At 34.3% G+C, this 144,179-nt stretch overlaps 1 protein-coding gene across 1 annotated transcript; it reads left to right on the top strand.

Annotated features, from left to right (window-relative positions):
- Positions 1 to 207: 207 nt before the first annotated feature.
- IZUMO3 (IZUMO family member 3) lies at positions 208 to 2,551 on the top strand (the record flags this gene model as incomplete). Its single annotated transcript, XM_080708956.1, has 7 exons — positions 208 to 439; positions 577 to 651; positions 799 to 888; positions 1,079 to 1,096; positions 1,556 to 1,636; positions 2,048 to 2,138; positions 2,413 to 2,551. 7 exons carry the CDS (start codon positions 208 to 210, stop codon positions 2,549 to 2,551), a joined length of 726 nt encoding a protein of 241 aa, XP_080565082.1.
- Between the last annotated feature and the right edge of the window lie 141,628 nt (positions 2,552 to 144,179).

Genomic DNA, 144,179 nt, shown 5'->3' on the forward strand with positions numbered 1-144,179 from the left:
TCTCTCTACAATGAAAAATAAAAGTCAGAAAACAGCAGGGAATCTTTAGGAAAATAAGATTTAAGTGGGATGGACAATGAAGGAAAGAGGGACTCAGAATATCCACAACAAGGCTTTCCTTCCTGGTTTTGGAAGGAAAAGAAACTAAGTGAACTAGTTACCAAGGCAACCTGCTGTTGGGGCAGGGGTGGGGGTTGGGGCTGAGAAATGGGTGACCTGTGGGCACTCCTGCTCCTGCCTCTGTTGCTGGCAGCCTTCCGCGGAGTCAAAGGCTGTTTGGAGTGTGACCCCAAATTCTCAGAAGATATTAGGGCTTTGCTGACAAATATGGTACCCTCAGATGTCCCTGGTCGAACCCAACTACTTGAACGGCAGTTTAAGGAGACGGTTCATTTAAGCTTCAAGGTCTCCCATGAGAACAAGATGTTCCGGGTATTGGGTGAGGGAAGCTTGAGTCACCAAAATTTGGGGGGGTTTACAGGAAAAGGGAGGCTGGGACAAGAACATTTGAATCCACACAATGTCTTCCACAGATATAATCATTCCTTCAGATTTATCATTCCTCTTTCTCTCTAGCTGTTCAAAAGGTTATCAAGTTGAGACTATGGCTAAAGGATGAATTTTATAGACTGGGCAATGAAACATGGAAAGGTGAGGTACTCTTTCGTAGTCCAAAGTTTGTACTGTCCAAGCAAATATCAGAAAATTTTTCTGGAAATAACAAGGCAAAACAACCATAATTAAATTTTAAAGGAAAAGAACATCCTAATTTCTAATATTTCTTCCATTACCTTTTAGGAGCTTTTATCCTTCAAGGCAAGCTTCTCGAAGTTCGTCAAAATCTAGAATCTAAACTGAAGGAAACACTAAAAGGCTTCTCTGATGTTGGTAATGAAAAAATTCTATCTAACACCTAGGAGAATAGAAAATGAGTGAGAGGAGGAATGAGGGTTAATATTAGTCATTTAGAATGGGTAGAGAAGTAACCAGAACTGAATAGATAAAGACCACATGGGTATAAATATTGTAAACTCTAAGTTCATTCTAAGCTCATTAGAACTTTCTGATTTTCTTTTAGCTTGTTCTGAAGACTGCAGTGAGTACAGTACACATGATGCCATGAGGTTTCAGCCCATATTTTCCCATCTCCTTTGCTCTATGTGGTTCCGTCTTGATTATCAGCTATACTGACAACCCTGTTCCTAGAACTGTCCCTATCAGGGAAGAGGGATGTCAATAACATCTAAAAAGCAAATCTATCAAATCTTGGACAGATTCAGGATGTACCCAGAAGCCTCCCAAAGTACGGTTTGCAACCCATCTCCCCAGTATAAACCAAAGCATCAGTTTTCCACTCCTTCCCCAGCGACCCAACCTAATTTATAGATTCCAATTCTTTAAGAAACTTGATTACTAGGGCAAAAAGGAAAAAGGAATTCAGAGCAATGCACCCTAATAGTTCTAGGGATTCATGAGTTCTAATCTATAACTGATGTTTCAGCTCAGTAACTCCTTTGTTCAATCCCCCTTCTAATTATTCTTTTGTCCTTTTCAGTGGTGACTGAAGGTCCCATCCTCGACTGTTGGACCTGTCTTCGCCTCACCACCCGGTGTTTCAGAGGAGAATATTGTGGAGGTGATGTAGAATGTGGTGTGGTAAATTTGAGGTATCAGGGCCAAGGAACTGTTGTTCACTGATTTCTTCAACAAATGCTTGTGTATTTTCTATAGACTCCATGATAATGTTACAAAATATGAAGTAAAACATTGGGCACAATTTATCCTAGTATGAATAACTTTGTTATAGGAGAATTCAAGTGATGAGAAATGAAAGGCTGGAATAGACTTGGAGAAATTAGCCTAAGGGTAGTACAGTCTATAGAACCTAAGGTTCTAATAACTAACTGGAGCTACAAGAACCAAGAAAAAGTGATTAAGGGTTGAACAAGGCAAACCAAATATAAGAGCTTATTTTCTATTAATATCACTGGTCAATATTTTTTTCTCCAAATTTCATTTTCTTTTGCTTTCCTTTTTCTCCTTCCAGAGGAGGATCCAAGAAAGGCGGAGAATCGAGAGATTGCACTATTTCTGATCTTGCTGGCAGAAGTTGCAATAGTGACAAGTGCTGTGTTACTGTGAGTTTTCTTACCTCCAGATAAACACTGAGTCAGGCTTTCCTTTGCCAAAGAGATCACCCAAACTCCCTTCTCTTTGAATGGGAAAAGGGGAAGAAAGTCACTTCAGTATCTGGGAAATGATACAGGAATTAAACAAATGGAAGTATGATGAGGTAATAGTTGAAACAAACAAATGGAGAAGTATCTGGAAAAGAAGAAAATGTTATGTAATTGGCTTGAAGAGTAGGGCTCCCGACACTGAAGTTGGCTCTCTCTTCTTTTGGAACTCTAGATTCCATTTTTGTGTCTCTCACCGGAGGAAAATGAAGACCATACGAAGGACACTAAAGAAATATCTGGAGAAGAAGCTTGAAGAACTAGTGGCGATGTCAGATGAGGAGGAGATAAGAAATTTGGGACCCAAAAAATAAGTACACAGATCCAGATAGGAGGTTTATCATGATTCTCTCACATGTTGACTCCCTAAAAAACTGGAACTTGAGCTCTTTTGTGGTCATAAAGCCATAGTAGCTAAGACCTAAATTAGAACTTAAGAGTTTCTGAAGTTCTTTATAAATATTGTGAGGCAAGGAGCGCAGTGAAAGGGCAAATAATTTTCCTGGAGTTGTACAGGAAGTAACACTGGTATGTTGCAATGTGCACAAAAGATAATATGCTATGTGATAATAAAGAAAGCACTGTTCATAACTCTCATTAGTGGTTGTAATTAGGACAACTTTTATGTTTTATGAGTTCTATTTCATTCTTTGTTTCATTATGACTTTCATATTTATAACTTAAGTTTTATGTGGATATTGTTAATAAATATTTAATCTTCATCATGGTATCACAAACCTACACATATTCAGAGAAAAAAATATCCCAAACTGAGTACTGAGTGGCTGAGGTTTGTTAAATTGATTTCTTTAAATTATGTGTTCCAAGACCAAGTTGGATATTAATTTTTTTTTTTTTACTTTTAGTTGCCTCCACTGAATGCTTTTTATATACATAGCATCCTTATAAGGGCTTTACATATAGCACCTAATTGAATTCTTTAAACAATTTGTGGGTAATATCAGTGCTGACTCGTTTTAATAAAGAGAAGCTGGGCATGGTAGTCCATATTTGTAATCCCAGTACTTGGGAGGCTGTGACAGGAAGATCTCAGATTTGTTCTACTTTCAACAACTTAGTGAGGCTCTCTACAACTTAGATTCTGTTTCAAAAACAAAGAATAAAAAATAGGGCTAGGAGTAAATCTCAGAGCTAGAATGCTTCTGAGTTCAATCCCTAGTACCACACACACACAAATAAAAATAAATGAAGAAAGAAATATTTAAGACATACTCAATTTTAAAATGCATAAACTTTCAGCCAGGTATGGTGGCGCACACTTGCAATCTCAGCATTTGGAAGACTGAGACAGGAGGATCTCAGTTCAGAGACAGCCTCAGCTACTTAGTGAGGCCCTTTGCAACTTAGTGAGACCCTGTTTCAAAATAAAGAATAAAAAATAGGGCTGGGGGTATTTCTCAGAGGTAGAAAGCCCCTGGGTTCTACCCCTAGTACCACAAAAAATGCATAAACTTTCAACTCTATTTTGATTTATTCTGGAATATTTCTTCAGAAAATGAACATCATAGTTTACCAGAAGAAAACAGTTTAGAGTTCTGATTCAGTGGTAGGTAGAGGTGCATGCAAATCTTGTACACATAGGTAGACCTTTGAGGGCTTGCTTGCTTTTGCTGCTATATTTTGATAAAATATTGAATTAAAATGTACTAGGAGTAAATATAAACACTAAAATCTTTCAGGCAACAAACTTGAAATTCATAATAATGATATCTACCATTTTTCAATGATTTAAGGTTCATCTCCCCAAAATAATTTTTAATGTTTTTAATGGTTCATTATAGTTATACATCTTAATGGAGTATAAGATGTTAGAGGCATACTTTCACACATCACTCATTTAGCCCTTCCCTAATTCCCACCCCAATCCCTCCCCTCTCCCTCCATCTTATGTTTGGCTTAGTGATTGACTTTGATGTTTGTGAATGTACATCATGTACATTAAGAAGTTTCCCTCTTTTCCCCTTCAATCATCTCAGATCACCTTATTATCCTCAGTTAGATCACCATATTTGCTCATCTATGGATTTCCTTTCTCATCTAGAATTCCTCCTATAACCCTTTTCTCCCAGCGTCCATATATTAGGGAGAACATCCAATTTCTTACTTTTGTGACTGATTAATCTCGTTAGCATAATGTTTTTCAGTTCCTTCCCTTGCCCTGCAAATTTTGTTCTTCTTTATGGCTGAGTAAAATTCCATTGTGTACATATCCTATAATTTTGTAATCCATTCATCTTCTGATGGTCATCTTGGCTAGTTCCATAGTTTGCCAATTGTGAATTGTGTGGCTATGAACATAGATATACATGCATTACTTTGATAGTTTAGTTTCCATTCTTTTGGGTAGATACCCAGAAGTAGTATTGCTGGATCATATGATAGGTGTGTTCCCATTCTTCTGAGAATCCTCCATAGTGTTCTCCAAAGTAGTTGGACTATTTTGCAATTGCACCAACAGTGTATTAGAGATCCCATTTCTCCACATCCTCACCAGCATTAACTTTATTCATGGTTTGTTTTATGTTATTATTTGGGGAAAATGTTGAGTTTCTTTGTCTTAGTGAAGCATTATTTTATTTTAATATATATTTCATATGTAAAACATAATGTATTCATACACATAGTTTAATGACTAATCCTCTTCACCCTGCTATATGATTCCATTTTCATAGCTGCAATCTAGGAAAATTTTGTTAACAAATTAAGATTCATTTTTCTTTATATTTTTATTCAAGACTGTACACTTGTAAGTAAATAGGCACAGATAAATATGCACAAATAAAATTTGTTTACACTCCTCTGCTTGGTGATTATTAAACTTAAATTCTTTTGAGTTTAAAAGTCTAGTTCTCTAGAGAGAATTCTGATGTGCAAGTGTTTTAGATAATACTGTTACTTGAGAAGATCAAATCTCAAGACTCTAATGAGTTAGCTATTATATTTGAAAATAAATTAGATGGATCTTTATAATTAATATGATTCATTTGTTCTCTCATTCCCAGAAAATAATAATCTGTACACACACACGCACACATGTGCACCTAAGAAAACAAGGAAAAAATGCCCAAGAAAATATCATAAGAAAAACTGCCTTTCCCCAAACTTGCTCAATTCTGTAACCTGATCATATTACTTACTGACATGAGATTTTATGTAACAGAGGCAAATTGCAAATTATTACAGCTGCTACTGAAATCAGTGCCGAGGTTCTTCAAATGCATGTGAATGGAACTGCTATGTGACCTAACTACACCACTCCTGGGTATCTCTCCAAAGGAACTGAAGACAGAACACCATAGGGATACATGCATCGATTCATGTTTATAACAGCATAATTCACAGTAGCCAAACTACAAAATCAGACTAGGTGTTCATTAATCAATGAATGAATTATGAAATTATGGTTTATGCACTCAGCCATAAAGAAGAACAAAAGTATGTTATTTGTGGAAAAATGGATAGAACTCGAGAATATTGTGCTAATTGAGATCAGCCAGTCACAAAAAGTGAAGGGTTGTATATTTTCATTCAATTTGTGGAAGCTCGAGAGAAATTGGGAAACAAAGAGAAATTCATATAAATAAATGGAGATATCAGAAGAATAGGGAAGCAAATTTGGGGAGGGGGATCAGGAGGTGAAAGGAGCAATTTGATGATGGAATAGTTCAAATAATTCTATGTTCATATATGAAGTTATCAATGTCAATGTTAATATTATGTATGGGGAAGTGAAGTGAGCAGGCAGGGACTCAGGGAAACCCACAAATGCTATGAGTATGTGTTTTTATCACTCTGAACCTCATGATAAATAATCATAATGCACCCCATTACAAAGGAACGTAAGAAGTAGAAATGCAAAAGAGTAAATAAACAGATATTAATAAAAATTAAACATAAATCCTGTGTCATTAAAAAAAGATACTATAATAGAATACTGGCTATCCTCCTAAAACTGCAAATTTCATAAATTTCCCAGCAAATAATTTGGAGTTTAAGGAGGATGCAAAAATAAACTTTACTAAGCAACATTAAAAAATAAAAGCACTTGTAATATATCAGGTTAAAAATATTTTAAAAAGGCCAGGCGTGGTGGCGCACACTTGTAATCCCCGTGCTTGGGAGGTGGAGACAGCAGGACCGCACAGGTTCAAAGTCAGCCGCGCTGGCTTAAGAGACCCTGTTTCCAAAGAAAAATATAAAATAGGTCTGGGAGTGCAGCCCAGAGGTAGAAGGGCTTCCAGGAACCCCAATACCACCAAAAAACAAACAAACAAAAAAAGGTTAAGAATATTTTTAAAATTATATTCAAAATAAGTAGCTAGGAAAAAAACAAACACAGAATATACAAAGAGGTAAAATTAGACTACATTATAAATAAAAATAAAATATAGAGCAGAAAATATAGAGAATAACTAATACCAATTTTTTTTTTTTTTCGGGTCTGGGGATGGAACCCAGGGCATGTGACTTCTGGGCCAACCCCCTGCTCTATTTTTTTTATTCTTTATTTTGAAACAGGGTCTCACTAAGTTGTGGGGGGCCTCACTAAGTAGCTGAGGCTGTCCACGAATCTCGATCCTTTGGTTTCAGCCTCCCAAATGCTGGGATCACAAGCATGCACCACCACGCCCAACCCAACTTCTAACTTAAAACGTTTTTTCATACTGAACAATTTTAAATTCATTGTAAAAAAATAGAATAAAAAGAGGGAAAAACTACAGTTTATATATATACCATCCATATTTTAAGACTTACGCAATTATATGACTATAATAAAGGGATATTTTTAATTAAAGTATATATGACCAATACTGAAAAAATGAAATCAATATGCATATATATATATATATTATATATATATATATATATATATATATATATATATATATATATATATAATTTGGTGGTACTGGGGATGGAACCCTTCTACCTCCGAGCTACACTCCCAGACCTATTTTATATTTTTTATTTGGAAACAGGGTCTCTTAAGCCAGCGAGGTTGGCTTTGAACCTGTGCAATCCTCCTGTCTCTGCCTCCCAAGTGTGGGGATTACAAGTATGCACCAACATGCCTGGTGTTATTCTTTTGGAAAGTATAAAAATAGAGCTGGGCACAGTCACACATAACTGTAATACCAGTACTTAAAAACATTATACAGTAGCATCATGGCTGTATTCAAGGACAATCTTAGCAACTTAGTGAGACCCTTTGTCAAAATTTTAAAAATTTATAAATAGGCCAGGGGTGTAGCGGAGTGGTAGAATACCCATAGGTTCAATTCCCAATACCAAAAAAAGAAAAGAAAAGTAATATAAAAATGTTACAAACAAATATCTAGAAAATAAATGCATGTTAAAGGAAAATCCTAGAATGCAGTTCAATATGTTAACTGATTTTATCTAAAGAGTGAAATTATGTTTTCTTCCCAATTTGTCTCTAGTGTTTACATCCTTGAGAAAAAAAAAAACTACATAAGGACAAATAAGTTTAATAAAAATGGTAAAAATTTCATTTTAAAGCATTAAGTTTGAATTCTTTGGGGATAGCAAAAAACTAGTATGTCTTCAATGTGTGTGTTTACATATATGAACAAAGCAAGAAGATCAAAACTAATAATACATTTCAATTTCAAAGACTGTAAAAAAGTAAATGGCAAAGTTGAAAATAGGACTGAAATTACCCAGATAGAGAGTAGAGAAATAATGAAGACCAAAAGTAGAAAATACTACAGATCTTCTCATCATAAAAAGTAAACTATATTCTAAGTTGACCTAAGAGTAGTCAACAATAAGATATGCTATTAAGATACCTATGTCATTAAGGTAGCCAAAAACCCATCTTTTTACTCTTTTTAAAGCCTTTGAGAAGATCATTTTAAGTTGAATTCCCATCAGCTTTGCAGTGTTTTTTAAAATGGGTGTTCTTTCTACTCACAATTTACTGCAACTGCTTTATGTTAGATATCTAGAGACTGATCTTTACCACTGGTAGAATCACCTCTAAGAGAAAAGGATTGTGGTGTGTGTGTGTGTGTGTGTGTGTGTGTGTGTGTGTGTGTGTTATGCATTTATAATACAATGAATGGAAGATGATCTAATTAGACCATGTGTTCATCTACTAGGAAAGGTCTTGTGATACTTCTGTTTTTCAAATGTAAACATGATACAAAATTAATTGCTTATAATTCTAATTTAAGTGTGAGTTAATGGTTAACATAACCAAACAAGAACATGTAAAAATATACTCCCCCCAATAAGCAAATGCTCAACCAAAATCACATTTATAGCAATAAACAATACAAATCATTTCATTACTGAGCAATTATATTTTAAGAGCTAACACATACTCCAATGTCCTGATGTCAGCCCTGCAGGAGACTGTTAATAACAACTCTCTAGAATATACAAATCATTATGGAAAGATATTTCCCTGAAAGCCTTAGAAATTAGCATTGATGGTACAATTTTTGAGACTCTATCATTCTCGGAGATGTTTTATTAAAGGTAAATATTCTCAATGTTTCATTTCTTTCTGGAGAAAGTGGATAAAGGTAAGTTTTCATTCAGCTTTCACTGAGTGAAAATGTAATGATTTGTTTTATCTAGAGATAATAATAAAGATGCTAGCCAGTCTAATTAGGCACTCAAAACATTACTTTAGAACACACAAAACAACAACTAATAAGAAAAAAAAACAATAGCTTAACACTAGAAGCTTTTTAATTTCCAATTGTGAATATTCTTTCTAACCTGATTGATTCCCTTACATTCTGAATGGAAGAAACATTTTGCCTCATTTCACCTTAGGTTAATTCTTTATAAGGTGACTTCTAGGATCTGACCTGAAGTATATTCTAGAACATTTGCTTTATTTCTTACCCTCATCTTTCACATTGTGAAGTTTTAGAAGAGCATTTTACTTCCCAGGATTCTTTTTTCACTTTCTTTTTCTTAATCCACTAGTTCGTCTTCTGTTCCTCACTATCAAATGGAAGTTGTTCTTTTTAATGCTTTCAGTGGTTTCTTAGTTATTATATTTGAAGAATTATCTTTACTGCTCAAGTTACTTGTCAATTCTAAGAATTTCAACAGTGCTAATGTTTCCTTCTTAAATCATGCCTATCATGGTATGGTAGGCAATGCTTATTCTTATTTTTTAGAATTTTCTATTATTTGAGCCATGATTTTTGGTTGTTTTCTGGAGCTCTCCCTCTTCTTCTCCCTACCTATTAGACACTGGTAACCAGAGAATGCTCTTCAAACTTTTCTCCCTTTATAACTACAAGAATGTTACCTACTCACAATTTCAACTATCATCAAATAATCCTATTTCCAAATCTTTAGGCTCGACTTTCCACCTTGCTCCAAGTTCTAAACCTCTACCATTGAACACCTGCTAAAAATATCCACCTAGATAGACAGACAATACCAAATTCAAACTCTTCCTGCCTAAAAATTAACTCATATATTTTATCCTTACTCAGATATCTTTAAGTTCCCACAAAGGAAATGCAAGTTGAATGCAAATTATGGAAGAGAAACTTTGCTAAGCATTTTATATTATTTTTTGCCAGACTCCCACAAAATGACTTTATAACATTTTTGTATAGGTGGGAAAAATATGCTCAGTGCGTGTCCTGAACATCTACCAAGCATCTTAAGTTGGAACAGTTGAAGCCAGGATTCAAACCCCAAATCTTAAGCCTTTTTCCTAACTGGCGCTGGCTCTATGGACACTATAAATTACCCAGAAAGTAAAAATCTCAATACATTTTGAAATCATCTCCTTCATTTGTCCTAGTCAGTCACTCTTCAACTAAAATTATTTTTCACTCCTAAGTATCTCTTAAATCTCACTGGCTACTGCTATAGTTGTGATCCATCTCTTCCATTCCAGTTCCTATTACAGTGGCCTCCTCTTCAGGCTCTTTAACTCCAACCTCTCTAGCAGTCAAACTCATACTTCCTTTGGCCTTCAGAACGATCAGTCTAAGGTTCTTATTAATTATAAAATTTCGCAACTTCTGAATGTACTGTCACTGGATTATACTTTTGAAATAGTTACTACTGTAAAGTTTATGTATATTTCGCCACATTTTTAAAAAGCACTGTACTATGTAATCCAAACTAAATGTTATCATGAAACCCAATTATAAACATCTGTCAAAACCCTGATTAAATCACTTCATTGCCTCTTTCACTCAAAAAGGAGAAGTATAAACTTTTTCATTCAACACTTTATATATCTCAAATGTTACCTCTAAATACTCTCTCTCCTTCTGAGATCTTTTCCTGTCCTTACAGTTTGCCCGTATTCTTAACTCATAGACATCACTTCTATGTTCTCTCCTGTCTCAATTACCTGGTAATGTCCTTCAACCTCCCAAACTGGTGTTCTTCAGAATTTCCATCTAAAGTGTTCTCTTCTCATAAAACCATCCTGGAGATAACTATTAGAGAATCAATCATGATCTTTGGGGCTCACTGTAACTCCTATGTTTATACAGATTCTTTCATAGATGACAATTATCATTGGTTTGCATGTTGTTTGGGGGAATAAAACAATGTCATGTTTAGCTTTATTTTCACAGCAGATAGCAATACATCACAGAATTTTGTATCCACCTAAATGTCTCTTAAGGAAGATTTTTCTGAATGCCCATACAGTATTAGCACTTCAAATAAAACTGTAAAATTTATCACTCTTAGTTTTCTTTATAGGCATTGAGGGATGTCAGTTAACTATGAATTATTATCTACTTCTAAGAGGTCAGAAATCTGCCTATTACTTATTAATAAGTAGACCTACTACCAGATCTCAATGAAGTGCCTGGATCGGAAAAAATTGAAAAGATAAAAGATAAAAGATGAGTTTGTAGAAAGTCTGTATCTTGTACTTCAGGTGAGTGTGAATACACTGCCTACAAAAATATCTCACTGCCAGTTAACTACAGTATGACTACATAAGTGAAAGCATTGGTTGGTAAATACTGTCATTTGGAATTGAGTATGTGTCAGAAAATATTTGCCTGTGTGGAATTACTCGGGATTAAATCCAGGTGGATTTTACCTCTGAGCTATACTTATAGTCCTTATTTATTTCTTTATTTATTTGTCAAACAGGATCTTACTAGGTTGCTGAGAGTCCCGCTAAGTTGTTGGGGTTGGTCTAGCTCCTGTTATCCTCCTGTCTCATCCTACCAACTTCTGGGATTACAGATGTGCACCACCATGTCTGGTGTATCAGATCTTCTTAATAGTATCATCTATATTTTATTTGTAATATTGCCCTCTGTAGCCTGTCCTGAACTATAAAATCCTTGTCAGCTTAATTTGCCAGAATGCCATGGAATGATGATCACCTTAGCCTTGTTTGAAGTTAACACACTCGATGATATTTATATCAGAACTAAAATAAGTATGTTTCTAAATCGAGCACATAGGTTTCTAGTGTTTCACCTAGTTCAAAGGAATTTGCAGAAAGTCCTCATCTTGTACTTCAGATGAGTGTGGTACACTTTGCCCACCAACATACCTCAGTACCAGTTGAACCAGAGACCTAAAGAAACTTCAAAATTTCTAGGAGTTCTAAGGATTTGAGGCCTTAATCTAAATTTATAACTTATCTTAGACATCAAGAGTGTGTCGCACATTCCAAGTTTCTCTGTTTATAGGAATAGGATGGGAGTCAACTAAGGACAGTAGGGATGCTAAGATTTAAGTACCTAATTGTGAAAATCAATAGACACAGGAAGTTCTGGAACACTGCACTGAGACTTTGTTATTCCTAACTTCAAGATGCATATTTTCATTTTACACCTGACCTAAAAATAGATGTAATAGCAAGACTGAGTATTTGGAAACATAAACCAGTGGCCCTGAAGTTAGGTAGGCTCCAGTGCTGGAGTGAAAGCAGGGAGAATGAAAATGAGCACCTGAAGAATCAACACCACTTTGCACCCCACTTCATCTCAAGGAGCCTGCCTAACTTCAGGGCCACTGGTTTATGTTTCCAAAGCTAGTACTGATAAATTTGTGGCATAATTTTACACTTGGGTTCACATCTTCCTCTTCAAGAGGAAACAAATACAAAGTCTCTCCAATCAAAAGGCAGCACTGGCAGGTAGGCATGTTTGTCTAGTATCCACTTTAGACCATTCCAAGGCTTTTTGTGAGGTATTACTCTCAAAACACTTGAAACCTCCACCTAATGAGGCTTCATCAATCTCCTGATGAGGTGGCCCTTCATGAATTCTGCTGCAAGTACTAATAAGCACAGGCTCTTCGGGATTCAGAATTCATGTTTCCTCTTTCATCCACACTCTCTTTATCTTCCTAATGGTGTCAGGAAATGCTCAACAAGATTTTCTATTGAATAAAATACTTCCTGGTTTTATGTTTTGGCACTTTGGAAATCTCTCTGAAAAACACTTTCAAGCCAACAAGACATCATTTATTAAGTTGTTGTTTCTACAACTAATAACCTCAGTCTGGGCTCTGAAAAATAGTCCAAAGAGAGTTTTTTTTATTTAAAAAAGGGAGGATTAAAAGTATTAAACACGGGTTTGTGATGCAGTGCTTATTAAAGAATACCAAATCTTGTCTAAACTCCAACAGTATTTTTAAGAAAGAAGTGCAAGCAAAAGTTATAGTCATTATCACTGAGTGGCATAGGTTACAAGTGATTATTTCTTATGTTTTGCTTGTTGGCATTTCTGCTACACACACACACACACACACACACACACACACACACACAAGGAGCTTGCATTTTAACTTGAGTAGAGGAAAAGTCTATGTTAATTCAACAAAGGCAATAAAATTTCCATGACAAACACAGTGAGTTCCAAACCACCCAATGAATTAACTAAACTTGATATTTTGCTATGGAGTATATTCTGTGTGCCAGTGCATGTCTACATTAATATTTTATTAGATTTCAACCTTGGGAAATGAAATTGGGCTTAACTATTTTTTTTCCTGTTCCATTATTCTGGTGACTGTCTTTCTATTGTAAAGATTATATGGTCAAATCCTTTCTATGCTTTTATGTAATTCATTCAATACTATGTAAGAAGGTGAAAGGAGATTTAAGTACAATGATACTTTTTAAAATAAAACTAGTTGGAATTAAAATAACTGTTAAAGTAGTAGCATGTTGGTCATTCACTTAGCATAAGACAAAAAAATAAAAGCTGAAATGGCCCATTCTTGACTCTGAGCCCTTAAGTGAGCTGAGGCTTCAGAAGCTACTGATTCGATGAGACAGCAGAGTAAGTACCTGCTTCTCTATTGCTCCATCTGCTACCCACTAGTACTCTTTCATCGACAATTCTTCCCTCTTGTCACCATACCCCATATGTGATCTTGGTACATCCAAGATATTTTCATGTGTTCTCCTCTTTAGTTTAAACAGCACTTTCCAATAGAAATACAATGTAAGCTTCATATATAATTTTTAATTTTCTAGTAGCTACGTTGGAAAACTAAAAGATCGAGGGATGGTTGCAGACATCTATAGCCCAGCTGCTCAGAGGTTGACAATAAAATCACTTGATTTCAGGAGACAAGTCTAAGTAATGTAGGGAGACACTGTCTGAAATAATAAGTAATGACCTATTAACCTAAATATCTAAAATAAACTCATTTTGATGTGTAATTGATATGAAACTACTGAGCTATTTTACTTATTTATTTCAGTATTATGTGTTCAAAATCTGGTTTGTACTTTTTTATACTTTCACATTTGATAGTTTTATTAGGAGTACTTGATTTGAGCCAGACATGGTGGCAAATGCTTGTAATCTCAGCATTTGGGAAGCTGAGACAGAAGAATCAAGGTTTAGCAGATAGCCTCAGCTACTTAGTGAGGGCCTATGCAACTTAGTGAGACTCTGTTTCAAAATAAAGAATAAAAAATAGGGCTAGGAGTGTAGCTTGGAGGTACAATGCCCCTCAGTTCCATTCCCAATACAAGATATCATAACATATACAGTTAAAAAAGTAAATCTGAAGTTTTTTCATACTTAATTTTTTTTAAATCATAGGTATATAAACTTAAATTTAAATTTACCTGTAAGAGGATGTCACTCAATGGAAGAACACTCTTCACCTTGCATTTGTGAAGCCCTGGGCTTGATACCAAAAATCAAACACAGAAGCATTTTAATTTACCTTTTCATTTAGAAAAACTAAATTATTAAGTCATTAAATTTATCTAAATAAAAGTCCTATTTATCTATCACATTAGCTATGTTTCAAACACTCAATAGCTTCATGTATCTGGTAGCTTAATATACTGGACAGCAGAAACTTAAAATTTGCAAGCTGTTTCTGATTCACACTTTCAAATATTAAAAAATATATATTTTTCCCAGATCCATTTGGATTAAACTGTAGTTCTGGTCCATATATTCAAGCCCAGCAGTGGCCCTAAAAGACTTAACAGACTCCGGCACAGGACATATATAGAGAATAACACTCCCACACAGTGTGCACACACACAGGAAAGCATGTTAGGAAACACTACCTTGTAATGTCACCATCAGAACACTCCTGGCACAGGGCAGCGCTGTACCTCAGGAACTGCAGCATTCCAACTGTATATGGAGACAATACTTGAAAATTTACACTATTATATTTTTTCAGAACTGGAGATTGAACCCAGGAGCATCCTACCTCCAGGCTATACCGCCAGCCCTATTTTTCATAATTCTTTATTTTGAAACTAGTCTCACTGGGTTGCAAAGGGCTTCACTAAGTAGCTGAGGCTGTCCTTGAACCCTGATCCTTCTGTCTCAGCCTCCCAAATGCTGGGATTACAAGCATGTGCCACTATGCCCAACTCAGATCAAATACATCTAATAAAATTATCAAATGGATATGTGTGAAAGTATAAAAAATATAAAGCAGATTTTGAACACATAATACTAAAATACATAAGTAAATGTTTTATTCTTTATTTTGAAACAGGGTCTCATCTCACTAAGTTGCAGAGGGCCTTACTAAGTAGCTGAGGCTGGCTATGAACCTGTGATCTTCCTGTCTCAGCCTCTCAAGTACTGGTATTAAAAGCATGTCCCACCATGCCCAGTTGAAAAATTCACACTACTTAAGAAATGTAAGTGAAGCAATAACCTTAGACAATGGAAATTAATACATAAATGGCTCACCTTGAGTGATGCATGCCCTACTAGGTAAAAGAGATTTGTTTATGAAGTAATCAGTCCAAGTTAGTATTGTAGTGCCCCAATGCTATAAATAATGAGAATTGCCTATGATGTTATTTTTTCCTTGTGATTACATTTTGGGTGTTTCTCCCCTTAGTTGATCTCCTGTGTCCATATATGAAGGTATCCCTACTAAGCTCACTAATATGCACAAGGAGAAGGGGTAAGTAGGTGGTATCCTGAGAGAAACACACCAAGAGCTATATACAAGTATATCACTTTAAGCCTCATTATAATTCACAATTTTAATGTACCTATAAAAGTATTTAAAAAGTTAAAAAATAAAAGAAGAGTTCCAGGATACTTTCTGAGAGACTTTGTTTTATTTTGTTTTTGCAGTGATAGGTGGGAAGGGCTTATGCAAAGATTCTTATATAATTGATTTGTATTGATTTCTTCATTTAAAATTCTCCAATGAGAAAATCTTTTCAATAAACTTTCCCACAACCTGTGGGGAAGAGTTTTGCTTTGTAATAGCAGTATCTCTAATTAACATGATTACTGAACTAATAGATAGGACATATTCTTCAGATAAACATGAAACAAATGAATTGTTTTAGATTTTGCAATGTTGTTCTTACATACATATATACATAATTTATTTGTGATTGTATCCTTTTTTCTTATCCTTCTTAAATATATATTCTAATTAAATGCCTTATATACATTTATTTATATGCAACCTGAAACAAAAAATTTTATGATCATAATGTGAGTCATTTTTATGCAGTTTTGAGGCCAGGATTCATTGCTCAGAATGTTATTTCTATTATCAATCAGTGGTTTACTGTATGAATCTTATAAAATAGTACTGTAATATAAATATACTGCAAACCACGGATTTAATTCAGATAAATAATTTTAAAATTTCCCACCTCCATATTTAAAAGTTTTTAAATAAAGCTTAAATTGATATATTTATTAAACTTTTATGTCCAAGTGAGACTTTTAACTTTCTTTTTTTTAATTAAGGCATTAAGCTGGACATGGTGGAACACACCTGTATTCCCATTACTTGGTAGGTTGAGATAGGAGGATCACAGGTCCAGGACATTTTCAGCAAATGAGTGAGACCCTCAACAACTTAGAAAATAAAACATCAAATAGGTCTGTGTGTGTGCGGCTCAGATGTAGGACACCCCTGGGTTTAATCCTCAGTGTCTGTCTGTCTATCTGTCTGTCTCTCTCTTTCACACACACACACACACACACACACACACACACACACAATTAATGCATTGAAATCTGGTGTGTATTTCACACTTACAGCTTATTTTAATTGAGACTAGCCACATTTCAAGTATTTATTAGGGTCATGTGACTGGAAGTTACTATACTGTACAACACAGACAAAAATAACATTCAGTGAAACTTGGTGTATTTTACAGGAGATATATAACTGTGTCAAGCAAATTAGAACAAAGGATCACATCAAAATAGCTTTAACAGTCTCTTAAGTGCTAATTTTTGTATATGTTATGAAACAAAACTAAAACATCTCTGATTTTCTTCTTAAAACAGCATTTTCCACCCTGTAGAATGTAGCACTTTTCTATTCTTTCTATTTGTTCAATCAGCAGATTTTCAGGACAGGCTCCCTAGATCCATGCAGCACAGACAGTTAAATACCCTTGATCATAGTTTAGTCCTTGAAATTAGTTCACATAATTACCTGTCAGTGGAATGTGTCATTGGTTTCTCTTTTTTTTAAGGAATGTGTCATTGGTTTCTCTTTTTTTTTAACTTTTAAATCTAAATCTTCAGAGCTCCCTTAGAAAACTAAATGAAATATTAGAATGCCACATTCTGGATGAAAAATGTACATCTCTATCTCACTCTCTTCTATTCAAATGTGTGACTTTTTTTCAATGCTGAAAAATCTGCAGCATTAATCTCTGTAACTTAAAGAATAACCTCATTTCATAGCACAGTGCAGTAAGACACTGGATATGCGGCAGTCATATTTACAAAATGAATATACCCACAAGCTATTACATTGTCATACACTGGTGCCCATGTCTGCCTATGTGCTATTTTTTCCACGTTCAATGGTGCATATCAAGTTAACAACCACAGTTTGTTATCTAATGCATTGTGTGATTAATGGGATAGCCCGCATTTTAATCAGTCATAGATTTCTTCTCAATGAGCCTCTTCCTTTAAGCACAGTATGGTCATACAATCTCAACTTTTTACAATAGTTTTATCTACTTATCTTTCATTTACTGTTAACAAAAGAGATTTCATGTGAATAATCTTAGTAGATTCAATATATCATTCCATGATACCTCTGTGTTTAATAGACCTATTTGTTTAGCTCTGTAAGCATGCTTGGATTTAACCCAGGCATGGTGGCACTTGCCTGCAATCTCAGTCCTTGGAAGGCACCAGGTCAAGGCCAGGCTTAGCAACTTAGTAAGATGCTGTTTTAAATTAAAAAAAAATAAAAATGTTGGTAATTATGTAGCTTGAATGTGAAATGCCCGTGGGTTCAATCCCCAGTCCTTATTTCTAAAAAAAATGTGCTTTGGATTCGTAATTAGCAATAATAATTATAAAAATAATAACTATACTTGATTCCTCACTTTCCAGTACATCAATAGATACCTATATTCTCCTTCTACTATCAGAGAATATTTTCCTACAGGACTTTACCTGTCACAATTTCACTTTACATTGGTGTCACTTGTGAACACTGATAATATCTTCATCTCGGTCTTACACTAAATAAAAAGTAATGTTGTATAATCATTTTTGTATTTTATAAAAACTAGCAAAGTAACTTGTATACAGTAGATATGTCATAAATGCACATGTTTTTCATATTTAAAAAATTGTGGGATAGTAATGTTAGTAATGTATGTGTGCAAGTGTGTGCGTGCGTGCGTGCGTGCGTGCATACGTGTGTGTGTGTGTGTGTGTGTGTGTGTGTGTGTGTGTGGTATCTGGGAACCCATGAACATTCTAACATTCTACCTCTGAACTACATCCATAGCTCTTTTTATTGTTTTGAAACAGTCTCACTAGATTGTAGAGTCCCCCTGCACTGCTGATGCTGTCCTCAAACCTACGATCCTGATGTCTCAGCCTTCCAAGTAATGGGATTACATGTATTCACCACTGCATCCAGTTTTTAGATAGCGAACTCATTATTAGTTTCATAAATAAGTTCACCAGTCTAAACCAACACAGAAACATAATAACTCTATTAGTTACATATTGTACTATTATAGGAACATGCAATAACTGTGTTCTAGGTATTATACATCCTACCTGTAATAGTTTAATTCTCCTATAAAAGAGAGTTAATGATATGAGGCAAACACACTAAATAGCTTCACTGTGTAAATGAGAAAATTGAGCTTATCAAAGGAAAGGTACTTGTTTTAGAGCCAAGAGAGATGATTCAGGATTCAAACACATGCCCATGTCTGGTGGTGTTCTTAACTACTGAACAATACTGACTCCTAAGGCTCCTGGTTTGGGAATCTTAAATACAGAAGCCTTTAAACATCAGGGTTCATAATACTCCACATTTGACAATTAGACAAATATCAGATAAAATATACAGTACCTAAGTATAAAAATGTTGATTCCAAGTCACTCAAATTTTCTCTTAAGCAAAACTTTACTACTGATTTGGAAATATCATTTTTTTTTCTGAGCAAGCTTTATTACCATCTGTAAAACATCCTAATTTTCTTGCAGATTTTGATTTCATTATTATTTCAGGATTCTGACATATTTTCTTCTGACTGAAAGAACTTCTGATCTTTGAGAACATGTCTAAGTTCTGTTGCTTTTTAAGTATAGTTAAATTTGGAGCGATCACTATTGAATGTTAAACTTTAGTAGATAATTGAATTTTCTCAATGACCAGAGGTTATTAGAAGTTTACTTGATTAGAGTGACTTGCCTTCATTTTTGTTCTGGGTTGAAAGATTATTTACTATCACCTTGCCACAACATTTGTTGAAATATATTTCCAGAGAAAACAGCAAACCAACTAAATTAAACCAATAAAGATACACAGCCACAAATACAAAGTAATTCTCCCCAACTTTCCCTTTTTTGTACTTCTTAAACTTGTTTCTATGAGAAATTGCAAAATGCCTTCCTTTGTCTATAGCTGCATATATAATATGTGTGCGTGCATGTGTGTATGCGTGTGTGTGTGTGTGTGTGTGTGTGTGTGTGTAGAAAGTTTGTATTGCCTGCACTAGGAAATTCCTACTACAAAAACTGTCAGGACATAGAACAAAAGGAGTACAACAAAAGCATACCCTATGTATCATACTGTAATGTGTGGTCTTCATATTCCAAGCTTCACTGGTTTGTTCTAGGAATCCTAAAAGCATGATTCTTTTAAATGCCTCCATCTGGAGTAGAAGGGAAATTAGAACATCCATTTTCTGCATCCATTTTCTGCTTTGTCCTTCTGTATCCCTTGCCAGTTCCAAATTGAGCAATGTACTTGAATTCTGTATTCAAAGAGGTTTTCAGTTCCCAAGTACTTCAGGTTTTTCCCCATAATGTAGAGTGAGAATTGAATTTGGAAACATATTGGCAGTTCTCAGGCATAAGCTGCTTCCACAAACAGAACGGACAAGTGGTTGTGACTGAATAAGTGTTTCCAAGAGAGCGTAAAGTGGTTTGCTTGCCAAAGTTCAAATTTCTGTTAAATGGGGCTCTTATATCAGTTATTACCCACACTCTTGATTAGGCCTCCACTAAAAGAAAGAAGAAACGATACACGCAATTTGATTTGTATTTCTGATTAGAAAATCAGAAATCTTCACCGTAAGTAATGATGTCTTTAATATGCAAAAGAAATGAGAAATAGAGAAAGGAAGGTCCAGGGAAATACCGGTGATTTTTTAGAACAATTTTTTTTACCAGAAATGCCATCTCATTCTCAGAAGTCTGTTAGCAGGACCCATGAACTTGAGTTCAACTGTATAACCCCCTTATTTCCTATCTAGTACAAAGTGATCTAGTTTGGCTACATGGTTCAGCACTAGACAAGCCCTGGTTTTTTGGTGCCATTTTTATCCTTTCCCACTGTTCGCCCTTTAATAAAAATTGTCAACAATTTCTCAGCACCTTGAAACATGAAGAATTATTTGCAGAATCACATTCCATATGCATGTATATGTGCGTATATATATATATATATATATATATATATATATATATATATATATATATATATATATATTCATTTCAGCCCCTCCTGGAGGCTTTTCTGCTCTCCACTGGCCCTCTTCTCTTACACTTCCACTTGGAAAAGATACTCCTTACACTATACTGCCAGTGAAAGAGTGCCAGTTTAGTACTCACAACTAAATATTGTACATGTGCTGACTTGACTCCCCACTATATTTCTGTACCATGGAATTTATTATAACTCCAATTTTATAGGAGAAAACTAAGGTTCATACCTTTTAACTAGTTAACCATCATGAAGGTTAAGGGTGAATGAGTTACACAGTTAGATGTGCTACTAAATGTTAATAGCATCTTCTGCTTATCTTTATAATCAGAGACAAAAAATGGAATTGAATGTTCTAGCCTCCAGATACTTTTGTTTTAGAATGAACCCCTGCATAAATGTTGGAGTATCACACAATTTGAGACATATTCCAGAATCACTCTGTAATTGGTGACTTCAAAAGTTATATCAGAAGCCTGACATGGCAGCCCACATCTGTGATCCCAGTACTCGGAAGGCTGAGACAGTAGGGTCCCAGGTTTTAGATCAGCCTCGGCAATTTAGCAAGACTCTCGGCAACCTAGTGAGACTCTGTTTCAAAACAAAACATAAAAATGACTGGGTGTGCAGCTTGCAAGTCAAATGCTACTGGATTCAATCCTCAGTATCAAACAACAGCAAAAAAAAAAAAAAAAAAAAAAGAAAGAAAGAAAGAAAGAAAAGAAAAAAGATATCTCGGAACATAAAACCCACCCATGCATGCAGTTTATGCTACTCCATTTCTTATGCTAGACAACACAATGGGCCACAAATGAATTCTCCCATTTCCTAAAGGTGAGATTAATTTGAGTAAAGAAAATAGAAATCCTAAAGGGGCGAAATAATAAAGACAACAACAAACCCAGCCACTTAATCTGAATTCAGAGGTTCTGGCTAGTTCAAACAACTAATAAAGAAAATGGGAAGAATATAATTTGCAGCAATTTTGCCAAAGAGGAAAAAAAAAACCCTTACTTTACAAATAACACAGGCTTCATATCTAGCCAAGCAAGCAGCAAGGCAGAGGCAGATAATAATGTGATTACTCTGGTAATGATATGCATTAGATACATTATGGGAAACAATAATGTTCCCTACTGAATGCAGTCAATCCAGTTATTGATTTTTCTTAATGTTAAAAGCGCTACTCTAAAACTGAAAAGAGATATCCTTTATTTATTCTCTTTCCCTTTCAGTTTCCAAGTCCATAGATCCTTTGATGCAGAGTAGTATACCAAGATAATGGAGTAATGTATATCTAATCTGACACCTACTGGGCCAGGCTAATGTTTCAGATATAAACTGTTAGGGTAGTGCTGCTCCTGGAAAAAACCAGTATATGACCAGCGGGGGGGGAAAATCAGAACTTTCCTTCCATCATTGTACAATTCGATTTTCAAAAGTGTCTTTGCAGACCAGGCATAATTTCCTTTTAAATAAAGCTGGTCATAAATTGATTAGTACACAGACTAGGTCCAGCTAATGAGTCTACATTAAAATATTTTTCTTTGCAGAATATATGTTTCATCTGTTTAGGCTTTTAATGCATTACCTTTGTAAAGGAAACAGGTACATTAAACATAAGCCTGGATATAGTACCTTTCTCTCTACTACATCTGCTGTTTAAATCACATCCGCCTGCACACACACACACACACACACACACACACACACGCACGCGCACACACACACACACGCACACACACACACATGCACACACACACACACACGCACATACACACACCTATGATAGCTTGCCCTCATTTTGAACACTCAGTAATACCTGTCCCCATGTATTTCTAGTGAATAACAAAATATATTTCAATAAATGCAAGGCCATGTGGCAAATACTTTTTCATTCCTCACAATAAAGGAAGGTTTTTAAATCCTTATTAAGTATTATCCCATGCTTTCTTTGTCAAGTGAATAATTAAATAAAGCAATAGAATGATGTCAAAAGTTCCCTGTTTGATAAGTTCCATCAGAAAAATCAAACATTGTATTCCTACAGACCTTTTGGCTGATGTCTGATACTCATTTCTCTCATTCATCTTGTGTCTCTACCACCTTTCCTTTTTAACTCTAAAGAATCAAAAGCATTTCTTCTTGTCATTTTCACTTGGCCAATTTCATTTAAACTGCCCCCAGAGGATTTGAAACAGCAGGTCCAGAGTGATAGACCTACAATCAGTAACACAGAAACTGAAAAGCATCTAAATAGCTTCCTCTGTTTAACCTAAAGGAATCACCTGTGCATTTGCAGCTTTTGATACATTTTAAGGGAAAACAATCGAAACTGAAAAGTAGTTCACCCTTATCAATGTGCCTACAATGAGATCTTTTCTGCATCTTTTAAAATTAATGATTAAGAATGGAAATTTTTTTTATTTTCTTATCTTTTCACATCACATACTTTTCATATGGCATATTGCCTGCTTGGTTTAAAACCATTTAGGTAAATAAAATATCTTTTATTAGTATAGAAAAGCAACATGAATAAATTATTCAGTTTTTCTAAATGGCTCTAGGCCCAGTTAAGACTATTTCTCCCAAATTCTAATAAAGGGATGAGAAGTATAATGCACTTAGTATGAAAATAAAATAGTTACTTCTTTTTAGTTCACTAAAATCATTATTTTCTTCTTTCCACACAGAAGTCTTTGAGGGTGACTTATTCAGATGTCTTGTCATTTAGATGGTTTTCTATATAGAATTTATTTTCTGTTTTCTCTCTTACTTATACTTACAGTTGAAAATCCTCTTCATACAGGCTTTCTATGTCCCCTCTTTTAGTCAAAAGAATTTTGAGGCCTCTTTTTATGTACCTAAATTGGCTGAAAGGGCTGAGGTATAAAATTCTCTATCTAGTTCCTTGAATATTTGTCAAACTTTGTACTCTAAACATTATGCTTTTAAATTATTATAAGAGGCCCATAAGTCAATATATTTATCAAGTTGAGAAAACAGAAATCGATGTCAAAGCACTGTCAAAGTAACAGTGCTAATTGTCCCTAATTTCTCTCTGTCTAAAAAATATTACTAAGTGGATTTGAAACAAAGTGTGCTATAAAGTTCCGAAATAGGTAGAGAATGATTGCTCTCAAGTTTTAACAGATCTTTATCAAAAGTGGAAACCATAAATTTTCAGCAATCAGTATCAATAATAATAGATTCAAATTAGCTAATTTTTATTTTACTTATTCCTTGCCCATGCCTAAAGTTATCATAAAATTGAAAAAAAATTTAAACTAACTATATGGTACACTAATCTAGCAAATTGTAGGTTTAATTAAAAATTGCTATTCATTAGTTGCTAGTTTGATGATTATAAAATGCATACTTATATTTAAAAGAATATGTATCTTTTATTTCACACAATTTCATAGCACTGTATTTTACAAGAGCCATAAACTCTTAAGAAACTCAGTTTACTAAGTTCTAAAATGGGTATACTGATATCCTTTTATGAGGTTGATATGGGGTTTAGATAATATATTCAAATTATCTATAGGAATGCATGCCCAATAGAAGGTGTTCATAAATGATTGTTTTATCCTTTTCTATTAATCATCATAGTTACTGGGAGAAAAACTTAATATTTTTTACTTAAAATGAGAAAAGGAAATGCAAAAATTATTTGATAGACTTTTCCTTGTTACTATAATGAGGGATGCCTGGAATCCATGTATACTGCTAGCCTCATTTACTCACTTATTTATTTCATATATTATAACTTCTGGAGAAGCAGCAATAAACAACAGAGACATAGGTTTGGCCCTCATTGAGCTGAAGGGAGGAAAATAATTCAACAAATCATATGATGGTAAATCAAAATATAAAGCAGGATATGAATAAAAATTAATGTAGGCAAGAGTAGTAGAACATTTTATGTAGGACCACGGGAAGGGGAGTTACTGTGATAAAGCCATATTTAAGTACAGATCTGAAGGTAGGATGGAGGGAGGCATGCTGGTACCTGGAATTTAATTTCAAGCACCATCAGTGTGTTCTAGGCAGCAAGGAGCCCTAGTGTCTGGTGTAGAGCTACATTGGAAGATGAGATCAGAACTGAGATTGGGGTTAAGAGCCCATAACCCTGTTACTTTTCTCCTTTATCTCTGTCCTGCTCCTGAGAGAATCGGTGTCATCTTTACTTTGTGTTGCAGGTACTCTTACTGTTAACCTACCATTAACTAGTGGGCTCTGTCAGGGATCAGTCATAGCAACATAAAATGTGAAGTTTACGATATTCCTCCAAATGTTTTACTTATCTACCATCATAGTGAAGGTATTTTCAGTGGCATTGCCTACATGAAGAAATGGAGGTTTTGAAGCACTGGTTGGTCCATCCAGAGACATACTACGAGAAAGCAATCCCATTAGTGATGAAATTCCAATTTCAGTACACTCTGCAGCTGCTACCGCGGCCATACTACAGTTCAGCATATGCTTTGAATAAAACCTCCATTTAGAATCTTCTGTGTCACTGAGAAAGCTTGGTTCAGATACATGTCACCTCCCAAACTCACCAAATGCAGTTAAATATAATGTATGTGAAGCCCTGTGTAGGAAGATGCTGAGATGAATAAAATTGCTCAGAGAAAAAACCAAACTCTTCTAGAGCTGGGTTTTTAATAGAAAACATTCACATATGATTCCTTAACAAAAATCCATCTCAATGTATAGATTGCATGTGTTACTTTTCTAAATTTACTTGAGGAAATATGATTCCTAGTCTTATATGTTCACACAGCAAAAAGAAAGGAAAAGAATGAGAAGTAAATTGTTAAAAATAAGCAAAACCCCATCTAATTTTTAATGTACCAAGCTTGCTTCAAATGGAGCATATGTAATAGTGCATTTGATAACACATTTCCAGTAACCTTGACCATGCAATACTACCACATCTTTTGAATTAACCTTTAATAGGAATGAATCACATAATAGCAAAGCAACAAAACTAATTGGTTCCTCAATTCTACTAGGAACTCCCACAAATATATTGTCCACATTCAGAAAACATTAAAATTTTGTCTACAGGAGGATAATCTACATGCTAGCCAGCTATCATACTTAATTAAATTTGTAAGGGCCACCTCAGAGGTAAAGAATATTATACACACAAGTGATGTGATGGGAATACTAATTCACTCGAAGGGTTTCAGATGCTCTTTCAGCTTCAGCCCTTCTTATAGACATTATTTGTCAGAATAAAAATATCAAGCTAAGAAGATCTACTAACTTATAGCCCTTGGTTAAGCTTAATTTGAACGTATCATAAAATCATCCATTATTATGGACAAGGAGTATTTATATTGAGGTTTTTTCCATCTGTTATTATTCAAATAAAAGAGGATATTGTTTGTATACGGAAAAAAGTCATATCCCAAGGAAATGTGTCTTTGCCATTTTCTCACCACAATTAAGACTCAGAGAGTGGTAATTTTAGTGTACTTTCTTGCTACAGGGCAGGAGCTGTAGATTTAAATATTACAACTAACAACTGTAAAAGCCTTTCTCAAAATTTACCACCTTCTTCTGGTAATTTATTTAAGCAGGTTGCCCTTTTATGATGCCTTCCTTCTGTCAACCTACAACTGTAGGCAAGCTGGTTTCTGACGTTTACAGCTTGGATTCTACTATGGACTAAAGCTGATCACAATTTTCTCAGCTCTTTTATGTCTTGAAACTGTCAACATTTGCAAATAGTTTATTAATGTGCTAGAACTCTTCAGCACTGCTTGATTTCTTAAGCAGTCAATCCAAAAGAACATGTACTATTAAAAATGGGCAGGCTTCAGTTAAAATTCTAGATGCTAAAAATCACTGAAATTATGCAAATTTTAGTGAGCCTCAGTTTCCTCAAGTAATAGGCTGATCTTTTCTAGTTTATAGTACTACTATTGATTCAAATGAGACAATGCACATAAATGATTTATTTTTAAAAGTATTATACATTATATTTCTAAGATATAAAATACATATGAGTAAGAAATATATACATGTATGTATAAAATACATATACATGTTGTATTTTTCTATTTTCTTTTACCCGTGGGTATGTATCCTCTAAAAAAAAAATCTTACAAGATAATCTCAGGTCCACAAACTCCAAGAAAATTTATTTACTATAATCGGAAGTCATTTAACCCGAGTCAGAGAGTGGTTTGAAAAACGTATTACATCTCCAGTTATCTTGACATTAAGTACAACATGCATTAGGAAATTTGATTAAGTTTGGTTATTTTTGTTCATTATATTTCATTCCTGATACTGAATTCACTCCATTCCAAACAGCCATAAAATAGTCCCAGTTTAATTTGTCTCAGTAACCATAAATTGAGGCTTAATTTTATGTAAGATTGTACTAAATACTAAAGAATAGAGAAAAGTTAGAAAAACACTCTAAGAGAAGTAACTCTATGTTGGAATAATTGTACGTTCACCCAACCACTTTATCACTAATTTGAAAAGATTATGCACATGATCCAAAGATTATCAAAATTCATCACCCAAGCCTCTCCATATTGATTCCAAAGCATTCCTTCAACAATGAGACCATAAATAGTATAAGCAATCTGGTTTAGGGAAAGAAATAGTACCCTTACACAAAAGAACTCTAGGCACTACCATTTGACTGCTACTACATTAACTGTTTCTTCTAATTTTTAACTACTCAGTAAATTAAGATGCAAATTTGTGAATAGAAAGGCATACTAGGAATTTTCTAAGTCATAATGTGTGCAGGAAAACACACTGAGCCTATTCTAAACATGAATTAATATGTTTACTGAAATTGGATTTGTGTTGCCATTCAGGAATAAAATTGTTCTAATTTTTTTATCCCTTACAATTTATTTTTAGAAAAGACAATACAAAATCCTACTGTAAAGTTAAAGGTAAATCTGGTAGGATTAACTTCTATTTAAACTACATTGTTCCCCAAATGCTAAGTGTACTTCACAAATACACAAATGTATGCCACATAACTGTGAAAGGGACTGCACTATGCCACTAGGGAAAAGCATATACACACAATGTGTGTGTGTGTGTGTGTGTGTGTGTGTGTGTGTGTGTGTGTCTGACAGAAGGTTGATATAAGATAAAACTGCTAGAAAAAAAATCTTTACTCATAAGCTTTGGGTAAAGAGAACGACTGCTTCATTATATTTGCAATTGTCATTTCAAAACCCTGTCTCTAGTTTCTTAAGGCTCTGCTAGCTCTGTGATATAACTAGATGGAGATCATTCTGCTGTGACCAAGTTACATCTCAATACAGAACCCTCATTTTTCATGTCTCCTGCTTAAAAACAAACAGTGAGCTCCAGAGAAAGACATGCAGTTAGCTGATATGAACCGAGGCTAGAACACTGGCATTTTCAGAAATGAAATCAATGGTTCTCAAAGGATTCTCATCTTAAGTTTTTATCTGCAAAATGTTTCTAAAAAATCTTGCAGTTGGAGATGAGAAGTACTTTTTATCTCCTGAGGCAGGTCAAAGTGGGCTGCTTGTGATACTGGCTTTAGTGACTATTTGTGGGAGCAACAATGATGTTCTTGTGGATTTCTTACCTAATAGCTAAATTTCTAGCTCTCCATACAAACATTTGTGCTTAAGATTTTTATTATACTCAGCAAGTAAATTTTCAAATGAAATGCATTACATGAACTGTTAATAGTACTGCATAAGAATAACACCTGTAGCCATTTACAGTTTACCCAAAGGGTAAAGCCATCCCCCTTGCATTTGGAAGTAGATAATTCTACAATAAATTTATGATACAAACCCAGTCTTGGTTCAGTAATTATCTATATTCAATAAGTGGGTTTTTTTCAAAATATAGAAAATATTTTTTCAAATATTTTCTTTATCTGGAGCTAAGGTCTCTACCTAGTAATCTGATGGCTTGTGCAAGAAAGCAGTTTGACTCCTCCTTTCTTTCCTGATCAGCTTTTCTATTATTTTATTCGAATTATTTGCTGCTTTCTAAAAGCAATCTAAGTAAGGACAAGGATTATGAGGAGGAGAAGCTGGGACAGGAAAGTCCTTGCTTGTTTTTTGGGCCCGGAAGATGTCAGAACATTCTCTGTTCAGAGTTCCTCAGTGGTTTCACTGCAGCCTGTTGGCCATTCCTCCAGCCTCAGCACTGGTTCTCCAATTGTTCATAACATACTCTTATTATTGGACTCCTCTGACTCCTGGAAAGGTTTTATGGGCAAGACTAAACTCCAGTTCAGATCATCTTTATATTTAGTTGTGACTCCAGTTACTTCCTGAGCATAGCCCATTATTTTCACGTTGCCCAGCTAAACTCAGATTTTATTTTATTGTGGTACTAGAGGTTGAACTCAGAGTCATTCTACATTCAAGATATATTCCCAGCCCATTTTCTTTGTTTTTTTTTTTTTTTCTTTTTGAAACAGAATTTTGCTAGGTTGCTGAGAGTCTTGCTAAGTTGCAGAGGCTAGTCTTGAACCTGCGATCTTCCCCTCTAGGCCTCTCAAGTACTGAGATTATAGGTGTATGAAACCCCAACAGCTTAAACTCAACTTTAGATTTCTTTGTTAGAGGCAGACAGCAATACAGAGTCTCTGAACTAAAGGGTGTGTATAACAAATCCTGCAAAAAAAAAAAAAAAATTAGCTGAAACCCCTCTGTCTTTTGTGTGTGTGTGAGGGGGGGTACTGGGGATGAAACTCAGGGGCATTCTACCTCTGAGCTACACCTCCATCCCTATTTTTTTATTCTTTATTTTGAAACAGGGTCTCACTGAGTTGCAAAGGTCCTCACTAAGTAGCTGAGGCTGTCCACAAACTGCGATCCTCCTGTCTCAGCCTCCAAATGCTGGGATTACAAGTGTGTGCCACCACATCCAGCTCCCTCTGTCTTTCAAGGTAAAGAGATGATGTGCTCTCAACTCCTCATTCAAGGGCAGAATCTCTACTTAGGCATCATGGAAACAATTTTTATCTATTAAATTTTGTAATTTCTCCAATATAATATCCCCTTCCTTTAAGAATATGACAATTCCATTTTTGTGTTGCTTGAGCAACTTTATTTTTATTTTGTTATAATTACACATGTAAAATATACCTGACATATAGGATGTAACACAGCATGACACATAGTATATACAGAAAGATAGATAGATATGATATATATATATATATATATATATATATATATATACTTAGTAATAGTTGCCATTATTTTCATTATCATCACTATCAATATAATGTTTATTATCTAGGAAGGAATATATCCTATTCACTAAGCCTTAGCTGTTCACCTATATATGAACATTTATAGAGCTTTTTGTAATAGCCAAAGAAATGAAAGCAATCCAAGTGGCTATTGATAGGTAACTGAATGAATAAAGTATGGCATATTTCTTTCACAGAATAGTACTAAAAGTAAAAAAATGTCAAGTGATGTACATAACATAGAGGAATTTCAAAATAATTTTTAAAAGCTGCTGGCATATGAATCTATTTATATAAAATTCTAGAAAATACAGACTCATCTCTAGTGACCTGTAATGACAAAAAATAGATGATTAGCTCCATGAGAAACAGGAAGTTGACTGGAGGGAAAGATAGAAACTATTACAAAAGGCACAGCAGGGATTTTTTTTTCAGTACTGGAGATTTAATACAGGGCCTCTCACTTGCTAAGTAAGTGCTCTAACACTGAGATACTTCCCCAGCCCTTTAAAAAAAATTATAAAGATCTCCCTTATATAAAAACTGTGACATTTGCAAAGCAATTATACCCTTAAGGAGCAGTGTATTTTTTAAAAAGAAACTAAATAACTTTTCTTTTTATTTTGTGGTTAATTTATTGTCTGATTTGTCAAACAAAAAGTCAAAAAGTTTGGTTAGAGACTTTTAAAGAAATAATAAGCTATATTAATTTGGCTCATGTCAAATTTTCAAAGCACTTTTTGCACCTTATCAATCTTCTTATATAGAATATCCCTGTTCTACAGGTCCAAGTTAACAAGACCTAAATCCACAAAACTATTACATGAGGGATTTCTAATTCTAAATTTAATGTTTTCTCTGCTTATCTCTGCAAATGGCAGTAGTGAAGTACTCTGGAGCTGTAGTCTGGAGTTGGACTGCCTAATCTTAAGCTTTGGGCAAGTTTTCTAGCCTTGTCAAGCCATGTTTTTTCACCTCTAATGCAGGCACTGTAACAGTATCTACCTCATGGTACTGCCATGAGGATTAAATGAGATAAAGCACACAATGTGATTCACCTACAGGCTGCATGCTTAGTAATTATTATATATTCTACTATCATATTTTAAAATATGGCTGTTCATAATTATTTTGTAAGTCCTGAGAAAAAGATAAGAGGAATGCAATGATGCAGGCATTCACTAGCTGTCCAGCTATGATTAGGATCTATTTCTTTCTGGTGATCTTCAGTAGCAAGCTTGTGCTTCTAAAAAGGGAGACTTCGAATGTACAATAAATTTAGTACAAGATAAAGATTGATTGTATAGAATTTTATTACATGGTGCACAAAGCTTATTATTTTCTTTGATAAATTCTTCAGTATTCAACTGATATTAGGACACACCATTTGAACAGTAAAATTCCACCATTTCAATGAAAACTTTTTATTTTGGTGGTATTGAGGATTGAACACAGGGGCATTCTACCTCTGACCTACACCCCACCCCTATTTTATTTTTTTTTATTTTTAAACTGGGCCTCACTAAGTTGTTGAAGGCCTCAAAAGGTAGCTGAGGCTGGCCATAAAACTACAAATGTCCTTTCTCAGCCTCCCATGCATTGGGATTACAAGTGTGTGCCACCATGCCCAGCTTAATGAGAACTTTAAAAGCTGAAAGATACCATGGTGTTTTAAGAGGGGCCATTATTGTGGCCCCAAAGCCTATGCAAACTATCATATAATTATGACACACAGATACACTTCCCCCACATATACACAATGAAATCACTGAAAGTAAATGAACGTAAACTTTGTGCTTGATGTTTAAAATTGTATAACTGAGAGAATCCTTCACAATGCTACATTGAGAGGCAGGCTACACAAAACTTCCTCGATCGCTTTATCCATGATATAAGGAAAATGTTACCTCCTTAATTGTTTGCTGTGAGATCTGGAAAACAATTGCCCTAGGCACAAAGTTTCTGCTTCTACATTTCTCCTCCCCACCTTGCTGAAGACTCCATGCCTGCCTACTCACCAAATTACAAGGAAGTGTATAACACTGCCTCCCGCATTCCTGACTAAAGATCCAATACCAATAATACTTGTAAACATTTTTACAGAGAGTTTCACATTTCTAATGTTGGCAGATTTAAAAAAAAAAAAAAAGAGATCCTAGGGCGTGACGCCAAAAAGACTAGACAGAACACTTGAGGGAAGATGTGCAGAATACTAATAAAACAAGTTCACAACCAGACATACAGTTGGAAACACTAATCTACACCATGACTTGACGGATCTTTCTGGAATGGAGAGTGAACCAACCAGAAGACCTTGGGAGTGATCCAATAAGACAGCCTAAGAGTGGAATCCCTCTCAGATATGCCCCTTTTTATCCATTCAGCCATAAAACCTTCTAACAGGAAGATCTTCTTAACCCCATGGCTACCTTCTTAATGATGTTTTCTCTGTCACTCTATCCACAATTACATGTCTCTTTACTCCCTGATACATGTTCATCCCTATCACTATCAAGTTAAACTATGCACGTTTTTATAGGCCTACCCCTACAAAAACGTGTGCTATGTTAGAGGTATAGATCTTCACACTTGATTCACTATTTCTTTCCTGCTAACTACAGCAAGGGCTGACTAATGGGAACACCTCTATACTTGATCACTTAGTGATGAATCATGACCCTGAGGGTGGACCTGAGCTGCTTGGGGAGGAGCAGTGAGACTAGACTTGTGCTTACTCGCAACTTTCCACATCTGGATGCTCATTAATATAGAAAAAATTAGCAAAGCTTATCTCTGAGACAGTGTTTCCAAGAGAAATATCCATTTGATCTTAGATTGGAAAAAATAGGATTTCACCAAACTTAAATTCTAATTAACTCTAGCCTTCTTTTTAGAAAATCTTGAACTAATGGGTAAGAGCTTCCCAACTGGTCCACTTCTGAGTATTGTCTGCACAACAGAATGCAGAAAGTTCCATACTGTACTGGTTTAGCATCAAGGCAGCAGCTTTTCAGGAATGCCAGTTTTGATTCTTTCTAAAAAACTAATTAAGACTTCGAAGTCAGCTGCGCTGGCTTAAGAGACCCTGTTTCCAAATAAAAATATAAAATAGGTCTGGAAGTGTAACCCGGAGATAGAAGGGCTTCCAGGAACCCCAGTACCACCAAAAAAAAAAAAAAAGTCCTTCAATAATTAAAAATGTAAAACTAAAATAACTGCCTTCTTACTGAGACCCTCACTGAAATCATCCATGGATGAAATTATTTAAAATTTCAGAAGAAATTATTTGAAAAATTATTCTTCCTGTGTGCGTTCTAATGGAATTTATCCTACCTAGATATTTAGAAACATCTAGAGCTTATGGAGTCTTCCCATTTTTCTCCCATATAGATGAGATCATGCAGAGATAATTACTAGGGCCATTCTAATAATATTTTGTGTATTGAAAATGCATATTTCAGTAATTGGTCAGAGTCATATGTCACCAATAATAATATCTACATTTTTCTACATTTTTCCTTTCTCTGGAAACATAATGGATAGCAAAGGCCAATTTGTCTTGTGAAAAACCATGGATTTACAAGAAAGTGCAGTTATTTTAGTGAGGTCAGTCTCCACTTGCTTTTCACAGAAGCCTCGTACTTAGCACTCAAATCTTTCCTTGGGTGGGTTCAGTGCGATTTCACTGGCATTAGTGGTTTTTGAGCACACATCAACCCCCAGCTGTCAATGAGGGAACAGACCCAATAGCACACACTTGTTGAAGATCTGAGAGAATTGTGAGACAGTTGTCCATTACACCATTATTGATATCCTCTCACTTTTTCCCTTTGTGTTTATAAAGTCATGGGCTGATATAACCATAGTACAACAAACAGAGCGGTAGCATCTCAGCCTACCTGCCCTCTCCCAAGACACTGTCTAGAATATTTGGTATAGCTTTGTTAGTACATCTGTAAACAAGACATTCTCAAATCATGTGAGTATTCAGCTACATGGAGCTTAGTAATGGGCTTTCACAAAGGACACTTGAAGACCCAGGCTTGCCCTTTATATCTTCTTTGCTTTTCAAAATGTTAAGTATTTCTACTGCTGATTTTGTCTCAGCCAATTTATTCAACCCAATAAACAAAAAAGTTTCACCTGCCATTCAGGAGAGTTATACTGTGTAAAAATGCTATGTGGAAAAGAGAGATAATCTTATATTTCAATAGCTGCTATCAATTACCAGGAAACCAAAACATGGTCTCAAAATTGTTTCTAATTTGGATCTTTTGAGGGCAACTTTACAACAAATAAAAACGTAAGTGTGAGCCATATATGAGACCAACTCTAGTGGATATACACGATTAAAAAGTTAAAAATGTGCGTGATTTCTATCTTGCCTAAGGAAATCAGATTTTAATTAACAATCCCTACATCAGAAGTATGTCAGAAAAAGTCTATTCATTGGAGAAATATTTAGGATTCAAATTCTGAATGCATGTATATGTAATATTCATTTTGTAGCACATATTGAAATATATTTCAAGCATTTTCTAAAGTACGTATTACAGAAGAGAATTCACATGGCAGAATAACAGACATAAGACCTGGGTTTAGATTTCTGGCTATGTAATTTATAAGCTTTGTGACTTTAGAAAATTACCTAATCTCCTTGTATAAGTAAGCTTTCTTACTTATACAATGAAGATAATTGTATTATCAAACTTCCAAAAAGGACTTGGGATGTAGCTCAGTGGTGAAACACTTATCTGGTAAACACAAGGCCCTGAGTTCAACCTCTCAGCACTGCAAGAACAAAAAGGTTATATTTTTTAAAAAGACAGGCATGGTGGTGCACACTTGTGATCTCAGTATTTGGGAGGCTAAGAAAGGAGGTTCGCAGCCAGCCTAGCAATTTAGTGAGGTTCTCCACACCTTAGTGAGACCCTTTTCAAAAATAAAAGTAAAACAGAAAATATAAATATACAAATAAATACATAAATAATAAAATAGGTGTGGGGTTTCAGCTCAGAGGTAGGATGTTCCTGAGTTCAATACCCATTACCACATAAAACTTTCATGTTTCATTAAGTCGCATAAAACCCTCCATTTTCAAAAGGTCTTAGCTTTCCTTATTTAGTCTCCATATTATCAATAAATTTTGAGTGTTTTAAATATTGAAAATTTTATAAAGTATTTACATTTAGACAATGCTTTAAAAAATTGTTCATTCTATAAGAAAAATCATTGGGCATCATTTTATATATATAATCTATCCTTTTGATCATTCTAGAAGATCTCAGAATTACTTTTAAGCAGTAAGAGTCAAAGGGAAAAGTTTCTACCAAAACACCATGTGAGATAATTTCTTACTTTGTAAATCAGCTATTGAGCTCTTCATAGTTCTTTGCCCTAAAACTATTTTCCCTTCTCAACCTGAATCCTGGCAAACACTGCATTCAAAACCAATATGCTTCCAGCTACATAGATTTCCCAGGGAACAATGGCAGGAAAGCCATGAATCCCCAGTGCAGCTTGGACCCTCCTGCCAAAGTGTGAAGTGTGCTGGGGCACTCACTTCAGCTTCTGTCCACAGCCTGCAATCCTGACTATGCTACTGGCTGCCCTTCTGTAATTAACTCAGTGTTGGTTGATTTCCTATGTTTGTCTTTCAACAGAAGGGAATATAATGCAATAGCTTGAAAAATGAAAGACCTTCTCATTTACACATGAAAAACTATCTTATGTGGTAGCTCTGCAGGGCTGTCTGCAGAGCTCTGTGTATACATTGCATTTAAGGGCTTAGATCTCACTGCACCTGCTGTTTCTCTACAGACCCCTACTAGTTTGAAGGCTGTTAGAGCAGGAGACTTTTCAGGCTCTGTCTACAGGACGCCAATACAGCTGGTCAATTCAATTCACTTGATGAGGGAGGGGGGAAACAGTCACTCCAGTAGGGAAAGAATTCATCAAGCCATTTCTTCAGTGTTGTGTAGACAAATAAACTGGTTACTATCATTTTCCATTTTGCCACCTGTTCTGTAGGGTTGTATAGACCCAGCTCCAGGCTCATCATTTGTTTTAATCACACTAAATGCGGCATTGAATCAAGTTTCCAATCAGAAAGCTGCCATCTGCTCAACTCCAGAGAAGAGATTTAGAAGATGCTACCCAGTCGCAGCCCCACAGGGGCCTCGGACAGCTTTTCCCAATGAGAAATGCAGTGCTGATTACTGTGTCTGTGAGACTGCCCTGAAGAGACAAAGTATTTTGTGCATTACTATATAAAGAGATTTATGTCACTGACCAGTTGTTTATAATGGGAATGTAGTGTTACTGAGCTGATAAAAGGACAGTAACCATTATCCAGTTAATAGAGTTATTAACTAGAGCTAAATTGGTTCAATAATCTGAAGGCAACAGGGAGTAGCTCAGGAATTCTTTGACCACCCACACACTGCCAAGGACTTTAAGGGTAACCACGTAAGTGGTCTCTAGAAAAGCAAAAAGCATCAATAATACAGCATACAGCCTGTTTACATTTTATGGGTTGGCCTGTCTGTGATTCACTTGAAGACTATATCTCTCTTGGAAGATTTCTTCTCAGCAGCTTCTCTACTGGCATCAGTTCCTGGGAGCAAAAAAGTTAACCCTGGACACTAACACATTAAAAATGTGTGTTATTATTGTAAAGACTATATGTACGATAGCACCTAATCTTCATAAATTATTTGTATGACACAGACCTATTTAATATTACTGTAATAGAAATGTGTACTGTACTAAAACCTAAATTCTCTACTAATCTCATCTCCCACAAGAACCTATGCTGAAGATCTAACCATTTTGCTTTCATTGTTCCTAACAATGCTATTGAATATATTTATACAAAAGAGAAAATAAATCAATAGCAAATATTACTTATATTAAACACATTTGGCATTCAATTTATAGTTTGACTAGACAGCTAATAAAATAGTTCCATGGTCACAAAAATGAACACAAACAGAAATTTCAAGAAGTTATATATTTCAAGGTAGAAAGTTAATTAATAAGACTCCCAAAGTGCAGTAAATGGCCAAACTCTTTTCGTAATTACAAGATTCAAAGGGACATCATGCCGCACAATTTCCACATGAGAAGACTACAAGTGGTGAAAGCCTTCAAACTATCGTCTCCTTCATTTTGTTTTAAACATATCATGCCATATTAAAACAAAATTTTGTTCTCACCCTCAATATGAAGCAAGCTAAACAAGGAAAGGGAGAGAGGGAAAAAGGGAGGAGAGAGAGAGAAGAAAAGAGCGGGCAGGGATGCATTATGGCCAGCTGGTATCTATAACAAAGCACCAAAAAAGAAAAAAATAAATAAACGGACTTAAATAGCAATTTGAGAGATTTAACTGAGACATAAAGAAGAAATTCTTTAGCAGTGGGGAATTGTTAAGTGCTAGAATGGGTCACATAGGGAAGAATGAATTTTCTCGTAAAAAGCAGACTTTAATTTGTCTAGAACATTTAAGTGCAATCCTGCCAGCAGTAAGTAAGAGCCTGAATTCTCAGGGTCTTTCTGCCTAATTAAAATCTTACATTAGCAAAACTGGCAAATAACTCAGCATTTAAAAAAAAAAGTGCCTAATATTCATTAAATATGAAGCAACCTAGGCATTTAAGACAGGCAATCTAGAGACCAAGTCCCTTCTTTCAATAAACATGTTTTCTTTCTAAATTAGGGGCTAATATGATGCGCTACCATGAGTGTTCTGTGCCAGTATAAAGCCAATGACTATTTAACAAATTTAATAATACTATATGCAATAAAAACATAAGAATTTGGTAGGTACTGAGACTAGGGATGAACAATAAATAAAGATGAAGTCTGCAGGAGTAAAAAACTTAATGATGATAACCAAATTCATGAATCAAGATGCTGACATTTTACTGAGTCATATATGCTGATACCAATTGCCAATACCACAAAGAATGGAGTGAGAAAGACTGACTAAAGTTACTGAATATTATTTTGTCTTTAATTTATCTGGTGCCTAACATCTCCCACTTTAATAGAACCATAAAGCCCTTTATAAAATTATATGTCACAAGGCTATGTTCGCTAGGAAACTCTGGTTTCTCAGAAGGGCTCTTCCATCCAGTGGTTGAGCTGCTTTTTCTCTGTGCAGTCCCTTCATCTTTCTCACGCATGTACTGGAACTCCTGTTTCTCAATATAAATTGTTCTTCTTTACTCCCCAATTGTGATAGAGCTTCTTTGAATCAGCTAGGAAAGTAAATTTTCATTATAATTTATGTCTAGAAATGTCTTCATTCCATTCTCTGAAAGTTGGCATATAGGGCTTTCATAGAGCATGTTTTATTATGAAGTTTGACTGTCTTCTAGTTTCCAGTATTGCTGCAGAGAAGTTTTATGCCAATCAGTTCATGGCACATTGTGCTTAATTCATTTTCTTTCTAAAAAAAAAAACCTTTATTTCATTTTAGGAACTGAGGATTGAACCCAGGGACATTCTACCTACAACCTATACTGCTAGCCCTTTAATTTTTTTTTTTTAATTTTGAAACAGGATTTCACTAAATTGTTGAGGCTGTCCTTAAACATGTGATTCCCCTATCTTAGCCTCTCAAGTACTGGGATTACAAGTTTGTACCACCAAGCCTACCCGCCTTCTTTTTATTTTTGACATTAGGACAATTTATATTGTCTTCTTGTGGCACTCTCTCAGCCATTTTGTGGAGTGTGTGGTGGGCCTTTCCATTCTAGGAACTCATAACCCTACTTTTAAAACATCTTTTCTTTTCTTTGATTTTGCTATCACCTGATTTTTTCCCAACTTTTCTCTCCTTGACACTAACTGGCTGCGTATTGAAATTTATCTCTTTGTCATTCTTTTCTATGCTCCAGAAGATTATCTTGACTTTTTTATTTTAATTCCTTAATTTTTCTATTATATTATATTAAAAATTTGTAATAAACGTTTAATAACGTTTTCTCATTTTCTATGTGTCCCTTTTATTAACAGCATACTATTTGTTTTGATGAATGCAACATTTTCTCTTTTCTTTTTGAGAATATCAATTGGAGTGTCAAGGAGATTTCTTCAATCACTACGTAGATCATGTTCTCACTGAGTTTCTTTTTTTTTTTTTTGTCTCTTTAATGTTAAAACGTTCACCTAAATTTCTAGTAGTACTCTTTGACTGTTTACTCATGTTAGAGTGAGAAATTTTAAAACTCACTTAGAACTTTGTACATGGATAACTCATGAATTCATGCACTGCCCTATGCATTAATGGAATCCCAAGTCAGGTATTGATGGGGAGACCAAAAATGCATAATTCTGGCAATGTTAATATGCCTTTATAGGGCTTAGACAAAGTAAAAGGATGATAAATTCTCATTTTTAGATATGCAGACAGTCATTCAGGCCCCTGCTTACAGAAAGAAACTTAACCTCTTTGCTTTGCCTAGGGTCCCTGTCTGAAAATCCTTTCTAGATCTCCTGAAAAATAGACTTCCTGTCTCTTTCAGAGTTGGGAAGAAGTAGCTGCCTTGCTTTGAGAGGCGCAAAACAGCATCTACTGTTTCTAACTGCTTATTTTACTAAAGAAAATTAATAATCTTCCTTAGTTTTTCTTCCGTAAATGTTATCTTTCACCTAAACGGGTGCCGCTAATCTTTTAGAGCCTGAGGGACTCCCCAAAGCCCAGTAAGGACAAAGTGACCTTCTCCTCCCAGGTATCCCTCTCTGTAGGCACCTAGGGTTCCACTTCTGCTCTGCCAACTCATTCATTACACACCCATCTGCTTTACCTGAAGCTTCATTTTATCTTTCAGCCGTTCTTGTCTTCAGTCCTCCTTTATCCCTGTAGACTTTTACCTCTTATTTTTTCTGTTATTTTAGTTGAGTATCAGAAGAAATGGTCCACTTTCAATGCACCAAATTTAACCAGAAGCTTCAAATCTGTCCCTTCAACTGTGAAATGAAGAGCGCTGATATCTAAAGTTTTCCAGATGCCAAAGTCTAAATCTCAGAGATAAGAGAACCTTATGTGTAAGAATAGCTTGCATAGTGTTTATAGACTGGAACAGACAGAGGGAGAAAAATCTATAGAAATGATCACTGTTGTCCTACCTCAAAGAAAGGAGCAGCCAAAGTCAAAGAAGTTTGACCTCCAGGAATGTAAACTACTCAGACAGAGGCAGAATGCCAGCAGGGAGAAAGCAAGGGGAAAGATTCAAGGAAAGCCAGGAAGACAACTCTGAATTCATTAGCATTTACAGTGTTCTCTTTAGCCCAGGTTCAAGGACAGGGGAAGATCCAGGTGCAGAGGAAGCATATGATCTGACTAGAGAAAAATATAAAAAATAATAGAAGTGAAGGGGTCAGGAGAAGAAATGGTTTACAAAAATACTTGTGGCAAGGCATTGAAATTCTAGAAAAAAAACATAAAAACAAACAAAACTAAAGACAAGATCAGTTATGATTAGGAATGATCAATTCTAACTATGTTGAAATCCAAAGGTTAGAAAAATATCCATCCAATTGTTGAGAAATGTCAAAAGATATTTTTATTATATTTACTCTAGAGTCTAAACAGTAAGAAGATTTGACAAGGTGCCAAGTGTATGCATTTGGAAAGATTCCATGTGCTTATTTAATGATATTTGATCTTCCTTTACATTATAGAAGATGCTGAAATTAAGAGAAAAAAACAAGAAACACAAGATATTTTATCTAGCCAATTTCTTTGGCAAAACATATGCACAAAATAACAAAACTTTGGATAGGCAGAGCCTTATTCAAAAAGTAATTTTGCTATAGATTTTGAAATGTTTTATTTTCTAATTCATTCACTCTATCATGCAAATAATATTTTTAGTGTTGACTAAATACTAGGCACTAGGGATTAAAATATTAACAACAAACTTAGAAGTACCATTATTTTTACGAGAGTTATAAAAAAGCACAAAAGTAAGGCATTCTATAAAATAAGTAGTTATCTTCAAGGAAATATGCAACATAACATTTCAATTCCTAAAAATCAAGTATTGCTATAAAATTCCTTTTAACAGCTATAGTTGGCAGTTCATAAAGAGGTATTTTTCTGGAAATTCTTTGCAAATATTTCAAAATACATATTTGAAAAATTCTTTGCATTTGAAATGATTGTTTTTAACAGCTTTGGGTTAGACACAGGTTTATACAATAGCAAAATGAAAGAGAAAGAGCCACAGAAGAGTAAACTCGGAAATGCAACTATTTACGCCAGGTCAAAAAGCTCCAGGCTTCAAAAATGGAATATTTTGCCCTCATAAATAGACAGAATGTCTCTTTATAATTAGTATATTATTTCAGAGAGAAAAAAATGACTGGCACCCAGCCCAGTGAAAGACTATATCAACTATTTACTGAGTGAATGAATGAATTTAATACAATTCAGTAGGAATTTGTGTAAGCCACTAAGGATTAAAGAAGTATATCCAGGAATTCTGCAAATCCAGAAACATAAAATATTATAGGGTCACCATGGCCAATTTTCTCTAAATTGTTGTCACCATAAGCTGGCAGCTAACATTAAACTCACATTATTTGTAGTTCCTGTATGTACATTTATGCCTAACCAAACACTAAATAGTGTATTTACAGCATTGCAGATTCCCCTCCTTTAATAAATTCACTTGTCATGTCTATAAATGCCTAAGTAAAAATTATTTTCTGACTTAGGAAGAAGGGACTTCTGAATGGATAGATTATAGATATTGGCAATCAAAATGGAGAAGAATAGAATTTTGATTGATATTGACTACTGGGGAGTGTGATAATTTGCCTTTCACAAACAAGGAGGTCTGAGGGCAAATTGAAAAGAAACACCCCCACCAACAAAAACCACCTTGCCTAAAAATGGGTTATTTGGTTCAAACCGTTTGAGGGAAATTATTTCACCTAAAGTACAAATAAAATGGTTTTAAGAATGAAATTAAATTCAATCTTGGGTCATGCTAGCATGTAGATTCAATTGGTATTTAAATCAAATACTGGTTGGTAGAATCAAATGGCAATGTTGAAGAATCATGGGGTATTTGATCTTTGCTGTGGCAAAGGAATTTCCTTCACACCATTCTTTCATCTGTCATCGTAATACCATTCCTGTCTACTGATTTGATGAGATGTGAGGCTTCCTGAAAAGAAATCATGGAAAGGAAGTACCAAGAGACTAAAACATGGTATATGACACCATTTTGCCCTGTGGGCTTGAATTCTAGTTTGTTTTTTTTTTTTCCCTAGCAAACTATATAATCTTGCTTTTCTCTGTGTAAAGAGATGCTGTGTGAATTAAATGAGTAAGAATTCAAAATATGCAGCAGAATGTTAATACAAGGTTAGTCTCAAGGTCTTTATTGAGAAAAGTCTTCTTTTGACTTGGCAGCTCAATAAAAAAGAACCTTCCAAACACACAAAAACAAGGAGAGTAGAGCAGGCCCTGCAGGAAAAGATGAGGAAAAAAGGAAATAGAGTTTGAGCATAATAAGGAGACAGGAAAGGGGTTCTGTTATAGATAGAAAATATCTCATTTATTACTGTTTAGAGCATATGTAATTGAGGCATAAGGGTTGTAATCCCAGCCGTGGATAAATCCACTATAATGGATTTGTCTGGGTGATGACCCAGGCCAGTAAGGTGTGGCTGAACATGGGTCCCTGGGGCTGTGGCCTTGATTATATCAATGGCTTTTACTCCCTGATCTCTTTCTTGCTTGTAGCCTCCATGATATGATCACAGGCCATGTGCGCACTCTCTTCTCTCCCTCCCTCCTTCTTTCATGTTACCATGCCCTGAGATCCATGATTCCCAGGCTCCCATGGACTGAACCACAAACTGTAAGAAAATAAACCTTCTGTCCTCTTAGTTATGTGGTCAATATTTAGATTATAGCTGCAAGAAAGCTGACCTGAACAAGCCATGAGCTCTGGCTAGGGAGGCTGGAGCCAGAGGATATGGAGCCTGGAAGTCATGTTAAACAATTCAGATTTTATTTTAAAATTACAAAGAGTCACGTGGGGTGTGGTGCCCCAGGCTTGTAATCCTGGCGCTTGGGAGGGGGAGACAGGAAGATTTCGCAGGTTTGATGCCATCAAACCTTGCTGGCATCAGAGACCCTGTTTCCAAATTTTCCAAAAAAGTTACAAAGAGTTGTTAAGGAATACTGAACTATGTGCTATTCTGTAGGGGCAGTTACGGTCCTACTAACCCTCTGGAAAAAGAATCTAACTGCTACTTTGTGAATGGGCAAAAGCAGGGCATTATTAGTGCAGTGAGACAGAGTAGAACACACTAGAAAGAGCTTCAACAAGAGAGACTTGTTCAAACACAAGTAGAAGAACAGAGATTAACACAAGTAGATAAATTCAAGTTATATACTGGAGATATAAATACAATTTAAATTGTACAGAGAGGGTTAGGGGAAAAAATCAAGGATAACTGGGGTTGAATTAATTGAATAAAGTGTGGTGACACTAGAAACTTAGGAAGGGCCAAGGGAAATAATTTGGAGAGCTGGCTAAGAAACAAATGCTATTTTTGGACCAATAAAATTTTAGGAATTTTTTAATGGAGATAATAAAATTAAAATTAGATATAAGTCAGAGGCATTCCTTGGGCTAGAGATATACAAATGAGAGTCATCACTGTGCAATTAGTATTTAACAAGCAATCAAATGATGCTGTGTTCATTCATGAAGTTATCAATACCAATTTCAATATTATGTATGGGAAAGGGAAGGGAGGAGGATGGAAACTGGAGGGAAATTCACCAAGTGTTGTGTTCACATATATTACTATTACTCGTAACCTCTTTATAATACATAATTACAATACACTAATATTAATAAATCATCATCATCATCATCATCATCATAGTAATCCCATGTGAATGGATGAAATGTCCTGGTGAGTAAGAGTAGAAACAAGAGCCTGAGATGAGGCCTTGAGCTTGTTGAGATTTAAAGGCTGAGTAGAGGAAGATCAGCAACAAAGGAGAGAGAAAATCAGTGCTAGAAGAAAATTTGGCCAGAACAGCATTAATTTGGTAAATAAGACTCCTTCCTGAGAAAATCGGTGCTGGAAGAAAATTTGGCCAGAACAGCATTGATTTGGTAAATAAGACTTCTTCCTGAGACTTTCCACAGCTTTTTTACTATAATGTAGACTTTTTTTTCCTTTTGGCATGGGGGAAATAACTCTGAGGCATTCTACTTCCAAGCTACATCCCCAACTGAGTTTGGGTTTTTTTTTTGTGTGTTTTTGGTACTGGGGTTCCTGGAAGCCCTTCTACCTTCGGCCTAGGGCTACACCCCCAGACCTATTTTATACTTTTTATTTGGAAACAGGGTCTCCTAAGCCAGCGCGGCTGGCTTCGAACCTGCGCGATCCTCCTGTCTCTGCCTCCCAAACGCGGGGATTACAAGCGTGTGCCACCACGCCCGGCTGAGGTTGGGTTTGAACCTGAGATCCTCCTGTCTCAGTCTTCCAAGTACTGGGATAACAAGCATGGCCTACCACTCCCAGTTTAAAGTAGACTTTTAAATTTATTCTCAGAATCTCAAACACATCTTAACCTGTTTTGTTCTTGCTGTCCTTTGCCAGTCTCTTTAAGTTCTCTAAATACTAGTTCTGCCTGTAAATAATAAAAAGTTGATGATTGTAAGAATTAAAATAGATAATATATAAAAAGTACTTAACACAGTGAACAGAATATAATAACATAATATGATATGATGTTCATAATATCAGATTTTCCATTTGGGGATTTATTGTTTTGGTTTTGGTACTGGGAATTGAACTCAGGGGTATTCTATCTTCAAGCTACAGTGCCAGCCCTATTTTTTAGAGGAGAAATTTTGTTTTTTTTTTAAACAAGGTCTTCACTAGTTTGCTAAGTATCTCACTAAGTTGCCCAGGCTAGCTTCTAACCTACAATTCTCCTGTCTTAGCATGTCATGTACTAGGATTACAGTACTTTACCACCATGCTCAGCCAAATAACAATAGTTTTAGAGAAATTATTTGAATTTGTATTATACCTAAAGCCTCTTATTCCCAACTAGTCTGAACTTTATCACTGTCCAACACCAAAAAAATACTAAGGTGATGATGATAAAAGTTAATCAACTCAAATAAAAGACTGAGAAGTACAAATGAGAAAGTTGTACATAAAAGTTATATAAAATAACATGAAGGGATAGTTATATATGACATACATAAAAGTTTCCAAAATAAAAGAGAAGAGAAAAGAAAAATTTTTTCTCATCAATTATTAAGGGAAAATAGGACTACATTTTGAAATATATTAATAAAACTTTCTCTTGATTTGTTAGGAAACAAAAGGAAGTAGGTAAGAGTTTTTAAAAGGTATATAAGGTTGACCTTTGAAATTTAAGATGAAATAAATTTTGAAAGGTGTGGTGTAAGCAGCAATATAATACAGAAAGACCAAAGAAAAACAGCACTCGAAGAATTTGGCATTTCTAATACAAACACATTTGTCACAAACTTCAGGTTTTGAAGTAAGACTTTGGCAACAGTTATCAATGTAATTCTATTAAAAAAAAGATGACTTTGTGACACAGGGCCTATTGATTATTGTGTTTAAGAAAGAGCAGGGCAAGACTTCAGAAATTGAAAGCTCTTAACATTATTGAATTCAGACCATAAAATATTTGTGGAGATTTTATTGCAAAGACAAATGGTTATATCCACCAGAATGATATGTGAGATCCTAATCTGCAGTAAAAGGAAATTTTTGACTTCTTAATCTCCTTGATAGAAGTAATAGGATGCACAAGAAAGGGTAGATAGTCTGGTTACCTAGCAAGTCTGCCTCATACAAAGGCTTTTGTAGAGATGACATTCTATATGTTCAGTGATGATGTGCACATAAAAGAATCCATCTAAATATGGAAGATACCTGAGAAATAAAGGTGTCAGAAAATGACAGGGCAGAAAATAAAAAGCTTGCCTGTGACAGATACATGGATATCAGCTTCTTACATGCAACATTGTTAACAAATGAAAATGTTTAACATTGTGTGTGTGTGTGTGTGTGTGTGTGTGTGTGTGTGTATAACTAGAGATAGAACCCAAAGTATTCTTTCTATGACTTATACCTCCAACCCAATTTTATTTTTTTTGGTGGTACTAGGGTTCCTGGAAACCCTTCTACCTCCGGGCTACACTCCCAGACCTATTTTATATTTTATTTGGAAACAGGGTCTCTTAAGCCAGTGAGGCTGGCTTCAAACCTGCACGATCCTCCTGTCTCTGCCTCCCAAGCAGGGGGATTACAAGCATGTGCCACCACGCCTGGTTTTTTAAAAGGATTTTACTACATTGTGGAGGGCCTCACTAAGTTGATGAGACTAGCCATGAACCTGTGATCCTCATGTCTCAGTCTTCCAAGTACTGGGATTAAGTTCACCAAGGCACCTGACTGGAAATATTTAATTTTGAAACCTCACTAAATCCTTACATGATTATTGAATGCAAATAATAAATGTTTTCAAAATACATATTTAGTGTCCACTATACATTTTCTTTATATTATATCTATTCTCTATAGCCCTGATTGCTCACCAATGATAGGTTCAGTTTATATTCTCTAGTTCAGTTTTTCTAAATCACAAATAAATCCCAGTCTAAAAAGCAAGGGTCATACTCTTTATTCTAGTGCTATCTTATAACCACCACAATCCTGAAAATTACAGACTTTTTTTTCTCAGTCTCTGAATTCCATTCAAATGTCCTTCCTGAAAGAGGACATCATTCGGGTCACTTCTCATTCAGAACTTTTTCAGTTGAATTAAGGAGCCCAGATCTATTTCCAAGTGTAAGACATATCAAGCATTACTAAGCTCCGGGTTTCTAAAACACAATTAAACCAAGAGGGTAAAAAAAAGTTGGCAAAAGTATTTCAGACAAACTTACTCCAACTTGGAGCAATCAGAGTCCACTGAACAATAATTATTAAACATGTACTTATGTCACATATTTTGCTAGAAATTCAGGACACATAGTGAAACAGAAAGCCAATATTCATAGTTTAATTCTATTATTGTGAAGGAAATAGACACATGACAAGGGAATTCTCAATACAACATGCAATGCTTCATGACAGTTGATTATGAAGCATTTGGGTACATACAGGAAGAAGTCTAAGCTCAGTTTTGATGGTCAGAGAAGGTAGTTCTTGGGTACAAAAATATTTAGGGTAGAAGTAAATGAGGAAAGAATAAATTAGACAAAATAACTGAAGCACAAGGAAGAGAATTAAAAAAAATGTGCAAAACTCTGGAAGTAAGAAACAATGAGGCAGCAGAGAGAAATGGAGTTGGTTAAGTAGAGGCTGAGCATATTGTCAGAGGATAACTATTGAAACTTGAAGATTTTGAACACCCACAAGAGGTCTCTGAATTCAAATGAGAGATGATGCTTAATTTTATTTATACTTTATAATTACATATAAAATATATAAGCTTATTTCAAATAAATCATCCTTTGCCTATCTCTCCAAATTTCTGTCTTACCACAGTATTTTGAGAACATCATGTGCATTCAGAATACAGTAAGTAAGGCCAGGCATGGTGGCACACACTTGTAATCCCAGCATTCTGGAGGCTGAGGCCAGAGGATTGCGGTTCACGGACAGCCTCAGCTACCTAGTGAGGCCCTCCACAAGTTACCGAGACCCTGTTTCAAAATAGAGAATAAAATATAGGGCAAGGGGTATATCTCGGAGGTCGAATAACCCTGGGTTCCATCCCCATACCCACACACACACAAAGAATACAATGGCTAAGACAAGAAGCATAGTATGATATCAGTATCAGACCTGTGCCCCCAGCCCTATATTTTTATTTATTTTGAAACAGGGTCTCACTGAGTTGCAAAGGACCTCACTAAGCAGTTGAAGCCATCTTTGAACTGTGATGCTCCTGTCTCAGCCTCCCAAATGCTGGGATTATAAATGTGCACCACCACGCCCGGCTTGAAAAATACTTTCATGTTAAACTTAAGTCAGATTTAAAACTCTTTCTTTAAGCAATTTTTTTAAATTTATTTTTTATTGGTGCAATGTATTCATACATCATAGTGGTATAAAGAAAATACTTTTGTGGACATACATGCACATCTCGCCCAGTTTAAGCAATTTTTAAAAAATAATTTTGTACACATATCTATCTCCAACTATTAAATTTTTTATCTATCTTAAGACTTTGTATGGTTCACACATAAATAGTTCACTGACCATTTAATGTAGAAATCTGAGTCCTAAAGCCAACAAGAAACCTAGGCAAACCAAGATGGTGAATTATACTGCATAAAAGGAACAGAAGAAGCAAAGTAATAAAGACAGCAAAGTATGTGCCACGAATTACAAGATAAATAAGCAATGAACAGATTTATAAGGTGGAAGACCTATTTTCCAATAAAATCTATGTGTATTTAAGGAGAAATCAGAGGTGAAGATGATAAAGCGGACCTCATTCATTCAGTTCTTGTTGCACCCTTGTGTTTGAATAGAACCCCTAACTTCCCATGGAAAAGTGGCAGAAAAGACTTTCTAAGTAAGGTGACTGGGGTTATTTGCAGAGCTGGATGGCCAAAATGGTTGGGAAATTTGGGACTACACTAAAGAAAATTGTGTTCTTTCCATGCTCTGCTCTCTTTTTTGTTTCTTTTCATAAGAGGGATTCTCAAAGTTAATAGTATATTAATATATTAATCTGCACCATAAAGTTCAATATGGACTTATAGCCTGACATGGGCACAAAACTATAAATTCTTTCTTTCTCTTTCTCTTGCTCTCTCTCTCTCTCTCTCTCTCTCTCTCTCTCTCTCTCTCTCCCCCCCTTCTTAATATTTTATGAAACTCATATTTGCTAAAATTCTTCTACGACCTTGATTCTGAAAAAAAATATGTTTTCAGGCCAAGAAAAATTGCATTATGGATGCCTGTTAGAAAATCTGAACCAAACACCTTACCTAAGACATACTAATCATTAAACTTTCAAAAGGTCTAGAGTAGAGATTAGTACATTTTTCTATATAAGGTCAGAAACATTTGTAGCTTTGCAGGCCATAAAATCTGTATGACTACTCAACTCTGTCATTGTAGTATGAAAAATAGCCATAGTCAATATGTAAATAAATGTTCTTGGCTTGGTGCCAATAAAACTTTATTACCAAAATAGGTATCATCATTAATTTGGCCCTATATGGTTTCCCAGCTCCTTATTTAGATCATAGGGTGTAGGCTGGGCATGGTGGCGCACGCTTGTAATCCTCGTGCTTGGGAGGCAGAGATAGGAGGATCCCACAGGTTCGAAGCCAGCCACGCACGCTGGCTTTGGAGACCCCGTTTCCAAATAAAAATGTAAAAATAGGTCTGGGAATGTAGCCCAGAGGTAGAAGGGCTTCCAGGAGCCCCAGTACCACCAAAAACAATTTAAAAAAATAGATCATAGGGTGCATAAGCATAAAAAATATAAGAAACATAAAGGAGAAACAGGAGTAATTCATTAAAGTGGTATTAAGAATTATTTAAAGGGGTATGAATAATATGTAAAAATAAAGATACAGCAGTTAGGATGAAGATCTAGGGTCTAGCTCAAAAGCTACTGCAGTAATTTGAACCATAAATATCATAGGCTTAACTCAGGGTGATGTTAAACATAAAGGTAAGAGTAAAGAAAGAATCTCATAGGTCAAGAATCTAATTCTATGTAATGTTAAGTTGAAGTCATTGGATGTAAAAAAAATCAAACTTCTTTTTAGCATGTAGGAAAATAAGGATACCACTCACAAGGACTGAATTATCAAGAGAAAATGCTAGTATGGGAAGAAAACATGTTATTTGATCTGTTGAATATAATTCAATGATATATTCAAGGAAAATATCTAGAAGAAACTTTGAAAGTTGAGTCAAGTGGCATGTGACAGACATAAATAAAAATTTTCCACTTGGGAAAAATAAGATAACGATGGAATAAATGAACTTGGGAAAGACATGATTGTAAATAGGGTTGACATAGAAGGCAGAAAATAAAAATGATTCAGGAGTTTACAATCCAAGAGTAAAGCTAGAACAGTAAAATAAAGAAAGTGGGTAATTTGAGAGTCTAAGGTACTCACACACATTAAAAGTACTTGAACATAAAAGCTATACAAATCCTCCTATATTTATCTGCAAGAAAAGGGCCAATATTCTAACATTACACCCCCACAGCACCTTAAACAAGCAGCATGGCTTGCTATTTCTGGGAAAATGTGAAGCCATCACTTTCATTCACTCACAGTTCACTAAAGTGACCTTTTAGAAAAGAAACAGAAACATTATTAGTTGTCCTACTTTTCATTGTATCATAACAGTACAGTTCAGAATATCATGTAAAGGGGAAGAGATAAGCACAGGTCAAAGGTAGTACAACAGACAATGATGGCAATAGTTTAGATCAAACTAAGTATAAGCTGTAAAGGCCATAGAATATGCCTGTATAAACCACTTCCAGTCTCTAGGATCAACAGGTTCACCTATTTTTATAGGTCATTGGAAATAAACAAAATTGAATCATGATGGTCTTTGCCGTATAGAATTTTTCATTTTGAGTTTTATTGAAAATGTGCATTTAAATTAGATGAGTGAACAATTTGTAAATAACACAGCCAGTTTTTCTTGTAGTACTGGGGTTCCTGAAAACTCTTCTACCTTCGGGCTATACTCCCAGACCTATTATTTTTTTAATATTTTTATTTGGAAACAGGGTCTCTTAAGCCAGCAAGGCTGGCTTCAGACCTGCATGATCCTCCTGTCTCTGACTCCCAAGCATGGGGATTACAAGCGTGCGCCGCCACAACTGGCGTTACAATCCAATTTTTTCATTAAACATTTTATTTTTCTTAGAAACATAATGAATTGTACATATCAACTAGTAGGCTATAATCAATATTAAATTGCTAAATTTAGAGCATGAGTTTTCTTGCTCAGGATTTTCAATTGAATATGATAAATATTGAATGTTCCCTTCCTTTGCTTTTTGCATTAAATACAATATCACTATCTAGTTTACAATTATGCCCTAGTTTTATTATATAAAATGTATAAATGGAGTGGTAATAATAATAGCTAACATTAAGACTTTATCATGCAATACAGTCTCTTAGAAAAACTCCTATATGTATTAACTCATTTAAGCCATATTAATTTTGCAGATAGCAATTATTATCTGGAAGAGTCTTAAAGATGATCAAATCCCAGGCTGACTTGATTATTTCTTACATGCTATTTTGGCTCTGTTCAGTGGATTCAGTCCAACCAGTCTGAAATTAGAAGCATAAAATTATCTCAACAGGCTTTGGCCAACAATATAAATGTTGTGCTGCTTATGTGTTGATCACCTGAAGCCCATGAAGTAGATATGTAATTGACCAGGTCAGCTTGAGAAGTCATCAGGTTCCCTTTCTTAGTTGGCTTGACTCAGGAATGATATCTGTACCGTCCAAGAACATGAAAAGATGCTTAGAAACAGCGAAGTGAATGAATAAAGTGCAGAGAGTTTAGTTTTATTCTTGTTTTCGGTGATACTGAGTGCTAACAAACTCTAGAAATCTTGACAGTGGAAGATTAGTTTGAGATATAAAGCTGAATTTTACTAACTTACCTAATGCATATGGTAGTGAGAATTGAAAAACTATTATATGAATATCCATCACAGTTTAAAAGATTTTTATTTTTTCAGTACTAGGGATCAAACTTCGTGGGGTATTCCAACACTGAACTACATTCCCACCCAAATTTTTATATTTTTGAGACAGAATTTTACTAAGTTGCTCAGGCTGGCCTTTAATTTGGGATCCTCCTGCTTACGCCTCCAAAGTCACTGGGTTTCCAGCCATGTGCCACTGCATCTGGCTAAAACCGTTTAAAGGCCTTGTTGAGTTTGCATTTTATGTTTGTCACTGCACTCTATCATAACCTTTCATGTTCTTTTTATATTGCTAAGATCAGAAAGTGAGCCTTATTTCCTGAATTCCTCAATCAGATAGAACATACACCACAGGCACGTGTTTCCCTTGCATCTGGATGCATGCACATCAAAATTTGTAGTTGACAGTCAGACTTCTAAAAATACCACTGATCTGAAAATAAAATGCAGGTGATTTTTCCCCTGACCCTTACATCTGCAGTCCATCATTTCCCAGGTGCCAGTTATTGACTGAAGAAATATAAATAATAATGTTCAAATGATATCTACTCAAAACTAATTAATTCGCAGTGGCAAGTAAAAATTGTATGGTTAAAAGATCAGTACCCATTTATACAAACTTTCCATCCATATTAATGGTATGAAAAAAAAACAAATGGCATATATATATATATATATATATATGTAATTTTGATCTTTCTAAATTATAAACAACTGTCAGAGGAATTCAATTTGCTCCATAACTTACCAGATAAAATATAATATGTACAATTTCTGGGTTTTTTAAAAGATTAAAACAAGAGAAATCAGCATTCACATATTGGGTGTAACACTAGGGCTATTTTTACATAAACCTTACAAGATTGATATTATAATCCATTTTTATAAATGAGAAGAGTGAGCTTCAAAAGGTTAAGTAACTGTCTCAAAACTACAAAGTTGACCGGTGTTGTGGACAGAATTTGAACCTAAATATTCTGGCTTCCTTGTTACCTTGCCATTCTTTCTACAGAAGAACTATTCTTTTATGTGCCACACTTATGTGTCTAGTTAACGATAGAAAAGGGAAAAGTGACTGATAATTAGATAAAGAAAAAGGATTGGAAAGAGGAAATGGTGACCTTGAATAAACAATATATTCATTTTCCATTTTCTGCACTATTTAAGTGCAAACGAATCTCACTGGTGTCATGGGCAAAATTTATTTTGGATGATTACAAAAATGTTTCTGTGGGGACTTAGTGGGACAGCTGCTTTAATTCTGAACTGTTTTCTACTATTCTGATTTGGTGGCAGATATTAGAAAAGTTAAGTATACAGCAGTCACTGACTTTAAATTAAGTGGTAATGAAGGCAGATTTCCATGAAGATTCCACGAGTTAGTAATTACAGTTTTATTGCAATTCAAAATGGTGAAATAAACTCAGTCTCCACTGTCCCATACATGTAATTGATGAGTTAATTTGTCTTCAGCACTCTCGTTGTTCTAATATTTCTCCACCGATGCCATGAAAATTAATAGGATGCAAAATGTACAAATTTATACCCACTAAAAAAAAAGCACTGTACAGTACCAGGGAGGCATATTTATTTCATCTGTGGATGGTACAGGGTCACCATCTTTTTTTCCCCTTTCTCAGTGACATTTTCAGATTTGACATTCTGTGACATTTTCAATTTAATATTGCTAATACCCTGGCTGCAGAATTAAAAGTACACCCCAAGGAAGGGTTGAATGCAGACACATCAGAAGAATATAACTGTTATTTTTTATTCCAACAAATGTATATAAACAGTATACACATGAAGAATCAGAGATCAATGTTTTATTCATCTAAGATTTTATTTTTTTATTCGTGGGTGCTGGGGTTGATTCTAGGTTCCCTAAGGATTAACTCTTCATTAGAATCATGATGTGCAAAAAAAAAAAAAAAAAAAAAAAAAAAAAACAGTGTGAGATCACACCCGCATGTTGCCCAGGGACCATATGGCAAATGTCTGAAGTAGGGATTGAGTGAAAGGTGCTTGACATACACCAGGTGAAGTGGCCTCACCTAGATAGAGACAACTGAAGAAAGGTCTCTATGATTATGATTCAGGAGCCACAGGAGTCCCTACACTATATATCCCTAACTGATGAGTAAGCCACAGTGTTAACTGAATATTGATGCTCACTGACATTTCCAGAGTGTTCTGTTTGATAAATGAAAGGTTAGATTCATTTTTTAAATGTAGTTGATAAGCTCTGTCTGTCCCTCCGTGATACGTGTGGACCCCCTCATCTCCCTCCAGTCCCCTAGCCTGCTCCCTGCTGATATCACTTCAACTGTGAGCACTGTGACTTTCCAATGGGAAGCAACTATTCTTAAGAGCTTCAGTCATTACCACTGAGTAAAGGAAAGACAGGCAGTATATGAATTACAGTATTTAGTTCGCTTGTCATTTTTAAAGCCATTTAAAATAGCCACAGTTAATCTGTTCTGTTTCCCACTATTAATACTTCACAGTCTATTTGAAGAATGGGACCCTGTCTAAATTCAAAATATGGACATGTATATGAGTATTATTTAAATGTGAGATGGACACAAGGGACCTAAGATGAAATCAAGGAGAGAGAACTTGGTATCTACCAAATTAAGTGAAAACTGAAAGTTTGGAAATGAGTTTGTTCCTAATCCATCCTGAAGTTAGTTCTTGGAATCCCTAGTTTGCCCGTGTGTCCTTAGTTCAGGTCCTCAGGTTAGACCTGGGTGAAGACACAAGGTCTTCTCAGCAAAGGCTAAGCACTATGTCCCCAAACTTCAAGAGGCAAACAGTACCACAGAATGCCTGTGGTCCTGCAGGGACATGAGCCTGTTGTGGGATTCAGTCTGTTGAAATTTCAGATTATTAAAGTTGTATAAACAAAGCAGTGACCTTCAGTCAGCAAGATGCTGTACCTTGTTGCTCATAATGTTGCAACCAAAGATTTATGGGGAAAGGTTGTTCTGGGCACAGAGGACAATGTTCAGCCACTTGCCAGTGTAGCTGAGCTTGAGTTTAACATCAGTAATGTTCCTCTGTAAGTAATGTTAGGCACAAAGCTCACAGATATTTTTCTTTGATGTATACATTTTTGTTTGTTTGTTATGATTAAGTTCTATTCTTTGCATAAAATCACTTTGAGAATCTCCCATTTCCTTACTGTGATTTTACTAACATCCAAATGTACGTGGCAGCTGGACCGGGTCCCCCTTCACCTTTTGTTTCCATCTATTTTCACTATTTGGCCATTGTTTTATAACTACTGAATATGTACTCAATGTTAAGTTTCATAGAAAACACAGCACTTAAATGTATAAATGTATATTTTTATAAGACAAATTATTTTGAGGTTTTCCTTTTCCTTAGTGCTCTAATATATGAGGTGTCACCTCTTGCATGTTTTAGGCCATGATATACTTCTTCTTTTTCCCTGTCATGTAACAAATACATGATTACTACAAGGATGTATCCAAATTTACATTATACCGTATGCCATTACACTATGCCTATGTAGTTATATAAACAAAATATGAACCTATTTAAATGCAAGCACAATTTGACTATTGATGTAGTGAATATTGGAAGTAACCATCACATAATTCACAGAAGGATGTTCCATCAGATCAGTGAAGCAATGACATTTTTATAGCCTGTTCAAAAAAAGTGTACCATTTGTTTACACTACAGAAAAAAGTTACAAGGAAAAGAATAACATTTTTTTAAAAGAATGGATTAGCCAGCTTGGCATCTGGATGCATATATATTAGGAAGGTAATTGCAAAGAACAGCTGCTAAGGGCCTTGCATGTAACAGAGCACTGTACTAGGCCCTGGAATATGACTATATGCAGAATTAAAATGTTTATTTTCTTTCCTTAAGTACACTGATGTTCTGAAGACAATGATTTGTAGAAATGAATAACATTATAAGTCTAAACAGGTGACTTTTTGTTTCTTTTAAAAATACATATGTGACTACATATATTAGTGTTTCACAAACACACTGTTATACATGATAAAGCCATGTTTTATGTATGAAAAGTAGTTAAGTCTACCTAGACATCTGGATTTCTAGTGCTACCATTTTCAACTTATTTTATTTCTCTTGATTTATATTTTTAGGCCCTAGTTGATCGTTTTACATTCTCACAAAAGATTTACTGTTATGAGGCACTGGGGGAATGAAAAATGCATAAAATATGGTTCTTCAGCTCAAGAAACTTACAATCTAGACTAAACATCTAAAATAAAACAATATACAGAGTACATAAGCACAAAGGCATGGGTACTTTCAAGGAGAGGATAATTCCAACTGAAAATGTGTTATATATATATGTATGTATGTATGTCACATGTATAAATACATATATGTGTATATACATACTAGTGTATTTATGAATGTTTATATACATATTGATGACCATATACACATATATAAATTTATTTTACATATACATATATATGACATTATATATATATATATATATATATATATATACACACACACACACACACACACACAATGATCTGTGAATGGTGAATCAGACTTCTTTAGGTAAAAGGGAAAAAATAACTATGAGCACAAAAAATTTCCAATGTTTGTAGCTTAATTAAGTAATTGCCTTTTAAGCTACCTCCCAATCATTTTGTTATAGATATCCTACAAATTAAAAGAAACGAATAACAGTATATATAATGACCCCCTAATAAATGTGTCCATGCTCTTAGGCAATGAGTATGATATATAAAAATTAATAAAATAAGTGAAAATCAAGTTCAAACACAAAAGACTTGATAAAGAAAGAAGGTTGGACATACATAATAAAAGGTAAAAGACACACAGTAGAATTTTATTCATCCATAAAAAAATAAAAGTCATTTTCAAAAAAATAGATGAAATCAGAGAATATTATGCTAAGCAACATTTGCCAGTTCCAGAATGTGAAAGGTCATATGTGTTCACTCCTATGTGGAAGCTAGAGAGAACTTGAGGAACAAAAAGCCTTCAGATATATAAGGAGAGATATTTGTAGAATTAGTGGAATGGGATCAGGAGAAGGAAGTGAGTAGGTGAAAGGAGAAACTTGATGAAGAAAACAGTTCTAATAACACTATTTTCATAAAGAAAATTAGCAATATAAACCATAAGAATATGTACAGGGAAGAGGAGGAAGAGAGAGGGGATTTAAAGAAAATACCAGGCTATGTACATGTATGTTTCTGTCACTCTCAGCTTCACTGTGATGCATAATAATAATGCACAAATAAAAAATTAGATAATAAAAAGACTATGTTGGACAACAGGATAATTTAATATCTTTATATTGTCTCTTTTTTCCCTTGTTTTAGAAATATCTGTTTCCAAAATTTTATCAGCAATATATATAATTAAAATATATTATAAAATAAATATAAACCAAGAAATTAGAGAAGTAATGAAGGTCAGTGAATAAATAAATCATAGGAATAAAAATAAATTGCTTTGCTAGATGTGGTGGTACACACTTGTGATCCCTGTTCTTGTGAGGCGGAGACAGGAGGATCACGCAGGTTCGAAGCCAGCCTTGCTGGCCTAAGAGACCCTGTTTCCAAATAAAAATATAAAAAATACATGTCTGGGAGTGTAGCCCAGAGGTAGAAGAGTTTCCAGGAACCCCAGTACCACAAAAAAATAAAAATTGCCAAAGATAAATATTCTCATGAGGAAAAATTGTTTCAAAAGGAAATAATGAAAATTAGAAGACATATTTAAATTGTTACATTTAAAAATCTTACATATGAAAACATATAGACATACATAAACTGATTTGGGGACAGAATTTTGTAATTTTAAATGCATTTGTTAGGAATAAAGAAAGGACAAAAATTGGATATCTAAATATGTATCTCAAAAAGAAAGGAAACAACAAATTAAGCCCAAAGATGATAAAAGAAAAAAAAACTGTTGACAAAAGATATAGTAACTAAATTGAAAGAATTCATAAAATAATATTAATAAAGTGAAATATGGATTTATCTGTTTGTTTGAAAAAAGAAACTAATAAAATAAAAAACCATGGTAAGACTGATTAACAAAAAGAAACAAATTCCAAGAATAGGAAAGGGGAGTCAAAGATTCAAAATGGTGACTGCGGGACACAGTACATCTCAGTAGCTAAAACAAATATAAGTTCAACTACCGAGAAGGCAGCATCTTGACAAACAAAATAAATAAAGCTCACAAACCAAAACAGAAACATTAGCCACAGCAAAAGAAATTCAGTACTCTAAGCTTCGAGATGCACTGCAAAAAGCCAGAGTGCTCTATGGACCTGGTAAGAATGCACCATCTCAGGCTGCCAGTCCAAACTGCGAGCGCTTGCTCTGGCCAACACCAGCACTTCAGCCCCAAAAAATGCAGAAAAATAATCCAAGAACTTGAAGTGCAGAAAGTGGCCACAGAGCTCCAACATCTTAAATGATTGGTCCCACGCTTCAGGGAGGTAGAAAAAGATCCAAAAGCTATGCGGTCACAAGAGGCGGTACCCACAGTGGCTCAGCATGCCCTCCAGAGATCTGGTAGCAGGACAGCCAAGTAAACATTTGCATTACTCAGTACTCAGAGGAGGTACAAGACTGCCCAGAGCAACCACAGGATTCTGAGGGCTAAGGCCAGGCCGACCATCCTGGAGGTTGCCCAGTTAGAATCTCCAGAGAAACAGGAAAGGTGCTCAAGGAATGATACCTGCACGAGGTAACAGGGGGTTGCTCCAAGACTAAACTGGATGCCCTCTACTGGTGCTACACACTGATACCTAAACACAAAGCTGTCAGAGGCAAGAGGGGTGCAAACACTCATAGAGTTGACAATAGGTTATGGAACAAATGGGATACATTGGAATATACTTCAGAATCTACCACAGTGAACAGATATTATATGGACCTGGACCTATATACGTAAATTAGTAGAACTAATGTTTTTTTCTCTTTTTTTTGTATGTTTGTTTGTTTTTCCTCTCAAACTGTCACTAGTTATTTTTATTTTTTTCTTTAATTTTTTCTTTATTTTTTCTTTCTTATTCCTTTTTTGTTTTTTTTTTGCTTTGATTTATAATTGTTAGTTTTTATAACTTGCTTTGTTACTTTATTCATGTTTGTTTGCTACTTCTGCCATTTCTTTTAAAACTTCCTCACTCTAGCTTATCTACCCTCTTCTCTCAAAACTTTTCTTTATTTCCCTTATATCTTTTTTGTTTTATATTCAGACTATTGCATATATCCATACTTAAATACTCTACTAACTGTAAGAGTCCAACTATCTAACCTTCTCTCATTCTCAACCAGATACTACTTTATTATACTTAAATTATTTCTCAACCTAATCATATTCTTTACTTTACCAGACTACTGTGCCCATCACCCCAGCTCCTTCCCATTACCCAACCCTCACCACTGATAAAAGTACTGCTTACCTCCTGACACCTCTAAGATTGGATTAGACATGATACCCACAAAAGAGAAGATGCTAAGACATCAGAAAAACAAGCCTGAGAACCCTGAAATATGAGAACAGTGAAGAAATAAGGGAAATCATGAATACTGACCAAAAAGAAATGCAAGAAGGAGAATTTTGAATCCTGATCTTTAATATAATGAATGGCCTCAAAGCGAGTGTACAGAAAATGAAAGAGGAAATGGAGAAAGAAAGAATCAGGAAAAGGTCTGAAATGAAATGAAGGAGTCAATAAATGAAATAAAGACAGCAATAAAAAGAAATTCTAGAAGATTAGATGAAATGGAAAATAGAATATCACTGTTAGAACACAGTTCATTCAAATCTGAAAGTACAGTCAACAGGATAGAGAAGTCATTACAGGAAAAAAAAACCTAAACATCCAACAACTATGGGACAACATGAAACTTCCTAACTTATGAATAAAAGGCATTGAAGAAGGGATAGAGATACAGAATAAGGGTATCCATAATCTCTTTAGAGAAATAATTTCAGGTAATTTTCCAAACATGGAAAGAGACTTGAATACACATTCAGGAGACATACATAACACCATTAGGACAAGATCAAAGAAGGACCTCCCAACGCAATGTAATAATCAAAATGACCAACGTAGAGGCCAAGGAAAGAATCTTAAAAGCAGTGAGAACAAAATAACAGGTGACATATGGGGCAAAACAATAAAAATCATCCCAGACTTTACAACTCAAGTCATGAATGCCAAGAGAGACTGGTCTGATGTAATCCAGACCCTGGAGGGAAACAACTTCCAAACAAAACTGCTATATCCAGCAAGGTTATTATTCAAAATCTATAGAGAAAAGTGTTTCAAGATAAGCAGAATCTTGAAAAATTCATGAAGACAAAGCCAACACTACAGAAAATTCTTAAGGAAACATAAAAAAGAAAAATGAAGCAAATTTCAGAACCAGGGAAGAGATTAAGTTTGTCAGTGGGACAAGTATGTAAAGAAGAAATAACATTATACCAAACAAAAGATAGAACATAAAATGACAGAAAACAAAAATTATATTTCAATAATAACCCTGATACTTAACTCACCAATTAAAAGATACAGACTGGCAATGTCGATCAAAAAACATAATCCAAATATATGCTGCTTGCAAAAAATTAATCTTATGGCCAAAGACATTCACAGACTGAAAGTGAAAGGATGGAAAAAGATATATCATGCTAATGGATACAAAAAATGGGCAGACTGCCAGGCGTGGTGGCGCATGCTTGTAATCCCCGTGCTTGGGAGGCGGAGACAGAAGGATCACACTGGCTCAAAGCCAGCCATTCTGGCTTAAGAGACCCTGTTTCTAAAAATAAAAAAAGTACAAAACAGGTCTGAGAGTGTAGCCCAGAAGTAGAAGGGCTTCCAGGAACCCCAGTACCACCAAAAAAAAAAAAAAAAAATGGGTAGAAATAGCAACACTGATATCCAAATAAATAGACTTTAAGCTAAAATACATCAGAAGAGACAAAGCAGGGCACTTCCTTTTATTAAAAGCAACAATCACCAAAAAGATGTAATGATAGTAGATGTTTATGCCCCAAATGCGGGTGTAGCCATATTTGTAAAACAAACCCTTCAGGACATCAGATCTCAAATAGATTCAAATACAATAACATTTGGATACTTCATCATACCCCTCATGCCACTAGATCAATCTTCAAAGCAAAAGATGAGTAAAGACTCTTCAGCACTAAAGGAAAGTATAGAGCAAATGGACCTAATAGACATATACAAAATATTTCAACCATGAACAGTAGAATAAACATTCTTCTCAGCAGCCCATGGAACTTTCTCCAAAATAGATCAAATCCTGGGCCACAAAGAAAGCACCAGATAATTCAAAAGATGTAGTATAATTCCCTGCATCTTTTCAGACCACAACAGAATGAAAGCATAAATCAACAACAGAAAGATCAAAAGAAACTATTTAAATACATTGAGATTGAATGATACACTATTGAGTGATGAATGGGTAAGATAAGAAATAAGGGGAAGAATAAAGAAATTCCTGGAATTAATTGAAAATAGAGACACAACTTACCAAAATTTATGGGACACTTTGAAGGCAGTGTTAAGAGGAAAGTTTATACCATTGTGTGCTGACATAAGAAGAACAGAGAATGACCTAATGACACATCTCAAGGACCTAGAAAGACTGCAACAGTCTAATCTCAAAGCCAGCAGAAGGCAGGAAATTATTCAAATCAGAGAAGAAATATATGAAATCGATAATAAAAATAATTCAAAAAATCAACAAAACAAAAAGCTGGTTCTTTGAAAAGATTAATAAAGAGTAAAAAACCACTGGTCCACCTAACCAAAAAAAAAGAATCAACTCAAATTATTAAAATCAGAAATGAAAAAGGAGACATCACCATAGACAGTGGGGAAATTAAAAAAATTATCAAAAACGATTTTGAAAATGTATACTCCAATAGACTGGAAAAAATAGAAGAAATCGATAAATATCTAAGCACATATAACCTACCTAAATTGAACCAAGAGTACATAGCAACCCTAAACCAACCAATAGCAAGGAAAGAAATAGAAACAGCAATAAAAATTCTGCCGTCAAAGAAAAGCCCATGCCTTGACAGGTTTCCAGGTGAATTCTACAAAAACTTCAGTGAAGAACTAATCAAAATACTTCACAACTTGTTTTGGGAAATTGAAAGAGAAGGAATTCTCCCATATTTGTTCTATGAGGCCAGTGTCACATTAATCCCCAAACCTCAAGAAAAAAAATTATAGACCAATATCCTTAATGAACATAGATGCAAAAATTCTAAACCAAAATACCAGCTATATGCATTCAAAACCATATCAAGAGAATTGTACACCATGACCAAGTTGCTTTCATCCCAGAAAAGCAAGGCTGTTTCAACATATGCAAATCAATACACATTACTCTCCATATAAATAGAACTGAGAACAAAAACCACATTATCATATCAATAGATGCTGAAAAATATTTGACAAAATTCAACACTTATTCATGTTAAAAACACTTCAGAAAATTGGAATAGAAGGAACTTATTTCAACATCTTTAAGGCAATATACAATAAACAAAATGCCAGCATCATATTAAATGGGGGAAACTGCAAGAACTTTCTCTAAAATCAGGAACAAGAAAAGGATGTCCACTATTACCCTTCCTTTTCAATATAGTCCTTGAGACTCTTGCCACAGCAATAAGACAAGAGAAGGAAATAAAAGGAATTCAAATAGGAAGAGAGAAAATAAAATTATTCTTGTTTGCAGATGACATGATTCTTTATCAAGAATACTGAAAGTACTCAACCAAAAGACTACTGAAGCTGATTAACCAATTCAGCAAAGTTTCAGATAAAAAATTCAATCTAAAGAAATCAGTTGCTTTTCTATCTGCCAACAATGAATCCACAATAAAAGAAATAAATAAAAAAATTTCATTCACTATAACCTCTAAACCAATAAAATACCTAGAAATAAACCTAACCAAAGATGTAAAAGACCACTACAGTGTAAACTATAAAACATTAAAGAAAGAAATTGAAGACAGCCTTGGAAGATAGAAAGATCTCTTTGATCATGAATAGGGAGAATAAATATTATCAAAATGGCCATTTTGAAAAAAGTGATTTACAGATTCAATGCAATTCCTACTAAAATATCAATAACATTCCTCATAGACCTAGAAAAATCAGTCCTGAATTTTATATGGAGAATTAAAAGACCCAGAATAGCCAGAGCAATCTTCATCAATAAGAACCAGGCAAGATGCTTCACAATCTCAGACTTCAAATTATGCAATAGAGCAAAAGTAGTAAAACAGCATAGTATTGGCACAACAATAGGCATACAGACCAATGGAACATAATAGAAGATAAAACACAAACCCACACACTTAGTGTCAATTGATCTTTGACAAAGTGCCAAACTCATATGCTGGAGAAAAGATAGCCTTTTCAACAAAGGGTGCTGAGAGAACTGGATATTCATTTGTAGAAAGATGGACTAAATCCATGCCTCTCACCATGCACAGGAATCAACTCAAGATGTATCAAAGAATTAGAAATTAGACCAGAGACTATGAAGTTATTAGAGTAGGGCATAGGCTCAACACTCCAACATATAGACACAGGCAGTAACTTTCTCAACAAACCTCCAAAGCTCAGGAAATTAAAGCAAGAATTAACAAGTGGGATGACATCAAACTAAAAAGTTTCTGCTCATCAAAGAAAGCCATCAAGAATCTAAAGAGAAAACCTACAGAATGGGAGAAGACTTTTACCAGCCACCACTCAGAATATAAAAAGAGCTCAAAGGACTCCACACTAGCAAAAAAAAAAAAAAAAAAAAAAAAAAAAAAAAAAAAAAAAACAATCAAGAAATGAGCAACAGAATTGAGTACACATTTCACAAAAGAAGACATATAAATGGCCAATAGATACATGAAAAGATGTTCAACATCATTAGCCATCAAAGAGACACAAAAACTATGCTAGGATTCCATCTAACCCCAATCAGAGTGGCAAGCAGAAAGAAGTCAAATGACAACAAATGCTGGTGAGGATGTGGGGAAAGAGGAACTCTTTTACACTGTTGGTAGGAGTTCAAACTAGTTCGGCTGCTATGGAGATCAGTGTGGAGATTCCTTGGGAAACTGGAAATGGATCCACCATATGATCAGGCTTTACCACTCCTGGGTATTTTTCCAAAGGGGTTGAAATCAGAGAACTACAGTAACATATGCATACCTGTGCTCATAGCAGCACAAATCATAATAACCAAAATATGAAACCAACCTAGGTCTCCATCAACAGATGAATGGATTGCAAAATTATGGGAAATACACACAATGGAATTCTACTCAGCAATAAAGAACAAAATCATGTCATTCACAAGAATATGGAAAGACCTGAAGAAGATTATGTTAAGTGAAATCAGCTAAGCACAGGAAGAGAAGGGACATATGTTTTCTCCAATATGCCCAAACTAGGGAGCATTAGGAATACCAAAGGGACTCCAGATAATGGAAGGGAAACCTCAGCAAAGCTAGAATGGAAGGGTAGGAGAGGAAGAAGGCTGAAGTTGATTAATGGAGGAGCTACATTCGAATATTTGTAAAAGTATGAATGTAGCATGGTAACCAGGAGACTCATTGTTGGGAAGGAGAAATGGGAAATGGTGGGGGAGAGGGCATCAAGCACATTCTGAATGTATGCCATTTTCAATATAAACCATATAAAAATTTAAAAATTAAAAAACAAAAAAGAAAGGGGAGATCATTATAGATTCCATAGATCTTAAGATAACCCTAAGGGGATACAATTTGTTAAACCTTTTTCAAATTAAGATGAAATGGAAACTATCTGAAGAAGGATAATTTAATAAAACATATTCAAAACAAAATATAAAACCTAAATAATTATGTTTTTTATACTTTAATGGTGCATTATAGTCTCACTTCATAATGTACTTCATAGTGATAGTTGCATTCATGCACACAGCACTTGGAAGGTTTCATATTTTAAAAATATATTTTATCTAAAGTTAAGAATTGCTTCACAAGAAAAGTCTCTGCCCTAATAGCTTCCCTGGCATATTCTATCAAACATTTAAAGAAGAAATTGTGTCAGCCTTCCACAAATTCTCCCAGAGAAAAAAACCAGTAACGTGCCCAGGTTATTTTATGAGAACATCATAATTGATAACAAGATACAATTAGAAAGAAAATTGGCAAGCAGTTCTCTTTCATGAATATAAATGGAAAAACTTTAAAGCAGAGAAATTAAATCCAATAACATAAGAGCAGGTTAAAATGACATTAACAAGTTAATTTTAGATGTACAAAGTGAATTAATTTTAAAAAATAAATTAGGGTAACTTACCACATAAACAGAACAATGGTAACAGTAGCATATGATCGTAACAATAAATGATATAAGACCTTTGATTAAACTCAATATCAATTCTTAATTTTTAAAAAGTGCTTTGTGGCAGGTTGTGAAGGAATTTGAATATTTGAGCTGCATTAGTAAGAATAGAAAATAGAAGATATACTACAAAAAACAATATGGCAATTACACCAAAAGATCAAAACAAAAATCAATATGTGATCCAGGAACTTCAGTACACAAAATAATTGAATGCAATGGCATGAGTAAATATTTACACATCAATTTTCATAGTAGCATTGTTCACAAAATAGCCAAAATTCGGAAGTAACCCAAATATCTCTCAATGGATGAATGAATAACCAAAATCTGGTATAACCTGCAATAGAATACTATTTAGCCTCAAAAAAGAAATAATTTTTTTGCAATGTAAAATATTTGGCCAAAAACATACACTGGAAAAATGATCTCACTAATAACATTGAAGATAAGCATAGTTTATCAGCCAGCAATTACACACCTGGTTTTATACCCAACAGAAACTTGTGCAACTGTAAAATTGTAAAACACAAACAAAAATATAAATAACAGACTTGTTTTTAGGAACTTAAAACAAAAAATCCAATTTATACTGTTAATCAACAGTATAAATAATTTTTAAAATTTGATATGGTCATACAAATAAATAGGATATATCCATGACAATAAGCAAACAGATACATGGGATACTATAGACATCATCACAAAGATAGCATACAGTAAACCAAGCTGGACATAAAGAATGCATCTATATGATTCCATTTATACTAGGTTCAAAAATAGGTTAAACTATAGTGTTTAGCAATGTATGCTTCAGGTAACAAATATAAACAAAATCAAGCATGTTATTTTACCAGTAAGAGTGAGATGTACTAAAGAAAATGTATAGATGTGAAGAACTTACTGATATCTCTGAAATCTTGACAGTGTTTTATTATTAAACATTGTTGGTTATAAAGAGTAATGGCATTGTACCAAATAAAGACCTACATATTTTAATTAGTTGTTGATATTTCACAATAATATGCTTAAAAATTACTTGTTGAGAGTATGGACCATTTAGGTTAAATACATGTTAGAAGAATGCTGAAAAGTATTTAAATTGGATTAGGAAATGTTACCTTCTTTTACTAAAACCTTTGTTATATTTTATTACTGAACCTCCTGGCTATCAGCAAAGCTGAGAGACACTAGCATATATTTATTGATACCTGAAAAACACTAACAACCTGAAAGGTCATCAATTTTTGCTACAGAAATGCAATTAGATTTCACAGTAAATAACTTGAGAGGAAGATTTAAATATCCCTTCTCCTTCTTACATTGCTCCATTCAAATTTCTTAATTGTGAACAACTGTTCCTATTTTAAGATCCAAACAGGTGATTTTGAATCCTGCTGACTCCTCATTATGCTATAATTATCATCACCAAAGCACTTGAAGCAGGAGATTCTGTTTCTTGGTTTATAGAAGAGTTTATGGACTGAGAGGTGTACCATGCAGGAAACTTAGTTCACACAGGAGCATAGAACACTTCAAGATCCACATAGCATATAACACTTCAAGAACTGACAGCAACGATTCAATCCATGAACAGTAGAAATACAGCCAGAGAAATGAAGCATTATGCTACCAATCAAATTAACTTTAGCACAGACCTCCCTGCCAATGGGAAAGTATTTGGATTGCAATTCAGATACTCAGCTCCATGGCTATTTCCCAGGCCTCATTCCCCTCTGAGACATCTGGTGCTGCTCATATTCTGTTGAGAACAAGTCTAAGAGTCAGCCCCACTCATCCTGCATGATAGGTCAGCTCCAATGAGTGTTCAGATAGCATCACAAGACTGCCCAGATAGTAGACTGGCCAAGAGTAGTCACAAAACCACTCGGTTTCCTCCAATGGGGAAAGTCATGGAAGCTGTGCCAAGCTATACAAAGATCTTTAGATGGCAAACCACAGCTTATTATTATAATAATTCATAAAAACAAAAGAAATGTGAGTGTGCACGAGCACACACACGAGTACATCCTTTGTGAGGCTGTGTGTGATATGGAGTGGGAGCAAGCGCCAAAACGGAATACAACCACAGGCGACCACTTTCACAGAAGCCAGTGGGTTATTGTGATAGAAATCATTTTAGACAAAGTGGGATGATGTATGACTTAGATTTACAAACCCCCAGGTCTATACTGTATTCTGAAACAATAGGAGGGTGAAGTCGAGTTAAGAATGCCTTCATTTGTTTAACAACCAGAAATATGTTCTTTTCTTGGGGCAAACCTATGGAGGGTTAAGCTGATCTGCTGTGCTGAGCAAACAGAGGGCTGCTCACCAAACAGCATCTGCTGGGGATTTGGGGAAGCTGTTTTCTCTTAATAGATACCATTTTCCATTTTTATTTCTTATGGTGTGTAAACTCTTAAAGAAATGATGCATTGCATGGAAATTCATCCACAGCTGAGAGTGCAAATAAGGGAAGAAAAACAAAATCATAAAAGACATTAAAAGGTACATTTCAGAAAGCAAGTTTACTCAGTTTCTTAGGCAATGAAGCATTCGTGTTTTCAATTTTAACAGAGAAGCAGAAAATATGAAAACAAAGTGATTCCTAGGGAAAAGAGATGCTTAACGTGGCTGAGAAAAGTTGGTTATTTTTAAACTTTTCTCCTTAAGAAAAAGGAAAACAGTGTAGCTGTAGATTTTAGTTGTCTCCTGAGAGTCAGTATTCTTGAGGTCTGTGTGTAGGAGGCAAGCATTTGCTAAACTATTTGGGAATGAACGTGCATATATGATAGAGCATCAGAAAACATGCCTCACATTTACCATCCCATAGTTGAGTTCTTTGTCACACTGCACTATTTCCACCGCTATGCACAGGCTGATCACAGGCTGATCATGGTGAGCTATAATTTGAGGAACCAGTGGCTGCGGTTCAAAACTAATTCTCTGAAAATCAGGATGTGCTACTGAAAATGCACACCTTTTTAATGTTTACATAAATTTAGATGCCTGATGTGTAATTATAGCATGTTGGTCTTGAGAACATTCATCTAAGAAATTCTTTTTTTTTAAGCTGAAAAAATGAGGTTGATGAAATTTGCAGACATTAACACATTTTTTCTGTACCTACTAACTGAGGCATAATTATTTGGAATTCATTGATCTTAACAAAGTTTAAACATAAAGAATGGTAAAGTATCTCATTCAATCTTTCAGTTGCAATGTTTCAAATACATAGGTGACTTTTTTCCCAACTAAAAACACGAAAAACATGCATTTATGGCATAAAGTACTAACGGAAAGTTACTGATTTTCAAATTGTTTTTTCCTATAAAAGATCCAAATATCTAGAAATATATGCGCATGCAAATGTTCACATTTTAGCTTTTAAAAATTATGTTTTCTAGATGAATAAGCTCCCTATTACAAGAAATTCTATTAGTTTCATTTACATGAATAATCAGTAAAATCTTAAGTATTTTGTTTTTTCTGCTTTATTTATGCACTTGGGTCAACTGGTTTAATATAGTCTTTTGTTTGTTCCATATAAAAGCAAAATATATTAGGGTAATAATAGCTATTAACAAATGACAGCTATTTGAGGCCAGCCTCAGCAAATTAGCAAGACCCTGTCTCAAAATAAAGCACAAAGAAGGGTTTGTTTTGTAACCCAGAGGTAGAATGACTTTGAGTCTAATCCCCTATACCACAAAAAGAAAAAAATGACAGCTGATGTTTCTTGAAAGTTTATTATATGACAGATACTGTGCTAAAAGTTTAATATGCATTATCTTAACAAATTTGCACACAAACTCAATAAACATTTTCATCTCTTATGAGGTTTAATATTCTATAATCAGTATCTAGATAGGGGTAGAGCTTGGATTTGAACCTAAACTGGCATAATTCTAGAGTTTATGTTCATAAACTGCACTGATTTCTGTTTGTTTGTTTGTTTGTTTAGTATTACTAGGGATTGAACCCAGGGCCTTACACGTTAGGTAAGCACTCTACTACTGAGTTACATCCCCAACCCCATAAACTACATATTTTATGTATAAATAAATTAGAGTTATTATAGAGCAGAGCCCTGTCCCTGTCACAAAAAGAGACTATAGTCATAGATTTATGGGGGACATGTGTTCTCTGATCTAAAAAAACTGGACCAGGAACATCTATAATGTGTTTATCTATTTGTAATAACTACTTATTTGAAAAATAAAATAAAATTTTTATTGGTCCAGCAACCAGAGTAAGTCACAAAAATGAAGACTATATTCATAGATTTAGTGAGTCTCAACTTGGTAACAGATTTTGAAATTATTGGGTCTTCAACAATATTGTAATTTCTCACTTGACAGATGCAAAGCCTCAACAAAATAAAAACCAAATTACCGAAATGACCTAGTATACCATCCATTCTTGAAAAAGACAAGGGGGATTTGAGTAGATATCAAAGACATAAGCTCAGTCCTCTGCATCTCTGGCATCTTCTACCTGTAGAGTCCTTTTGAATAAAAATTTCAAATCTTCATAGTAATACTATCTGACATTTAAGTATTTTGTACTTAAAGGCAAAAAAGTAAAATTCCTTTCAGAAGAAATTACAAATTGCAAGAGTTGGATGTTCCACCTCCCCCAGCATTGTTATTAACCATTTTTATGAAGAATATTTCCTTTCCCACAAGTAATGATTATTATATATAATAGTGTGTGTGTGTGTGTGTGTGTGTGTGCGCGCGTATGATTGAAAATTAAATATAGGGCCACACACATGCTAGGCAAGTGCACGACCACTAAGTTATAGCCCAAGCTCCTCTTATTTGTATTTATTTATTTGTTTTGAGACAGAATCTCCCTATGTTGCCCAGGGTAGCCTTAAACGTGAAATCCTCCTGGTTGAGCCTTTCAAGTACCTGTGTTAATAGTTATGCACCATTACTCCCAGATATTTAACTTTAAATTGAAGAAAAAGTATACACAGAAAAGTACACTATATATATATATATATATATATATATATATATATATGTATATGTATATATACATACACATACACACACACACACACATATATATATATATATATATATATATATATATATATATATATATGTCAATAAATACTCACCAGGGAGTATTTGCATGGAACTACCACACAGATCAAGAAAGTGTACAATTAACATCCTTGAGCCACTTCCTAGACAAGCATTATTTTGACTACTATCTCATGATCATTTGGACTTATTTTTTACAAATTTTATACAAATGAACTCATAATATCTGTGTATTGGCCATGAATGCATCCTTTGGGTTAATAATGTGGGCTAATCAGATGTAATGTTACATGTTCATTCATTTTCTTTTCTTTCTTTCTTTCTTTTCATTTTTTTTTTTTTTTTTTTTTTTTTGTGGTGGTGGTACTGGGGATAGAACCCAGGGGCATTCTACCTCTGAGCTACACCCCCAGCCCTATTTTTTAGTCTTTATTTTTTTGAAACAGGGTCACACTGAGTTGTGAATGGCCTTGCTAAGTAGCTGAGGCTGTCAGCAAACTGTGATTCTCTGGTCTCTGCCTTCCGAATGCTGGGATTACAAGCGTGCACCACCATACCGGGCATTTTCATTCATTTTTATTACTACATAATATTTTACCATCTATCTCAGAACTGCTTACAAACTTGGAAAATGTGAGTGGTTTCCAACTTAGAAATGTTAGGTATAGCAATAACATAAATATTATTAAACGTGTCTTTGATACATAAATCCCCTTATTTTAGGTGTATATACAAAACCCAAACTGCTAATCTATTGAATAATTGTTTCTCCAACTTGGGTAGATAATGCCAAATAGTGTTTTTTTTTTCAAATACTTGTATTGGGCTAGGGAAATATCTCAGAAATAGAGCCCTGGATTTTCTCCCAAGATCTGTCTCTGTCTCTGTCTGTCTGTCTGTCTGTCTGTCTGTCTCTCTCTCTCTCTCTCTCTCTCTCTCTCTCTCTCTCACACACACACACACACACACACACACACACACACACACACACACATTGTATTAGCATTCTCATATTTATAATCGAAAGAAAACTGACCATGTAAGTTAGAGAAAAAAGATTTATTTGCTCATGGTTTTAGATTTAGTCCATCTGATGCCAGGGATTGTGTATTTAGGGAATAGAGGTAAGAAGCAAAGAGAGACAGAAAGAGACAGAGAAATAGAGAGAGAGAGAGAGAGAGAGAGAGAGAGAGAGAGAGAGAGAGAGAACACGAACATGCAAGGCTTTGCTCTCACATCATGGAGGCCAGAAGCAAGACAGTAAATAAAAGGCAGAACCAAATAGTCTCCAAGGCCACACCCTCAAGGACCTACTCTCCCCACCCAGCCACACCTTCCAGACCTGAACTACAACCCAACCATCCAGATAAATAATTACAATGGATTTATCTATTGCTGAGATTACAACCAAACCCTACTTCTGATATTGATTGCTTCCATGATGGGGGACATTCTAATTCCCAACCACTATATACACGTGCATGCATGTACACACACATGTACACACACATACACACACACAGGCATGCCCATACACAAGCAAAAATATTTACATCAACTTTTCAGAAGTTTATGAAAATTCCAGTTGTTTCATATTCTCACTTACTATGGGTCTTTTAATACACTGTAAAGTATGTATTATCATATTTGAATGAGTGCAAATTAAAATAAACTTCTATATATATAGTGGTGCTGAGTTGCTGAGGCTGGCTTCAAACCTTCTCAATCCTCCTGTCTCAGCGTCCCAAGTACTGAGATTACAAGCATGCACCACCACACATCATGCTCAGCTAAAAATATTTTAATATATTAATTTACACAAACAATACCATGATATAAAAATAAATACCAGAGCTTAGAAGTAAAGATTTGAAAGGCGAGTGCCCTCTAGAACCATCACTGTAGCTTATGATCTTTGCGATGATCAGCACATTTCTTTGCCTTTTGAAGACTTGGTTCCATCATCTTAAGAATGGGAACATTTAAAAGATTATTGTAAATTGAAATTGCCAACACATGTGAAACGCTTATCATGGTACCCTCAAAATAGAAAAAAATCCGAATATTATCATTATCAAGTAGTATATGAATTATGTTTGAATCCAAAAATTATAACTGCTCTATAACCCTAATTCATGAAAAGAGGAGAGTCTTAATTTTTTATCATGTTCAGAAGTGAAATTTATTATCCACAAGTTTTCTTATATGCTAATTAATATACCATAATATTCCACATGGGTTAAGAGCAGAGAGTCTGGAGCCAGACTGCAATCCTTAAACCCTAACTTCACTCCTTATAAATTGGTTGACCGTAAACTGACATTCAACCTCCCTTTGCCTCTAGTTCCCATCTGCCTCATGGCAATAAAAATACAGCCTGTCTTATAAGAGTTTTTTGAATTATAGTATATCAGTATTTTATGAGTTTGATTTAATTCTTACATACTGTATTCATAAATCATATTACCTTATACCCAATTAATACATACAACTGTAACTTGTTGATTTGCAATTAAATGAATCAGTAAAACACTTAAGAGTCTAGTAAATATATAGTAAGCATGTGCTAATGGATAGATGGAGGTAATTCCGTACTTTCTGTTTCTTAATTTTTAACTACCAGGTGTTGATAATAAAAATTTATCAGTGAAATTGACTGAACAAGAGCCAATAAAAGTTTTCTGAAAGAATCTATGCCTCTTGAGTATCAAGATAAAATTTTATACTATGTCAATACTATTTTCATAAATTATGGTTTAGGGAATCGTGGCACCTGATAGTACAGCTGTTATTGTATGGTATACAATAAAATTCCTTCAAGAATGGTTAAAAATTTGTACCATGAGTGATACCGACTTTTTATGAAATCAGAGAGTAGTTTAAAAAGCACCTTTTACATTATTATGCCAGAAAGGCTTTCCAGTTCCCTTTTGCATCCCATGCTCTGTGATTTAGAAGCAAAGTTGAAATTAAAAATTCTTTTGTCTTATAATACTCATGATTTATGAAATTAGAGACATATAGAAACTAAACATGTCCTTGGTCCTCTGTTCCATTTCCTTCCCTTTAAGTAGACAAATATCTATTACACTTAACATAGCTCATGTTTAATGTCCCGTGCAATGTTATCTGGAAATTCACCTATTTTCTCCATTAGATCATAATTTGCTTACTGATATCCTTCTCCTCCCACAACAGATGACCTTAAAAATCTTCCATATAACAAGCAATCAACAACTGTTAATTGAATTCCATTCATTTATTTATTCATATTGCAATGCCCAAAGCCCTGAAATATGCCCACTACAGCACAGACGCACTACTTTGAAGCGCAGACAGATAAAGAACTCTCCTGAAAAGCCAAAGATAAGTATAGTGGTATCAACAGCGATCAAAATAACAACAGTTAAGAACCACTAGACTGCCGAGTATTTTACAAGTCTCTCAGAGTTTTCTAAACTTCCTTATTTTTCTAAAAGCTAGGAAATTGTGTTTTGCCTAAGATAAGCCAACATATTTGGGTCTGTTTCATAATTCTGCACACATGAATTCTAAGCAGCTCAAAACTGGCAGAACCTATCCTTCTGTGGCTGGTGCATTGCTCCTGTTCAAGGAATGCAAATCCAAATAATCAATGGAGGAACTTGTGCTTTGCATAAAAGCAGGGTGAGAAGAAAATGAATCAACAAAAACAGGTTTCTTTTCTTCAGTTTTATTTCTAGCCAGCATGTCTAACAAATTGTTATTATTATATAATTTATGCATTCAGCAAGCATTTACCTATATACCTGTACTTAATCAAAGGAAGAAAGCCAAATTGATGCATTGAGGATAGATCAAAAGAAGTTCATACAGTCAGAAAGACTTCTAGAGGATAGATAAGGCATGTATTCCTATAAATATAAGAAATGGAGAGAGAGGAATCCTAGTGTGTTGGTACATGACTATAATCCTAGTACTTGGGAGGTTGAGACAGGAGGATTGCAGGTTTGAGGCCAGCATTGATAACTTAGTGATATCTTCAGCAACCCAACAAGATCCTGTTTCAAAATAAAAATAAAAATGGCAAGGGGTGTAGCTAGGAGGGAGAATGCCCTAGATATAAGTGCCAGCATCAAATAAAGAAAAAATAGAACTATACAGAGGAGAATCAAAGAAAAGACTCCACCATTGGCAGGTGTCAAAATAGAGGGAGGCAGAGATTGGTTGGTCAATGATTACAAAGTTATAGTTAGGAAAATAAATTATTGTATTCTTTAGCATAGTAGAATGTCTATAGTTAATAATAATAACTAATATGTACCTAGGTTGAGTATTTTAATCTGAAATCCAAAATGTACCAAAATCTTTTATAGTCTAGACAGGACAATACAAGTAGAAAATAAAATTTCATGGCACAAAATGGTTTTGTGTACAATATTTTTAAAAGTACTGTATAAAATTACCTTCAGCCTATGTGTATAAGGCATATATGAAACGAAGTTTTACGTTTAGACTTTTGTACCATCCTAAGATAACTCGCTGTGTATATATACAATTATTCCCTAATCTAAAAAAAACTGAAATCCAATACACTTCTGGTTCTAAGTATTTCAGATTAGAGATACTCAATCTGTATCTCAAAACAGGAAGAGATTATTTTGACTGCTTCAGTACAAAAAATAATAAATGTTTTAGATTACGAATATGCTAATCATCCTTATTTGATCATTAAGCAATTTACACCTGAATGAATATATCACACTGTAACCCATAAATCTTTATAATTACTATCGGTCAATTAAAATAAATATGCATACATATACATATATATTCAGTGTTTAATATTTGGGAACATACTTTATTTGATATTATACGTGTAAGGTTTTTCATTGTTGCATATAGCTGAAGTTAAAACTCTTTTATGCTGTGTGATATGGTATTGTTTATATACTGCAACTAATCCATATTGGGTTTTGGGTTTTCTCAAAAAGTTAAAATGAACTATTTTTTTTTTTTTGGTGGTATTAGGGTTCCTGGAAAACCTCCTACCTCTGGACTACACTCCCAGAACTATTTTTTATACTTTTTTATATGGAAACATATAAAAAAATGTGCCCCTATGTCTGGCCAAAATGAACTATTTTTAAAAAAAAAGTTTCTGTGGATGATGTGCTCTATTTATTGGACTTCCCGTGACATTGATGTGTCCATGTGAGCCCATCATTTGTAACAAGGGCATAAACCAGTGGAGGGTGTTGATATAGGGTAGATTATGCATGTGTGGAGGTAGGGGTACGTGGATAAATCTCTAAACCTTTCACTCGATTTTGCCGTGAGACAAAATTGCTCAAAAAATTAAAATCTATTTTTAAAAATGAAAGGAATCAAATATTTTTAAGGACACTCTATGGGAATTAATCCACAGGCCAACCTTCAGAGGGGGATATGTAATGTGGCAAATTTTATTAATACTTTTTGGGTAATATTTGACTTTGTCAAGAAATTTAAGTTCTCTCTCTCTCTCTCTCTCTCTCTCTCTCTCTCTGTGTGTGTGTGTGTGTGTGTGTGTGTGTGTGTGTGTGTGTGGTACTAGGGGTGGAACCCAGAGGCTTTCTACCTCCGGGCTATACTCCCAGACCTATTTTTGGAAACAGGGTCTCACTAAGTTGCTGAGAGCCTCACTAAGTAGCTGAGGCTGGCTTCGAACCTGCGTGATCCTCCTGTCTCTGCCTCCCAAGTGCGGGGATTACAAGCGTGCGCCACCACGCCCGGCTTCAAGAAATTTATATAGCCTAAAACATCTGTAAATCAAGAATAGATCTCCAAAGTCAGAGACACCTCCAGGGAAATGCAAGAATGATTCATGGGGCAGTAGAAGCTTTGGGTGCAATTGGGGGATGTGTTGAATAAAAACAAAGGATAAACAGGGCATGGTAGTGCATACTTGTAATTCCAGCATTTGGAAGGCAGGGACAGGAGGATCTCGGTTTGGGGACAGCCTCAGCTTCTTAGTGAAGCCCTCTGCAACTTAGTGAGAGCCTGTTTCAAAATAAAGAATTAAAAGTAAGGCTTGGGTTGTAGCTTAGAGGTAGAATGCTCCTGGGTTCCATCCCCAATACTGAAAAAAAAAAAAAGATAGTGGAAGTGGAAGAAGACAGGGGTAATTTAAACTAGTACAGTTGAGAATCCATGATTGTAAATGTATGCAAGAGTGTACTATCTTTATGCACTCAGATTATGAAATTATAGGCTAGTCAGTATTACTGCCTATGTGGGTCACAACTGATGTTTACCTAAAATTATAGGTCTGCTAATGAATAGCTAAAATAGAATCCAGATGATTCCAAGGTTACTTGAGACTTAGAATTGTGAACTTAGTAACAGTAGAATTTTAATTGGTAGAAGAATAAATGAAGAGGGAAAGAAGCTAATTTCAGAAAATTTTTTCTAAACATTTTTCTCATCATTGTTCAAAATACAAAAGTATAAATAATAAATGCAATATAAAAGTGTCTCAATTGACAATAAGGCATTACAGAACAAAAACAGGAAGAAGAAGAAGATGCTCTGACAAATCAGAAATATAATCTTTCACTGAGAGTCCCATGAAAGATTATCTGGAAAAGAAAACTTTCAACCCATGTCAAGGAATGTAGTGAAAAGCTTTTCTATCCTCCCTATACTTTTTCTCTAAAATGTATATTAATCCAGGCCTTCACATCCAAGTTAGTAAGCCATCATTTTGCTTTGTTTATCAATGATCATAAACAATAATCTGAGGTGTGTAGGAATTTTATGAGTATGATGTCTACTTTTCTAGAAAAAGTGTATTTCACTTAGTAACTAGGCTCATGTTTGGTAAGTTTGGTCATGCACAGTCAATGCATAAATGAGTGTATGGAAAAAGACTAAAGTTGTGGAAAAATTACTTACTTAGCAATTAATGAGCCTATTTTCATTGATGCCTGAGGCATCTGAAAAGATGATGGAAACAAATTGAGGTCATTTATTTAGAAAATGCAAAATTGTTCACATAGATGGTATTTGTCACTTACTACCTATTATTACCAGACACTCAATATCCTTCAAAATACAGCGGAGTAAAATTTGTAGAATGAACGCATCAGGAAAATTTTAGATGATTATGAAAATATTTTACCTAAATTCAAATCCTAGAAACTTTATATAAATTTTAAAAGGAAAGTAAGTTCTGCACTTGAATATACAATGAGGGAGGAACTGGGGAGAAGTACAAGAAATTAGAGAGTGGATTTGCCCTACATGTATTAAAATGCAGATGCTGGGCAACAGCACACAAAGTACTTTGTGAATCACTATAAACTAAATTATGATGTGAGACTATAATGCACCAATAAAAGTATAAAGAAAGAAAAAGAAAAATGTGTAATCATATACAGTGAAAAAGAATGAATAGTACATACTAAAAAATAATATGTTTAATCATAACTTAAAAATATCCATAGGTATTGATTAACCAGATGGTAAAAGATTGAGATAACATCACAAAGCCTGACGCTTTAACATTTTTTAATAACTTTTTGCATTCATTTCAGAGCTAAAAATGCCCTTAAGAGAATCATTCTTAATATTTAATCTAAAATTTAGTTCATACTAAATTTTTTTCCTCCTGAAAGTCTACTCCCTAGCATCCAGGAACAGATGTCTTAGAATGCTTATTAGGAGTGATTTATAGATTTTCATGTTTATAGTTTTATTTTTGCATTTTAATTTTTATGGTCTGGAGATTGAAACCAGAGGTTCAGTCCTCAAGCCACATCCCAACTGTTTTGTTTTGAAACAAACTTTCAGCTAGATTTCTGAGAGTCTTGCTAAGATGCTGAGGCTGGTCTTGAACCTGCGATCCTCCTGACTCAGCCTTCAAAATACTAGGATTATAGACATATAATACTATATTTGGCTCTTGTGGTTTTATTTTAATGTTTTTTGTAATATAAGATAAAAGCTTTGGACACATTATTCAAATTAGATGTTGGCGCCTCCTTATCAAACTTCTGGTATTGATGCAATCTTAAAGACTGCCACAACACAGGAAGAAAGATTCCATTTCCAGATATTAGCCAAATATTTTAAAGAATACATGGGAAAGTATTGGTTTGTTCCATAATATCATATACCACTTTGATTTCCTGTATGGCACAGGAAGAACTCTGAGAAATCTGAATGAAAATAACTAATATTCCAAGTATAGAATAGACCCAAATCTATGAAATTTGAAATACTACAGAGAGAATACTTTTGTATTTTCCTGGCCAGGAATCCTTCACGTATTACCAAAAAACATGAATTAGTTTGAAACACAGAAGGGGATCAATAAATAACTGCCACCCAAAATGGTAAAAGCAGAGAGTCAAGAAAAGAATATTGAATTAACACTGACAGATGCATTTCTGTTTGATACTTCCAGATAAGAACTTTAACAATTACTAAAACATACAGGTGAAATAATATAAGTAACAATATTAAAATATTTACATAAGAATTTTAGTTTACACATGTAAGTATAAAGACCCATACAAGAGACAGCCATTTCGAAGGTAGTATTGTAGGTCTATGAGCAAAATTTTCAAACACTGAATCACTGGAATTCTATTAAATAGGAAATGTAATCAATGAGACTTTGGTTTACTTGTTAGAAAATTGTAAGAATATAGAAAGTGTTCTCTTCCTAGATAGGCAAATACTTTTGTAACTCATTCCCTTCTAGTCCATATTAAAATATTACATCCAAGTTATCCAAGTTGGGCGTGGTGGTACACACCTGTAATCCTAGTACTTGAGAGGCTGAGACAGGAGGATTGCAGGATTGAAGAGAGCCTCAGCAAGTAGTGAGACTATCACTAACCTAGTGAGATGCTATTTCAAATTAAAAACAAATATAGTAGTACCACAAAAAATAAGATATTGCACCCAAATTATATGATCAGTAAAGTACATGTCTGTTGAACCTGAAGGTTCAGAATTCCTAGAAATTATTCCTTCTCTACACAAAATTATGAATATAACATAAGGCTGTCATCAATGCAAAAGTGAGTTAATTAACTAATGATAGAGCCTAGGCAAGTAATTGCTATCTAAATTGCCATGTTGCTTTGTTGCTCTTAATTTGTAATCACTGGATACAGTAGCCATCATAAAGACAAGCTCAAAAAGTTTAGTTCCATTTCCGTGCAATGCTTAGGAGTTATGTTTCATGGTGATGCCTACATATTTGTGTATTTACAAATGATTTAAAACATGTTATTCCAAAATGTTAAGAACAGTGAGAGTTATATGAAGGCTATAATTGTATGAAATGTAAAATTGCATTTGTAGTCAAGCTTCTGGTGGCCAATCCTGGCTGGCTGAATGAACAGGAACCTTTAAAGGGATTTGGCTAAATGAGGCCTATTTTTAAATGCTGCTTTTTTAGGTTTTACTCAGATCCTAAAACAGCCTATAATATGTGTATTGCAGCTCTTCGGGAACCAATGTGAGTAGATGCCAATTCTGTTCCTATTGTGTTATGTGTCTAGAAGTCTGTCACGGACAATATACCCTGGGCAATGAACTCAGATCCCTCTGCAAGAAAAGTTTGCTTCTAGAAAATAATCATATGACAGAGTGATAGTGCAGCTGAAAGTCTTCTTATATATGTAATATTAACATTTTAAGGGCAAGAAATGTTTTTTTCTCCAACAGATGCAAAATTCGATGGTACATTTAAATTTTCCTCGGAGGATTTTCCTTAATGTTATTCATTATGAGACAAACAAAACTACTTGTAGACTTTCCCACAACTATGCCCAAAAGACAAAATCATTAGGTGCAGAGGAGATTGCCTATGATGCTAAGGACTCCAAAGGTAAGCCTGGAGAAATGCAAGTTTGAGGCCAGACTCAATAACTTAGGGTGTGATCCTGTCTTAAAATAAAAAATAAAATAAAGAAAGGGCTGAGGTTGTCGAGAGCCCCCTGGGTTCAATCCCCAATACCAAAAAGGCAGGGGGCAAAATTATTTAGCTAAATTCTACTCAATGGAGAAGGACTGATTTCAAAATATGAGTAATGTTTGAATTAATAATTACTAAGGGAGCTGGCTCTTACTTCTTGCTTTTTCTGCCATAGCTCTTCATTTCTTTTACCTAGTCAATATGCTAGAGAAAAGAGGATGCTCAAATGGTGTGTATTTGTGTGCATGTACATACATGTTCTCCAGCAGAAAGGTCTTCTCATGTGCTATTCAGTAGTCACAGAAGTGAGTCCTGGCAAAACCACTCAGAGACATAGCTTATTTGGACCAATTTCTCTGCACTAATGGTGATTGGAAACATAGTTGGCAATAAAAGAGGACTCCATTCAACTCTGATAATTTGGCATGTGTGAAAATTGCCCACATGCAGCCAGAGTTTTTCAATCCGGTAATGGGTCTACTGAGAATCTAGGGCTATACTCTATTAGGCAGTATCTAGGGTCATGCAATATGGGCCTCTCCCTGGAAGTTAAAAGTCTCATTTTCAGTTCTGAAAACACTTCCTGTTGACTCAGTCACACATGCAAACTCAGATGTATTCAAAATCTGCTTGTCTCATTTTTCTTTTCTGCTATAGCTAGAACATCTGTTCTCTAAAACATCCTTTCTGTTTTCAGTAGCATTTGATCCTTAAGTTAGTATTAAGGAATTCCCTCCAAGTTTACATCCCAGCTGTCAGCAGCACACAGAAGTCTTGACACCCAGGTATACTGAAATAGGAGGCGTCTGGATTATGGCTCAGATTCTTTATCATAATACATAAACCAAATGGAGTTCCACTATACTTTTCAACAGACAACCATCACAATAGAAAGTTTTAACTCATTGAAGTAATTTTCATACACCTCCATTAAGATAAAAGGAGGGAAAATGCTTACATAAATATTCAGATATTAATACTTTTATTTAAATATTCATCTGTATTTCAATATTAGAAATTAAAAATTTACCTGTCTTCATTTAGCAGGGATCAGAAAATATATGCATATATATGAAAAACTCAAATCTATTGTCCCCATGCAGTCTAATTTTCATTAATTTTTTTTTGAGGTTTTCAGCTTTACAAAAAGTATATATATGGTGAAACTGAATTGTTTTATTTTATGCAAAACCTGCAGTTTTGTCATGTTAAATAAAACTATTGCCATATTCAAAGAAGATATCAACTAAGTCAATGTAAAATTGTAAGAAATTATTTCCAAATCTATTATATAGATCATCTAACATTTTTATAAGATATGATAAAGATTTCTAATTTTTTTTTAAGTATCCTTGTAAGAAAGTGTTTAATACATATTAGGGAAACTCAGTGTGCTATATTTTTTAAAAAATTAATGTTAATGTCAGGTGTATAAGTAAAATACCTTGTACTTGCTTCATATGCATAGTATTCCTTCTTTTTAATCTCTACCTATAGTGGGTCAGAATATTTTATTTCATTTGAAGAAACCTATGAACAATTCTATTTTAAATCTATAATCAAAATCCTATATTAAAGAGCTTCACTACTCTTTTTTTTTTTCTGGCCTGGGGTTCCTGGAAACCCTTCTACCTCCAGGCTACACTCCCAGACCTATTTTATATTTTTATTCAGAAACAGGGTCTCTTAAGCCAGCGTGGCTGGCTTCGAACCTGCATGATCCTCCTGCCTCTGCCTCCCAAGTGCAGGGATTACAAGCGTGCACCACTACACCTGGCTCACTATTTACTTTTTAATTGACAAAAACATTTCCATGAAGCTGGGGGTGGTAGCACATGCTTGTAATCCCCGCACTTGGGAGGCGGAGACAGGAGGGTCATGCAGGATTGAAGCCAGCCACGTTGGCTTAAGAGACCCTGTTCCCAAAAATAAAATAGGTCTGGGAGTGTAGCCTGGAGGAAGAAGGGGCTTCCAGGAACCCCAGGACCACCAAATATATATAATTTCCATGAACAAAAATGACGCATGTGCTATAATTGAAGGTATACTTTTTCCTTATATACAATTATAGCTAGTGTATGGTGAGAGATAAAATCTATTAAAGTATCTGACAATATGGAAGTCTAGATATACAAAGAAATCACTTCCACAAATACATATAAAATAATTTTGGGGAAATATGGGGAACATTTTGGAGCTAGAATCAGTGACCCGTAATATCAGCATTTGGAAGGATGAGACACTTTTTCCTCCTTCTATAAAGTTTTCTAGATATATCTTACCATTTCCCCCAACTTCCTTCCTATCCTTTCAAAGAGTATATGCTTTTATCAATATTGAAACCTCAAAAGAATTCTTTCAAAAGATTCATATGCATAAAATATATAAAGAACTTAAAAAAACTACTCCATCTTGCTATGTGAATAAATGCAATAAGTACTTTTCTTTTTGTTAGCACTGTTTGAATTTTGTCTTGCCTAAGCTAAAGGACCCACTCAGCAGGTGACAGCAGTATCTCTTGGTAAGATCTCAACAAGTCTGAATTTATAAAAGATATTTTTCATAGAAACATAGGAAACACACAGAAAATTGAAGTAAAATAGTTAAACCTGTACAGCAATGTCCTCCATAGTCTATGAGCATGATGAGCCCCTCTTCCTCATACAGATAAAACTGTTTATTTACAAATGACCCATGATCAATAGCATAACACTGTGTGCCACTGCTTATGGACAAAACTTGATGTTCAACCTGAATTCAAAAGGCATACCAATTCTAATTCATCTATTAACTTTCTCACCCTGTGAAATTATTCTTATCAATATTTTAATTTCACTGAGTCTAAATGAGTAAGGAATGTGGCTGCGTAAGCAGATGGCTATCACAGGCTGCATTCTGCAATTAAGAATTAGTGTACAAGTGGTGGGAGCATCCTAATATGCTTTAGACGGTTTGTGAATATCAATGCCATGAAAGCTTAGGCATGAATAAGATGCAAGGCCAACTGGGGAAATAACAGGGTAGCCATTGTCAATGGTCACCTGAAGACCTTGTCCAGGTAGATCAGTGTGTAGATTTCAGGTAAGGGGAAAATATTTTCTTTCTTTGATTCAAGTTTTGCCCATCTGTGCTGCCTGTGCTGTTGCTGGCTGTATAACAGTGTGGGGCCCCTGAGGGTTGCCAAATGTTCCAGCATATGCAGAGATCAGTATATCCAAGGAAGGGCATTCCATTGACACAGTATGGGCTCTGATCAACACAGGCAAGTTTTCTGTAGGACAGTTCTCAGCTAAACTAGACTCTTAAATCTATTTTCTACATCACCTACATCATTGTTCTGCACTCTTTGCTTTATTTAAAGTATAAAACCTCTGCCAGCATGCCCTATTCCTCTTCAATTACTGTGCTTACAGGAAAATATCTGAAGTCAAACTCAGGTACCATGTCATCTCTACCAGGCATCTCCAGGCTTTGAACACTTTTTTTATATGGAATGCAAGAAGAGAAGAGTCCTCCAAAAACAAATGGAATGATGATTACAAAGTAGAAGAAATGTTTCTAAGAACCCTAAAAATCATATCATTCTGTCTAAACTATTTACAAGAAACACTAAATTTTACTTAAGTATTCTATAACGATTAAAGTTTAATCAAAATTTTTATAAACTCCATTTCTGAGATTCACAAATGAATCTCTTCAAATAGCTGTATTATTACATGATAAAACTGTGTTTTAGAGGCTTGAATTCTAGTCTCTTTTTACCTACAAAGAAACTTGAATACCCTGAACTTCTCATTGTCTTTCTGGAGGCCCCAGTTTACTTGCTCATAAAATGGAGGGAAATATTCACTCTATTCCATAGGGTTGTGTGGTGCTGCTCAAACACATAATTAATTGAAGCAGATTTTAAAATGGATAAATTGTTTTCTTGGCGTGAAATACAATTACCGAGATCTCTCCTTTAAATAAGGAGTAAAAATTCACATCTGAAATTAAGTGGTCATGCCCTTGCTCTCACCCTCATTCTTCTGCAAATTTTGGTTTGTTAAAAATCAAACTGAAGAGGTTTTTTCTTTTTTATTTTCTAGTGAGATCTATGCTTTTGGGGGGAAGGTACGCTTTTCTTGCTGTGACCTTATGCCTCTATATTCACATCAGAGCATAGCAACATGCCATTATGAATAGCTCAAGAAAGAGAAGTCATAGCAGTCTCTTGACCCTTAACAAAATTCTTGTCTCTGTGTTACAGAAGTATCCATTAAAGCATCTTCCTTCCAGGTGTACCATTTTAACCCTATTAAAGATCTGAGCAAGTAATGTGGGTTTAGGTGACAGAGCTATAGATACACTGGAGGATAAGGATGCTAAGGAAGTGCATTCTCTATAAATGGAAAGAAAGGAGATCTTGAGATTAGAGGTTCAATAACTGGATGAACTTCAGACCTGGCTGGGATTGGATCCCTCTACTGCAAATTACCATGGGGCTAAATGTCAACATTTAGAAATTCTTGATATAAAATTATAACTTAAAGGTGGAAGGGAGTTAGGGGTGGAGAAGAAAGGAGAAAAGGAGGACAGAGGATGGGGATGGTTCCAAGTAAGTTTATGTCCACTTATGAAGTTATCACTACCAATCTCACTAACATGCACAGGGAGGGAAGATCCGGGTGGGATGCAGAGGGAAACACAACAAATCCCATGTACATGTTTATTTGTATCAATTTCTCACTATGATGTATAATTGCAATGCATCAATAAAAGTATAAATTCAAAATATAAAAAAAGATTAAGAGGACCTAGCAGAAAAATTCTCACAGGACATTGTTTATTTCTGCTCCTAGACAGAATGATTTGGTATTTAATTTCCAAAAAATGTATTAGGTATGTGGGGGGAAAATAGGGCTTGGGAGAAAAGAATCTTACTCTGTTACAAAACAGGAGTTCCATAAACCCAGTAATCATGTGCTAAAGCCTTTCTCTGCAGGAAACAGTATTCACCAAACTGCCTAGCTCTTTTATCCAAATACTTGCTCTGATAGACAGCATTGCCATTTTACTTAGCATATATATTGCTCTTCACAATCATATATTGTCTAATCTTAGCAACACATCCCTAGTGAGCATTATCATCTCTATTTGCAGATGAAAAGAACACAACACATAAAGGTTAAGTGACTTACCCATCAAGAAACAACCATTTTGTGCTGAACAAGAACCTGAGCTGAGATCTAGACCATAAAAAAACAGGCACCCCATCTACCAAAGTGTAAATAGAGGGCTCGCATCTTGAACAGATGAGAAAGGGCTCAAGTTCACTTTTTTAAATGGCTTGCTCAAAGGGAGAATTAAATCATTAAATATTGGCTTATCCTTTCCTCTCTTGCAAGATATGTTTATCTCTTTTTATCCTGAGGAGGAGTGCAATAGAAATGCTTTCAGATCTGCCACTCAGAGTCACCTGCAGCTTTAGATCAGACCTATTTTTAAAAGGGACATATTTCTCATTTCCCACAAAGCCCATCACTCACTCTTCCCTGCAAGGCACAGTATTTTTCTTTCAGTCTTTACTTCATTAAGTCGTAACTAATTAATACCAACCGTGTCATACTGTTTTGCAACTCAAACATTCTTATGAATTAAAAGTTCCTATGAACATCTTTGCATAGGAATGTGTGTGTGTGTGTGTGTGCGCGTGCATGTGTGTGTATGTGTACATGCACACACGCGCTATCTAGGCATTGGAACAGAGGGATAATGAACCTCTCCCATAAGATTATTATCATTAGAAAATGTTGGAATTATATTTCTAATTCATAGTAAGTCCTTGTGAATTTTAAAAGGCTGACTATGAATATATAAATGAATAAAATTTTCTGATTTTAATTCAAGTAATTCTTAGGACTTAGTTTAGGCTTTCCCATTTGATAATCCTAATAGTGTCGTTGACTGTGAGACAAATCAAACTCAGCGACTAAGGCCACCACATTTGATGATTTTGAATTGACCAGATATATTCTGACAAGTTCAATTTTCTAGCTGTTTAACTTTTGTTGGAAAAGTGACCCCCCCAGAATAACAGTTTAAAGAAATTCAGAGGTCATCTAGTCCATCTGACTTAAGGCAATATAGAGAATGAATTTTATTACCTTTAGTTTATCCCTGGTCTAGCATAAATTTTACTCTGAAAGCAGATAGCCTCAAATATATTTAATAATCTTCATAAAAGGAAGTCATTCTTTGAGTTATGTCTAGACAGTATGTAAGTCAATAGATTTCAAAATATGCATTTTCAAAATTCACCCCAATAGTTGTCATGATATATTATCTTTTAAGAGGGTTCCCACAAGACATGGCTTTGCAATTTTCCATCAAACAATCCTGACGATACTGGTTTACTTTTGGTAGAAACCCTTATTCCAAATCTCAGACTTATGTATATATTTTAAGTAATGAAGGGGAAGTATTATTTCCCATGAGAAATGGCTGTTTCAGTATCTATCTCTAGGTTTCAAGTAACAGGATGATAATGTTACATTAGAAAATGATACATTGCTTTTTTCCCCCATCAAGTGAGAGCCTCTTGAAGTTTCAATAGCAATTGCTCAGTACTATCCCTCTGATAATATCAAGGAAACGATTTTAGTTTATATCTATTGATGGATACAAGAATCAACAGAAGTACAAAATAAACATCTTAGGACCTATCATTAATATAACAAGGCCACAAGGCATACGCCAGAGTAATAAAACCTCTGGCATATGATACATAATATAACCCTGTATCTTTCTGTCTCAGTTCATCATAGTTACTAAGAGCAGATTTACCAGTTTCCCACAATTGCATCTCAATGAGCTTTGGAGGTGGTTTTGTGGAGGCTCTGTTTTCATGAGATTACAGACATGCACAGAGACAGGCTAGCAGAAGGAAGTGATCTCTCAAGTCTTACTGGCAATGTGTTCCCTGCTCCTTAATTTCTTAAAGGTCAGAGACACTACTTTAAACAGGGGCCTATTAAAATTCTGCAAAATACATCCTGTTCATCTCCATAACCTAGATGGCGGTAAGGGAGGAAAAAAAATAGTCTACTACTTGTACAAGGTTAGATTAGACCCTGTGTACATAGAGCTTTTTGAGGGGAGGATCAAGCCCTAAAGATTTTAATTTCAGTGAAGTCATACTGAGCTAATGGAACCACTGGCGATCAATAGCTCCCACTCTCCTGTGAGGAGGAGAGATTTATTGAGCTCTCCCCACTGATCCTGCATCCTGTACAGCCAGCATTGCTGATTGCTGAGCCCCTAATTCCTGCAGTGTGCAAATGGCTGACTCCATTCACAGAAGCAGCTCAGCTTTCACAGCTAGTATAAAGTTCCCTGATAATCTCTTAATATGTCCATTGGAAAATATCTTTATGACATTTAGGCTCAGGGATAAGAGAACCAATAAATCACTTACCTCTCTTTCTCCAAGTTTATACCCAAATCAAGGGAAAATGCAGGAGTCAGGATTATGGCAACTGAAATAGCAGCTTTATTGCCAGATACCTGAACCTATCATTTCAGTTGGGTGTTCTGCCCCTTCTCAAGTCCTTTGGACACCATGGACACGATTTGTTTTGTAGCACACTTACCCAACTCGTGTTCCAATACAAATGTGGAGCAGTGGCTATTAGACACTTCACTACACAGATAAAGCACTTTTTCCAATTAAGGGTAGAAGAACAGCCACAAGTATCTTTCAAATGCTGCCTCTCCTAGGAGTGGAAATTTTCTCATAGAACAGAGTCCTCCCCACTTGTGAAATTAAGCCTATATGTTTGGTCTTATTGGGCCCTTTTAAGACATTCATGTTTAGAATTATGCATTCATTAAATGCTAACCGTGCGTAATGAGCACTACATAAAATAGTAAGCCTGGTTACTAACCAGTTAATTCAATGGCGATTATTTCTGCTGCTAACATCTACAACTACTGCTTTATCTATTGGCTTCCAAAAGTAAGAAATCCCTACTGCCCTCCAAAGAGAAAAGCATTACATGCAGGCTGATAGTCCAAGGGTGGTTAGTTCCCAAGTTACCTGGAGAGTTTGCTGCTCTTTGCACACGAAGTTAGCTTAGATGTTTGCCACTCAAATCAAATCGGATAAAGGTTTTTAAGAGTGAAGCTAAGCTTGACTCCAAGCACTACTGCAAACTACTGTTCACTGAGCTGACAGAGAAGGGCCATGTGTCAGTCAGCAACCAGATTGCTTCCAGATCCAAATAAATCTGCTTACTATGTTTTTCCCTTTTATGTACCATTCCCACTGTTTCTCAAGTCATATATTCAATCTGTGTAATCAATTGAACCAGACTTTTTATTCTTATCATTTATTTATTTCTACTGGTATTAGAGATTGAACCCAGGGGCATTCCACTTCTGAGGTACACCCCCAGAGCTCTTTAGCCTTTATCTGGAAACAGACTTGCTATGCAGCTGAGGCTGGTCTTGAACTTAAATCCTCCTGCCCCAGCCTCCCAAGTACTAGGATAATAGTTGTGCACCTCTAGGTCCCAAAATAGACTTTCTCAGTGATTTTAATTCTCAATATATTCTATTTCATCTTTTTAAAGTGCTTAACCTAACTCATATTTACAAGAGAGCCTATTAACAATCGTGTCTCTAATTTTCTCAGGTCTCTGAAACAAAGTAAACAAGTTTTCTTGGTTTTCATTTAAAGTGAACACAATTTTTGTTATTATTTTTATTTAATAAATTTGTAATTTCAAACTGGCATTTCTAGAGATGGAAGAAAGATCAGATCATCACCTTCTGCTGTTCTCAGCATTTAAAAATATTAGATCAATGTGGTATCTGTGGCTGAAATGAAACCTTCAGATCAAGGGTGAGTTCAGTGAGCAGAGAACTCACCAAGTCCTAAGCATGACAGCCTACAAAGGTCAGGTAGATGAACATGGTCTTTTATATTGTTCCACTAACAGAAAAATACATGGTACAGAGACATGAATTTACAAGTAAAACAGAAAGATAAAGACTTGTAAAAAATCATCTAAACTGTATATCTATTTTTTCTCAAGTTTTTCTGACTCTAGAAACAATGAGATTAAGTATCATGATTTTGGGTCTCATTTTTACATTTCTAAGCAAAGTTTGGACAAAATACTTTAAAAAGATGAGCCTGTTATTATTTTAAAAAATGAGAAACTTCTTTATAATGTAGCTTCTAGCTCAAACTATGGCAAAGATAACTTCCCTCTGGCTAAAAGCCTTGCTTTCATTATAAAAAGCACTTTGGGTCATCATCTGCAAGGCAAAAGTACAAAGTTCCCATTCAAAACAATTATTTTATCAGGGACTGTGATTGTGTATAGACACTGAGCTAGATATAATCTCTACAGTTTCTAGATTATTAATTGAATTAAAATCTGAAAGAAATTTAAGAGCAAGGTATTATAATTGCTACAATTTCTAGATTGTGGGTTAAATTAAAATCTGAACAAAATAAGAAATTAAAATCCGAAAGAGTACATATAAACTGTCCTTGTCACAAGTGGGACAGTCACGATGTAACCCCACATATTTTTATTTCAAAGCCAAGGTCATAATTAATATATAAGGTACACAAGATTGGCTATCATACAACATTATGCTGTTGTATGGCTCAAAAAGTAAGATTCTATGTACAAATTATTACAAAAGGCTAATAAAACATTCTTAGAAGTGGTATAAACCTTGAGCATTAAAACATTTTTAAATATAATTCTATACATATTGAAAGAGATATAAATTAAGAAAATATTTTTAGAATCAAATTTAGTTTTTAAAAATATATGTTAATTTATTTAGATTTCAATCATAGAGAAGACACTTCCAACAGAAATTACCATTTACTAAAGACCTACTATGTGCCAAGAGCTTATTCTATCTAATTTAATCCTCATGTAATTTTAAGACACAATTAATTATATATCTTATCAAATTTTAAAAAAAATTGACATTTAAAATTATTAATTTGAAAGCCAGGTGTGGTGATGCACACTTGTAATCCCAGCATTTGGGAGGCTGAAAACAGAGGATCGTGGTTCGAGGACAGCCTCAGCTACTTAGTGAGGCTCTTTGCAACTCAGTGAGACCCTGTTTCAAAATAAATAATAAAAAATAAGGCAGGGGATGTATCTTAGAGGTCAAATGCCCCTGGGTTCCATCCCCAGACCCTCAAAAAAATTATTAATTTAAAACATTATTCAAATTAATCTCTGCTGATTCTAATGCTGAATTTTCTTCCCTCCAATTGCCAACACTAAATAAACAACAAATGAAACATATACATGCATATATGTGCCTATCTTATTAATAACTTAAAATTAAGTAAATTGTGGCAAGCAGTAAGCTTAAAAATTTCCTATGATAACTGAAATACAAGATTTTTATTGTATAGCATTTTAAGAATGCAAATAAGATATAGAGGACTATAATAAAATGTATCTGCTATTTCAAATAAAAGAAATAAGACAGAAAACAATTACATTTTAATTAAAACATAAATAACTGTCAAGGCAATATAACAATACTAAATGGAAATGATGAATCATTTACTCCTGGCATAGACTTATACTTCCCAAAGTATTGTATGTGTATGTATGTGTGTGTGTATATATATATATATATATATATATATATATATAGAGAGAGAGAGAGAGAGAGAGAGAGAGAGAAAGAGAGAGAGAGGGAGAGAGAGAAAATGAATGAGAAGAATGAATACATGGACAGTAAAAATCACTCAAGGTGGCACAAATGGAAATGAAGTCTTTTTTAAAATTATGTCTTAATTATGTGGTTAATTTTCTAACTATTATCAATAATATTAGTTTTCCTTTTAGGGCAGTAAGTTTTTTTGTACTGGGGATTAGAACATAGGGGCATTCTACCTCTGTGATACAACCCAGCTCAAATTTTTTAATTCTTTATTTTAAAACAGAATCTCACTAAATTGTAGAGGGCCTCATTAAGTAGCTGAGGCTGGCCGCGAACCCACGATTCTTCCTGTCTCAGCCTTCCAAGTACTGGAATTAAAAATGTGCATTCCCATGCATGGCTTATGACAATATTTAAGCTTCATTTTTAAAAAATGTGGTGTGTGTGTGTGTGTGTGTGTGTGTGTGTGTGTGTGGTTGTGTTGCTAAGGAGCAAGCCCAGGATAATTGTACCTCTGAACTATACTCCCAGCACTTTCCCTTTTTTTTTTCTTTATTTTCTGTTTTGAACTACATTGCACTATGTTGGTGAAGCTGTCCTCAAACTTGAGATCCTTCTGTCTTAGCCTCCTAAATGGTATTATAGGGATGTACCAACATGCCCATCAAGACATTTTTTCTTCATTAAACATTTTGAAATACTACTTCACAGTGTCTGCTAAACCTGCACATATGTATGAACATCTTATGAACCAGAAGTCCTATTCCAGAAGCATATATACATGTGCACCAAAAGATAAGCATAAGAAAATATTTATTGTGGAATCATTTTAAATAGCTTCAACCTAAAACTAATCAAATGGTTAACAGGACTTGAATTGATGAATAAATTCTGATGTATTCATACAATGTGACATAATCAAGCAGTCAAAAATGTAACTAAATTTCAGACATTGAGAGTAAGAAGCTAGACATGAAGGAATACATAGCACATTTTCCAGAAATAAGAAGTTAACTAATTACTAGTACTAGAAGTCAAAACTGTGACAGTAGCATAGTGCTGAAAGAAAACAAAGGAGCGTCCAGGTGCCGGATAGACTTGTTTCTAAATCTCATATTTGCTTTATAGAACTTCACCAAGATATGTTCTTATGATTTTTATATTTTGGTATATCAGTAAAACTTGAAACTAAAAATAGTTCAGTTAGGTCACTAAATTAAAGGAAATGTTTAAATAAAGTATAGTTCATGGGATTTGAGAATGAGATAAAATTTTAAAAACAGTTGTAGACAAAAGAAAGACATTGGAAAAATGCTAAAGTATCAGACACAAAAAGACACAAATTGGTATAATGGGAAGAGCAAAGGTTTTATCTGGGCTTCCATTCTGACTTCTCCATTTATAAAATGTGAACTTCAACAAGTTATTTAAACTCTCAGGCCCTTTTATGTCCTCTGAACAATGGAAAAATAATGCCTAGGAAAATGTAGCACTTCTAGAAAATAGTCGTTAGTCAATATATATTAGTGTGTTTTTTTGAATGGCATTCTAGAAGTACTATTGTTATTATTTATTCCTTCGGTGCTAACAGGCATACCTTCCCTTACTTAGAAGCAGCATGGTGTTACTCATTGAGAAACTCTTATCTCACTACTAAGAGGGCTGCTGCTGGGCTGATGATTGATGACTTTATATTAAACATTTCACTACATATTCTACTATGGGCTTTTCAAAAGTTCATATCAGCCTGATAAGACAAAGAGATAGGTTCTCCCTTTATTGTTTCTCTTGAACCTGCTTACATTGGAGAGGTGAAAATCCAAGGAGCAAATGGGAATTACAAAAAATAAAACAGGTAAGCCCAAAGTAAGCAGAAAGAAGAAATTAATAAACAGCATTAAACTGAGAAGGAATAGACAGATTCACAAAGGTAAATATTGGTTCTTGAAAATATTAAGAAAGTTATATAAGTAATAGGAATGGAGTTCTAGAAAGGAGAGAGGAAATTACAAATAACCAAATCAGAAAAGGTAGAAATGATAATTACAAAAACGTATATTTAAAACTATACTTAAAACGATAAAGGGATAGTATAAACAAATTTGTGCCAAATTTTTAAAAACTTAAAGCAGACAAATTACTAAGAATCACAACTTACCAAAATCAATAATACAAATTTAAAAATTAGTTTAACCTTATATTAATTAAGGGAATTAACTTTTATCATTGAAATTTTATAAGCAACACCCTAGGAACTCATGGTTATTCTGATAAAATGCATCAAGCACTTAAGGGGGAAAAAAACAGACTATACAATACAAAAATTTAAAGAGGAATTACATACAAACTAATTTTCTTAAACCAGAGAAAATGACAAAATTATAACAGGAAAATATAATTACTGACCAATAGCCTCCAAACACATAGACTTGATGAGAACTAAAAATAACAAATTAAATCCAATAATGTCAATCACTATCAAGTAACATTTAACCCAGAATGCAAGGTTGGTTTAACATTCAAAAAACAAAATTAGATTAACCACAGTGACACAATACAATAAAAAATCTATGTAATAATTTCAATGAATAAAAAACATTTGACAAATATTAAGTTCTATTTAAGAACTATCAGAAAATAGGAAGAGAAAGTTTAATCTAAAAATGACAACTAAAAATAGTAAAAGACCAAATGTTTTCCATGTAACCTGAAAACAGCAGTTATATGCTCAATTGTATTCAGTATTACATTGTTTTATTTAGTGAATTAAGTAAAAACAATTAAAAGGCACAAACTAAAGGGCATAAAAGAAATAAGTAAAATTAAAGTTTTATATACAATATATAATAGTTTACATAAAAATTTCTTAGAAGTATATAAAGCAATTACTAGAATAAATCTAGGAAAGCCATGGGATATCAGGTAAGTATAGAAAAACTATTTAAAGTATTTTACTATAGTAGTAACAGATGACTCAAAAATAAATAACTTATAATGGTATGAAAAGTATTCTTAAAAATCATCTTAAAGTACAGACCAAAGACTTAACAGAAAAATTCACATTGCTAAAGCCAATTAAAGAAAACTAAATAAAGGAACAGATATATCATGACTGTGGACTAGGAGATTGTACTTTATGAATACATCTAGTGTTTCTCAAATTCATCTGTAGATATATTGTAATGCGAATCAAAATCAACAGTTTTATTTTTAGAAACAATCATTTCTAGGTTATATAAATAGACATGAGAATCTATTAGCCCAATAAATTTGTTCATAAAAGAGTAATGTTGGAAGATTCAGAGCCTGATTACAGTATTTATTATAAACTTATAATAATCAAGAGAATGTGTTATTGTCATAAAAATAGAAAGCTAGATTGATGAAAGAGTCTTTCGAAAAACTTTGTCAACAAATACTCTGGTGCGATTCACAAGGGAAATAAAGGATCTTTTAAATGTTTTTAGATAAAGTTGATAAACACATCAGTTTGACTCCTACCTCAGAATACATACAAATATTTAAGATGGGTCATTATATAAAATACAAAAAACAAAATTATAAATCTTATAAGATAAACATTGAAGATGCTTTTTGTATCAGTATAAGAGTAACAGATTTCTTAGTAAGATACTACAAAAGCCAATAATCATAAAAATTAAATGGTTGATTCAAACTCCTTCAAAATTAAAACTTTCTGCTGGGCGTGGTGGTGCACGCTTGTAATCCCCGCGCTTGGGAGGCTGAGACAGGAGGATTAAAGCCAGCCTCAGCTACTTAGTGAGGCTCTCAGCAACGTATTGAGACCCTTTTTCCAAGTAAAATATAAAATAGGTCTGGCAGCATAGCCCGGAGGTAGAAAGCCTCTGGGTTCCACCCCCAGTACCACCAAAAAAGAAAAAAAAAAAAATTAAAACTTGCTTGTTTTTAAAAGAAACCACTTAGAAGAATATGAAAGCAAGAATAAAATGTTTGCTATAAATATTTCTATCAAAAGATTAAAAATATACACATATATTTCTTTCTATATATGCATATATATGTATGTATTCCAGAAATCAATACTACAAACACACACCCAAATAAAGGAAATTTAAAAGACATTTTACAAAAGAACTAAGAAGTAAGATTATTTATGAAAAGGCATTCAATGTAATGTTTACTGGAAGAAAGTCCCATTAAGCCCACAAAAAGGTTCTGTTTACTATCCAAAATAATGGTCATAATTTGCAAGAAAAACAATACCAAATGTTGGCAAAAAAAAGAAACAGGTACAACTTTTTTATACTGGTAATGAGTTTAAAAAATGTTCAACTACTTTGCAAAATTTTGGTAGCTTTTCAGATAGTTAAAAATTACCTATCAAGTAATTTCTTCCCTAGATATTTATAAAAAAGAAGCCAAATCATTTGTCCTCAAACATATTATCAGAATTTCCACCAAAACTTTACTCACAATAGTTGCAAACTTGAAATGACCCAGAAGTCCATCAACAGTGGAATGAAAACTCAAACTGCAGTACAGCCAGGCAATGGAATATTAACTGAGGAGTAAGGATGCTGTACTAATTCATTCAATAATGTAGAAAAATGTCAAAACAGCATGTTGAGCAGAAGAAGCCAGACACATGAATAGTATTCCATTTATATGAAGATTCAAGAATATAGGTTCAAATCAACATATAGATGTATTCATAGGAACCCGCGGGTGGAAAGCAGAACAGTGGTGTCTATGGTAGAAAATGACAGAGGCACAAGAAAACGTTGATAGAAAAATGATATGTTTTAATTGACTTTCTGGTTATGTTAATACACAAAATTTGTGCATTTGTCTCATTTTTTAATTTGATGAAGAAAATATTAACCTGATTCTAATAATGCTAATCAAGGAACTGAAAAGTGGTACGGAGACTATGAAATATTACTTGCAGTTTCCTTTGAAGCTGCAAGTGCTCATATGCAAAGATCAGGCATTTCAGCTACCAGATATATAGAGGTATGAGTAAAAAAGTACAAAAGTTTTAATAACTCTATTAATAATACCCAAAGCTAGAAGCAATCCTTATATCCAGTAGAGATATCACAAACATGTTGAAAGAAAGAGGCAAAAAGATGAGTGTAAGTTGTATGATTCTATTAAAATAGACAAAATCAATGCCTGGTGTTAGGAACCAAGGTAGTGATTATTTCTGAAGATTAATGACTATCAGGGCCATAAGGTGATTTATTTTTATTATGGTAAAGGGGGATTTATTCCAGGGTATTCTACCTCCAAGCTACACCCCAGCCCTTTTCAACTAATTAGTCAATTTATTTATTTATTTATTTATTTATTTATTTATTTAAACAAGGTCCTGCTAGGTTGCTGAGAATATCATTACATTGTTGAAACTGTCTTTGAATCTGTGATCCTCCCACTTCAGCCTCCCAAGTACTGGGATTTCAGGAATGCAGTCCTACACCTGGCTCATAAGATGATTTCTTGAGGCTTATATTATTTTTCATTTGGGTTCTAAAAACTCACTAAGCTATACACAGGGGCTTCATGTACATTAAGTGTGCTGCTCTTTAATTTAAGAAAAGTTTATTTAAAAAAATATCGTCACTAAAGCAGAGAAACTCATCCCATGCTTTGCTCACGAGATGTCATTCACAGCTGTCATGAAGCAGGGTGGCAGGAATTCATCTGCCTAGTGGTGAGTAGAGGTTGCAGAAGAGAGGTGTGCGTTTTTAAATTCTGCTTGCCATGTACTTCAGAAATAAGTTTATTTTTATTTGAGCATCTGGCCATTTCAGGTGCCCCAGGGGCAAGACCAAAATTTATAGTTCTGTGGTTATATAGGCCACTTGTTTATATAGAGAATTTTATGGCTTAGTTCCCCAAGCTTATGTCAGTAATGCTGTCGGAGTTTTCTCTGTTAATTATCCTCCGGGACTTCAGTGTGCACACAGATGTCAATTCAGATGGGCCAGCATGTATCTTTCTGGAAGCAATGGACTCTGAGTTTTAACCAGATGGTTGAGGCAAGTTCCCTTAAGGCCAAGCTCATTCTAAACTTTGTCTATGGATTTAATTTGTGAAGAGGGTTTCATTTTCAACATCTAATCTGATTTACCAAGTCATTAGCTCTTTAAATTCCTTTTCTATAATATTTCTTTTTAGTTGTATAATAAATGCCTAGATAGAAGAATTAACTGTTTTAAAGAAATTTACTATGTGCCAAGTACTGTTCTAAATCTTTTACATGTACTTAATGCGTCTAATCATTATATCCAATCTATGCAATAGGAACTTTAAATCTGTTCCCATTTAAAACGAGTAAAATGAAGAATAGAGAACTAAAGGATTGGATTCCAGGTTGGTAGGTTTCACATTCTATGGTCTTAACTACTCAGCTGCATTGTCTTCAAAGTAAGGGATAAACATTTGTGAATATAAAAGAAATATGCTCAGATCTATCAATTCTCACTGCCTCACATCATTCCATCATGATCAATGACTTATTACCCACATGACTCAGATTCCTTGAATTTGAATAATGACAATACCAAAATAATAACTGCTGCTTGAAGCTGAAATGATATATTCCATGTAAAGCATTTCACAAGACCAGGTACATATAAGAACTCAAATATTAAACAGGATAATTGTCTTGTTATTATCATTTATGGTACAAATCATTGTATTGGGAATGAAAACTTCTGCGATATTATTTATAAAGTTGGACTTAAAAGAAATCTGAGTGTTGAGTCCCAACAAAACTCCTGAGTCATTAAAACTCATGAATGTTTAGGGCTGAGCTTCTTATTTAAACTTCTTCCATTATCAGATCCAGAACTGCCAAGAGGCTCTCTAGACCTTCATCTCTGAAAATATACCTCCTCCCACCATGAATACCTGACATCATCACTGTACCTATGTGTTAACAAAATACAATATCTCAGGGAAGGAAACTTCTCCCAGAGTTTGTACTGTTTTCTGTTGTTGTTGTTGTTTATGACTTCCTTTTGTACTTGGATTACTCTTCAGTATCAATAGAAATTAAAACCAAAGAACCTTTTTTTTTACAAACCTTAATTCCACTTTCGGAAGAAAGATAATTCAACATGTAAATTTATGTGTAAACAAGATAATTCTGATAGCTTCTCTCCTATTATTTACTAATATATTAAAACAGAAGAATGCTACTTTTTCCTTGGAATAAAAATAGGTAACATTGTGGACTTAGGTTTACTAGCTGTGAATGATGTGCCGTGGGAAAATTCTCAACCAACTTCACAGGTAATTCATTAATACCTCTGGTGGGCTGATAGACAGATTATAGAATTTGTCATGTTCAAATGCCTCCTTACTTGATTCTGTTTTAATATTGCAGTTCATGGAGTTAGAAAAAGTTCTAACCGTGGTTGTTGGTTGATTGGTTGGTTGGTTGTTTGAAACATGGAACAAATAGTGGCCCAACATGAAAAAATTAGAGATGTTATACACACCATAAAGTGGTTTTTGTTGTTGTTACTTTAAGAAAAGAGGTTAAGAATCAATCAATTCACTCTTTGTTGTAAATTGAGCACATCTTTGAGTTGAGAAAAAAAAAAAGTCAGAGCTTCTCCTATTCTGTATGGGACAGGCTGGATTTTCAGTTGAGGAAGAAACATCCCATCTGGGCACATTGGTATACCCCTGTAATTCCAGTGCTTGGGGTCTGATACAGGAGGATTGAAGATCCCAGACCAGCCTCAGCAATTTAGCAAAACATTCAGTAACCTAGCAAGAATTTGTTTCACATTGAAAATTATAAAAAGGACTGGGGACATAGCTCAGAGGTAAAACACTTGTGGGTTCAATCTTCAGTAACCTCCTCAACAAAAAAGAAAACCATACTTTGGTTTACAAAGGTGAGACTTAGCCGGGCGTGGTGGCACACGCTTCTACTTCCAGCATTTGGGAGGCTGGACCTGGAGGATCGCGGTTCGTGGACAGCCTCAGCTACTTAGTGAGGCCCTCTGCAACTCAGTGAGACCTGGTTTCAAAATAAAGAATAAAAAAATAGGGCATGGGGTGTAGCTTGAAGGTCGAATGCCCCTGGGTTCTATACCCAGACATGCAAAAAAAAAAAAAAAAAAAAGGTGAGACTTAACTGGACCATGACTAACTTTTGGAAGAGCTTATTTTAAAGTGAAAAAAATTCCCTAATGTACATGATGTACTTTCATAAACATATCAAAGTCAATCACTAATCCAAACATGAGAAAGGAGGAGAGAGGGAATGGGATGGGAATTGGAGAAGGGCTAAATGAGTGACGTGTGCATGTATGCCTCTACCATCTTGTACCCCATTAAGTTGTATAACTACAATGCACCAATTAAAAAAAAATAAAGTGAAGCAAGACTTAACTTTGAGTAAAACTTCAGAACTGATTGTGAAGCAGATCCCTTTAAAATGGAGGATTTAGAAAAATACACACAGCTTTTTAGGCCCACTTTATTACAGGGAGGGAGAGTTATGTCTAAAATATAGGAGATCCATTAGGGCATCTCTTAGCATTATTGTGGCCTATGAGTAAGGTCAATGGAAACTAACACAACCTAATCTGGTCAGGACTAGAAATGGCTCAGGAATGAAAGTTTGGATCACTCCATCAAAAGAGGAAGCCCCACAAGCTAATATACTTGATGAGAGCAAAGAGAATACAGAATGGGTAGTGGATGAAGACCATATTTTCTATGACTGTGTAATCAGTTTTAAAAACAAGGTTGTAAGTATCATGAGTTTTTGTTTTCTTATAAATACATTTGCATATCTTTATCTTCTTCCCTCACTTATTTTCATATCATGTAACATAAGATGTACTGATTTTATATCATAATATTCATTTTATGTCATACTTATGAAATTATAGGATACCTAGCAGAAGAATGAACACCACTCAGGACTTTACCTTTTTTCTACCTTTGTTTGTACATAAGTGTAGAACAATAACTTGACTACTGCCTTTATTTAAAAACATAGTATGGCCGGGCGTGGTGGCTCATGCTTATAATCCCCGTGCTTGGGAGGTGGAGACAGGAGGATCACACAGGTTTGAAGCCAGCCTCGCTAGCTTAAGAGACCCTGTTTACAAATAAAACTATAAAAACTAGGTGTCTGGGAGTGTAGCTTGGAGGTAGAAGGGTTTCCAGGAACCCCAGTAACACCAATAAATAAATAAATAAATAAATAAATAAATAAATAAATACTAAATTTGATTTAAGCACTATGGTTATAATATTGACAAGAAATAAACTTGTAATGGTTAATTTTATGTGTCATATTGATTGGCCTCAGGAAGCTCAGATGACATTTTTTTTATATGTCCATAATGCTGCTTCTACATGAAGTTAGCATTTGAATGAATGGATTTTGTATAAAAAGTATTACAAAAATTTTGTATAAAAAACTATTCTTCCCAATGTACATAGGTATTATCCAACTCTCTGAGAGGCTGAATAAAACAAAAGACAGGAGAAGGGTGCATTTGCTCTCTTCTGCTTTTCATCTTCTTCCTTGAGCCATGATATGCTCTCTTATCTCCTCCAACCTTTAGACAAGGATTTACACTATCTGCTTCTCTAGTTATCGGGCCTTCAGACTTGGACCTAATTAGAGTAGTGCCTTTGCTAGATCACCAGCTTTCAGTCTTCTTAACTCCCATTACTTTGTAAACTATTTCCCCAAAACAGTCTCTTATTAGCTCTGCTTATCTGAAAACCCCTGACAATCTGTACCACTCTTCCCATACAAACTCAAAGTCAAAAATAACAAAACTGGTCCCCTAGTATAGAGGCAGACCAATATAACATCCTTCTACTACCTTTTATTCCACACCCTTCTACTACCTTTGGTCCCCTTTGGTGCCTCTCTCTCTCTCTCTCTGTTCTCTTAAAAGTCACCACTCAAATCAGTTGCCACCATTAATTCAAATGTGATTTTTTTTTAAACACAGCAAGAACTACCCACCATCATACCATTTTATTTTTACCACTTACTGTTTTGGTTTATATCTGGAATGGCCCCAAGTGCTCATGTGTTGGAGGACTGGTCCCCAGTGCAAAACTGTTCAGAGGTGATACTCTGGAAAGTGATTGGACCATGAGGGTTCTGACCTCATCGGGAGGATAATTGGATGGTATTAGTGAAAAGTGGTAGAAATGGTGGGAAGTAACTTTGTTGAAGAGAGTGATTTTAGGGGAGGCATGTCTCCCCCAAAATGGAGCAGTGGACTATGAACTAAAACCTCTGAAAGTATGAGACAAAATAAATCTTTCTTCCTCTAATATGTTCATGTCAGGTATTTTGATCACAGTACTAAAAGACGGACTAGCACACTTAGCATCACACCTGAGATATTTTGACTGTTTTACAAAGACTCAGTTTACTAAATTGACCCAAAGCAGTTGCTCTGAACTCAGAATAAAATCAAAAGTGAGAGTTATCCCTGGAGAGAAATATATGAATATGGAAGACAATGGAAAGATACAGAAAGGATGAGTACATAATTTTTATTAACTATGACTCCATAAAATAAGTTTGGGAATTCAAGAAAATGATAAATTATGTTGAGTAATAAAGAATAGGACAGTGAGTTCAAATCTAAATATGATGACTTTGAGATGCCTTTGTGGTACTGGGGAGGGAGTATATTCAGGAGTCTATAATGCAAGTCCAGTCTAAAGAAACAAATTAATTTTCATCTCTTAGATGCTCATGGAAGCTAGAGAAATTGATAACAAGGCCCATAGAGAAGAGAGAAAATCTTTTAAAAGCAGCAAAAGTAAAACTAAAATCTAAATTTCTTACTTGCTCTTACATAATACCTTTCAACAAGCCTTCAGAGGGAACCTTTTCCCATAAATTAGGTAAAAAAAAAAATAAGTAAGTATTAAATCATTAATGGCAGAATCTTGGACATCATTGAATCACCAGCCAGTCTTCAACACACTTTTCTCTTTTATAACTTATAGTCCACTGAACTAAAGGTCAACTAATTATTCTTCCTTCTTTTTTGTCCTCCATAATAGTTAATATATTAATATATTAATATTAATATATTAATATATAGTTAAATTTAATATTTAATAGAAAAATAATGTTTTTATGGTCTGCATCTTCTCATTAGAATCAGATCATAGAAGAGGGAATTTTGTCAGAGATATTCACTGCTTAGAACAGTCCCTGAGACAGTGTAGGTGCTCATCAAATATTTGTTTTAAAAAGAGAATCAAAGGAAAAATAGAATAAAAATTGCTGTCTACCCCTGGGTAGCAAGTAGTACTGAAATGCTATACAAAATTTAGCAAAACTTGTTTTTCCTACCTCATTTCAACTAAATTGTTAGAAAACCTTGTAGAAGCAGTTAAACCACTTCTTATTAACATTGAAACATACAGTCAAAAGTCATTCTATTACACAGTTTCTTTATTCCAATAGAGAAGCTATCAGAACATAGATAAAGAGAATTAGCTGGCTTGTAATTAGACTTCTGGGACACTAAAGGATAACTGTTTCAGTTTCAACAGCCTATACTGAATGCATTAAATATACTGTATTCCATTGACAAAATGAAAAAAGTGGCACTAGCATTTACTTAAGCAGTACATGTTCGTTAAGAATTTCCCTGTTCAGTGGTGGTACAAGCTGTTTACAAACTAGTCATACAAAATATCCCATCATAATGCATAGCATGGATGGAAGACATTCCTGGAAGAAATTGGCATTCTAGAAGCAATGTTTCTAATTGGTGATTATCCACAATATTGACCCATGTGCTAAAATGATTAGAAACTGTTTCAGGCAATTCTAATATACTGATTTGTTGTTGATGCTGTTTTCTCTTAGTTCATTATGCTTTTCTGTGAAAGCGGTTAGATCTGAGAAAGATCAGACTATGTTCTCTCATCAATTCCCAGGTTTCATTTTCCCCATACAAAAAGCCCAAGTGTGTGTGTGTGTGTGTGTGTGTGTGTGTGTGTGTGTGTGTGTGTTATTTTTGAAACAGGGTCTAGGTAAGTTTCTGACAGTCTTGCTACTTTGCTGATACTGGCTTCGAACCTCTGATTTTCTTGTCTCAGGGTCCCAAGAACTGATATTGCATGAATGTGCTACCACACCTGGTGAGAAGCCAAACATCTTACCATGATCTATAAATCTCTCTATATTCAAGTCTCAGTCTCTATCTTCCAACTAATTTGTCTGCACCTGGATACTTTGAACACTACTGGATACCTTGTTTGCTTTCAAACTTAGAAAAACTCATTCTTGCTTCAGATATTTCTACATTTACTTCGTCTTCTCCCTGACCAAACAATATTCTCACTACATATGATCTAATAGAACACACTCCAGAATATACCCTTTATCAACCCTATCACAGACCTCACCTGTTAAACCTCATCTCTGAATCACCCAGTCTCTAGGGATAAGATCTATCTATAAAGACATGGGCAAATGGGAAGAAGAGGGAAACAGAGAGAAAATATGGAGAAAGGAGTCATTCCCATTCATTTGTAAATATTTTAAGTTTGTTTCCTTCTGAATTTAAGCTCAATCATTCTCTTTCACTACAGTCATGTTCTCAGCCAAGCTTTCAGTTGTTTTCAGATAGTGATCTCCTCATACAGACTAAACCCCTACACTGTTTGTTCCAGGGTCTACAATTTAACTCTCTTTAATTCTTTGCCATCTGTTTTCTTTCCTACTATGCACTAAAAATGAAAATCATCCTCCCTGCTGGTACCTAGGAAACTGCCAGATCTCCCTTTTGGTTCTTTTTTATGTTTTATAGTGAAGTATTGTGTTACTTTCTGGTGCCACATAAAAAATTGCCAACATCTTAGTAGTTTAAATCAATACCCACTTATTACTTCACAGTTCTGCACACCACAGGCTGGAACGAATTTTCTGCTCAAGATTTCATGGAAGTAAGAATGGGGTAATCATCTAGATATGGAAGTTCTCTTCCAAACTCATTGGGTCTTGACAACATTGCTTTCTTGTGGTTACAGAACTGAAGTCTCCTTTGCCATGATGACTGTCAACCAAGGTTCATTGCCCTTACATTCTTGCCACATATCCTTTATCTCAGCAAGAGAGGACTTTCCTCCCACACACTGAATCCCTCAGACTTCCTGTGTGACTAACCTAAATCTGGGTTTTCAAAGGTCCTTAGGATTAGTTCAGGGTTATCAGGAAGGGCTCCCTATCTTAAGATCAACTATGTCATAAAACAATTTCATATAGGAATAAAAGCCATCATAACCATAACCCAGATGATCATACAAGGATTTCTTGGAATTCTGCCTCTCAATCAGGTAACAAGAAGTTCAAAAAGCATCTTTAGTTTTCTTATCAAATTTGAGACGAGATATATCCAAATTCAGTTATATATCCTTAAGGAATATGTTTTCTCTCAATTTTTTGGAAAATATTCCCAACTCGGAAAGAATTCATACATTTAGTCACTAAGGCAAAAATTTCTGAAAAGATACCATGTCTAGACTACTTCCCTATCTCTCTCAAAGTCTGGTTTTAAGAATGTTTCCTTAATGTCCTCTATTAAATTATTTATATTAAAATAATATGTGTGTATAGTTTTAAAAGTCAACTACTCCTATAAAACTTGTAATGGAATCTCAGAATCTTCTGTTCTGTTCCCCTCTGACACTTGGGTCACGTTCTACAGGATGAACAATCTTCAACTCTTTTAATTGGTGTGTGTGTGTGTGTGTGTGTGTGTGTGTGTGTGTGTGAGATAGTAAGACCTCCATGTTTCTTGAAAGCTAAAAAAAAAATGGCAACCCTACACAACACCTTGATTTTACCTCAGTAAAACTTTCAACAGAGAATTGAGCCTGGAATTCTGATGGACAGAACCGTAAAGTAGTAATTTAGAGTATTAATTTAGACAATTACATGTTTGATCATTTTCTATGTCATTAGAAACTAATACAATATTCCATAACAAAATATTTTAAAAATTAAAAAAGAGGAAATAAGAGAAAGACCTCAACATTACTTAGTGGTTGTAAGTATCATAATTAAATCACATATTAATTTATATACTATGATAGTAAGGTCCAACTTTCTTATATTTTCTCCAATATATAAGCTTTCCATCCCACATATTCCTAATAAGTAATGATATTTTAATTTTAAAATAAATATTTGGTATTCATATTAATATAACTAGGTAATAAAATTTATTGATGAGCCAACATGTATGTTAGGATGATGTTTATTTTTATAACATTTTTCTATTTTTCTTGCATATTGTAATTTTATTTTGTTTTCTTAGTTTTCTATCTATTTAGCTCCAATTTATCTGTAAACTCTTGAACAGAATACTAAGACCCATTTCCATTTGGTCAAACACATGGGTGTTAAGTTCAGTTCTCAGAATTCTTCCAAATCAACTCCTTGGGGATTATTCTTGGCTTCAAGCCCACAGGCCACCAAGCCTGGTGGAGAGGCCAAGCCTGCATCCCAGGCAAGCTCACACTCTTCATTTCACCACCTGAGCCAGCCACTGTTCCTGGCACCAGAGGGCGCCATCATCTTGGGTCGCTTGCACTGTTTTCATTTGGGTATATTTCTCCCCTCATCTCATCTATACTGCTTTCTACATTTTAACACGCCAATAGCCAATATGCCTGTATATGTTTTCAAATATATCAAGAATTTGATATTTAAATTTTAAATCAATATATATATGGATTATATATGGATTTTTATGTATAGATTATATATACATATATGTATATATATAGTTTTTTGAATTGTTTTATGCTGTTTTTAGCTAATATAGTATATTTTATATTATTATAAAAATGCATCTATAACTATACTATTTCCTGAACTTGTAAGCTATTTCAAAAAAATTAGTACATCTGCATGAGTTTATGTGGAAAGCTTTTTTAATCAACAAAATAAATTCCATTCAGATTTTATTTAAATGTATTTGCAAATTGATTTAGGAATTGTAGACATTCTTCAGTACTCAGGGTTTTTTATCTAAAGTATGACATCATTGTTGCTATGTCTTATTTGAGGGCTCTCATTTACAATTTTTACTTCTTCATTTTTTCTCATATAAGAAGCTCAAAATATGTGGAGGAAGACACTAAAGATTGAAGCCAGAGTTATTCTACCTCTGAGCTACACTCTTATCTCTATATTATCTTTTATTTTTCAACAGGGTCTCACTAAGCTGTGCCTCACATAATTGCCAAAACTGGTCAAGAATCTGCATCTCATTCTCCCAAGTACTGGGATTACAGGAATGTACCATCACACATGGCTAGTGACAACTCTCTTAAATTCTAAATTAATGCTAATATAATAGGGATTTTAGAGTATTTACTTATAAATTTTTTTTCTGGTTACTTACATTCTAATAGTTCCTCAGGGTTTTTGTTTTATTTTCTATTGAGCAATTATTTTATCCACATTGAGCAACAAGTTGGTATTATTCTTAATATTTTAGGTCTTATTTCTACACAAACTGCTAAAAATTTGGGGGTGGATTTAGTAAGATATATGATAGTATGAATCCTTAAGTTGGTTCTGATTTGTGTCCCCCAAGAATAGGTATATTGAAATGCTAACATCATCTCAAGATGATATTTAAGTGGGGTTTTTTAGGAAGTGAGTAGGTCATAAGGGCAGAGCTCTTATAAATGAGATTATTACCCTTATAAAAGGGATTTCAGAGAGCTACCCTTCTCCTGCCACGTTATAAGAAGGTTCTATATCAAACCCAAATGGGGATCCTCGCCAGACACAGCCTGCCATGATCTTGGACTTCTGGAAAGCCTCCAAAAATAAAATACATTCTTCTAAAACTTTTAAGTCAGACACTACTTCACAACTTTCAATAGTTTATTACACATCATAAGGAAAAGAAATGAATTAAATTATGTCAATGCAATGAAAGAATAAATTTATACATTAAAAAGTCATAAGCCTCTTTTTATGCAGTATGGAGATGGAACACAGGGGCATTCTACCTTCAAGTTATAACCCCAGACCTATTTTTTATTTTTTGTTTTGAAACTGGGGTCTCACTGAGTTGCAAAGGGCCTCACTAGGTAGCTGAGGCTGTCCGTGAACCACGATCATTCTGTCTCAGCCTCCCAAATGCTGGATTACAATCGTGTGCCACCATTCCCAGTTTATAAACTTCTAAATAGTACACTTGTAAATAACATTTAATGATATTGTTATATTTAAATATGTTTGAAATACATTTCTTATTCATCTATCTGTTAAAGCTTTAGTAATATTAAAATATAAGTTGAATTAGTTCATTTGATCTGACATAACAAAATAATAAATGTCTTGGTGGTGGAAGCTGGCAGCATGTGGAGGAACTTTCCCCACAGCTGTGGTGACCTTAGATCTAAGCCAAGGGGATGTAGTACATTAAAAGGATCTGCTATAGTTGGTATGGAAAGAGCTTCTTTCCCTACTACACAAACTATGCATATTTTATTTCTAATTCCAAAAATATGCATCATAATTATTTTAATATACTTTTATTTTCTAATGCCATCAATAATGAAAACAAACTTTGGATATAAAATATTATACCATGACAGGCATCCTGACATATACCTGTAATCCTAGTCCTTGAAGGCTGAGATAGAAGGATCACAGGCTTAAGGACAGCCTTAACAAGTAGCGAGACTCTCATCAATCTAGAAAAACCCTGTTTCAAAATAAAAATAAAATAGGATTGTTGGTGTAGTTTAGATGTGAAATTCCTCTGGGTTCAATTCCCAGAACCATAAAAAATATATACCAAAATATGAAGGGAGCATGTTTGAACTCTGTTTACCTGCCTTGCTGTTACTACTATACATCCTTTTTTGAAAATAGTAGAGAATATAAATTGAAATTTGAATATATTTATTATTCTCCATTAGTCATTTTTAATAACTATTTTAACATAAGATTCATGTTAAATAAGCATAACTTCAACAATTCAACATCATTTCTAATTATTTTCATTTAGTTTTGGAGTTGATAATAATGTGCTGACAAATACTTAAATAAAATGGCTTGTTTATTTTGTTATTCTGGGCTATAATTTATAAATAACATTTTATATATTTCTGTTGTTTTGCTTTTCACTAAATTTTTCTGTTTACATATTAATTATTAGCTCTTATAGTTCAAAATGCTTAATAGACCAAATATACAACTCCAACTTTTAATCCATGATTGATATTTTTCTGAATGAATGAATATCATATAGTTATAATTTTCATATTAAACACAAACATATATATGTATTAGAATTCTAAAATTTTCAAGTAAAATTAGAGGAGATATTTCCATATGATATTGTCTAACACAGGATGAGTGACTTTAAAATTCATAGTCATAAAATTTTATGTTTCTAGTTTGTTTTTAATCTCTGCACATTTTTCTTTTAGCATATTTTTATTTTATTTTATTTTATTATTTTGACATTTTTCAGAATACATATTCATATTTTAAATCTTTATTGTTGACCGACCTTTCCCAACCTCTATTTCTTTTCCCTTCCTTATGCATTCTATGAAAGCATCTTAGGCTTTCCACACTTAAATAGTCTTATTTTCCTTTCTTTTTCTTTTTTATAGTGTGTATGTGTTATTAATGATTAAACACAGGACTTTGCACATGATACAACTGTCCTTTATCTTGGATCCACTGTTTCCCACCCATACTGCTTCCATATTTTAACTACTCTTTGATAATTCTATTTGAAACAGACATATTTACTCTATTTTTTCTAAATATCTTCATCTTAAACACAATTAAACATATTAGTAGACTTTTTAATATATTCATTTTTATTTCCTATAGCTTATTATGAAATACAGTATTAACAGTAGAGACTGGGAAATATAAGTTAGTTTCTTCCATGATCATCTCTGTTTAGTTCTTATAATTCCATATTGCTTTCTTTGGAAGGGTTTGTAAAAGATTTCCCATTGCCTTAATATACAGTGCCCTATTCTTGATGTGTCTGGCCTATGGATGGCATCCTCTCATATTTTGCTTTTGTTCTTATACTCTTTTGTTCATAGGATAGTGAGTTGAAAGTGAGAAAGAAGATTTATATACTGATGCTCAACTTGCTTCTCATCCATGGTTCCTGTCTACTCCATATTTTAGATGTCACCAGGCAGATGGTTTCTTTATTCTCCATCTGCTTCTCACAAAAAAAGTAATTTTAAAATACTGCTTTTTTTTCTCTCTAGGTCCTTGGGTAAATTTCCTCTTTCTCTTTTGTTAACATATTTATCTCTTCCCTTCTCAAGGGCTTATTTATCTGTACTCTTTTTAATGAGCAAAATCTGTATCAGCCTGGGTTTAACAATAACATTGTAGGTGAAATGCCATTTGTCCCCTTCGTTCTTCATATAGGAGATATTTGGACAACTTCTAAATCTCATCTCTAACCTGAACATCAGGTTGCTCTGTAGTGCATTTATGATACTTAATAAAAATATACCAACTCTGGATCCACAGGATTAAAATTGGATTTCATCTCAAATGGCAGTTAATATGAATAAGATGTAGTTTCTCTCTCAGAAAATATATATTGAATATAATATTCAAGTCCCTCCTGACATACATAATTCTAGCATTCTTCTGTCTTATTCATTTCCAAAACTTTTTTTCTATATTTGGTTAAGTACCTAAGTATCCAACAGACTTTTACTCAACCTTTTACTACCTTTTCTACTGGGAGGATAGTCATGGGGTGGATATAAATAGAGAAGAGCTATTAATGATAATAAAAGACAAGTCTTGGTTCTAAAATAAATTCCGTGTGTAATAAAGTAAAAGTCTGCTCAGTTTAATCATGTTCTGCTTCCTCTACATCTTGGGCTTTCTATTTTTTAAACCCAGACCATAAAATAAATTAGCATTTTCCCTATTTTCTTTTTTAAATATTTATTTCAATGTGTTTTAAAATATTGTTATTGGCCGGGCGTGGTGGTGCACTCTTGTAATCCCCGTGCTTGGGAGGCAAAGACAGGAGGATCGCGCATGTTCGAAGCCAGCCTCGCTGGTTTAAGAGACCCTGTTTCCAAATAAAAAATATAAAAATAGGTCTGGGGGTGTAGCCCGGAGGTAGAAGGGCTTCCAGGAACCCCAGTACCATCAAAAAATAAAAAATAAATAAAATATTGTTATCATTTGCTTACTTTTATACTTTAATGGAAAGCCAGTACTAATTATATTAGCACCTGTCTTGGTCAATATTCTCACTGCTCTAATCTAAAATGACTTACCACACAATTTAGAGTTCAATGTATGTCAAGCTGGGTCTGGGGAGCTCAGGGCATAGTGATGGGAAGCAGAGAGAGGGAGAGAACAAGACTCTGCTCTTGCATAGTGGAGGATAGAAGCCAGAAAGGGGATCAGAAACCAGGTATAATCTCCAAAGCCACAGCCCAACAGACCCACCTCCTTTAGTCACATCCCACCTGCCATGGTTACTACTCAGAAAATCTATTACAATGAATTATCCTCTGATGTGATTACAACTCTGTGACTTAATTATATCAATGTATTAATTATATTAATACATGAGATTTTTCAGAGAACAATCTTTATGTATCTATAACATCACCAGCAGTCTATTCTATGTAACCTAAAACTATTTAACTGATTATTTTTTCAGTATTTCATAGCCTTTTTTTAACCACAAATAAAAAATATTAGAGCTGGGCATGGTGGCACACACTTGTAATCCCAGCATTCAGAAGGCTGAGACTGGAGGATTGCAGTTTGCGACAGCCTCAGCTACTTAGTGATGCCTCTGCAACTTAGTGAGACCCTGTCTCAAATAATAAAAAATAGGGCAGAGGGTATAGCTTGGAGGTCAAATTCCCCTGGGTTCCATATCCATTCCCCTGGGTTCCATCCCCAGACCCGCAATATATATATATATATATATATATATATATATATATATATATATATATATACACACACACATATTTATTATAAGCACAAAAAAAATAGGAAGAATTCAAAGGATGCCACTACAGGAAGTTATTAAACTACAAAGGAAAATGCTGAAAAATAGAAAAAAAAAGATTTACAAAACAGTCAGAAAACAGTTAATAAAATGGCATTGGTAAGTCTATCAATAATTACCTTGAAGGTAAGTAGATTAAATTCTGTAATAAAAAGACACAGAGTGACTAACTGAATTAATTTAAAGAAAAACAAAAAAGACCCAAATATTTGCTACCTACAGTGAGACACCTCATTTTGTGTGTGTGTGTGTGTGCATATGTATGTGTGTGTGTGTGTGTGTGTGTGTGTGTGTGTGTGTGTGTATGTATACTCACACATAGTATTGAGAGTTGATCACAGGGGGGCATTTACCTCCAAGCTACACCCCTATCCCCTTTCTATTTGTTTTAAAACAATGTCTTGCTAGGTTGCTGAGAGTATCACTGTGAGAGTATCACTGAGAGTATCACTGTGTAGCTGTGTAGAACTTGTATTCCTCCTCTCTTAGCCTCCAAAGCACTGGGGTCACAGGCATGCACCAGGAGACCTGGCTGAAACCTCATTTTTAAGTACTCATAAACTATCAGTGAAAGAATAGGAAAAGATATTCCATGCAAATGGAAACAACAAAAAAGCAAGGATATCTATACTTATGTCAGACCAAATACACTTTAAGTATAAACTTGAAAATAAAAGACAATGATAATGCTATGGTTAGATACAGAATGTCCCCTGAAAAGCTCATGTATTAACAGTCTGAGTTGATATAATTAAGTCATGAGGGCTGTGATCTGATCAGTGGATAAATTCATTGTAAGGGGTGGTAGCCTAGGCAGGTGGGGTGTGGCTGGAGGAGGTGGTTCCCAGTGGGTGTTTGTGTTTTTTAATCCACTTGCTTGCTCTTTCTTGCTTCAGGTATCATGATGTGAGTGCAGTTTTGCTTGCCCCTCTTTGACTCTCAGTCATCTTAAAATTTAATGAGATAACATCTATATATCCTAGGTATACCATGTTCTGAACATATTGGGACAACTTTTGTTTACTCTTGTTTCCTTTATAAGATCTAATATAACAGGATGAAAGGACCTTCAGAGAAATAAGCTATTTGCATGCATTATGATTATATTCACTGCATAACGTTTTGGGTTTTTTTTTTTTTTTGGTACTGGGGATAAGACCCAGGGACATTCTACTTCTGAGCTACACCCCAAGTCCTATTTTTTAGTCTTTTTATTTTTTGAGACAGGGACTCACTGAATTGCAAAGGGCCTCACTAAGTAGCTGAAGCTATCTACAAACTGCAATCCTCCTACCTCTCCCTCCTGAATGCTGGGATTATAAGTATGCGCCAACACATCCAGGTGCATAACTTTTCTTTTTTTTTTTAAAGTGGTCACTTTTCCCAAGCAGAAGTCAGAAAAGAGAGGTAAAACATAGCATTCAAAAGATAAGTGCAAGACGGGCATGGTGGCACATGTTTGTAATCCCAGCATTTGGGAGGCTGAGAGAGGAGGATTGCGGTTTGTGGACAGCCTCAGCTACTTAGTGAGGCCCTTTGCAACTCAGTGCAGCCCTGTTTCAAAAACAAAGAATAAAAAATAGGGCTGGGGGCAAAGCTCGGAGTGTCCCTGGGTTCCATCCCCAGTACCACACACACAAAAAAAGAATGAAAGATAAAGTGCTACAGAGACACTGGGCAATTGTGGTTAGAGTCAGAATGGTTATTTGAAGTAAGAATGAGATTCACCCAATTCCAACTAGAATGGCAATCATTCAAAACCCAGACAACAACAAATGTTGGCGAGGATGTGGAGAAGTGGGAACTCATATACATTGTTGGTGGGGTTGCAAATTAGTGCAACCAGTTTGGAAAACAGTATGGAGGATCCTCAGAAGAATGTGAATGAACCTACTATATGATCCAGCAATACCACTTCTGGGTTTCTACCCAAAAGAAAGGAAACCAAACTACTAAACTAATGCATGTGTATCTATGTTCATAGCTGCACAATTCACCATTGACAAACTATGGAACCATCCAAGATGTCTATAAACAGAAGAATGGATTACAAAACTATGAGATATATACACAATGGAATTTTACTCAGCCCTAAAGAAAAACACAATTATACCATTTACAAGGAAATGGCCTTGTAAATGGAACTGAAGGATGGAACTGAAGGACATTATGCTAAGTGAGATTCATCAGCCCCCAAAAATAAGAAATTAGATGCTCTCCCTAATATGCAAAAACTAGGCAGAACTGGGTCATAGTAAGAACTCTAGATGAAGAAGGAGATCCTATAGATAAGCAAGTAAGATGACCTGAGGGGATGGAGGGGGAAAGAGGGAAATTCTTCTATGCCTATGATGTACTTTAACAAACATATCAAAGTCAATCACTAAGCCAAGCATGAGAAGGAGGGAGGGGAAGGGAATAGGACTGGAATTGGGTAAAGGCTAATTGGGTGATGTGTGCATGTATTCCTCCACCATCTTGTATCCCATTAAGATGTATGACTACAATGCACCAATAAATTTTTTTAAAAAAAGAATATTGTTTGACATAAAATTTTCAGATATATTGGAGGATCTGGGAGCAACTTGGCATTGGCCAAACTATAGAATTTAGGAAACATCCAACCACTGGTAAGCCTGGAAAATAAAATCCCATTAAAAATAAACTATAAGACCAGGCCAACATAAAATCTGTGCCTAGTACTATTAGAGGATTTTTTATACTGCCTTGCATAGATAAGACTTTTTATAATTTCTACCTCCATTTATATCATCATCATTTAATAACTGTTTGCCATATAATCTATTCTAATGAAATAGTCTAAATATTCAAAATTTGCCTTTAGTTTGAATGAGTAAAATTCTCTCTATTACATTATTCTTCACTTAGCCTCCAAAATTCTAGAAATATTAAATATGCCTAAATGGATTTGGTGTATGTAAGATAGGTAATGAATCTTTAGCCCAAATTTGTAGCTATATATTATGTAAATCTAACATAACACAGGATTATAATTTTTCCCTGCATTGAGAATCAAATATTATTCACTGCATAAAATGGCAAAGCACAAGTGTATGGCATATTGTATACAGTTGAAAAATTAAAAGTGTATACACATACAGGAGGATATGACCTTCTAGATGGCTGATTCCATTACTGGAATGTCAAGGAAGAGAATGGCAGGAAAATGTATTTTATATAGAAAGTATTTATAATGTCAAAGAGATACAACTTGACAATAAATTGTAGGATAGTATAATACTTTGACTAATAATTTAAAGAGTAAAAAGTAAAGGAAAAGCTGTAATGGCTATCTGCAAAGGACTGAGTATGAAAGGTAAATGAAAACAATGAAAAATTATCAGTCAACAATTTTCACACTCTAAACTGTTATATTCAATGAGTATTTCCAACAGCCCTATATTTTTGAAGGGTAAAGACAATCAAAGAGTGACAAGTATAATTAAGCACTTCTAAATCATGTAGAAGACAACTTTATGACTCAGCAAAAATTTCTGTAAAAAGACTTATATCTCTTGCACAGCAAGAAAAATAATAGTGTTAGTATTCATTGTCCGTTGTAATTGAGAGTGACTTGGGGCACACATTTGTTGAACGCCTACTATGAGTCAAGTTCCATCCTAAATACTCGTCATATGGCAACAGTCAAAAATGATAAAGACTGTTCAAATGGGATTCCATGTTTAGGTGGAATAGACAAAAATAAATTATTATAATGAATAAGTAGATTATATCTTCTGTTGAAAAAGTAAACTTTTAGCCTGACATGGTGGTATACACTTGTAATCTCAGAATTTGGGAGGCTGTGACAGGAGGATCGCAGTTTGTGGCCAGCCTCAGCTACTTAGTAGGGCCCTTTGCAACTCAATGAGACCCTTTTGTAAAATAAGGAATAAGAAGTAGGGATAAAGGTATAGCTCAGAGGTAGAATGCCCCTAGGTTCCATCCCTAGTATTGCAAAAATTTTTTAAAAAAGAAAGTAAAGAAAAAATAAACTTTTAACAAAGTATTAGGGTTTCAAGATAGGGACAGGGGTCGGTATTAGTACAAGTTTTGCTAGAATTTATTGATTAAGAAACTTGGATTTCAGTAAATATTTGAAAGAGGTAAAGGAGTTGGGCAAGTGTATAGGGGAGGGAAAGTAATTATCAGTGTAATCAAAGACCATGTAGTACCCCAGTAGAGGAATACAAAGGAAGTAATTGTTAGACTATAATACAGAAGAGGAGTAAGAGATGAAAGTAAACAGTATATATAAATTTTATCTTTGTTTTGACCACATAAATGAGTTCATTTCAAACTATGTTACAGAAAGATCAAGTGGCTATTGTCATTATAATAAAATGTGAAAAGATAAATTTGGAGGCCAGAACACTATTTCAGTAACTTTAGGTGATAGGATGGTGCCTCAGCCAACAGTAGCTATGGAATTTGTGTTGAATTCTAGATATCTTTGAATATATACATATATGTATTAAACAGAAAGATTATAAAACATATATAAGCAAGTGTGTGTGTGTGTGTGTGTGTGTGTGTGTGTGTGTGTGTGTGTGTGTGTGTGTAAACTCAACTTGCTTCTCATTTGGGATGTAAGAGAAAGAGGTTAAGATGACAGCACAGTTTTACCAGAACAATAAAAAGGACTTTTAACACTTTTGTGTTAAATCTATAAGGCCACAGATAGTACTGAGCTTGGGAGAAAGAAGATAAAAAGTGTTTTGAATATATTGATTTGAGAAGATTATTAGATATTCAAGTGTAGATTCTGAATGTGCAGTTAGATGTGCTGGCCTGGATTTTAAGATACTGATGTTCATTAGGGCGAGTAGACATGAATAAGTATGGACAAGAAAAGAAAACTAGGACTTACTGGAACCTCTACATTTATTTTACACCAGGAGAAATATCAAAGTATTCTAGAGTCTACAGATGCCTCCCTATCTACCTGCTTCTCACCACGTTGTTCACAATGGTACTTTGAGTTTAAGTTTTGATGTTTTATTTAATCTTCAAAATCTCAAGTAAATCTGAATCCATGAAAGGAAGTTCTAGAAAAGCTATTCGTAACTCAATGCTGGTCCAGCTAAAAAATTGATGGTGTAAGTGAGAGAAGAGAGGATACCAGTAGTAATGCCCTTGAGTAGGCATCAGAAAGAGTATACAAATAGATGAGTGCATTTAGAGCAAAGCAAAGATGTTAAGTTCATGAAAACTTGATTTTAGAAAATTACAGTAATCTCTGACGAATGCACTGTTAGCAAGCAATAAAATAAAACATTGAATTGAACAAGTTAGAACAATTCTGGTAAATTTTAGAAGATAATTGCCACACAAATAAAAATCTTCATAGAAGGTCAGTCACTGATTACAATAAATGTTATATATGCTTGTTATTGTAAATCAATAACTTATAGTATATTAAATGCACATACAAGAAGAATAAAACTCTACACCTGTTTCTTTCTAAATAGAAAGTCATTCCATAAATGGTGCTGTCATTTACAATCATCTGCATATTGTTCTTTTTATTTTATTTTTGCATATCACTCTTTGGGTCAGATATTCTGACTATTTGACTCCACTTCTACTATTTTCAAAGACAAGCAGGATTCAACCCACCCCAAGCTCAGTGCCTGGTTTTCTAATAATCTCGGTCCTTCTTTATCAACCATTCAAGCCAAAAATATGTATCACTTCTAACATTCATCTTTCCAGTATTCAATTGCCCTGTAATTTGGTCTCCCTGTTCCTTTTACCAAATATTCATCTCTAAAATATGGTTTCTTATTTCAGTTTACATTATACTATCATGCTAATTCATACAACCAAAAACTTTCTCTTGCGTTATTAAGATGTCCTTATTCTTGGCCTTTTTGTCCCATGTTGCCACACCCCCACACCATTCTCCTTACTGAATCTAATAACTTAATGATTTACATTTGCTGGTATCTTCTTTGTTTTAGTGTCTTTGATTGAATTATGCCTTTGTTTATCAATGACATTCTTCAATGAAATCTTTTTTGTCGTTTTTGGTGGTACTGGGGATGAAACCCTTCTACCTCTGGGCTACACTCCCAGACCCATTTTTATATTTTTTATTTGGAAACATGGTCTATCAAGCCAGCAAGACTGGCTTTGAACCTGTGCGATCCTCCCGTCTCCGCCTCCCAAGCTCGGGGATTACAAGCGTGCGCCACCATGCCCGGCTTCAGTGGATTCTTATTGCTTTCAGAATAATTATCATGCGCCTTAACAAGAACTAAAAATGTATGTGTAGTTTCCAAAATGGAGACTATAGCTGTCCTCCTCTAAATTGGGACATGGGAGACATAGGTTGCTATGCTTATAACTATTTGGTAAAATATATAACTAAGTGGTAAGGATATAGGTCTTTTATGTTAATGAGAAAGATTATCTTAAAATACATATGAGAAATCATTAATTTCATGATTAAGATAATTTCTATACAGAATTCAAAACTGACAGATTACATAGACTGCAAAATATGCTTTGGAAAGAGGAAATAACAGGGTTAGAAACATTTAATGAAGGTTTACAAAGTAAAATGGATTTGTTACAGGATGTTTCAGATCTCATAAATGCTAATATTTGTTATACCTATCAAAGAAACATATCAAGTATAGAGCACTTGGCAGGTATACTGAGTGATCATAAAATAACTGCTACTTAGAATACTTTTGGAGATACTACCTGAAACATTTAAAGAGGAAATATAAGTCTGAATAGCTTCAGGTGGAAATAGTCCAGAGAGTATATAAGCAGAACTTGAATTACACTATGGGCTGGCTGTTAAGGGGAGAATTTAATGTGAATTGTATTGGGAATGAAAGTTTGTCAAACAGGGAAAAATTAGAGAACAGAGTTTTATATTTTTAAATAAAAAGAAATAGAATATATCTTTTAAAAGGCAAGCACTGCAAAGTAGCAAATTGTAAAATGAACTTTATATGGAGAAAGAAAAGACCCAAAATAGTCAAAGCAATTCTCAGCAATAAGAAACATGCAGGAGGCATCACAATCCCAGACTTCAAATTATACTATAGAGAAATAGTAGTAAAAACAGCATGGTACTGGCACAATAACAGCTATACTGACCAGTGGATTAGAATAGAAGATACAGAAGCAAACCCACACATCTTTAGTCAATTAATCTTTGACAAAGGGGCCAAACTCATACACTGGAGAAAAGACAGCCTTTTCAACAAATAGTACTGGGAGAACTGGCTATCCACTTGTAGAAAGATGGATCTAAACCCCTATATCTCACCATGCACAGGAATCAACTTAAGATGGATCGAAGACTTAGAAATTAGATCTGAGACTGTGAAGTTAGTAGAGGAGAGCATAGGTTCAACACTATAACATATTGGCACAGGCAGTAACTTTCTCAACAAAACCTCCAAGGTTCAGGAAATTAAAGCAAGAATTAACAAGTGGGATAGCATCAAACTAAAAATTTTCTTCTCATCAAATGAAACCATCAATAACCTAAAGAGAAAGCCTACAGAATGGGAAAAGATCTTTACCAGTCACCACTCTGATAGGGGGCTAATATCCAGAATATACAGAGAGCTCAAAAGACTGTACACTAGCAAAACAAACAACCCAATCAAGAAATGGGCAAATGAACTAAATAGACACTTCACAAAAGAAGAGATACAAAGGGCCAATAGATACATAAAAAGATGTTCTCCATCATTGGCTATCAGGGAGATGCAAATCAAAACTACACTGAGATTCCATCTAACCCCAGTCAGAGTGGCAAGCATAAAGAAATCAAACAACAACAAATGCTGGCAAGGATGTGGGGAAAGAGGAATTATTTTACACTGTTGGTGGGAGTGCAAACTAGTTTAGCCACTATGGAGATCTGTGTGGAGATTCCTAAGAAAGCTGGGAATAGATCCAGCATATGATCCAGCTCTACCACTCCTGGGTATTTTTCCAAAAGGGTTTAATTCAGAGAACTATAGCAACATGTGCATACCTATGTTCATAGCAGCACAATTCGTAATAGCCAAAATATGAAACCAACCCAGGTCTCCATCAACAGATGAATGGATAGCAAAACTCTGGGAAATACACACAATGGATTTCTACTCAGCCATAAAGAAGAACAAAATCATATAATTTGCAAGAAGATGGAAAGTCCTGGAGAGCATTATGTTAAGTGAGATCAGCCAAACACAGAAGGAGAAGGTACATATATTTCCTCTAATATGCCCAAACTAGGGAACGTAAAGGATACCAGTGGTACTCCAGATAATGGAGGGGAAATACCAGCAAAGCTTGAATGGAAAGATAGGAGAGGAGGAAGGCTGAACTTGATTAATGAGGGTCTACACCCGAATATGTGTAAAATTATGAATATGGCATAGTTACCCTGAACAATCATTGGTGGGAGGGGGGAAGGGAAAACAGGGGAAGGGGGGAGAGAGCACCAAGTATAGTTTAAATGTATGCAATTAATGTTCAATAAAAATTTAAGAAAAAAGAAAATAAGATTATAATGCAGAATACAAATTAACATACAAAATAACCTGGATATTTAGGAATGGGTATATTTTGATATACACAAAAGGAAAAGGTAAATGGCATAAAGCCATTTTAATATAACTTGGACATTACCAAAGCGATAAAAAGCATTTTGAAACCTCTCAGCTTCGATTCCATGTATCTGAGACAACAGAAATATATATGGCTTTTTTAAAGAAAAGTACATACCTTGAAACATTTTAATTGCCCTTGTAGAAAAATAAGTTTTATGGCCTTTTAGTATATTCTCTAATTTTTTTTAATTTTTGAAATAACATACAGTACCTCATTTTTAAAAATTATTTAATTATTTATTTATGGAAAGTTGAATTCCAAAGAACAAAGATGAAGTCTTTACAACTCAGCAGTCAATGTTGTGCTTCAAAACAATAGCAAGAAGAAAAGAAATTTGCCCTGTTTTTGTTTCCCATATCATTTACACAGAAAAAAAAGCGGCCACTGCTTTCTGCACTGTTTCTTTTTAAGTTATCTCACAAATCATAAATTAAAACTTTTGATAGCATTCATCAGTTCCCATTTTTGCTACATATAGAGGTTACCAACAGAATGTGAAAGTTACAAGAGTTTCCTCCCTGTAATCAGAAGACAAAAACAAAGGCAAATGGATTTTTTTTTACTATTAAGAACACTTTACATATGTACAAAACTAAAATCATGACATACTTCATCTGTGATCATTGCAACAAGACAATGAAAACTATGATTTCATTTCTACAAGATGGAATAAAGTTATTTGAACCAAAAGATAGATCCTTTGATGAAAAATTTTAAGAATGGTAGTGTTTTTCAGCCCATAAGACTCTGAGTCCTCCAAAGCACATATGGGTTTAAGAGTGACTCTACCACAAACACAGCATTTTAAAAATACATTCATTGGTTCACTACAATTGTACATCACAGTGAGAATCAAAGTGATTCAAATGCACATGCACACACCTGATGCACTTTCCTCCACATCTCTTCACACCCCACACACATTTCATGTGATTGGTAGTAATACCCTCATATATGATCATAATATTATTTGAACTCTTTCCCTCCCCAATCCTCCTTTTTCCCATTCCCATCTCTCATCCTCAGTTCTCTTCCACTATTTTACTGATCCTTTTATTCACTAATCTCCAGTCCCTTTTGTTTCTTATTTTTTTCTCAGGCTTCCACATATGAAAGAAAACATATAACCTTTGACTTTCTGAGACTAGCTGATTTTACATAGCTTAATATTCTCTAGTTTCATCCATTTTTCTTGTAATTAACATAATTTTGTTCTTTATGGCTGAGTAAAGCTCTATTGTGTGTATATAACACATTTGCTTTATTCACTCATCTGTTGAGGGACAGATAGGTTAGTTCCATAATTGTGATTGTCAATCATTCTGCTATAAATATGGATATGGATGTGAAATTAGATGTTCCTAATATTAAAGAAAGCATATTTATAGAATGTATTTTAAAATTGTTTTTATGAGAAAAATAAAAGATGTGTTGTTTCTTGGGACAAATGTTTCAGTGAGTAAACTGTAAAGTTCTTAAGGTAATTTTCAATGATAGGTGCATCAATTTTTCTGTAAATGATATAATTTTGTTCTTTATTGCTGAGTGGAATTTCATTATGAACATATCCAATAATTTTGAAATTCATTATTCAGAGAAATATGGAGATTCAGAGGAATCTCCATAGCAGTTGTACTAATTTGCAATCTCACAAAAAGTATAGAAGAGCTCCATTTCCCCACATTATTACCAGCATTTATTATTGTTTGTAGTTTTAATTTGCATCTCTGATTGTATCTTTGATATCATGTTCACATGCATGTATTGGTAATTTGTAAATCTTCCTTTGTGAAATGTATCTTTAGTTCAACTGCCCATTTCTTGATTGGGTTATTTGTTTTCTTAATGTGAAGTCTTTGTATATTCTAGATATTAGTCCTCTATTAGAGTAATAGTTGGCAAAGATCTCCCATTTTCTAGGACCTCTCTTTATACTCCTAATGGATTTATTTGATGATCAGAAACTTTTTGGTAGTTTAATGCCACCCCATTTATTAATTTTATTTTAATTTCCTGGGATTTGGGGGGGGTTATTAAAACAGTGCCTATATGTTGAAGTGTTGGGCCTATACTATTCTCTAGTAATTTCAAAGTGTCTGGTCTAATTTCCAAGTCTTTGACCCAACTCCAGTTTACTCTTCTGCAAGTTGAGAGGTAGGGATTTAATTTTATTTTCTACAAATGGATAGCCAGTTTTCCCAACACCATTTATTGAAAAGTCTTTTTTTCTCCAACATATGTGCTTGACATATTTGCCAAAAATCAATTGGCTATAAGTGTGTAGATTTGTTTCTGTATCTTATATTTTGTTTCATTGGTCTATGTGTCTTTTTTGTGTCAATACCATACTGTTTTATTATAATACCTCTGTAGTATAATTTGAAGTCAGGAACTATGACATCTCCTGCATGGTTCTTACTATAGTATAATTTGCAGTTAGGAATTGTAATGACTTGTTCAGAATTGCTTTCGCTATTGTGGAACTATTGTTTCTCCATGAAATTTAGGATTGATTATCTGAAGAATTATATTGATATTTCAATAGGAATTGTGTTGCTGTGAAATTAGCTAGTCACAGAACATGAAGGGTCATATATATCCTCTCATATGTGTTCTGGAACCTAGGAGTAATTGAGATACCAGATACTAGAGGGGCTTCAGATAATGGAGGAGAAACTAAGGACCCAGAGAGGTAGTCTAGAGGAAGGGTGGGGATGGGGAAAAGAGATTATCATTGAAATAATCACTTCCTTTGACATTATATACATATGTGAGAATACCAGTATCAATCTTACTATCTTGAATGGAGAAGGAAGAAGGGAGGAAGGCAGGGGAAAGCCCTTCAAGTGCTGTGTACATGTATGCCCCCATTACTATAAACTACATTATAATATAAGACTATAATGCACCAATAAAATGATAATTATTTTTAACAGTAAAAGGTACTATAAGAAGTATAACTCACATGTAGAGAATAGTGCAGACTATATCCTACTAATTACAATTTTTCCAAATTCTTTTGTCAAGACTACTAATGAGTACAAAACGATCAACTCAACTTTCACCTTCATTGCCTTCTCAAAGTGCTTTTTTCCCCTCCAGTCACTCAAATAAGCAACAAAATAATGCAGAGGTATACCCTGAGGAGAGGAGGAAAGGTAATGAAGTATATAGCCTGAAAACTACAGAATCAGTTTATGAGTAATCAAGTGTTGGTGGGATTTGGCAAAAGGAGAGTCACTGGCTACAATTCATTCAGACTTAACAGAACCTCTTCTTCCAATATCAAAATATAATGAAGAACTGAGTGCAAAATGTATTGCCAATTTACGATTATAGCATCCAGTGATCCATCCAAGGACTGATGCTATCCAATCATGAATATTAGAGAAGGGCATATAATTGGTACAAAGAACTCTTCCAAAGACAGGTCTATAACAGATAAGCAATTACAACAAGATATTATAGATTGGCACTGAAAACACTTTTACCATTTTTAAAAAATAATGATGAATCAATTCACTAAAGTCTGCCCTATTAATAAGTCACTGTACTTCGGGGGTACAGAGGTATATTATTGACCCTGATATTTTAAACTATACTGAGGAATATGATTGTGTACCTAAATGACTTCATTAAAAAAACACTTAAAAGTTCATAAGAGTGAGCAATTAATTTGGAAAAATCCTAAATATAATAAAGATACTTTCATATATACTTGCCAAGATAGATTGACTGTCCAAGTGTTCTAAGTTAAAACCCTTGTATAAAGCAAGATAAGAAAATAGCAAAAAAAGTATTAATCCCTTCATTTAAAACTAATGTGAGTTATGAATATACTATATGCCATTTATTCTGCTAGCTATAGGAACACAAAGGAACAAGATATAATACTTCATATCAATGCAGTTATTGTGTAACATAAAAGTGATACAGGTAGAGATATACACTACTACACAAGAAAAATATTGTGAATTCGATAGAATATCCCTTGTACTGTTCATTTTTAGCAGAATTTTCTAGATAGAAAGAGACATATTCTCTTTTCCATAGATTGAGAGGTAAAAACATATAATAATTTAGAAACTATGAAGACTAAGTGGACTATGCTATAAAATCTCAGGAATTTCTCTGTTGGAGCCTGTAAACATAGCCTGAAAGAGAGACTGGTATGTGGACTGGTGAGGGTTAAGTACTATGGAATAAAGACAAATTTCATAGCACATGATCATCTAAATTCTTCCATTCAAACACATGAATAAATTTTCTCATTCAACTTCTCCCCTACTTCCTCTAGTTCATTGCCTCTGTCTCTTATATTTGTTTTCTCCACTCTGTTCTTGGTAGATCCGAGAGCCACAATTTTTCCATAATTAACAAAACAAGATAACAGTTAAGATTAAGTTTTCATACATTAGAAAATGTACCTCAAGGAGAAACATTGAGTATACAAATTTGTTGAGTATGAAAATAAATGTAAGATATTCTTCCATACCTTTGCCTGTTTATTTGGGAAAATCATGGTCTTACTAAATGGAGGAGGAGGCCTTAAGGGAAGAAAATCAACAAAAGTGGTGCATGAACTCTAGATTTTAAAATATGTTAATTCAGTTTGACACTTTGAGCATTTCTCTATATCAAATATTTTTGGTAAAATAAAAAAGCGATATCTCAATGTTAACATGCTTGTTTGAATCACTTTGTATTTAAGTTAGTAGTAACTTGATTTAATTTCATTATTTAATCATGTGCCAGGTATTGTTCTGGAATAAAATATTCAGCATTTTAGGCTTTACCATTGCTCTCTTGAATAATATTGTTCAGTGAGGAATAAAGACAAATAAGGAAACTATTACATAGTCTAATAGAAGTGTTGCTGGGAAGGATCATTACAATGACACATAAAGCCGACTTCGTGATGGTGAAAATAACAGGAACCTCAGTGAAGAATTTTTGGAATTGGTATATCTAAATTAAGTACTTATAGGAGCTATTCAGTTGAAAAGGAAACAACTACTCTAGAAAAAAGTGCATGCAACATTTTGGAAGCAAGATGATATGAAACATTCAGGAAAATTCTAAACAGTTCACCACAAAGTATATTGTGGATGATGAGCAGAGATAAAAATGCGAAGAGCTGGACTTAAAGTTGTGCTGAGAAGCTGAATTATACGGTAAGGAAAGAAGGTTTAAATGTGGCAGAGAGTAAATCAGTTTCATTTTGTAGTAAGTCTGTCCAGCCTTCCAAATTGAGAATAAGTTGTAAAGAATCAAAACTAGTAATAGAGAGTTTAACCATTTAGGAGGTGAGTCATGTTATTCAAGCTAGAGATGAAAGATGGAATGGCTTGTAGTGATAAATAGGAAGACGTGGAAAGTGATTAAATGGATCAGTGTTAAAGATATAATACCGAAAGGATTTGATGATTCTGAGATATGAGTTTGAAAAAAGATGAGGTGTCACTTTTATGGGAGGAAACGCATAAAATGAGGTAGAGGTCAGAAAAAAAAAAAAACTTTTCCACATGTTAACTCCTTAGTGATGGGGCATACATTCAAGTTTAGATATCAAATAATCTGTGTGATGTATGGGTATATATTAAAGCTCAGGAGGGAGAATAAGATGCAGATAGAATGAAAACATTAACCCACAGAGAGCAATAAAAGCCATGGAAAAATATCACTGTTTTAATTCATAAAGGATATGTGATAGAAATCAACAAATAAACAATCCCCCCAAAAGAAGAGGATCCTCAAAATGACTTAAAAGAAATAGTCATAGAGATAGAAAAACACTAAAGAATGCCAGCACAGAGGAAGACAGGAAAAGTTATCGGGAAGAATAGTGTGTTCAATCAGACTGCCATATATTCCTAAAGGTCAATGAGGAGATTGAGTCATCCTACCCTGTGTAGCTTAGCAAAGAACTCTTTCTTTCTGATAGGTTAAAATACTTACTTGACCCTCTTATAGTTAGAATTTTTTTGTTTGTTTGTTTAAGATGTGGGTATGCACCAGAAGTCTCGTAATCAAGCCTTTGTTAGGAAGGAAAGGAAGGGGATCAACACAGTAATGTACTGATCTAGTGGTTCCAAGGGTAAACATGGGTGGGTGGCTTCTGCCAGCATAAATTCTTAGAGAAATGCCCCTTCTTTAAGAGTAAAATGACTTATATTTAGGGTGCATAGGGCATACTGTGCATTTATTAGTCTGGTAAATAAAAAACATTCAGGTAAGAACATTTGCTAATTGCAGTTTTCAGGCATGAAAATTGCTTTCTGAAAGTATCATCGCTTTTCCTCTAAAAAGGCTGCTAACTGGATTTTAGTAGTTCTTATCATTAAAAAAAAAATTGAATTATTTGGGGGAAATAAGTTCAAAAGATAATATATCTTTCACATCCACAAATAGAACCTAGCAACCTGGAGTCCAATTTTCAGTATTTTAACTTCCTCAGTAATGCAACGAATGTAAGCTATTGTCATAGAGATCCTGACTTGAAACAGCAACCAGTATCTGTGGTCATTTAATGTCTTGTCAGATGCTTTTATTGATTGGTTTATATGTCACTCATGTTATAGAAGAATGTGCCTTTTTAAAAGCTTATTAACACTTTCACAACTTATATTTTTAAAAAAAGCAAGAAATTGGGGTTTTAGAGATGCCTAATTCAGTCAATTTAAAAGGGGGATTATTGGCTGGGCGTGGTGGCACACGCTTGTAATCCCCGCACTTGGGAGGCAGAGACAGGAGGATCACATAGGTTCGAAGCCAGTCGCGTGCGCTGGTTTAGGAGACCCTGTTTAAAAAATATAAAATAGGTCTGGGAGTGTAGCCCGGAGGTAGAAGGGCTTCCAGGAACCCCAGTACCACCAAAAAAAAACCCAATAAAAATAATAATAATAATAATAATAATAATAAAATAAAAGGGGGATTATGGCCATAAGGAAAAGAAAGTTATTTCTCAAAAATATACATTTTTCAACAGGTGTACATGCCAAACTATGCTGAAATCTAGATATAGGCTTATGACACTATACTCTGGACTTAATGAGGGCAAGAAACATATTCAGTTCTCCTACTATTGTAAATAAATATGAATGGCCCAACTTAGATGTTCTAACTATATTTGTGTTTGAAGATGAATGAAACATTGGAATCAAGAGCTTGAATTACCTGATATTTTTAACACAGTTTGCAAAATGGAGATTTTTCTAGATTCTAGAAGGAAAACATAAACTGAAATACAAAAATAAATATTAGCCCTCCTGAGAAAAATGAAAGAATATTCAATGTAATTTGGCAAAAATAAAAATTCTTCTGTGTCAATTTTAGATACATTTATGTGTGCATTATTAGCTGACTAAACTCTATTGAAGATTATTAGAAAACACAAAGGGCCAAAAACGATGGTACAAGCAATTAATGTGACAACAGAGGAAAGCACCATGGACAAGGGCAAAAAGTGCAATATGGAAGTAGCAATCTAAAATGACTCATTTATGATCATACATTGTGAATGAATAAGTCTTCAGTAAATCACTGTAGTTGCTTTCCTTGGAGCTCTGGATACAAACCACCAGAGGCGATGCAACTTCTCCCTCTTTTCTCAAATATTACATATTAAAGATCACAATAATTCCTATTATTGCAATCATTGAGCTTTAGTTTTTTATGCTATTTAGAGTATTCTGTATTTGATGAAATATTTTGAGTACACACATATTATTTTTTTTGTGGTACTGGGGATTGAACACAGGGATATTCTACTTCTGAGGTATATTCTCCCAGCCCTCTTTTATTTTGTATTTTAAAGCAGGGTCTCATGAAGTTGCAGAAGGCTTCAGTAAGTTGCTGGCTTTAAACCTTAGAGCCTCTTGTCTCAGCCTTCCAAGTACAGGATTTACAAGTATACACCACCACTTCTGGTATATAATACATACACATTTTTTTTTTTCCTGAGTGGACAGAACTACTCTGTCAGGCCACAACAGGGAGTAAAACTTAGAACCCAAACACTGGCCCTAAACAATCCCACCACAACACGTCACCCACAACATTTTCAGAAGAGTAAATGAAAAAACATTGCAAACATTCCTACCATGAAAATAAAGTGATGGTAAAGGTGAGAAAATAGATATGAGATGAATCCTTTCAGTCATAAGCCAGAAAAAACTCACCCAGAATAAACCATAAGTAAAATTATCTCCCACACTAATCCAGAGGATTCAATGGGCCACTGGTCCTGAGATCCAACCTTTTATTCTCTTGCTTTCTTATCTCACTGGACTGCTGTCTTAATCCTTTGTTTTTTCTACTTGTTTTCCAAAATCACTGCCACTATTTCAAAATCTTATATAGGTACATTTTATATTAGGGAATTTTTTTCTCCTACTCTCCTTCTTCCTCTCACTTTTCATTCTTTTTCTCCCTCTTCCACTCTTTCCTTTCTCTTTTGAAGAGAAAAATACTTCCCATAAGCCCTCCAGAAGACTTTAGCTAAAGTTTATTACCTAAGAAGTAGGCCACTTGACCATTCATGAGATCATTTTAGAGCAAGCTCTGTCAAAAACAATAAAGGGAGAAAATAGGCAAAAAGCAACTGTGTATGTCGCTTCTATCCACAGACTGCTCACAGCTAATGTACTTCTCGAAGCTCATTCTCTCTCTTAAGCCTAAGCGGGCTTCATTGTATTTTAAATAAGTCTTAATGAAGTTAGCATATTTCCTCACATTTTATACACGATTAGCATTGAGATTTCCCTGAGTAAAATTCTTGTTCCTTGAAGACTTGTAATTTATCGTATTAAAAAAAATGTATTGAATTTTAGAAGTTCAATTGCACAAGCAAAATAGTGAGGGAAAAAAGCTATTCTCATATATACAAAGCATATTTTTATGTTGATTAAATGGACTGTGAAAGGTTTTAGAAATTTTATTTTATTTTTATTTTAATTTTTATTGGTGCATTATATTCAAACATCGTATTGGGGTAAGAAACTTATGTGTACAGACATGTACACATCACTGATTTAACCCCTACCAAATTCCCACCCCATTCCCTCTCTGTCCCTCCTTCCCTTGCCCGGCTTAGTGGTTGACTTTAGTATGTTTAAGTACATTGTGTGTTTTAGAGATTTTCCTCTTCCCTCCTCCTTTCTCCTCCTTTAGGTTGTCTTGTTTGCTCCTCCATAGGATTTCCTTTTTTATCTAGAGTCCCTCCTATGACCCATTTCTCCCTAACTCTCACATATTAGGGAAATCATCTGATTTCTTATTTTTTGTGACTGACTAATCTCGCTTAGCATAATGTCCTCCAGTTCCATCCATTTCCCAGAAAATGATGTAATTGAGGTTGTTTTTTTTTTTTTTTGATGGCTGAGTAAAATTTCATCTTACCAAACACTAAATTTTTGATAACAGAAAAATTAAAGCTGGATGTTTTTAAAATATAGAAAGCATTGAAGTAGTCTCAGCAGTGGAGAAATATTGATGATAGAAGCTCCTCAAAAGACTAGGAATGGTATGACTATAAAACTCAACCATATCATCTTTCAGTATATTTCTAGAATAAAGTAACAACACTATAGTAATACATGCATATCCATGCTGATAGCAGCGCAATTCACAAGAGTCAAATTATGGAGCCAAGGTGTCCATCAACAGATGAATAAATAATAAAAATGTAGTATAGCTAGACAATGGAACTTTACTCTGCCATAAACAATAATAAAATTATGTCTTTTGCATAAAAACGAATGAAGATAAATAATATTATGCAAAGTGAGGTCAGGTGCAGAAAAGTCAAGTGCTGAATGTTTTCTCTCACATGTGGAAGTTAGAAAATAGGGGAAAAAGGGGGACTTGGTATAATTGAGGAGAGTGACCAGTAGAATACAGAAATAGAGGAAGGCAAGATCTTGAATTATCTAATAAAGGAAGGATGATGGGGAGGGGAAAAAGAAGAACTTATGAGAGAAACCATTCAAATTATGCTACGCCCACATATGAAGATATCACTGCCAATTTCACTATTATGTATGAGGAGAGATTGGTAATGGGATGGGACCTGAAGAGAATTATACCAAGACCTCTGTGCAAGTTTGTTTGTATGACTTTGAACCCCATTAAGATTTATAATTACAACGAACCAATAAAAGTATATTTAAAAAATAAATGTAGAGAAAACCTTATCTGGATTCCAGGTATATTTAATTAATGACAAGATTTACTCTACATTTTGATACATCAGCATTGCTTTAACTGCTGAAAAGAGATGAGGTCCTTATTAGTTAAAAAAAAAGTTGAAGTTTATAAAGCAGGGAGGCGTTAGAATGCAAGAGAAAATATGACACTAAAAGTACTGTGCAGCCGGGCGTGGTGGCGCACACTTGTAATCCCTGCACTTGGGAGGCGGAGACAGGAGGATAGCGCAGGTTCAAAGCAAGCCGCGCTGGCTTAAGAGACCCCGTTTCCAAATAAAAAAAGGTATAAAATAGGTCTGGAGTGTAGCCCGGAGGTAGAAGGGCTTCCAGGAACCCCAGTACCACCAAAAAAAAAAAAAAAGTATTGTGCAAACACATAATTTTAAAATTTGGAAGTCATTTTGAGTATGAATACTTTATATATTTAATATTTACTTGGGTCATTTCTATGACATAAACTGATCTCTTCATAATCAACATATTTTATGATTTTATAATATAAATTTTGAGTTTATTAATTTATTTTTTATTATTTACTCTATATCTTCTCCCTTACAATATTGATTTGTTGAGTTTTATGTTCATGTGATCACTTTGTTTCTAAAAACAATATCTGAGCTGGTTTTTTTTTGTTGTTCAGATGTGCATCTTTGTGTTAAATAAGATCAAGAATAAGAAAAATATCATTGCTGATAATTTTGTGCACTTTTATTTTGGTATTTTGATAGTTGTAATATCTTCCAGTTGTCTGTAAGAAATGGAATATCAGTGATGAATGATTTCAGGATATGAAAGATTAAATCACTATTCTGATTCTCTAATCTGATGATCCAATCCCTGTTTTAATAAAGGGCATCAAGGAGCCTTCAAAAGGTTTATTGAGAGGAAGAAGAGAGATGAAAGCAAAAGCAGCCCTTTCACTCTGTCTCTCTTGAAATTAAGCCATTTAGGTGGCATACTTCTAAAAGAGGAACAATTGTGCACACATGTTAACATTTCCTGTAATTTTTAGTGAAGCAGTTGTGAAAATAAGTAAGCTAGCAGCTTTTAAGTTTACAGATTCAGAATTAATTTTCCTTCTCTAATTCAGAACTGGATAGCCAAATTGGGTGGGATAGGATAAAATAGATAATGACAAAGGAGAATATAAGACTTTTTAAATAGGATAGTATTCAAAGAATATTTATATACTTTTTTCAAAATACAAATTTTAATCAACAAATGGTATTGGAAATAAATATGAACATATTTATTCTAAAACATTGACTCCTTATTAAAATTTCCCCCATGATTTTATTGTGGGGCTTACTTGAATTAGTATTTTCTTAAGATAAATTCTCTTGTTATTTTTGTTCTAGAAAATTAATAAAATATAAGATGTACCTCTTCTGGGCTAATTACAGCATGTACTGAATAAGGATTTAGTAATTATTCAGCATATTCTAGCAAATTGAAAATGAAGGGCACTGCTATCTCAGTTTCCAAACTACAGACAATGTGACTGAACACCAATGTCAATTGGGGTGATTGAATATATACTAAGTCATTGATATCATTTAAGATATTATATGTTCCAAGCCAAGTGTGGTGGCACAGTTATGTAATACCAGTACTTGGGAGGGTAAGAGAGAAGGATCACAGGTTCAAGGACAGTCTCAACAAGACCCCCAATTCTCATCAACCTTACGAGACCCTGTTTCAAAATAAAAATAAAAATAGGACTGAAGATATAAATCGGAGGTAGAATGCCTTTGGGCTTAATCCCTACTAACACACACATGTACACACACAAAGATATTATACATTCTACAAATTATGATTTTACTTCCAAGATACTGCCTCAAAGAAACTCAGTAAGATTACTTGATACAGAATTTCTATTAACTTGTGCCTTTTTACAAGTTTTTTTTTTCTACTTCATAGAAGTTTCTAATTTTCCATTTCCAAAAGCACATGCTAGCTTGGTTTGTGTCATGTATATTGATTCACTATAAAAACTTTCTCATTTTATAGCTTTATCTAACTATATAGTCATTTCTGTTCCGTATTTCCTGGGTAGTAAGGCTTTATTGATTATTAAGTGTGCCATCAATAGTAGCTTTGGTGAAAAAATTAATTCTATCCCCAGTTTTAAGATATTTTCCTCATTATAGTCTTTAAAACACATTAAGTAGATCTTAATAATAAAAGACCATATGCATGATTAGGCATCTTCATTTCACCTCCGTTTCCAGAATAATGTACTTCTGAAATGATGGTGGAAAAAACAAGGAGATTAATCTACAATTGAGTTTTATTAGTAAACAAGTAAAACTAGGCATTGTTTGGTGACGCATGTCTGTAATCCCGTTATTTGGGAGGCTAAGACAGAAGATCTCAGGTTCAAAGACAGCCTTGGCAACTTAGTGAGGCTCTCAAAAACTTAGGGAGACCCTATTTACAAATAAAAAATAAATAAAATAGAGCTGACAGCATAAGCCAGATATAGAAGTCCCTGGGTGTCATTCCCAAGTAGGAAAGAAAGGAAGAAAGAAAGAAGAAGAAGAAAAGAAAGAAAAGAAAAGAAAGAAAGAAAGAAAGAAAGAAAGGGAGGGGAAGAGAAGAGAAGAGAAGAGAAGAGGAAAGGAGAGGAGAGAAGAGGAGAGAAAGGAACAACTCATTTTCTAGAGTAATTTCTTCTTTCATCACAGGTATTGTAAATGTTAAACTCACAACTGAAAAAGGATAGATTACTGAAGTTTTAGTCAACAATTTGATGGGCTCAGAAACATTGAGGGCAAATATTATAGGCAGCCTTGGAAATGATTTCACATCTTTATACTTTTTCTAAATTGATACCTAATGAGCAATTATCTTCACTATTCTTTTATATCTTTGATAGGAAAAAATAAAAAAAGAAAAAAGTTTTAAAATCAGGAAAGATTTATTTATTATTGTCAATGTTTCCTGATTCTTCTCTTCCCCTCAAGAGGGTAAAATTGGCTGCCTTGTTCATTTAACTGAGAAAATAAAAGGTAGGAAAGGGAGAAAATAATGATCAGGAACAAAACAAATTCATCCCAACATTTATTGTGATGTTCTTTCCATCTTACAATTGCCACCATGATATAGAATAATGGCAATTTTAAGTGCAATTCAAATACTTAGTATAAGATTCATAATCATGGAAAATCATTAATCCAGGGAAATCTACATTAGTGAAATGTATATTCTTAAAGCACTGATTGATTTATGTCACAGTTCAAAGAAATATTTGATCCAAGCATTATAGTTACAAATAATATTTCATATCGCTAAAAGAGAAATGAATATGTTGCTAACAATAATTTTCAAAAACAACTAAAATTTTAGAATTATATCAGATATTCTATTATATATGCTGAATAATTATATATGCCAAATACAACTTAAGCACTTTGTGCATAATTACCAGTGTCACTCACAAATGACTCCATTATATAGGCTCCCTCAGTATCACCATGTAATGGATGGAGAAGATGAAATACCAAGGTATGGGCACCAGTGTTATCACTGCTTTACAGACAAGGAAATTAAGATCAAACAGCCAGTAACTGGAGAGGTACATACAGACAATGATCTGATAACAATGATTTTCAGACTAACAAGTTTTTAGTACCTATATATTTTCTTTATCAATGAAATTCACTCCTAAAATCTTACTAAGACTAACTTTGCTCAGCAATTTACGTCTTTGGGCAATAAAAATAATTTCCAAATATATTTTGGAATTTGTCCCAATTGAAGAATCAGCAAAATCTGACCTAATGAAGTTTTAAGGCATTTGCAACCCCCACCAGAATCACCAATAGCACCATAACAGATATAACGGTCAGGGACAGAAACACTGTACAGTAATGTTGTAGAAACAGTTTAAAGAAGGAATAATCTTGCCAATAAAAAAAATTCCCAGTTAACACATTTTTATAAAAAAAATACCACTGAGTCATCTCTTGAGAGCTGCATTTGCATCATTCTGGCTGATAAATTACAAAATCCTTAACAAAACTTTGAACCAAGTATAAGGGCACGGGCATGCCCTCTTGAAAACTTGGTAGAAGTAGGATTGGAACAGCAGCTGTGAACTGTCATTTAGGGGAGCTAATAGTGTTTGAACTAGAAGAAAATAATATCCTTTGGCAAAAGTCCAGGAAATAAATTGTACAGAATGCTTTTGCATAATGTCTTTTTCTTTAAGGTAACAGTGAATGTTGTAGAATGTGATAACCCTCAAGCTATGTTTCTCAGAATAGGTCCCTCTTAGTAGCATCTTCATGGCCAGTAGTTTTGAGTTTCATACCATTAGCCAGTGAATAAAGTACTGAATATCAATTGTTTGTTTACCATGGTACTGATGAGACCTGTGACACAAAGGACATAATTTATTTCCACAAATAGCTTATCTCACCCATCAAACATTTTTGAGTATGTAACTTGAAGGGCTGAATTTTATATGTAGTGAAGACAATTATCAACCTTTCCTTATGAACTGATTAGGCCAATTTTTTCATGCAGGCTTTCTAAAATGCAACCTGGTTTTCTTTTTTATATTTATATTTGCCAAGAGTAAAAGACAGGTGGAAAAGATCAATAAAAATTAAAAAAAAATATTTGCTTGGACAATTAATTTTTTTACTCCCACCAGCCAATTTTTGAAATTTCAAGGTAGAAATTATCACATGTCAAAACTAGATATCATTAACCTGGCGTATGCTTGTAATCCCAGAATTTGGGAGGCTGAGACCCAAGGATTGTGGTTTGCGGACAGCCTCAGCTACTTAGTGAGACCCTCTGCAACTTAGTTAGACCCTGTTTCAAAATAAAGAAAAAAATAGGGCAGGGGGTGTAGGTCAGAGGTACAATGTCCTGGGGTTTCATCCCCAGACCTACAAAAAAAAAAAAAAAAAAAAAAAAAAAACCTAGATATCATTAAAAGCAATAGAGATCCTTATATAATAACAAGAATTTTTTTCTTCCAATCCTAGCCAATCTGAAAGTACTTTCTTTGCCATAGTTTACTTTTCTTTCACAATTTTAAATATTTCTCTGTAATATGTTGAATAAGTTCTTTTAGCCCAAATCTTTATTTAAAGACAATTAAAGAAATACTTCTAATGGAAGAAGATTAACTAAAGGTGAAGACAATATAAAATATAGGTTTTTTATGTACACACATAAAAAGAAAAAGGTACATATTTATAACATGCAGCAGGATAATCAGATATTTCTAAAAGAGAAATAAAATTTTTTAACTAAATAAATCAGTAAGATGCACAGTGAATACATTAAAAATTGCATCAGTTAACTTAAAGATTGTGTCAAGTACCTCTACTAGAGGCCAATAAAAAAGACGGAGAAAGAGGGGGGAAATGAAAAAAAATATACAAACTGTTGGAAAACAGAAATAGAAGTGCCAAAGTCTATTAAGTTGGAAAACTAAACAATATAATAAAGAGTTCATGCAGGGGATACAATAGTTAATAAAATTATAACCAAGAATATTTCCAGACCTGATGGTTTTCTGGTAGGCCTCAATTTAAAAAGGCTCTGAGAGAGAAAAATTCTGACGTATCAAGTCTTTTCACTAGCCTCCTGGACACACAGGAAGATTATATTTTCCATCTCTTTTTCTTGCATCTGGATGGAGCAAAAGTGTTTCACTCTATTTGGAAGAAGCATGGGTACCTGAGTGACCACTTGGATGAGTACCTGCCAAAGAGCTAACAGGACAATAGCAAGAGAGAAGAGCTGACTTTAAAAGTCCAGATTTTAGAGGTTTTATTTTTTTGTGGTGTTTTTTTTTTCCAATAGCAGCTAATCTCTCTTGGAGTTCATAGTATAGTGGGAAAGATAATTAACAAAGAAAAATTATACCCAGACACATCTCCTAAAATACATGCCAAAATTGGCCAGCGTGGTGGCGCACACTTGTAATCCCCACACTTGGGAGGTGGAGACAAGAGGATCGCGCAGGTTCAAAGCCAGCCCTCTGGTTTACGAGACCCTGTTTCCAAATAAAAAGTATAAAATAGGTGTGGGAGTGTAGCCCAGAGGTAGAAGGGCTTCCAGGAATCCCAGTACCACCAATAAATAAATAAATAAATAAATAAATAAATAAATAAATAAATAAATAAAATGCCAAAGTTGGATCACATAAAAATAAAAAATTTAACAGGAGTGTCTTCAATAGCATCACAATATGCAAATATTTGGAGAAAATAAAACTTAATTACTTTAACATCAATCTGAATATATATATATATATATATATATGAAATAGAGTTTTATCATAAATCTTCCTAGAAACTGTATTACCATTTCCTTTTTGAAAAATATTTCAAAGACATTTCTGCAAAAATAAAAGTGAATAAAAGTAAATATCACATTTCAAATAAAAAATATATAAATAATTCACATTGTAACTAAATAAGGAATGTCAATACAATCCTAAAACTCCTTATAATACAAACATAAAGGAAGTGAGTTGGAAGGGGAAGCAGGTCATTTGAAAAGTAGTGAGGAGAAACAGAAAATAATCTGATTTCCTTGGGATGGGACACTATAGATACTCAGAGAAAATACTTATAATATGGGTGTACAGCATAACACATAACTTTAAGGCTAAGAGAAATTTTATTTTAGAAAACTGGTGAAGGAAATAGTTCAAATTATACTATGCTTATAAGTGAAATTATAAATAGCAATCACAATAATATGTATAAGGAAAGGAAAGGAGCAGGCTGGAATCTGGAGAGAAACAGATCAAGTGCTATGTGCTAGTATGTTTCTATCACTCTGACCCTCATTATGATGTATAATTACAATGCACAAATAATGTATATCAGTCTTGATGATATAACCAAATGAGTGACTATAGATGGAGAAGAAAAGATATTCAAAAATTTAACTATCTAAAACACCATCATTTACAATTCAGGGAGATGGTGAAGAAAATCAGAAGTTAAAGAAACGGGAATGGATGGTTACATCTAATACTGACAATAAACCAAGTAAGGTGAAAACTGAGAAACCACCTGGATCCAGTGATGTGAAATTAATGATTACATTGGTCCTAAGAATAATAGAGGAATTGAAAATTGCTAAGGCAGTGCCCTTGAATATGACTGGTGCATTAATGGAGCTGTTGGTCCTGAATAGAAGCATATACAAGAGATGCCAGAGAAGTACCAAAAGAATAAGAGATGTGTTAACAGGAGCATGCAAAAAATATATCTTCTGGGTGTTTCTGGCTGCATTGCAACAATAGAAGTAAAGTCATTACATTACACAGAAATTACATGGAAGTGACAAGGGAGGAAGAATGGACTAGATGTATGGAGAAAGAGGGCAATTGTGAAAAAATTGTCTAGTATAATTCACAAAATAGAAAAATGAAATTAAATTGCCAAAAAGAACTTAAGAGACAACTCTGAGGTAAACGGTCAAGAATTTGGAGATGAACCCATCTGGCAGTGTGTTTTTCTCTGATCCTATATAATTCCCATAAATTACATAAAGTAAAAATGGACAGGCTTATGGAGAAAATAAATTAAACATTTTAATTGGGGGCTTAGATGTAGCTCAGTGGCAAAGCACCTGCTTTGCAGGTGTGGTGCTCTGGGTTCGATCCCCGGTTCCAAAAAAGACAAAAAAAAAAAAAAAAGAAGCCCTTTAAAAAAATTTAATTGGAGATTTTAATTCACTACACTCAAATTGCTAGAATAAATGTATAACCTTTCAAAAAGAGAAAAAAATATTGCAATTGGTGAGTTAACTTTTACGATCATGTGCATAAGAATGTAAATACAGGACAGAGAAAGAAAGAGAATGTGGGAGAAGGAAGAGAGGAGAGGAGAGGAGAAGAGAGAGAAACAAAGAGAAAACTGGACCATTAAAAATGTTTTCTTTTGACGGGCATGGTGGTGCAAGCTTGTAATCCCTGCGCTTGAGAGGCTGAGACAGGAGGATCGCACAGGTTCAAAGCCAGCCTCAGCTACTTAGGCTCTCAGCAACTTAGTGAGATCCTGCTTCCAAATAAAATATAAAATAAGTCTGGGAGTATAGCCTGGACATAGAAAGCCCCTGGGTTCCACCCTCAGTACCACCAAATAAATAAATAAATTAATTAAATTAAAATGTTTTCTTTCTCATGAACACAAGAAAAATTTCAAAATGTCATCATATAATATGCTACAAATAATGTGCTAGCATATCATGAACTCACACCTCACATACTGTATTCTTAAACCACAGTGGAAATATTGGAAATAAGATGCAAAACGATATCTCTAAAACTACCAAATGTTGCCAGGCGGTGGTGCACTCTTGTAATCCCCGCACTTGGGAGAAGGAGACAGGAGAATCATGCAGGTTCAAAGCCAGCCACACTGGCTTAAGAGACCCTGCTTCCAAATAAAAAGTATAAAATAGGTCTGGCAGTGTAGCCCGGAGGAAGAAGAGATTCCAGGAACCCCAGTACCACCAAAAATAAATAAATAAATAAATAAATACCAGATGTTTAGATACCACTAATAAACTGAGAAGAAAACCCAAGTTGACAACGAAAGCTTCAAATTTTCAAATATCACTCATGCACCTAAACCAATAATTTAAAATAAATGCCATATATATATATTATATATATACATATATATAGTGTATATATATACACACTATATGTATATAACCAAATGAGTTAATATATATATAACTATATATATAGTTATATATATAGTTATATATATAGTTATATATATAAACTATATATATAGTATATATATATATAGTGTAGGGAATATATATATATAATATATATAACATATATATATATTATATATATATTATTTTTGGGGGGGATGGTCCTCCATGCTACACTCCCAGATCTAATATATATATATATATATATTTTTTTTTTTTTTTGATACAGGGTCTCTTAAGCCAGCATAGCTGGCTTTGAACCTGCATAATCCTCCTGTCTCTGCCTCCCAAGTGCGGAGATTACAAGTATGCGCCACCATGCCCGGCTAAAATATATTTATTTAAAAGCAGCAGATAAGCCGGACGTGGTGCATGGTTGTAATCCCAGCATTCTGGAGGCTGAGAACAAAGGATCACGTTTTGCAGACAGCCTCAGCTACTTAGTGAGGCCCTCCGCAACTTAGTGAGACCCTGTCTCAAAATAAAGAATAAAGAAAAGAAGGCAGGGAGTGTAGTTCGGAGGTAGAATGCCCCTGGGTTCCATCCCCAAACCCACACAAAAAAAAAAACAGATAAAAATAAATAGAACAATTTACTAGGAAACATAAACTAAAGAAAAAAGAAAATGACAAAGTAATAAATTCAAGAAATTAAAGAAACTAAAAATAAACTATCATGGTAAAGTCAAAGCCAAAAGAAGATAAAAATAATAAAATGCCACAAATCAGTAAGTTAAAGAAGTAAGTAAACTGAACAAAAAAGCTAGATCTATGAAAATAATAAGCAGCTCTGACAGGAAGGATCGAGAAGATAGTAAAACTAGAAGAAATACAAATAAAGTTAACATAATGAACTATATGTGAATATACTTGGACAATAAATTAAAGAACTAGTTTCTAGAAAAACCATAAAAGATCAAAGTAATGCTCAATAATTTTTATCATAAACTTGAAAAGAGTAATATAATTTTAAAAAATGAAGTTAAACAGTATGTTTTATTTACTCCACAACATCAAAAAGAAAAGCCTATCCCTAATATTTGAAAAAGCAAATTCCACAAACACTAAGGAACAACTCATTAATATATATAACTTTATAAAATAATAAAAACAATAAATTTTGAAAGTAATATAATCTTAATAAAATCAATGAACATTAAATTTTTAGACTAATCCCGCTTATAAAATAAGTGCAAATTTTTCAAATAAAATGTGATTAAATGATTCTAACACTATTTTCAAAAATAATATATCATGTCTAAGTAGTACTTATTCTAAAAACAATAATTCAAAAATCTATAATCTGTTCATCATATTAATAGAGTATAGAAAAGAAAAAGAAAAAACATGATTATCTTAGTACATGAAAAATCATTTATTTTATTTTTTAAAATTTTTTATTGGTGTATTATATTCATACAACTTATTGGGGTAAAAAACTTGTGTGTACAAACGTACTCATCGCTGATTTATAATTTTTTAACATTCTCTTAAAAAATTGGAGGTAAAGACAATTTGTAAAATCTGATTAAAGCTATCCTCAAAGGAAAAAAGAAAACAAATGATAAATTTGCATATGATGTAGTTCTTCACATGGAAAGTCTAAGCCAGAAAATTATGAAAGAATAAAGAATGAAGGAAGCAAGATCAAAATTTTAAAATTGATATCTTTTTCCTTCACAGGAAATAACCATAACAAAGATATTTAAAGGAATGGGAGTAGAAAAGGAGGCAGGGGAAGCTCCCTAAGTGCAGTATGCATGTATGTCACTATCACTGTGAACTGCAATTATGATGTGAGACTACAATGCATCAATACAAGCAAGAAGAAACAAAGATTTTTAGTTCCTACCATATGAAAACTTCTAAGCAAATAATGATCTAAGTGTAAAAGAAAAAGCTCAATTAGAAGAAAATGTAGGGCAATGCTTTTAAAGAACTTCTTTAAAAGGACAAGAATTTAGTTCACTTGCCCATTTTGTGATTGGATTATTTCTAGGTTTTTTTGTTTGTTTGTTTTTTTTTAGCAATGAATTCCATGAAACCTCACAAAAGAAGGAATACAAATGTTCAATAAAAAATGTTCACCATTATCAGCAATCAAAGAGTTGTAAATCAAACTACTCTGAGATTTCACCTAACCCCAGTTAGAATGGCAATCATTAAAAACACAAGCAACAAATGCTGGCAAGGATGTGAAGTAGGAACTCTTAAATTGTTTGTGGGGTTGCACATTAGTGCAACCACTTTAGAAAATAGTATGAAGGATCCTCAGAAGAATGGGAATGAACCTACCATATAATCTAGCAATACCATTTTTGGGTATTTAGTTAAAAGAATGGAAACCAAACTACCAAACTAATGCATGTGTATCTATGTTCATAGCTGCACAATTCACCATTGCCAAACTATGGAACCAGCCAACATGTCCATCAACAGATGAATGGATTACAAAACTATGGGACATGTACACAGTGGAATTTTACTCAGCAATAAAGAACAAAATTGTGCCATTTACAGGGAAATGGATAAAATGGAGAACATTATGCTATGTAAGATTAGTCAGTCACAAAAAGTGAAAAGTTGAATGTTCTTTCTAATATGTGAAAGGTAGCAAGAAAATGAGACATAGAAGGGACTCCAGACAAGGAAAGAGAAACTGTAGATGAGTAAAAAAGGCTATCTAACTGAGGGCAATGTGAGGGGAGAAGAAAATACCTCAATGGACATGATTTACATACACAAACTTATCAAAGTCAATCACTAAGTAAGGAGGGAAGAAGGGGGCAGTAGGGTGGGATGGGAGGAAGTACCCAGGGTTACTGTGTGCATGTATGCCTCCATCACCCTGAACTTCATTATATGTAATTACAATGCACTAATAAAATAATAAATGGACTAGAACTATATATACAAAGACAACAATGATGATGTAATGAAATTATGATTAAAGTTTCTTCAACTAGTGTATCTTATAAACACAGATATAGATGAGAAGAAGTCTTAGAGAAGATACCTTCCATGTGAATTATACAGTGAAAGAACAATATTTGCAATACACATTGTTTTCATAAATTGTCAAGAGCAAACCATGAAACCCAACTGAAAATTATGAAACAGAGCCATGTATTGTAGCACACGCTTTTACTCCTAGCATTTTGGTGGCTGAGACAGAAGGATCAAAGGTTTTCAGACAGGGTCAGCTACTTATTAAGGTCCTATAAAACTCTGTAATAACCTGTTTAAAAATGAAGAATAAAAAATAGGGCTGGGGCTGTAGCTCAGAGGTAGAATGCCCTGGGTTCAAAACATAGTACTGGAAAAAAAAAAGAAAATTATGAAATGTAAAGCAAAACAACAAAACCTGAAACAAAAAAGCATGGATATTTAATGCAGAGAAGGGCAAAACAACACATGACTTCTACTATATAAAGCAATGTTCAATCTCATGAATTTAAAAAAAATGAGGTAAGTGTATTATATTCTGAGATAAGTATAAAATAGCATATTAAATTGTTTTTGCTGGTAAATATTTAAAATTTGACCTATCTCTGCTCATGGTGCTGCATATATAATTACACATATTTTGGAGTATTTCTCTTAGTGTTGGTATATAATTTATTATGTTGCAATTAAATCTTCAGGCATATGTGCCAAAGAACAAAGTTGCATGGGTAAGAAGGAAGTTATAGGAAGATGTTAAACAATGTGTGCTAGAAACGTAAAAATTAATTAATTAATCCAGATCACAACATGATAATTAAAGAATATCTGTTTGAGAGAAAAAGTAATAAATATAATTAATCTTAGAGTATTCATCTGTTGGTGGACATCTTGGCTGGTTTCATAGTTTGGGAATTGTTAATTGTGCAGCTAAGGGCATAGATATATTTTCATTAGGTTGGTAGTTTGATTTCCATTCTTTTGGGTACATGCCTAGAAGTGGTATTGCTGGATCATATGGTAGGTTCATTCCCATTCTTCTGAGGATCTTCCATACTGTTTTCCAAAGTGGTTGCACTAATTTTCAATCTCACCAACAATGTATTAGAGTTCCCACTTCTCCACATCCTCACCAGCATTTGTTGTTTGTGTTTTGAATGATTGCCATTCTAGTTGGAGTTAGGTGAAATCTCAGTAGTTTTGATTTGGATCTCTCTGATTGCTAATGATGTTAATCATTTCTTTATACACTTAATGACAATTTTAGTTTCTTTGGTAAAGTGTCTATTTAGTTCACTTGCCCATTTTTTTCCATTCTCTGTTACCTTTCTTTTATTTTCTTCCCATTTTTCTTCCCTTTTTTCCTCTTTGATCCCCGGGTCTTGTGACAACTTTTTATTATTTTAATGTTGTTTTATAGATCTTGTCTTTCTTTTCAAATAAGCTGGTTTTCACCCCCACCGAGTCTACTTGATCAGCAAACCCAATAATCAGATTATTGAAAGAGTGACTATCATGTTTAGGTCTTTTCTAGTTCCTATTATCCAGAACTGGAGTAGAAAAAGAAATGAACATTTTAATTCTGCCGCTTAATAGATAGGTAAACTCAAATAAAGCCATTAACATTTCTTAAAGCATGATTCTCCTTCATATTTGAAAAGGAGTTAAAAGTAACACATATCATTAAAGCATTTGTTTCACTGCCTAGTTAATAAAATAATTAATATTCAATTTTATTATTCTTCCCAGTCATTTTGACACATTTCAAATGCTCTCTGTAAACTAACAACTATGTCAGGTTTTTCTGGGTTCTATAAAGTTTTAAGATTTTAAAATAGTCAGAAATCTGACCAACCAATAAACTGGAATGTTCTAGGTTATTGAGATAGTAGTTTTTAGCCCTTAACCTCAAAATATTTTTAAAAATTAGAAATACATAATTAACTTGCCTTTTAGGTCACATGCTCTCTAAAATACATTAACTAAAATATGAGTAAGATTCGTAACTAATGAAATAAAGTACTATCCAGATATCACTAGGGTTATTACTTTATGTGTTAATGAGTCAATATACTTTAAAATATTTCAGTTTAAGCCGGGCGTGGTGGCGCATGCTTGTAATCCCCGCGCTTGGGAGGCGGAGACAGGAGGATCACGCAGGTTCGAAGCCAGCCACGCTGGCGTAAGAGACCCTGTTTCAAAAATATAAAACAGGTCTGGGAGTGTAGCCCGGAGGTAGAAGCGCTTCCAGTAACCCCAGTACCACCAAAAAAATATATATATATATTTCAGTTTGGAGTCTTGTAAATCTGAACTGCAATAAGTAAACACCATATATATTTATTCCAATTGTACAACCAATTATTTTTTTGCAGAACTGGGGATGGAACAAGGGCATTATACCTCCTAGTTATACCACTAGCCCTATTTTTTATTGTAAATGGTATATATTGAAACTGTGCTTGGTGTCCGCTCCTATTTTCCCTTCCCCTTCCCAACAAGGAGTGTCCAGGTTAACCATGCTATATTCATACTTTTACTCATATTTGGATGTAGCTCCTCCATTAATCAACCTTAGCCTTCTTCCTCTTCTATCCTTCCATTCTAGCTTGGCTGAGATTTCCCTCCATTATCTGGAGTCCCTCTGGTATCCACAATGCAACAGGGTCTCAATAATAGTGAGGCTGAAAGCCTCACTAAATAGCTTAGACTGGCCATAAA

This window comes from Muscardinus avellanarius, assembly GCF_963383645.1.
Source record: "Muscardinus avellanarius genome assembly, chromosome: 13".
NCBI lineage: Eukaryota > Metazoa > Chordata > Mammalia > Rodentia > Gliridae > Muscardinus > Muscardinus avellanarius.